Here is a 104,853-nt window from a genome sequence, read left to right on the forward strand (position 1 = left end):
GCATGGCTTGTGAGTTGTAAGCTGCTGCATTTTCTTCTTCTTTGACGATCACTCTTAGCCGAGTAAGATTGTCTTCCATGAATATGGTCTTAACAGTGAGTCCATAAGTGACTGTGAAGGCCAATTCTGGATCCGTACATCCTTCCACAGTGGTGACATAGGTTTCCAGGCAGGAGTTGATCATGGTGAGGGTTTGCCAAATGTGCCTTCCTCTTAGCTCATTTCTCCTTTTCGTCCTGAGTTCGTGCTTCTTCAAAGTCCACAACAGCTTTTGGTAGAGGCTATTCTCCAATTACAACTGCCAACCTAGCAGTTCGAAAGCCCCCCCGGGTGCAAGTAGATAAATAGGGACCGCTTACTGGCGGGAAGGTAAACGGCGTTCCGTGTGCTGCGCTGGCTCGCCAGATGCAGCTTTGTCATGCTGGCCACGTGACCCGGAAGTGTCTCCGGACAGCGCTGGCCCCCGGCCTCTTAAGTGAGATGGGCGCACAACCCCAGAGTCTGTCAAGACTGGCCCATACGGGCAGGGGTACCTTTACCTTTTACCTTATTCTCCAATTGGATCGCTTGCAGGCCAATGTTTCCCAGTTGTCGGTATTTATACTACATTTTTAAAGATTTGCCTTGAGAGCACCTTTGGATGATAATAATCAGGCATCTAAACAACATGACCTGCCCAACAAAGTTGATGTTGAAGAATCATTGCTTCAACACTGGCAATCTTTGCTGAACTAGCACATTAGAAACCTGGATGCAGCAGACAGCCATTTGCAATCAAAGGTGGCATCAGGCTGCCCTTCCATTTCAACAAACACATCCATGTCCCACTAGCTGCTTAAGCAAACGTATGTAATCTAAAGCTAAATCTTATGTTTCAAGCCAAGCAAAATGAGATTGGGTAATTGAAACTATGGGAACATCACAACCGTGAGTGCTCAGAAGTCCACTAAATTCAATGGGGCTTACTTACAGATCAAGTAGGGTTAGGGTCTACAGTCAGATTTGGGGAAAGTGCAGGGCTTACGTGGGGGCAGTGCAGAGTCACACAATCCTGAGGTTTTGAATTCCAGTCCAAGCACGCGCAAATAAGGGTGGGCTTCTAAGCATGTGAAGTCTACGGTTCTCTCAACCAGCCTCCCCTTGTTTTCCTGAACGTTCCAAACCAGACAGTGAGGATTCCAGACATACTTGAGTCCCAATAAAGCTATGGTGTGTCACTGCAAATGGAAATGTGTCTGTACTCTAGGGTTGCCAAATAACAAGGTGAAAATACAAGCCCAGTATATTTCCATCTCCAACAGCAAGGGGGAAGAACATGTGACCTTTCAGATGCGCTGGTCTATGATTCCTACCATCCTTGACCATGGGCTGTGCTGAGTGGGGCTGATGGGAGTTGTAGTCCACCAGCATCTGAAGAACCACAGGATTACCTGGGAAACAAATCAGAGATAGCCAATGTGGCACTCTCTGTAACATTTTTTTGCCCTACAACCCCCATAATTCCTGACCATTAGCTAAGCTGGCTGGCAAGGATGGTAGCTGGAGTCCAACAATATATGGGGGGGGGGGCACACCACTGGCTATTTGACAGACAGCGTTAGGTGGAGGCCCTTCACAGTGCAGAAATATAAAACACTGCAAGCCAGCATATACTCATCAAGCTGTTGTTAAACGCTTGAGCTTACAGTGACTAGTTGAGTACAGTGGTACCTCGGGTTAAATACTTAATTCATTCTGGAGGTCCGTTCTTAACCTGAAAAGGTTCTTAACTTGAAGCACCACTTTAGCTAATGGGGCCTCCCGCTGCCGCCATGCCGCTGCTGCGCGATTTCTGTTCTCATCCTGAAGCAAAGTTCTTAACCTGAGGTAATATTTCTGGGTTAGCAGAGTCTGTAACCTGAAGCGTATGTAACCTGAAGCGTATGTAACCTGAGGTACCACTGTACTCAGTGTTTCTCCTCAGACTTGAGTTGTCTGATCCTATGCAACAACATGTTCATTTGGGGATTTGAACCCTGAACTCCCAGGTCCTAGTCCGGCACTCTAACCACTACACCACACTGACCTCTTAGAGCACTTCTGCTATGGGCAGCTATATAAATTAAGTAGGTAAACAAATGTGAGAAAAGCAAAATGTCACTTAGAGAAAGATCTGAAATATTTTCCTTGAAGCTTGAATTTGTTTTATTCTGGGTTGTTTTGAAGTTTTAATGTGTTGTAAACCACTTTGAGATTGTTTCTTTAAAATATAAAGTGGTATAGAAATGAAATTATTATTATTATGAATAGTAATAAATGCACATAATAGGCTTGCAACCCAAGTCTTCAACCCCATGCACACTTTCCAAAGCAGTAAGATCACACTGGGACTTCTGCATAAACATACGAATAATTATGCGAGTTGTGCATAACTTCCAAAGTTGCCTTCTTTTCCCCCCTCTAGAACTCCTCTGCTGACTGGCAAAAAAGAAAGAAATTCAACAGGTGCAGCTTAACAGGACAATTGGAAAAACATAACCGGTTGGATATTTGATTTGCCGTGAAACACATAAGGGGGGGGCACGCCCTACCTGTGAGGTGGGGGAAGGAGTAATGCAACTGAAAGAGGGGGAGCCCTGCTTTGCATCAGGTGATGTTGACAACAGTTGTTCCCAGTGCTTTTCTTTATAACGATACTAAGAACGAACCTCTTTTCTTTTGCAACCATTTTGCGCCGCCACGCACGGCGCTTTGATCAAGCACGGCACCTCATTAAAACAACAACAACAAAATGGACTTTTAAAAAAATCACTGGGTTTTGCCAACTGAATAACAAACAGCCTGCTTTTTTTGCGGCAGGGCGATGCGAAGGAGTTAACTCGTGAGACTTCCCCCCCTCCTCCTATTGTGGGCGCGGCCTTTGAATCTCGGAATAGGATTTTTCGTTTCCATCTGCGCCCTCGCCAGAATGCATTAAAAACAAAAACTAGGAATACCTCTCGGGGGGGAGGTTCACTACTACTGCACTACGATCACTACAACAACTACCACTAGTAATAATAGTGAGGGGGAAAGGGATGGCGGGTGTGTGTGTGAGGAATATTAATACCTTTTTGCAATCCGCGCGCGCCATGCAAGCGGAGAAACAGGCGAGCCAGGGCGCGCCGCCTTTCCCCTCATCTCTCCTCCCACTGGGCGTTTTCCTCCCCTCGCTCCAGGGCGGCGGAAGCAGGAGGGAGACGAGCCCGCGGCGGGGGCTGCTGCATCAGCAGCATCTTTTGGGGGGCGGAGGAAAAGGGGCATCGCCATGGGGCCGGAGTCGCTGCTGCTGGACGTGGCCAACTGGAGCACGATCCTGGTTTGCGGGGTGCTCAAAGTGCCGCAGGGAGCCGCCTTGCTGGCTGCCAAGTCCGCCCGGGGAGTCAGCCTGGAGAGTTTGGTGCTGGAGCTGAGTGGGCAAGTAAAGGGATCTTTTTAAGTTCTGGGGCTTCGTTTTTCTCTTGGCTTTCGGAAGAGGGAGAACTCCCGTTTCTTTCTTGAGAGTTTCCTGGCGCTAAAGCACGCGAGGTCTTTCCCAACTTAGTGTTGGGAGGGGGAAAGCACTCTGAACACGCCCAGAGGCAAAGCACTCCCCGTTATGTTTTCATTTCCTGAGCTGCTTTCAACTCAAATTGGCATAGGTCGGGTTCCCGGGCGGGTCTCGCCTTCAGGCGCTGGCTGCTCTCAGGATTACTCAACTGCATTCTTGCATTTCACGGGGTCAGACTAGATGACCATTGGTGGACCTTCCAACTCCACAATTCTGGGATTGCTGTATCATGTGTGGCCTGCCTCCTACCAGATGATTCAAAAGTTCCAGGGCTGAGCTCGTTTTTGAAAACGGAAGAGAAATGTGAGCCTTGGCTCCTGTTTTCAAAAGACGTAAACATAGCTTTAATTTGCATGATGGCCTTTTCTTTTCTTTTCCCTTCTTTGGGCAACTTTGAAAAAATAAATAAATGAAGTAACAAGTAGTATCGTTGAGCATATGCAGATTTCATTCCCTGTATCGCAGACTGGCTCCAGGTAGCTTCTTCTATGCAGAATGGGTTGAGCTCCCTGGAGCAGAAGGTGTGGTTTTCCCACAAGCCGTAATGTATGTATTTTATGTACGGTATTTAAAATATATGGTCTGTTTTAATAAATCTCTTCTTTTAAGGTTGGGTGGGTACTTCTAAGGTTGTATTGCACAGAATAGTCACCTTATTCCAGTGCTGTGGACTTTACAACCACAGCCCTGCTAATAAAGCACAGAAAGCAAAAACAGCAATAATAAATCATTAGCTGTGTGTGTGTACACACGGTACCTATTAACTACATGCGAAACATTCTTCCTCTCAAAGAATTCTGGGTGCTGTAGTTTAAGGGTTGCTGGGAAATAGAACGCTGAAGGTTGGACTACAGTGCCCAGAATTCTTTGAGGGAATGAATGTGCTTTAAAGGTATAGCTTGTACCACATAGCCCTTCTGTGCTCCAGTGCAGTTGTGCTTCGTAACCCACAGATATTACTAGGTTTATTCATGCCCTGTGTTATTAAGGTCTAAGTCATATCTTGCCCTCTGTAACTGACCCCTATCAGAGGTGGATTTAGGAGATCACGAGCGGTTAAGGTGAAAATTGAAATTGTACCTTTCCCTTTCAGCTTCCTCGTATGCCTGCGGTATATGAGTTACTACAATTATCCTTTGCCGACGTATATAGAATATCCTATCATCATTGTTCAAGGTAGTACATTGCTCCTACCCACCAATATTGCAGCATCATTTGTTTCTCTCGCTCACGATCAACTTTTTCGTTTGTTGTGTTTCAGATGTCATTCTTTTGCTATTTGTTCTTCATTACAGTGGCAAAATGAAGCATGCTTTGCCTTACACAGCCATGTATCCTTTTAACTATCTGTTTGCTCATTTCCATTTATATAGCATTTCTGCTGGTTCTTTTTGTATTCCATCTTCTTGAATGAAGCAACTGTTTTCCAGCACACATTCCTGATCTGATGTGCACATTTTCCAGGATCTTATTCAGGTGTTTTCTGGTGGGTTAAGGTGCAGCATTTGCAATTGATTCACTGTAATGGAATATAAGGACCTTGTGGGAAAAGTTCAGGTCCAGCATGAATAGCCTTTCTTTTAACTCCTGGGATTCTTTTATTTTTAGCTTATGTGCCGTGCTTATAATTAAAATCAAAACTCTGTACCAGGGTAGAGCAACCTGTATACATTGCACATAAATATTTACATAATTTGCTTACTTTGCATAAGGGGTAATTAAACCCTGTCCAAATTCCCCTCTGGGTTCTGGCATGATGAGGCATTGCCTATCTTTTACAGCATGATCTCCATCCTTTTTGGGCCTATGGGCACATTGGAATTTTGAGTGTGTTTCGGGGACCAGCGCAAAATGGCTGCCTGGGAGGCGTAGCTCACAAGATGGCTGCCAGAGAGTGGTGTATCCAATCACAAAATTTACAGCCTTGGGGCTAGAAACCCTATGTGGTGATTTTTACAGGCTACCTTTGCAATTTAGTAATTCCTTAATTGGCTTTTAATTCATTCCTTAAGCTACCTTGAGAAGATAGGGTGTAAATGCATTTAACCCAGTGAACTACCAAGTGTCCACCTGATTGCCATCATCCTTATGCAACTTAACCTCAAGATTAGATTTGTGGCAGGATGGTACATGCTAACCCTGCAGAAATGGATAGTGGACCTGGCTATGGTAAGTAGTTGGAAGGAACGCGCCGATTGCCTGGTTTGCACATCACGGTAAGCCAAACTTTGGCTCACCCAGATTGCGTGAATGCGCAGGCTTCCAGAGGAAAGCTTGCAGCCACTTTTGACTTTTTAAAATCCTGCACCACACTGAGCTAACCCAGGTTGGTTAAGCTCTTTCCTTACTAACCACAAGCTGAATAATAAACAGTGGCTACAGCTCATGGTTAGCAAGGAAAGAGCTGGAACATAAGCCCAGGTTCGGATGACACACTAAGCCAAAGCATGGCACAGCTCCGTGTGGCAGGAAGTAAAAAGAACAGGGAGGGGCAACGTAGCTTTGAATTTCTTGCTGCCAGGCCACAAGCTTCTCATGGGCCAGTTGAGTCATAAGCTTGGCATGCACATCATGCTCAGCAAGTCTCTTTTGTTTAATGCAGTGTTTCCTAAACTTGGGTCTCCAGCTGTTTTTGGACTACAACTCCCATCATCCCTAGCTAAAAAAGACCAGTGGTCGGGGATGATGGGAATTGTAGTCTGGAAACAGACCCCAAATTTGGGAAATTGTCGAATGGTTCCAGTTCTTGGTGTAAAGTTTTCATGTGTACTGTGGGAAGGTGGTGGATTGGAAAGCCAGAACCCAGTGACCTGGCTGTTGAATGCCCCTCCCCCCCTTTCACCTGGATTAAGATATACCGTATTTTTCCGTCTATAAGACGTCCCCATGTATAAGATGCCCCCTATTTTGGGGACTCAAAAATACACAGTCCACCCTCAGCAATATCCGTATATAAGATGTCCCTTAATTTTTGACATTATTTTTTAGGGGGAGAACCTAGTCTTATACACGGGAAAATATGGTATATTATAAAACATTTATGCATTGCTGCAGCGTTTCTTACTCCTGAAAATCACTCATAGGCTCATTCTCCTGCTGCTTATGGAAAACGAGGAGGAGCTTAAACTATGACAAGTGAAACCTTTGCTGAGCCAAGCCATTTTAACAAATTCTTTATTCTATTTCTTGCCTCTATGAGTGTTGAAAGAGCCATTCAGATTGCAGCTGGCTTTCCTAAATTACCGTATTTTTCGCCCTATAGGACGCACTTTTTCCCCTCCAAAAATGAAGGGGAAATGTGTGTGCGTCCTATGGGGCGAATGCAGGCTTTCGCTGAAGCCTGGAGAGCGAGAGGCGTCGGTGCGCACCGACACCTCTCGCTCTCCAGGCTCCAGGAAGCTATCCGCAAGCCTTGCACGCCCGGGGGGAGTTCCCCCGGGCGCGCAAGGCTTGCAGGCGGCAGCCTGCAGCGCGGAGCACGGGGCGCCCTCTGGAGGACGCCCCGTGCTTCGCGCAGGTGTCCACAAGCCTTGCGCGCCCGGGGGGGAGAAGCAGAGCGCCCTCGAGCCCCACAAGCTCGGGGGACAGCGGGGAGGCGCAGCGCCATCCCACTGTTCCCCGACCTGGTTTTGGGGGGGAAATAAAGGGAAATTTTTTTTTCTTTATTTCCCCCCCCCCCAAAAAAAAGTAGGTGCGTCCTATGGGACGGAGCGTCCTATGGGACGAAAAATACGGTATATTTTTTTATTTTAAATAAAGAGAGCTGAATCTGTACTACTATAAAGTTATAGGTAGACTTCACAAGATTGGAGAGGGGCTGAGATTGACTATGTTTGTATTTTAAATGTTTGGGATTAAGCAAAATATGCACTCCTGGGTTTGCAATCCTAGTCCCATTTACCTGGGAGTTAGCATCACCGAATTCAGTACAACTTACTTCTGAGTGGATGTGGTTGTGATTGAGCTGTCAAGTCTTCAGAAGTTTAAAGTAGACTTAAATCTCAGCTCAGAGTTAAAACTCTCCAAAGCAGCTGATTTATCCTGAATTGGGGCAGTTTTCCACCACACCCACTACTTCCCACTCTATCCCTTTTCCTTCCCTGCAGAACTTAAGCACTGTAATCAGTGCTGCAAGTAAACTTGTGCAGCTTCAATATCTTTGGCGGACGAGAGATTCCGGGCAAGTGAGTGCCACGACTTGGAGTCTAGCCACATATACCTGTGCAAGTAAGCAGCTTCTCAAACTTTTAGCTTTGTTTACTTTAATACAAATAAAACAAGGATGCCAGCATCAGAACATTTTCTAATGCAAATTACGCTGTGCAAACTCCCGCTTTAGTCCCCGCACCCCCCCCCCCAGAAAACACACATCCTTGTTTTGATGGGAGCAGCTCATGCCTGAAATAGAATTGCCTCCAAAAATTGTGTAATGCAAACTTCTGAGTTTCCTGCTCAAAGGAATTCCAAGGGAAATTAAACGTTTGTCGGCCTAATAACATTTTGGAGACGGTTCCTTATATCCTTATACAGAGAGAAAATGAATGGAAGTTGTGGGCGCCATCTGTACTGTGAGTGCCGTCTGCACTGGAAATTCTGCTGGGAGTGGTGTAGAAACTACACGCAGTGAACAAAGTTTACTTAAACGGGCTGGATTTGCTTGCAGTTTTAATCTGAAACAAAATTTTGAATCGCACATGGAAGGAGAAACATCAGAGGAATGCAGAATTATCAGCGAAACATCTTGCGTAGGGGGTAAAAGTGGTTCTAAACTGAGCCATTTCACTTATCTTGGGGAAAGCACAGGTTTCAAAAGGCCAGTATATTTGCTTGACGACTCTCCCCTTTTGCCTGTTTAAAGTGTGCTAATATGCTCTCTTTCAATTGCAGCCAGAATATTTACAACAGTAATGACAACAAAGGATGTTACAGGTAATATTGTAATGTCGGGTGATTTGTGTGTGTGTCAATTTAAAATTTGTTTCGCTGAGAACAATAAAATAAGGGGTCCTTAACTGGTCAGCAAATACACTGACACATTTCCATCAATAGCAGTAGTGCAGATGGTTTTATGCTACCTGGTTACATAATTTTTGTTTCACTGGCATATAATAAAGCAAAGAGATGGGTTTTTTTTGGGGGGGGGGGGACACAGACTCTTGCAAATACAGTGGTGCCCCGCAAGACGAACGCCTCGCAAGACGAAAAACCCGCTAGACGAAAGGGTTTTCCGTTTTGGAGGCGCTTCGCAAAACGAATTTCCCTATGGGCTTCCTTCGCAAGACGAAAGCCCATAGGGAAATCTCCAGGACAGCGGGGAAGTGCAGCGTGTCTTCCCCACTGTCCTCGGACCTCCTCCGAAGGCTGGCAGTGGGGCGGAGAGACCTCCTCCCGCCGCCAGCCTTCGGAAGGCTGCTCCGAAGGCTGGCGGTGAGGCGGAGAGACCTCCTCCCGCCACCAGCCTTCGGAAGGCTGTCCTGAAGACTTGCGGTGGGAGGAGGGTTTTCCTTCCCACCGCCAACATTCAGAATGCTGTTCTGAATGTTGGCGGTGGGGAGGAAAAACCCTCCTCCCACCGCAAGCCCCGGGAACAGAGGAGAAGCGCTGCGCGCCTTCCCCTCTGTTCCCGCACCTGTCCTGAAGGCTTGCGGTGGGGAGAAAAGCCCTTCTCCGCACCGCCAGCCTGGCAAGCGGTCTCCATAGGAACGCATTAATTGATTTTCAATGCATTCCTATGGGAAACCGTGCTTCGCAAGACGAAAAACTCACAAGAAGAAAAAACTTGCGAAACGAATTAATTTCGTCTTGCGAGGCACCACTGTATCTGGTTTATGCTGTATCTCTTTAGGGGGAAATGCTTGAATTCTTTTCGACAAGTCAGTCTCTTCAGACCTGTTCTTTGCATTTTAAACGAAAGGATTAGAAGCATCTACTGTGGGAATTTGACTTAAAATCCTCTGCATATAAATTCTGCAAGTGATTTATATTAATATTGTACTTTCAATATTGATATTGACAAGGCAGGTGGAAATGTACATTCCAATCAATCTGCCACTTTGCAGGCGTGGATGGCAACCGTGTGCTTTGCATCCAGCAGTGCATCTCACAACCGGCACTGCGCATTATGTTGCAGTTAAGGGGATCTGTAGACAGAAGTCGCCTTCCGTGTGTGAATTTTGCCTTGTGGGATGCATGCAAATTAACACAGTTGTCAGGTATTTCAGTAGCTACTGTGAGGTCAGCTTGGCATAGCTGTGATTATACCTGGAAGTTTCTTTTAGCTTCTGGGCTCAAATATTGGCCTTTTAAAACCTTAAAGCGGGGGTAGTTAACCTGCAGACCTATTTTGCTGAATTAAAACCCGCATCAATCCCAGCCTGTATGGCCCGTGGTCAGGGTAATGATGGGAGTCGAAATTCAGCAGCTTCGAGAAGGCCATGTATTAGCCACACCTGCCCTTAAATGCTTTGGGGCCAGGCTATATGAAAGACTACCATTTCCCAGGATTGAAGAATTAGCATTCAAAGCCTTGCGCTCTGGTCCACAAGTAAAAGTGGTTAGGTTAGCATCAAGGACAGGGCCTTCTCCATGGTGGCTCTTTATTTCTGGAATGCCCTCTACAGAGAAAATTGTATGGCACAGACCTTTAAGAAAATGCTTTGGGGCTTTAAAAAATATTGTGTGTTGTTGTTGTTTTTAGAACTGTTATCTGTAACTGTTTTTAATACTGACAGTTTTTACTGCTATAAATCGTAGAATGTTAATGTTGTATTCTACTCATCGATCGTAACCTGTATCGAGAGTGTGTATCCTACGAGAGACTAACTAGAAATATATTAAATATAGTAAATTAAGTTACAGTAAAATGGAGAAAAACAAAGCAATTTTTAACTAAACACTTCCCCCCTCCCACAGTTTTGGTCCGTTTCATAGTCATGATGGCTCTGAATATATGGGTCACAGCAACTATACTGCACTACAGGAAGCCAGCAAAGAAGAGTGATTAAGATGACGTTCTGTCTATTTTGAGTGGTCTGGACCGAAAGAAAGAATGAAACCAATATATGAGACGGTAAATTAGGACCAAAGTTATCACCAAGCTTCAGTAAATCAGCAATCCATTTAATGGGAAACTGGTGATGTTTCACATACTAAAGGAAATTGCCACTATGAATTCAATAAAAGTTTTGATATTTGTTGGCATGCATACACTTTTAAAGTATTTTATAAGAAAATTTTAATGGATTGCCGAATGTGTGCCCATATACAATTATTGAAATACTAAAGCAACTTCTTATGCCTCTCACTCTCCCATCAAATATCTGTTGCCCAACTTAAATGCAGCTGTGGTGTCCCTTTTTGTCAAATTCTAGTTACGTATGATACAAGCATTGTTCCAGGGTATGAGGTTGTAGCACCCTTAAATGTATTAGTTGCTCTTGCATCAGCCCCTTACCATAAAACTTGGTTTTATAGCCGAAGCTTCTGTTTCTTTCTCACACACAACTGGACTCTTAACTCCTCTACTTGTTCAGTAAACCTATTGGTCCTGCCTGCTGCATAGTAAGTTGGTTCTCAAGTTTCATGGACTGCAATAATAGTTTAGAATAGCTAAGTTTCTTTGGATTGGGGTCTTATTTTTTTACACATCCAACTTCCTATTGGTTAGCTGGTTCTCAATATCTAATGGGTGCCTGTAAAAGAAACAACAGCCTACATAAATGCTGTAAGCATTTCCAAAATAACTGCAAGAATGGGTTTGTTTTGGTTGAAATACACATTAAACTCCAGGAATATAAACCCCAATTATAAACTCGCCTGAGCTGGGAAAAACAGCTGCTTAGGCTGGCTACCTAGGATTCAGTGGCATTTTTGAATGACAGTTGAAAAAGAGCGGCAATGCTTTGTCACAGTTCAGAAAGCATAAATATACAATCCTTTATTTTGAAAGGCACTTTTGGAAATGTTTCCAAATATGTGAAAGCAAGCAGCCATGGAGCAAGGAAAAGGCAAAAATGGTGTTTGAGCTGAATCTGTACAATGAGAATCTATACACCTTTTTGAGCAATCCAAGCCATAGAAACCTTGTATGATTAGAACCTATTTTAAGTCAATAAAAGCTTTATATTAAACACAATGCTTCTTACATTGTTTAAATCTATGCTTGGGGAAAATAAACCTTCTATGGCTTTATCTGCTGTAGCAGTTATACATTACCAAGGAATGAGTAACATCAATTTAGTCTTAGCGTAAAGGTAAAGGTACCCGATTGTTAGGTCCAGTTGCAGATGACTCTGGGGTTGCGCGCTCATCTCGCTCTATGGGCCGATGAAGCTGGCGTTTGTCCACAGACAGCTTCCGGGTCATGTGTCCAGCATGACTAAGCCACTTCTGGCGAACCAGAGCAGCACACGGAAACACTGTTTACCTTCCCGCTGGAGTGGTACCTATTTATCTACTTGCACTTTGACGTGCTTTCAAACTGCTTGGTGGGCAGGAGCTGGGACCGAACAATGGGAGCTCACCCCGTCGTGGGGATTTGAACTGCCGACCTTCCAATTGGCAAGCCCTAGGCTCTGTGGTTTAGACCACAGCACCACCCCCGTCCCTTAGCACTAAGGTAGAAGACGGTATTTCAAGGTGTCATTCCTTGGCAAAGTGCCCTGCACTGCGTTATGGGGTAAATGCTACCTAGGAATTCCCATTGTGTGGAAAGCTTTACAGTGTTTAACGTGAAGAGAGAAGACTTACTACAAGCTGGTGTGTGGATGGGGGCTGTTGTCAAGTAGTGCAAATTAAAGAACCAAAGCAATCATAAAACCAATGCATGCTTGCATGATCCAGTCCAAAATGCATACATTATCAATGACTTGTCAATTTGCCTCAAAGGGTTTCCCCAATTATACAGGCAGGGAATCCTCCTGGATTGGTGTAGCAAACAAGCCACTCTGGATATTAAGAGAATTCCCAGCTCTCATCAATTCCTAACTAGCATGGCCAATGGGGATGATACGAGTTGGGAGTCCAGCAATATTTGGAGCTGGTCATTCTTGTTCTGAAGATACTTCAGTACCTCATGCCACATTTCCAGCTAGTTCAAGTGCAAAACCTAGCAGTGCCAATGTTTACTCCCTTGAACCAGGTACAATGTGGAAGTTGCGTCTTAAGCAGCAGCCTGTTCTCAGAACAGTGGGATACAGAAAACTACAAGCTAGGAGCATATATGGCTGTTATCAACTGCATGACAAACTACCTTTTAGTTTGGAGAAATCCAAGCAGAGGGGGACACAAGTGGCATATGAAATTATGCATTGTGTGAAGAAGGCAGACAGATGAGTTGGCAGACTTCCTGTGGCTACTGGATGATGGGCCTTGGGTAGCAGGGGCTCTTAAGGAAGGTATTGCCAGATACCTTCCTATATGAACATCAATCTATTTCTGCCAAACTTGCAGGGAAATTTCCAAAGACTTGCTCAATTTGTGGCTTTTTCTCCAGAACTATCGGACAGATACTGCATCTCTAAACCAGGAGTGGGAAATCTCTGGCCTGGGTGGCCTCACCTTAACCAATGAAGTCTTTAAAAATTTGGGAAATCCAATGGTCTTTCTTTTAAAAAATGCATCCATTCAGGGGACTCCGGTACCATAGGCAGCTTTGGGAAATTAGATTTAAGAATATGGTCCCACTGCTAGAGTCTGAGACGGATTTCCAACTACCATCTTCTGCCAAGAGGGAGCTGGTCCTGGGCCCACCCATTTTCCTTACCTAAGAGTGAGTCCCTGTGAATTAATCAGATCCAAAACGTGATGGTGGCAAAGGATGGTCTACATAGGCAAGAGACAAACAGAACAATCCTGCCAATGTTTACTAAGACCAAAGCTCCATTGTGCTCAATGGGGTTTACTTCCAACAAAATATGCTCCAGAATTGTTGTCCAATGCTGTTTTAGGGAACTGATTTGAACTCTTGCTCATGAGGAAATAGGACATGGCCTCCCCTTCTCACCACCACCACCCTTTCCTCAGTGGTCAAATTTGATAGCTGTCCCTTCAACCTTTGGATGTCCCATTATCTTCTGACAGATTGGCTTATACAAACACAAGTCCTGAATGTACCTGCTATTCTTCTGCCAAGCTTCAGTGCTTATGCTATTCTCTGGAAAGGACGTGAATTAATGCTTCACTCTCCTTTTAATCAGGCACAGAACATCATCTGATCTTTCAAAAGGTGTTACACAAAGCTACTTTTAAACACAGGGAACATTTTGTCCAGCATTGGTTAGCTGATTCCAAGAACTGTTAAAAATGCATTTCCCTATAAATGTATGTAAGCAACATTTTGTCCTTCAGAATTCTAAAATAACATTTCTATGCAAGATGTTCCATTTGCATACTTCAATTTATAAAAATCAACTTACCAACATCAGGAATTATTTAGTCTTACTCAAATAGTTTATTTAAAAATATATATATATTTCTTCCAATTCAGAACTTCCCACAAATAACAATTTTATATAAAATATGTATGCCTTCAGTGAATGGAAACAATTTTTATTGTATACATGTTTTAAAAATAAGTTTTGTATGCAAAATATGCATTTTTAAAAATATGCTATACTCTCACTATTCAAAACAAGCAGGTAAAATGATAAACTCCTGCTGTGCCACTGGGGCTTAAAGATAACTGAAATGATAAAGGTATATTTTAAATTATGGGATGCACAGCTTCTCATACCTAGTGTGTGTATAAACAGTATAACTGAATATATGGTTGGTGAGTCACAGTGGTTTAGTGGAAAGATGTACTTATAGGCCCATGCCAGTGGATCTTCTTTCCATGCGTGACTCAGTAAAACAAATTCTTACTTATTTCAAGGGGGTTTGAATGAGAGAAGATCCCAGTTTGTAGTGAGCTCAAACTTGCTGCATTCTACTGCACAAGCCCTCCTGAAGCAACTGAAAACTAAAGGGGAGTGGGGTCCTGTTTGGTGAATTGTACCTTATGGGTGTCTATTGGGTGGAAATCCAATTTTTTTGGTTGAGATGTTAAATAAATCTTGGTTCTCTCCTTTCAAATATCTACTAAGGAAAACAACCTAGTGAAATGTCTCATTTCCTTCATTCAAATGTTAATTCTGTATTTCATTAGCACTAGCACACAACATATATATGCAAATATATGTAAACATATGAAAAAAAGAGAGAGAGACCAAGGAGGAGGCTACAATAGTTCTTTTTTCTTTTCCTTTTTTTTTTACTGCCATCATGTTTTAACATTATAGCATACTGTAGTTGTATAAAACATGCATTTTTCTGGATAAATTATGGACACGGCATTAAAAATCTCACATAAATTATATTTTGTACAAAATCAAATTTTTTTATTAAAAAAAATCTGATTAAGTGCCTCTAAGGCCCTTTCCTCACATATGTTCTCAAAAACACACAACTGAAATTATTTTCCTATTCCAAATGCTATGTGCTAAGAGAACAGGATTCAAGAAGTTTAAAATACATCTACAGTATGTTTCAATCGTTAAGGATTGGTGACAGTCCTTAGATATTGTGTGGTGAAAATGTAAAAATAGATAGTATGCAAAAAACAAACAAAGGCAGAACGATGTTTTGCAGCACTTAGTAAGGGTAATATAAAACCAATGACTAATACTGAGGTTTGTACAAAGGGTGGATGGGAAGTTATGCCTAAGCATGAAACCTATATATTAGTTCTAATACTACCAGATCATTGTTTTTGAAACCATTACTCAACTGACCCCTCCCTCCCCTCCCCTCCCTATTTAGATATACATTCAGAATAGACTGACATTGATATAAACTATTATATTGTAAACATAGTGCACTATATTGTTCTGCCACAAAGCAAAATTGCATCCTAAGAGCTGGCAAACCTCTGCATCCTTTATCTCTCTTAAATATCTAGAATGGGCACAGACTTTAAGGAAATGACATTAATTTAAGGCATTCAAGACTGGTAAAAGAGGACTGCCCATTAAGTAGTAACTGGATATATACTTGGAAGTTATTATTATATGTCGCTGCTGAACACAGACATGCAGCCTTTGATATACAGATAATGAATGGCAAAATTCAACAGTATGGCTTTATACATGTGCATAGTTGCAACTGCAGGTAATGGTATATGAATAATATGTATAAAAAATAAAGTGGAAAGTTTTTTTTTAACCCTCTTGCAGCATTACAGTACAATATACATATTTACACACCAAAACACATACACACACAGTATAATGGTCACTTCTTTAAGATGCTGTCTTCATCAGTGTGTCAGACCCTCCTTATCGCCCTTTTTTCTGGCAAAATTGCTGGTTGCATTTCTCTATAAAAAAAACTGACCAAGAGATGGGTTCATCACGTTTCCCCACTCCTTTTATTCCTCTTGTGACATGTAGTGCGAGTCTTTCCCAGAAATAATTTGTAGAACAGAATCTGAGAGTATCCTTGTACTATTCACCAACCATTCCTAACTTGCTCAGTCATCCAGAGGGATTACATTAAAAAAACAACACAGGAATTATTAGTATGTTGTATTGCAGCAAAACACACACACACCTCTGTAAACTTCTTATCTATTTATACTTGAACTGTCTTTCAGAAACACCTATATATATATATTCGTAACCCCAGGAATATGATGGTTCAGTCTTATCGACTCCAATAGTGATAGTATTCATAGGAGGCAGTTAGCTGAAAAAGAATAAAAAATGGATCTGGTCAGTAAAATCTAGAAAACATATTTGAAAACAGTGAAATTAATTCTGTGGCCTGCAGGCTCCCAAACAAGATCCAAGCCAAAAGCAGCATTGGGAAATTGCTGGACCTCCCACCAGCCTGGGACAGCCTAACAAGTCAAGGGGGTCTTCCAACCTGCTTTGAAATCGTTTGATAGGACATCTGTTTGATCTCCTGTTCCCTTCCTGTCTTAGAAGAAGGATGAAGACTCTTTGTTTCTTTCTTCCCTTTAAACAAACAGCAGTGGGCACCAGGCAAAATAAGTCTTCCAAACAGCTCAAGGGCAGCAGGCATACACAGCCCTCCTCTTCCTGGTTTTAAGGTGATTTTGACCACCATTACCCCCTTAAAGGGTTCAAGACGAGACTTCTGTATCTCTTAGTTTTGAGCCCCATTTTGCTTCCAATGTGAATGCAGCTGCTGAGTTGTGGGGAGGGTGGGTCTTTTTTGCTTTTAGCAGTTCCTATTTTCGTATTTAAAAAAACTACTAAAGTAAAGAAAAATACAGGTATTTCACCAAAAAGAAACTCTGGGTTGAAAGTCTTAGCATTTCTTGGCTGACCAGGGTGGAGGAGTGTTCCAACGTCCTCCTCAGGGATGGCCATATTTGCTTTGGGGAAATAGTTTCCAACATGGGTCCTCCAATGCAAAGCAACTTAGAGAGCAATCCTATAGCGAGATCTGCTGGGATGAGTGTGGGTATCCAACTGAGCCAGGAGGTTCTGGATGAAGCCAAGGTATGCCAGCTTAACTTCTTCATATGCGTCTTGGTCAGAAATAAGTTAGCGTATGTCTCTCTTCTTGGCTCAGCTGGGACCCAGCCAGCTAAGCCAAGTCTGGTTGACTGGAAAACAGGTGTAAACCCTGAAATTGGGGGGGGGGGGTGTTGTCCCACGGGCATATAGCAGCAGGACCAGAGAGGGGGTACTTTGGCTAGATCATAAAACTCTCCAGCTTGGTCACATGATCTTAGAAGCCAGCATAGGTTTGGCCAGCAAAAAGGGTGATGCAACCCAAACAGTATTTTAATGGCTTGTTTTCCCTCTGCAAGGCTTGGGGCAGCTTGGCCAGCACTTTACGCTACCTTAACTCACGCTGGGGCTTGCTCTATGCTTGCTCTATGCTAGCTTCTTGTACCGAGGTTTGGTCCCTTCTATCACGAATGAGCTGTTATAAAAATAAAAATGGCACACCGATGCAAAAAAAGCATATCAAGTTCTCACGGCACTACCAAAGAATGCAATACGTATGCAAGTCATCAGCTAAAATAAAAGCTGCACCACACTTCAAAACATATATATGTTGCTGCCCACATTTGAGCCTGGAGCAACATATAAAAAACTTAAACATACATTTTTTAAAATAAAAAAAACGTTTTTTGCAGAAAGTTAGTAATACACAGTTGAAGAGCATCTTACAATACAGATGGCCATGTGGGTTTTGAGAACTACATTTTCAAAATACTTCAGAAGTTAGATGCATGCATCGTTGAATATTTTTTGCATTTGTCGTAAAATTGCTTTTGGGAGTTTTTAAGCTGGCACACTTTGACTGCTGAGAGAAATCCAAACAGCATGCTTTGTTTTAAGAAAGCCAATCCATTCTCCTACAGATAGTCACCCATTTACCTCTTCAGAACAAACACATCGTTATCATCATCATCGCTATCATCAAGATCGTTATCGTTCCCAGCATCATCAATATTAAAATCAATATCAAAATCAATATCATCAAATGACCAATCCCAGTCTCTACATGCCACATCAATTAATCTGTAAAATGAGGTTTTAAAGTTTATGAGCCACAGTCCACTAAAAACAATTCTTAATATGGCAATTAGTGCAACTTTCTCCTGATGCAGTAATGGTGACATATTGGCTGCAGTCTAGAATCCATATACACCATTCCTGTGTGCTTTCTTAGCCCTGTCTCATCAATAAAGAATATGCAACTAACAAAGCATAGCTTTGATCTCAAGAATTGCACACACATCCTGGAGTATGTCATGTGGTGCTTTCCCCTCCTAAGAGTGGATTAGTAGTATTCTGACACAACGTAACAATTGGGTGAACAATATTCACCTTAAAACCTGGGCTTTAAGTAAAAACTATGGGCCCTGATCAAGAAAGCCAGACTTAAAACACACACACAATGGATTTATGAGCTGCACGGATAGTAGCTAACTTTATCTAGACTGGATTACAGCAGCTCTTGTACATTTTATATTTGGCATTTCAATAGCCTTTTTGACATGAATATTCACCATAAAACTGAAATGTTATTTTATATAGGGCACAGCTGTCAAACAAGGCTGAGCATGAAATGCACAAGCACTTCATTTCATGCCATTCTAACAAAACAATATTTATTTATCATTAAATGACTTTTTATTTTTCTGCAAATGAATGCTGTAATGAAATATGGAATAAAAGATAAAATAGCAGTGTAAACCAATACAAAATCATTTAAATGTTAAGGAAGTGCCTGTTACTGTTTACATCAATTTATTTCCCATACTCTACAAGAAGCTAAATAAATTGTGGGCGAAGTAGTAAAATGCTGCCAGGATGTCGTGCTTTAGAGACCGCCAAAGAAAAAACTAAAATTGTCTTATGTGAAGTGTCCAGTGTAGTAATCTAAAAAGCAAGAAGGGAAAACCAAGGATATTAACAATTTCCCACATGCCACTTTTTACCTGGTAGGAAAATCTTTCTTTTCGCTCGGAGGGGAGAGCTGGATTGGTTTAATTGGCCGTCTTAATGATTGGTTTGGCTGTATTTTCATGGAAGTTCTTGGTGATGATCGTGCAAACGGATCTGGTGCTGGAGCCTTTTTGGGAATCTTTTTCCCTAGGCGGCTCACCCATTTCTTCTGTTCCACTGTGGAACTGGCTAACAGTAGTAGATTCTTTGCAGTTGAAATATCATAATTTACTGAAACACATTAAAATCAGCAAAATCAGTATACATACATATGTACTTAAGATCCTCAACTCCCCTGCTGAAATCAGGAGACTCAACTTTGGCTTAACTCTAAAAAGATGAAAAACTTTGTTGAGCAGTGGTCAAATGAGCGGACAGAGCTAAAGTTCTGTCTAGAACAAGTCCAAACACATAGGGCACCTTGCTTGATTCCTTGAAGACAAAGTTTTAAAGCCAAGAGGCACAGAAGTCATGTTAGCATTTATCCATGTATTCAGAACATCACAACACATCCTTTTCTCTCAATTATATTTCAGAAGCAAAAGGCTTTGAGTTGTGAAAGACACAAATAGTTAAAAATTACAGAGAAACTTGGTTTATACACAATGCTAAGCCAGTTTAGTAAGATAATTTAATAAGAATAGGAATAACCATGATTCCTTTGATCTTCTGAACCCTCCCTAGCCACTTACTATGATTTGTTTAGTATCAACAAATCATAACCTGAGCTCATGGTTTGTTTTTCATTTACAAACCTTGATTTGTTTTAACTATGGTTTCAGTGTTAGGTGAAAACCTAGCACTCTTCTTTAAACCATGGTTTTTTGGTCTTCTCACCCTGGTTGCTCACTAAGCTGCAAAAGACACGAGACAAGAACAACTAGAAAACAAACTGAACTTCGAAGAAACAAGCCATGGTTTGTATGCTCATCTGTGATTTCTTAAACAGACCATAGCTTAGAGTTGTATGTGAACCAGGTCACAAACCATCCACACATCCCAAATGCATAAAGCTGACTAAACTCACTTTCATAAGCAACCTTGTTAGCATTTCACAAGACAGAAGAGTTGCATCTGACTCTTCTAACAGACCAATCCATTTTATACTATAGTCTTGCTAGGTACCTTTGCAAGGTGCAATAATCTCTTCCTTTTTATCCATGTGATCCTTATGACATTTAATGTGGCAGCGGCGGCATTCCAAAGCAGCAGGAGGCTTGAACATGTGCCATAATGGCTTCATGCATGCCTCACAATTTGTTGGGAAATGATAGAGTGTTGGTATAAATTCATGGCCTTTGTGGCAAATATAGTTTGACTTCTCCCCTGCAGAATCCACAGGAAATTCTTGCTCCTTTTTGCTTTCCCCTTCATTATCATACAGGATCTGGAATAAAAAATGGAAAGAACTGTATCAGTAATACTTGGTACACATGGGCCATGTTTTACAAAGGGGAAAAACTGGTTGAACTGCAGCACAAACAAAGACAGCAAAAAACAATGAAAAAGAAAGTGAAATGATGTCAGATGGGCAACACAGTTTGAAGCATCCCGTCTATTATCCACATGGTGGATGTGATGGGCTGAATGCAGAGTGTTCCTTCCGCAAACAGGAGTGCCTGCCTCTACAAGAAGAAGGGACTGAGATCCAGCAGAAGCTCTCACTGGAGGGAGGCATGCTGTGTTCTGGAAGGTCCCAAACCCTCCAGAGAAGCATTTCAAGGGGGGCAGGGAACAAGGACGACTGGGTGAAAATCACCTTCCTGATCCTCTCTTCCATGAAAGCATCCTGTTGAGGTAGACATACTCCCCTTTCCAACTTGGGAGCTCACCTGAACCAGCCCAGAGATACATAAACGGGAATGAAATTACAGAAAGGAGCCTCTTGTGGGGCACTCTGATCTCCACCCATTTAGTAATACAAGACTTAACTTTTCTGCCATCCAACTCCACAGTTGAAGAAAAATAGCAACTCCCAATCCCTTTATTTGGTTACACTTCAGAATATATTTCAAGTGAAACCATACCATGTCAGGTGTATTCAGACTATTTAAGGAATGCATGATATCTTCTACTACCCTCTCCCCCCTTTGCTGTTCATAATTTTTAAAAGGCATACCTGGAATATCCTAGGGATATCTTTGGCATCTGCTCTGTATACATCTGTTTGTGTGACAGGCCGAACATGGAACAATTTGCTGTAGAAGCACACATGCAGAAAGTCAGCGGAAATGTAAGTGAGATAGGAAACAGTAATGTAAACAATACTAATCTATGAAAGTCTATGGAAGCTCTCCCTTCAGTAGAGTTCAGTTTGGACATGAAATAATAATTTAAAATTAAGATGCACCTGTGTTAATAATACAGTATTTTGAAGACTTAGTAGTACAAATTCTACAATCAGTACATTTTTTTAAACTGGCAAACAAATATTACTCCAAGTAATATTTAAACTCTTTGCCTATGTATTCTTTAAACAAACAGCAATCAAGTCAAAATAAGAAGAAATGGATGTCATACTGTATGTATGCCCTCTTTAATTAGAACAAAGGATCGGTTAAGTCTTGACCATTACAAATTTACATAATAAACCTCTGTGATTAGATGGCATGAGGACAGAATTTTATTAATTATTTCTTCATTATAATTATTAAAAAGTCTGGTCTGGCCCACCTTTCTATCACTTGACAGTAAAATGATCTCAGGTGACCCATTTTTCCTTTGTAGTTATTCAAATTGCAATACAAAGCAAAAAGCAAATCAGGCAGGGCTTGAAGTTTCTGCCCATCAGCTGATAGGCAGAGTCCAAGCCCTGCTTTGGGCAGGGGTCAGTTGTGCCATGGACTTCCCCCCATGGGGAACTCTACCATGCAGCCAAGGACCTCTGTAAACCAGCCAACCCTTGTAGGCCTGCTCTATTGCCAGTCACTTGACCAGCAGCTACAGGAAGCCTCTCTTGTCAATCAACATCTAGGAGGGCATTTTAAGGGACAATATTTGGGAGAAATGATCTCATAGGCCAAATTGGGACCCTTGGGGTCTAATTAGGCTCATGGGTATAAAACATTACAAAAAAATCAGGGGGGAAAGAATTTTAAAAACACAGCAAAAGCTATGCAATAACCCATAGGAAAGATCATGTAAAATAGAAGCAAAAAGATAATGTCACAAAACAATACTTACTCTATGTCCAACACCATGTAAGGATTTGATTGTTCTTTCTCTTGTTCATTGTGATAGAACAGTATTTTCTTGCTGCTCACAATTATATACTGTTTTTTAAATTAAAAAAAATGTAAGTAAACACACAGGTTGGGCAACAAATTTTAACTTTGATATATACATGCCATTTTTCTTCCATGACAATACTTTCATAGGATTAAACCACATCACAAAACAAATTACTTAAAAAGTTTGATAACTACAGCTACTTGCCCAACAAAGTCATCTAACCCAGTAAATGCATTGTTACGATTTATGGTGCGATAGTCACATCAAAAACAATGGGCAAAACATCATCAAAACCAAATAAGCAAAAGAACAAACTCCTTAAGATATGATGCAGCAAGCATGATAAAAGCTCAACTAAGGTACAAAAACAGAATCCCAATGTACTAAAGCGTCAAGTCCTTCATTAGCTTTAAGATTGTAATTGGATTTCATGCTGATGGATAGCCAAAATGTGCATATACAACCCTTCCTCTCTCAACCTACAGCCAAATCTGTAGTGGCCTCTACTTCTAGTGTATGTATGCCTAGTATACAGTACATACCCCAGTGGAAATTTGTCTTTTTGTGAATTTCTGTTTGAGGATCCAGGTGGAAGACGTTCTGGAGTGGGGTGACACTTCCTACTGGAGGGATAAGGCAGGGTCCTCTCAAGCCTTTTGCCTCTTTTCCGGGGGGGACCCAGAAGGTCATCCAGTCCAACCCCCTGCAATGCAGGGATCTCAACAGGTGTTCCCCCATCCAATTTGAAACCATACCGGACCCTGCTTAGCTCTGCAAATGTGCTTGCAGTTTTATTGCTGCAACACCAGGAGCGGGATAACTCCTCAAGACCAAATCAAATATTGGGCCACTCAACTCACAGGAAGAACATGGGCAACTGAAACGTAAAGAACATAAAACTAAACTGACAGAAGAAAATACAGAACTACCCCTCCCCCGCCCCAAAGCGACAGGTGATGTCTGAAGATGGGAAAGGAAGCAATTGGGGGGGGAGGCTAGATGAAGAGGTACTCACCTCAACAGATGCAACCACAGCCATAGGGAACCAGTCAGCCATGGAGGAACTAGAGTCAGACAGATGTCCACAGAGCAACCACCATGGCACGGAGGCACAGACAGAGGACAGGACACTATTGTGTGGTAAGTCAGCCTCTCCTCACAGGCCCAGCAAAAAAGAGAGGCGTAGCCATGGTTGTGCACCAAAGCCCAAAGGCTGTCTGAAGAGGCATGGGGGTCTGCCCACACCAATGAAGCTGGGGCTGCATGCTCAAGCCCTCACATGGGCTACAACAAAGCAACGGGAAGGGTGGGGAGCAATGCAGGCAGGTCCCACTGGATGCTTCTTGCACACACACCCCGCCATCAAAGGAAGCTGGACAAGCCACAGGAATGGCTGTGCTCAAGATTAAAAGGTGATTGCATTTATAAGGCTCTTTGTAGGATGTGCCTGGAGCTCTAGCAGTCACCAAGGCCCCCAAACAAAAAGCCCCCGCTCCTCCACTGTGAATTCAAGAAAAGGCAGGGAGAGACGCTGGGGAGGGAACACACAGACTCAACTGAGGAGACTGAAAGAGGGAGGACTCCTCTCCCTGGTGAAGAGGCTGAAGACTTGAAGGGAGCCTGCACATTCCTTCCAGTAGGAGGTGTAAGCTCACTCTGGGTATGTCTTCTACCTGGATCTGGCAAATTCCCATTTTCCCTGCTGCTCCTACTTCTAACACTTAAAAGAAAACTATCCCCTAAGGAGGAGATATGGGACGATAAGCAGCCAATGACCCATCTTCCACTGTGTGTGTGGTTCCCATCCCACTCAGCTTTCTCTTCCTGTTGGTGGAAAAGCCTTCAAAATCCTCAAAAGAAAGTGCTCTTGCATCCCAGACAGGCTCATAATCAATTTCTAGAAAAGCAGCAATGTATCAAAAACTGTAGCGCTCTGTTTTCACGTGCTGAACAGAGCATTAAAATAACTGCATCTCACACCCTAAGAAATAGCTCTAAGAATTGCATGCATTTCTTACCTTTCTAACCCATCCATATTTTTTTGTATTGTTTCGGGCAGGCAGTGATAGCCAGCCCTCTAGCCGTGACTCTGAAAAGTATTAAAGTGAGCAAACATCAAAACAATTAATATTGAATAGGTATTGTGCTACTTTTTAAAGTCATGTCAAGTTAAGAAAAACATTTTCTTGAAAGCTGTGTTCATCTACAAGCAAATACCATATTTCAAAACAGCTGAAATTTAGAAGCAAACACGAGCAAAGCTCTAGTCATAAAATTGTGTCACCACACATTCCTATTAGTAAATGTTTTATATTCCACAGCAGAAACATATCTAAAGCATTTATTACTATTTAAGGAAATGTCTGTGCCATCCATTCTGATTCCTTTTGGAAAACGTTAACAAAGCACACACAGCAAATTCTCCTATTTCTAAACCTCCAGAGTATTAAACACAGAAGTTGTACAATGTACTCAAGGGTTCCTGCTTTCGGTGCAGAATTTGGACCCTCTGCACTGCCTTAAACAGCTTCCCTTGTGTAAAGAAATTCTGTTGCTTTAGACTGTGTTTTCATGAGTATTATGTAATGCATTCTTTTATTCATATTGTAATGTATGTTGCAATGTGTTTGTTAGGGAGACAGAAGATGAAGAGGACTGTGGAAGAAGAAATGACCTGAAAGGGAGGCAGAGTGGCTTGAAGATGGAGGTAGCCAAATCACATGGCTTAGGCAAAAGAGATGAGGGAGGCAAGTCAGTATCCAACCCACTAGATTTCACAAAATAGAATGTGAATGTTTGCAAAACTTCTAGCAAGAACAAAAGTTTGAAGTATATTGATGCATAGGGAAAACAAAGATTAACAAAATATGTTTTGTATTGCAGTCTTTACACTGAGACATGCTTTGTTTAACTTTTGGTGGAAAGTCCTTTGAAAAATATAGAAGGATCCCCCTCATTTTCAGTTCCCCTTCCTATAAAATCTAATGTGCTTCCACTGTCAATATCCTGATACACTCTGCACACATGCATATGCGTGCGCACACACAAACACACCCTGATTAATTGAACACAGCACTGCAGCAGTTTCTCTATTGTCTTTCCAACTCGCACTGAAAATATATTAGCAGCACCGAGCCACCAATGATTCAACCAACTTCACCTCTTTTAGATTTTAGGGGAAAGGAATGGAGGGAAGATGTATGCTACATTGTATGTCCATATTTCCCTAATAAGAAAATGATACAATGACAAGAACAAATGCCATTTCCCCCTCTATAAACTTCTTATCCTAATATCCTCATTGTTTCAGCAAAAGTCAGTTAATTATTCTTAAGCACTGTAATCTGCGGGATCTGAATACTTCTGAATTCTTCCAGTCCACACACCTGAGTGCCATTTAAATATATTTAGTACAGCTTTCTCAGCTTTGTGTTACCAGTAGTCCCTGCTCTTCCCATAGAAGATATCTGCCTAAGGAAAGTTTTACAAAAAAATAAAACCTAGTCTCTAAATGTCATGTTTCAGATCAGAGTTTTCAGATGTTCAACGTGTAAGGCAGTTGTGACAAGAGGATGGACCAACCCAAAGGTATCTTTTACTTTGCTCTCATAATGTTAGAGAATGTATTGTTCCATCACCTCTAGCTGATTACCTTTCTGATTTATTGTACCATTACATGGGAGCTAGGAAGCCCTTGCCTTACATATCATAGAAGAAAGCAGGCTACCAAAACTGAGTGAGAGAAGCAGTGCCAAAGCAGCAGCAAGTACTCAGCTTAGTGTCTTTTGTGTAGAGAGTTGGCAGTGAGACTGTGAATGTATGCTCACATACCTGCACAGTCAGTACGTGAATTTAGAGCAACAGCAAGCCAAAGGTTGGGGCACTGATTTCTGAAATGGGCCTAAGTCACCTAGTTATTTCACTGGCTGATGAGCCCTTTTGAATGTGTAACTTAAGATACCTAGATTTGGCATTGTAGATGATCTGGAAGCACACACCCTTTTAAGATCTTCCATATCATTTTTCTTCCTAAATTAAAAAAAATAATCCAGTGCACTTTCACTAGAGTGATTAATTCAGGATTGATTCATCATTTGTCTTTTAATAGATAATAATTAAATATAATTGATAACAGTCAATTTCTCAATGTAAGCATCTTCTTTTTTTAGCTTACCGAAGGGAGGAATATATGTGCAATTTGATAAACAGAAGCCACAATTTTCAAAAGTGCCATTTGAGAAACAAAATCCACAAATGAAAAGAATGTCACTCAACTTCCACTTTTAACTAGCAATTCCTGTCAATGAATCAACTTAAGTTTGCAAGTGTGGCTTTTGCCTCCTAGGATGGGTCAAGGAAAGGGTTAAAATGGGTGTGATGTGATTGGCCAGTGAGAATGCAAGGGGGGAGTAAAAGATAGAGTGGGAGGTTTTGAAAGTCAGTTGAGGTTTGGGAGTTGGGAGTTGAGGTTTGTCAATTGGGAGTTGAGGCTTGGGTGTTGGAGAAGGAAGAGGGAGGCTTAGGTGTGGGTTGGCAGAGTTGTATTGTGAGAGGGTGAGAGGAATTATTAGGTTGAGTCAGATAGATAGTTGGGAATAATTCACTTTGAAGTTGTTAGGAACTAAGATTAGGAAACTGACAAGAGAAAAATAAACTGTAACCATACGCTTGTTCCTGCATTTAAAAATAAACTTGATTATTTATGTTCACAACTGTCTGGACTCCGTGTGTCCCCGTGAGCAGCAGGGTGGTGGCAGCGAAGAAAGCTAACCGCAGTGGTGGCACAGGGTCAATAGACCATGAAACGTCTGGGGGCCCTGTGTGATCGCCACAGCAAGCCCTAATTTTCTTAGCAGCAACTTGGAGAAGGGTGGAATGGGCTGTTGCTAAGGGGAAAGATGCATACTGCATGCATATGCCTCTAGAGTATACTTAATTAGGAATACAATCAGTGGCTACTTTAGATTAAAAGGGCCACTTCATTCTTCACTTAGCAACTTCATTCTTCATGCAACACAACTATATTTGATTTCAACTGCTTGCAATGTTAGTAATGAAAGTTCAGAGGAGCAGCAGCATTCCACCACTAAATGGTTTGTAGGAATGTCACCTGGACTGTCAGGTTCTGAAGGGACTTCTACAGAAGACGCAGATTCCTCCTCTGAGTCAGAATCAGAGTTGATAAACACACGAGAACTGGAAGGCTTAGTGGCAATACTGACAGAGGTAGAAGAGCGTTCGTAGGTAAAAGACATTGACTCCATAGTGTGGGATTGAGTAATATGAACTGAGAAGCCAGCATGATAGGGATAAAGTGCACAAAAAGTTAATGACAAAAGAGCTTTAAAAACATTTACTTCTTCAGTTATAATGGAACGGAATAGCTTTAGGGGGGTAATAAGAACTATATTCTTCACATTTCAGAAGGTGCTAAAAGGTCAAAATGTTAGTGGCAAGAAGGTAGGTGAGAAAATTACATTGCTAGCGACTTTTGGAAGCTATGGAAAGGAATCAGTTTAAACACTGGATTTTTGTGACAAAAGATAAGTGTGCTAATGAAGAATGAATCTTACCATCAGCATCTGCTTCCCCTGAGCCACATGGCAGACTGGTACTGTCAATGCGTATTGACTGCAGCTGTGAGCGAAGCTGTTCAATGTCACTATCTTTGCTGTCCAGAGCCATCTGCAATTCTATTCGTATCTGGCTCTCTTCCGCTATTTGCTATAAAAGGAGATTCAAGGAGCACAAATCAAACCTCATCTTATTATTAAATATTTCCCACCTTATATAATCTGGCTTACAGGATTTTCTTGGCATGCTTATTGGAAGAGCATTCTTTTAATTTTAATCCCCCTGGATGATGGCAGGGGGAGAATATGTAACCTTATGAAATAGCACATTTGGGCTACAAAAGCTCATGCAATGAGAAGAGGAACAAGAGACTAAGGGCAGTAGGACTGCTGCAAAGGTTTTAGGAATACAAAGGTAGATTCAATGATTGGAAATATTTACAAACTCTACAAGGTCTGTCAACTTTTGAAACATTCTTTCAGATCAAATTCTCTTTCAGCAATTTATTAATCCATTAAGCAATTTATTGTTGCCAGATACATCTGTGTACAGGTACTTACCGCTTGCATCTCATTGATCTCTTTCTGATATTTGATCATCATCTGGGATAAATTTTCACGTTCAGACTTCAGCTCCATGTGCAGTTTCCTGTTCTCCTTTTCTTTTCTTCTAACATCAGTGTCTGCTCCTCGCTGGATAGGATTCTTACGGTTCATCACTTCAGCTAACTTATTTACAGCCTGGTGGAGGGAGATGCACAAGAAGAATAAACAGTTACCTTAGGATTACAGAATCAGATGTTTCTGCAACCCACAATTACAGCATTTTGTTTGAGTTTTCTACTTGATCAAAATATAATATATTCTACACTGAGCTTGGCAGCTGTCATTACCAAAAGGTTCAAAGATTTTTAAAATGCTTGTCCTAAGTTTTGATCCACAAAGCCAAATAAACTATAGTTCACCAATAAAGTTTTGAATAGTTTGAACAAGGAAGCGGTCAGAGAAATGATATTATATTGGAGTCTAGTGCTATAAACATTTACAGGGCTTATTTTATTTGCATTACCTGTAGTATTTTTCGCATATATAATGTACAGTGATAACAAAACTCCTTCTCCCACAGTTTTCATACTTTACCTGTGTTTTCATTGTTCGTTCATAAGCTAGCTGTTTCTCATATTGACTCTTAAGCACCCCTATATCATTTTCCTCTGTGTTCATTTGGGACATTCCTGCAAATGAAAACAGACTCACTAATATTTGCAAAGTGAAAAAATAATAGACTCTGATATAAAAGAAGTTACTTTAAAAAAAACAAAACCACAACACTCACGTTCTAGGACTTCTTTGAGCTTGTTATTCATCTCTTCTTTTTCATTAGCAAGATTTGCGACATCACTTGTTAGCGTCCTATTTGCCTCTTCGAGCTAAAATGAAGTAGAAATTTGTTACTCTTTGGCTTGAAAAATAAACCAGCAACCTGTTCAATTATGAGTTGATACTGCTGGGATTAGGAGTTTGTAGCTACTAAAAGAGCACATGAAGGAAGTTGCGTAGAAGGAGACAAATAGGTTTAAGAACAAAATAGTGAAAAAATATAGTAAAGGGAGCTTTACACTACAGGAAAAAAAGGCCAAAAAGCTGCAGAAAGTTTAAAAGCAATCAAGGCAAGGTTCAAAAGCAAGACAAATAATAGGTTGGGTTCACAGATGAACACAATTTGCAGTAGTTGAATACTGGTCACCATTCATGAGCCAGAAGAGGAAGAGTATTAGACCAGAAGAATCTTTAAATTTTTAATTCCTATACAATGTAGCTACAATTATGTATTGGGCTACCGAAGAACTGAAAACCAATGTGAGTTGTTTGGTTCAGTTTTTATGTAATGTAAGCCAAAATATTGTACAAACACATGGGCTTCTGAAAGGGAAAATTTGCTCTCCCTCTTGCTGCTGAGATGGACTTGGTGCTTTGTCCAAACCTGAGCTTATCCTTTTCACACTCTTGATTAACCACAAGCTGTAATCAATGTTTGTTCTATGGGCTTACAGCGGGAAGAACCACATGCCTGGGTTTGGACGGCATGCTAAACCAGGGGTGGGGAACCTTATGCCTCACCATACGGCCTGCAAGGCTGCTTCGGCAAAGCTAATATGGTCAGTTGTGGTGCAGGTAAAAATCTGGCTCAGCCAAAAGGGGGCAACTGTTTTGCAGGCACATACTGTTCAGCTGATTGCCAAGCACAGCCACAGGGCCAGAGGAAGAACAAATCAACTGCACGTTTGCCCTAAGTCATGTTTTGCTTTAGCGTTACAAGCAAACTGGATCTTATGTAACAAGGTTCAGGACTGCTCATTTTACTATCTTTTATAGAAGCAGCCAATACTCCTTAGGAGAGAGAAATCAAGGACCCCAGCTACTGACTAGTCAAATTACACCTTCAAAATATTCAGTACTGAAGTATCCATGATTGCAACGTGACAAAATTATACTCTGTGTAATTAGTGGGTACTGTCTGAATAGATTTACTTCTCAGGAGGCTGAAATGAACTGTGGCAACTGCACTTTTCCACCCAGGTGGAAAATCATATTCTGAGAAACATTTTCTCTGAGCAGTAAACATTTGTTATCTTCATTGTGGAACACATATTGCCCAAGAAATTTCAAAGTTACTTACTGATGTTTTCTGCATCAACTCAATATGGCTTCGGTTTGCAGGGACTAAATCATCATGCTGAATGAGTTTGTGTCCAAAATCAAAAACTCTTGCGGAAACATCAAACTACTTACGGATAGAAACTACTTACTGATCCTATTGTGGCATCTTTCTCAGCAAGTTCTTGCTTGTGCCTTGCCATCATCTCTTTAATCTCTAACTCTTTCATGATCTTTTCCTTCTCTAAATCGGAGTATTGCTCTTCAGCGATGGAGCGAGCCAACTGTTCTGAGTCAGCTTTCGTTAACGTGATCTCCAGTTGTGCGGCCAAAGAGTCTCTACAAAGAAGTGATAAACTATTATTGTGGTTGAAGAAATTATTTCTATCATTTCTGAATTTCAAATAGTGGTATTCTATCACGCATGGCCAAGAATCAAACAGCCAAATTCTCACCTTTCATCCTGCAACTCTTGCATTTTTTGTTGTATATCTTTACCAAGTTTGGCCTTCTCCTCGCACTCTTCTTTTAATTCCCGAACTTGCGTTTTATAGAGAGTCTGAAATTTTAGAAAGGGAAACTGATGTAAATACTATGGGATGGGTTCAGTCGCCTGAACGGAAAAAGTCCCGTTAGAAGGTTCATTTTGCCTTAACATCTACAGTATTCAAGATGTGGAATCTTGCAAGAACAGGAGCAAGTATTCACAATGAACAGACACTAATCAGTTGCTGGCATTATCAGGAGTGAGGGCTACGAAAATACCCTACTCAAACTAGAGCTCTAAATGTAACCAACAAATATTGTAGGTCATATCTCTCTCACATAATTGCCTTGTCACTCCAAGGTAGCAACTCACAATGTGCTATCTCTGCAGTTCAATCAGGGTACAAAGATAAGGCAATTTACTTTGATTCCACAGAAATTGCATAGTGTTAATATGCTACTATGAAGCATATTTAAAATGCAAAACCATGTTAAGTTGTAAGAAAACTACCATCATGATTGCAAACCTACTAATTTCCATTGGGGAAATATATTTACACCTCAGTGAGATGGCTACAAACCCCTAGAAAAATGCCTATGCTACACTTAATGAATGGAATAATAATAATGGCAATGTAGTTCATACCGAAAAATATTGTTCTGCTTCAAGTTGATCCTGAAGCTCTTTCATCTGTGCATCCGCATCTTGACGTTCCCTGTTAGAATAACATGTACTTATTTTTAAAATAATATGGTTCTTCTGATTAACGGTGCTCGCACACATGATTAAATTGGATTTTCTATTGCCAGACTGTTCGCCTTTCCTTGTAGTCCATAATGACAGCAGGGCAGAAGAGGACTGTTAAGAAATCCTGTTTATTTGAATTCAGCTTTAATGATCATTGTGTAATGTGCACTACAACGTATCTGATGTGAGAAGCTTTCTGTCTGGTCTAGTGAAAGTTGATTTAGTTTTCTTCAGGTTAAGAAGAGTTTCAGGTTAAGAACAGACCTCCAGAATGAATTAAGTTCTTAACCCGAGGTACCACTGTGTATATAATACAAGCCAATAGAAAGCTTGTGTGTACCTTGGATACAGTGTATCCAAAATTGCTCCAAAGGGCATCAAAATTCCCTGGCACTAGTGCACACTCCACCTCAGGTTGGAGGCCATCCTAAATTTGCCTAGCAGCGCTTTTCTACAATTATCTCACTCGCTAATAAAAATACCTAGAAGCAGGAAGAAGCTGGCAGGGAGAAGCAGGAGGGACTAGAGCACAAACCCTGTAGCAAATATCCTTCTCTCAAGAATGAGCTCACTATGAAAAGGTGAAGAGTTCACAGCAGCTCACCTGTCACTATGGTAATCAGGCCTACCTTCATTTCTTTCTGAAGCCTTTCATCTTTTCCAGAACATTAGAAAATTTATAATTAAAAAGAAATTAATTTTCCTTTAGAATGGACAAAATGTTTAAGGCAAGGTGTCCATATATTTACTCCCCCAACGTAACTTCCTAAAACTGTTAACAGGAAGATTTTAATGGAAGACTATGTACAGAATTAGCTTATTAGAATTCTTGTATACTGAAGGCTAGCAAGTTCTGAGCTGTACATTGGGAGTACAACTCTTAAACACAAGCGAGATGCATTTCTGCCTCTTGGAAGGCCCTGCCATTGTCACAAGAGAAGGAAGGATTCGGTGCCTTATTTGCTTGTGGCCATCCTCTTGTTGGCAGATCAGCAGAATATAAGTTGTTAGTATTTAAAGTAACAATAACAAGTTAATAGAACATGTACTCATTTAAAGATACAGTACTATTTTAAAGTAATCTGATAAGCCTGTGCCTTTAATGATATTGTAATAAACTTAAATACCTTTATTAAACATCTGTATCTGAAGTGGCTTTGTACTACACCTTTACCCCACAGTAACCAGGTGATTAAATTAAAGGGGAGAGATAAAGTGGTACCTCTGGATGCGAATGGGATCTGTTCCGGAGCCCCGTTCGCAACCTGAGCAGAACACAACCCACATTTGCACGTGAGAAGGTCGCGATTCGCCATTCTGTTTCGTGTATGTGACGTCATTTTGAGCGTCTGCGCATGCGCGAGCAGCGAAACCCGGAAGTAACCTGTTCCCGTTACTTCCTGGTCGCTGCGGGACGCAACCTGAAAAGATTTAACCTGAAGCGTCTTTAACCCAAGGTATGACTGTATGCAAGACTGAATGGTGCAGCGCAGCAGGTTTAGAAGTACCACTGGAGTGGGAGCTGAGTTTTATTATTATAAATACTCTCCCACAAGGACCTTGCTCTATTTCATAAACAATATATCAGGGAGATTATGCACCCACAGCAGTGTGGCCACTACTGACAACTGCTTTGACAAGGTAAGATCTCCATATTGAAGTGGTTTCTGCAGCAACTAAGCTGCTGCATGTACATTCAAAATGGAGAATAAATGAAATGGGGAAAATCTGAATACTAATTCATGTTCTGGTACTTCTTAATCTTTCAGGGTGACCTGAAGAACAACAAGATTACCTGCCTCATTGTATCCTCAATTCTTTACCAGCACTTTGTCAGTTTAGAATCAATTCTTTTGTTACACATTTGATCATGTTATGTGTGGCCCCAAACTCTCCAGTTTAGCCATGTTCATGAAAGTTGTGAATCCTCAGCAACTACAATGGAACAGATCACTAAGATCATCAAGAGGATGACTGTTAGTTGCCTCCCGTGTTTCAGAGGTCTGACTGGTCTCAACTAGAAGTTGGCAGCCATCGTTGCTTCTGCAGTTCAGGCATCTCCTGAATGCATTTTTAAGCCACCAGGCCTATGAACCAGCTTAATTCTTCTTCTTTTTTTAATGGCATTTAAACCACCCTGATATTTCATATATTAGTATAGAAATACTCTTATAAATAACAATAAGTAAATATCTGTCTGTCTATCTATCTACCTACCTATCTATCTAAAGTGGTAAGAATAAACATTCCAATTTTAGAATTTGCTTACTTTCTAAGTTCATTATTTTGCTTCTCCAAGCTGAGTTTGATTTCCAACAGATGATTGTTTTCCTGCTTTAGTTGTTTTTCCGACATTTTCAGTGCATTGACATTCTGTGTTTGCATCTTCAAGTCATTTTGTGTCAGAGAACGCTTTTGTGTTTCCTGTTCTATTTTTAGGGTCAGGTTTTCAACCTACAAAACAAATGGATTCCTTTTATACATAAGTATGTTTTATGTACAAATATTCATAAAAGTAACAATACCACTGTGCTCACTTTGTTTAAGTGTGTGTTTGAAGGTAAAATGGGGACAAAGTCTGTCTTGCCAAAGCTACTTTGAAGAGCAGGTAAACATTCATTACGTGTCACTAGCAGATATTTCTGCATCCACCATGGAAATCACTTTTTAGGACTGACTGAACACCGAAAGATTGAAGAAAAAGAAAATATATATAGCTCAAAACCTTTTCAGAGTAATAACGTCCGGAGAAGGAAGGTATCACCTCTAACACTCTCTCCAAAACCAAAGGAAATTAGTTTTGAGAAAATCAACCACACTTAAAAGTTTTCAAAACATCTTGTACAGCCCTAACTTATATTATTAAAAATCATTAAAAGGTTGCTATCCTATGCACACATAACTAGAAATAAGCTCAACTAGACACAGTGGTACTTACTGATGATTAAACATGCATACAATTGGGGCTGTAAGACTACAATTTTAATCACATTCACACAGCAGTAAATTCTACAGGTGAATGGGACTTGCAACGAACACTCTTACTTGTGTCACTGTTTATACCAACACATCTTTACATGGGGTAAATGAGACTGCAATAAATGCCCCATATATATTTCAAGTAACCTACACAGGGGATTAAGAGGTAGATTCAGTACACTTGGTTTGGATAAGGCCAGTGCTTTTCCCCCGAAAAAACATTTAGGGGTACTCTCATTTTGACTCAAGAAAATCACCATTTTATAGTTCAAATTGGGAAAAATAAATACAGTAAATGAACAAAAGTATAAAGATTCATGTTTAGGGGTATGTGTACCCGTGTCCCCCCAGAAAAAAGCACTGGATAAGGCACTTCTAAACATACACTGAGGTGTAAGCCTTCCCGCATCTCTGATTTTTAGTCTTCTCCCAATGCAGCACAACACCTACCCCAGCTTTTCCATGGAGTTCCCTGATCCTCAGGAATGGCTTCTCAGGGCACAATGTTTCATTGGGCAGGAGAGCCAAAGTGAGGGCATATAATGATGCATGTTAATTATTTGAGTTTAAGCAAGCTATTTGGTTACTATACCTCATCTCACACTTGTTTGTGATAAAGAACTAAGGTAAAGAAGCTAAACAGAAACTTGGTACAAAATACCACTGATGGGTGGGGGAGCCTTATGTAGACCTAACCAGAAACACTTAAATATATTGCAAATTTCCTCTTTAATACTTACGTTCTCACTTAATCTATCCTTTTCCTTTAGCAACTCATTTACTTTCTGTTGCGACTGCTTCAAGTCACAATCCAACATGGAGCACCGCTTCTCTACTTCTAATAAGCAGTTTTCCACTTTTAATTTTAAAACTCTTTCTTCCGAAAGCTTCTTTTCCATTTCTGTGAAGCAAAAGAGAAACAAACGCATCACCGCCATTTAATGTAAGAAAGTTAATATACAGTTTGACACTAAAAATACAGCTGACAGTGAAGGACCAGCATAACTAAAATCCTCTTAAATTAGACAAAAAAATACTCTGAAGAGCCTATTTGTCAAACACTTTTCAGTTCTACCCAGCCAGCTTGAACAAGAAATTTAAGTTACATAAGCAGATCTCCTCAGCTTCAATTTACTGTCAAATTTCTGCTTCCTACTCAAAGACACGTTCATTTACTGTCTACCCATATTCACTTTTGTGAAAGTGAGATACACTTTTTGATGCATGACTGCCCACCAGTTTTATCTATCTTTTATCTTTGACTAGACAGTTCTGGAAACTTCTGTACATTCCAGTAAAACATCAAATAAATTCATTAGTATTGTTAAGAGCATGAGATTTATTTCTAGCAAAAATTACATGCAAAAAAGTTTTTTCTTTCTTTCCCAAACTATTCAATGCCTGTCTTAAGGTGGCAAGATGACCTAAATTATCTGGGTACGACTGACCTCAATTCTGTCAAAAACATTTTAAATGCCACCCTTGCTCATCCTGTTGTTGTTGTTGTTGTTGTTGTTGTTGTTGTTGTTGTTGTTGACAAAACATAAAACGTCAGACGCATTCAGAGGCACCATTATGCAATTTGTAAGACCCTTAACAGCAAATTCTGTGATTGCCTGTTCAGAACTTAAGTCCCATTGGGTCGAATCCAACCAAGTCACTGCATGAGCAAATTACTTCTGCTTGTGCCACAGAACTTCCCTCCCGCTTCTCCACCCACACCTACCTATCTGCCCCAGAGGGTTGGAGGAATCCAGAGAGGAAGTTCCATTGTGCAGGCGTTAGTTGTTCCACTCACACAATGATTTCACGGAATACAACCCATTGGGTTCAATGGAGGCTACTCTCAGGGATGTGATCACAGAACTGCACACTAAGACGTATGGATTGCTGAACATATGTACAGTGGTACCTCCGGTTACAAACTTAATTTGTTCCGGAGGTCCGTTCTTAACCCGGAACCGTTGTTAACATGAGGCACACTTTTGCTAATGGGGCCTCCCACTGCTGCCGCGCCGCAGGCGTGCGACTTCCGCTCGCATCCCGGGGCAAAGTTTGCAACCAGGAGCACCTACTTCCAGATTAGCAGAGCTCACTACCCGAAGTGTTCGTAAGAAGGACGGTACGTAACCTGAAGTTCCACTGTAAATATGACAGCCACAGTGCCCATGTTGTCCCTGCCTCTGACCAAACCCCCATCACCAAATAGAGTTTTGAAGCTAAACCGTCTTGGTTTATACTATGCCAACACAACTAACTTGTGCTAATAAAGTTTTAAATTCAGATTAGCCATTGTGGATGGTGGCTAGAGAATTGGACTTATACGGGAAAAATCCAGTTCCATCTCCACTCAAGTATGAAGCTGGCTGGGTAATTATCTCTCAGTCTAAGCCACAGTACAGAATTACTGTGAGGCGAAAATGCTGCTGTGATTTCCTTGAAGAAAGGATGTGCTATGAATATAATAAATAAATGAAGTTATGAGTGTGTGACATTAAATGCTTACCTTTCATGGCTTCAGATTTGGCTTCCTCAATGGACTTATAGCTATTATTTTTGTCTGCTAGTCGGGCTTTAGTTGCCTTATGTTCATTTTCTTCCTGCTCCAAGTTCTGCTGCATGACCTTAAGCTTGTACGTCATATCTATCTCCATGTTGCTCTTCTCCTGTTAAGTAAACACACAAAAATGTAATTGCTTGACTATAATCCCACTAGTGCCATAAACCAAAAATGTGCAATCTGATTGGAATGCCTGTTCAGTCATTACAAGAAAAATATAAGCTTCGATTCACATTTCTGACTTTGTCTTGGTCTTCGCCCAATAAAAGACTAACCTTATGGCACACATTCATTTGGAAACAGGATGTTTATTAGAAGTGCTGTACATCACCCACCCCATCACAGACCAATAGAAACTAGTGTTGCAGCATGAGGAAGATCTTCTGAGATAAAAACTTTCTGATTCTTCAGCATCGCTAACTGGCTAGCAAGATTAGCTGACATTCTTGGAACAGAAGCAACATGACAATCTCAACACTCTTCAAACATCCCAAACTCCATATCCCCCATTCCCTCCATTTCTCAGCTTTACATAAAATATATCACAGCTGCCCTAACCTAAAGTTAACATCAACTATTACCACTAGAAGACAAAAGCTGCAAGAGATGGTCCTTAGTAATTGCTTCAGACTTAAAGCCAGCATAGAGGTCACAAACTAAACAGGATATGGTGAAAACAGGGCATGATACATTCACAGAAAAACACTGCCCCACTCTCACTGGGGAAACCCAGCCAGATGGGCAGGTTATAAAGAATGAATTATTACTATTATTACTACTATTGCTGCTGCTGCTATAAAATGAATTATGAAGATCAGAATGCCACAAGTACTATATTTGCTGCATTAAATCAACAAACAACATTCAAATATCTGAGTTGTTTACCTTTTCCAGATCTGTGAATCTGTCTTGTAATTGTCTTTTCTCTGTCTCCATTTTAGTTAATATAGTCTTTCCATTTTTTACTTCTTCCTCCAAACTAGATACTCGGCCTAAAAAACGTTGGAAGAGGTCAACAAGAAAAAGAACGTTAGCCATGTGTGGCATTAAAATGCAAGGTTTTATGAACTGTGATTTAAACAAGAAAATCTATCTTCCAGATGCTTTGATGGTTTCAGAATAATTAACAAGAAAATGTTACCACTTCTTGATCAATTAAATGGAGGGACAATAGTAATTTTTACTGAGCATGTCAATGAAACCCGAATTAAAACAAGGGCAGTTATGCAACACTGAATATTTCTAGCACACTGGTTCTCATACCCTGTAGATCACTGATAATCTCCGAGCCATGTGTTCGGTCTCTTCTTTCAGATTCTAGAGCTGACTGGAGATTGAGGAAGTCCTTCTCAAGTCTCAGCTTAGTATTCTCCAGCACACAGTTCTTATCCTGCAAATCTCTGTTATTAGCTTCCAGCTGCTGAATCTGCTTTGTACTTTCGGTCTGGTTTTTTCTCAGCCTGGCTGCTGTGTCAGACTCCGTGCGTAGCAAAGCATTGGCTTCATCCAGCTATTGAACCATGAAGAAATTTCAGAGTTAATTCACCAACCATAAACGGTCAGCTTTTAAGCATGTTCAAGATGCAGTATTAGTGCAGCAAAGCATTTCATCATCAATTTTTTTAAAAATAAATATGACAATTATTAATTAATCCCTCAGATTTTGGGCTTAATTTACAAATAGAAATGTAATTTACCTGTCTTTGTAGTTGAATGATTTTTTCATTGGATATTTGAGAGTTCTGATTCCTCTTTTTCAAATCTTCAAGTTGATCCTTTAAACTGTTAACTGTAATAAAGACAGTAAGTAAGTTAAACACAAAAGCCTTTTACAAATTCCAAGCACCAATAACACAATGTTGTTCAACATTGTTCAGCAATGGCTCTTCAAGATTCTGGTTCACATACCATCATTTTCTAGATTACGTTTTTTATCTGCCTCATGTTCTGCTTTCCGCTGATATTCTGCATTCTTGTGTTGGAGAAGAGCTCTCTCTCTTTCCAACTGTCTTAAGGCAGATTCTAGGTTTTTTCTTGAGGTTACCTGGTAAGAATAGATGGAATATTTCTCTTTTAAGAAATTGGCTGAAGGATGAAGGCACTTTTCTGAAGTTACAACACAGAGCCTATCAAATCTAATTAATGTTCTAACAACTCAAAATGTTTCTCATTTGGCTACAGTAAATATGCTACATAATGTTCAGCAGATGGGCACACAAATTCACTAACAACCACAAAATTTCCAAACAGCAAAACAGTCATGCAGTTTTGGATCTACAGTGTGGATCCAAAGGCCCCTCAGGCAATCAGAAGGGAACTATCCACAGTAGCCTCTACTGTGGATGGATGTAGCCTCTACATCCATACCATTTCATGGATGGCACAGTGAGCTAAAATGGGGGAAAGGGACTGGGAAAGCCCAACTCTACTGTTACAACTCCATGCTTCAAAACTCTAGTACAAAGTCCCTAAGGAGTCCAAATTTAAAATGCAATTCATATCATATTGAAACCAGCAACAAAATTCCCAAGTCTCATGGATACAAATTAAGGTTTGGTATGGGCCCCTTTATACATGAATTAGATATAACTGATTACCAGAAATTAAGAGCTACACTGCGGGTCACATTACTTCTTCAGTACCCCCATTCCCCAATGTCCACACATTAAGCATAGATTTCTGCAAGCTGGTGGAAATACACATCCTCCAGGAATAAATGGATACTCCTCTGAGACTGGAGATAATATTTATACTGGTTGAAGGCACATCCACTCCAAATGAATTGTGATTTCAGACCTCCCCAAAATGCGTATCAGACTCTGAGAAGCACCAAAATGGACTTGTGTGTTGTACTGGCAAAGCTGTTGGGTTCATATGTTGGAAACGTGAGTTCAAACTCCCACTCAGCCATGAAGCTCCGTAAAAGGCCTTAGGGAAAACACTCTTCTTTCAGTATAAGTAACCTCAAAGGTAAGGCATGAAAGCCCCATGTAAGCTGCACTAAGTTCCTTAGAGGAAGTGTAAGATATAAATATAGTGAACACAAAAAGCACAACTCTATTCATATCCTCTGGAAACTATTTGCAATGTAATACAAAAACTGATTACATATTAAACCGCTTACTAATATAGCATATGGGTGTGAGAAATGTTATCTCCTATTTTATTCTACTAAATACTGTTGGAGTAGCAACTGCCACCTCTATAGCACAATTCCACTAATTTGTTCAATGGAATACCTTCATCACCTAACATAAAAGATTGGCTAAAACATTCAGAGACACAATGGAAAAATATAAAATAGACAATACTTTACCTCCTCATCCAATTCCTTCATTATCTTCTCTACGCGATTAGTAATAGCTCTGGGAAAGTGTTAAAATAAATATTAAGTGGAAAGCACAGAATAATTGACAAGAAACAGAATAATTTCCCATTTGCTACTGTAAATCTTCTATATAGGAAAGGTATTCCACCAGTGAGATTGTATGTAACTTAACAGCAACCAGCAAAGTCAAAATTATATATTCTCCTGGTGCCTCCAAAATTTCACATTGACCTGCTTCATTTACAAGGTTAAGCCATGATTTATTAAACCATGGTTTTATTGCCTGAGCCCTGGCCAGTGGTTTAACTATGGTTTGCTTATTGATAACAAATCATACTGAAGTTTTTGCTTCTTATTAGCTTATGTATCTTGGTTTCTTTTAACTATGCCTAGGTGCTACATGCAAATCTTTCCTTAACCATGGTTTGTTTGACCATCCTATTCCAGTCTTTTGCCAAAGACAAAGGCATAAGGAGGTAGACTGTGGAACATTTCATTTGTTAAAACAAACCATGGCATAGTATTATATGTGGATGATGCCACTAGATTAATAAACTATGGGACATGGTAGTCATGCAAAAACTAACCAAGCAAGGTCAGGTAGCAAGAGGCCTACAAAAGAACAGCTGCTTTTTGGTATACGTTTATACAGCCATTCAGCCAGAACTATATAAATGAACATGTGTTATAAAACAAAGTGGGGGAAAGACCAAAAAGAACCAATGCATGGTGTGATTCATTTTGTTATTTTTTTGTTAAATTGAAAGGATTAGGGTGGTTTGTAGAAACAAGAGGGATGGCTAGCTGTTGATATGGAAGGCAACCACAGCCCTCACCCTGCCCCCGCAAACAGGGATCTGCTGGGCCCTATGGGAATCCTGCACCCTGCAAGCGAACTGAGCCCTCAGAAATACCAAAGTACCAGGATAAATTAAATGTGTTAGATACAGACTGCTTTTTGATATTATGGTTCTTTATACAAATAATACTCTTCAAACTGATTTCCCATTAACATTTTTGAAGACCATATTTCTGCATAAAACGGGGTGGGATTCTACCTGTATTTCTGCTCAAGTTCATCTTTGGCTTGTATTTCATTACGAATTCGATCTTCCAATTTGTTTACTTTTTCCTGAAATTGTGCAAACTGAAAGGAAAAAAACCCTGGTCTTTAAATGTACACAACTTGAAAAAATAGCTCACGTAAGTAAATATTGAAAGCACCATCGGCCATTTGATTGGACACCAGTTGTTTATTTACTATCACATACCCACAGCTGGAACTAAACTGTGATTATGAAGATACTCAGTAGTTCATGGAAATATCTAGAGAGCCGCTCTTCATTATGGGAAAAGTAAATTCAACTATCTGTGATGCATTTAATAAAACAAAATCTACAGAAACCTCATAATCGTGATCTTAACACACCCTCCTATCTTACACTGCACATTTCAAAATCCAACTTCAGCAATTGCAAATTTCACAAATATTGTAAGTTGCCATAACAATTTCCAACGTGTGAAGTTTCATATTCTAGATGTAAAAACTGCAGCCCATAGGTAAACTGTGCAAATTCAAATTAGCTCATCACAGTCCACACTTTTAGGATTTTCTCTGTAGCTAAAGTTCTGGACTGCCCAACTTACTGGGAAGTGGGGGTAGACACCCTCCAAGTTTGCGAAGTGCCCTGTAAGTGTAAACATATTCTCTATAATCTTTAGTCTACAAACAAAGGCTGCTAAGTGGCACCCAGGACACCCATGGCAAGGGAAAATAACCATCTATCACAGTTATTTTCATGCACTCACATTTTAAAAAAATCAAATAGAAATGACTGGCCATTCACAGAACATTTCTTATCTAATGGGGCTCCCTTCACCATGGACATATGAAATAAATTTATTCTCATCTGTAGCCAACTAACTGGATAATTAATCACACATTCAATCAATGATAGCTACTGCCTAAAAAAAACTATAACTTTTTTTTTTAAATATTACCTATCGAAAGAAAAGTAATTTAAAATAATGTACTTACCTCTTCACTGTCCTGTAAAAATAAAACAAAAAAATCCAATATAATTTTTTTTAAAAAAACAAGCCTCTCCCGTCTGTATTTTCCAACAGTCTCTAAAGCTTCACTATCTTGATTTTAAATAGTTACTTTAATTTTCTTTTTAACAACTCTTGCTTTAAAACATAAACCATGTATTTTAGTCAACAGCTCTTTTCACAAAAGCAAGACTACTCACAAGTAGTTTCAGATGTGTGCAATTAACGCTAACTACTGAAAAGCAAGTCTACATCGCAAGTATTATTTATCATGCATAACAAACACTTTACATATGTTTAGCCCTTATTAAAAAGAAGAGTACTTGCCTCATTTTTCTTTGCCTCTTTTTTCCTTGCCCCATTGTTCTTGCAGGGTTCAACTTCCCTACAGAGCTCAGAAAAGTCACTTAGCAACCTGTTGAAAACAACTCAAGTTTTCAAAAACTCCACAACTATGCCAATCAACTCATTTTAATCAATTCTCTCAAGTCTTAATCCCCACTAGACTGCTCTCAGAATGAAGGCAGCTTTATTCAGAACCACTTCTCTTCCTTTTAATTTTAATTGACTCAAAGGCGGAAAAGATGGGGTGCTTTTCTCAAACCCATACAAATGTTCTAATTTTTCAAGTACCTATGCAAGTTAAATATATTTATGTGCAGTAATATATTGGTATGCAGAAACTTATTGCAATACCTTAAGATTATTCAGATTCTGCATGTACTGTTTGCTCCCTACCCACCCTGCAAAGAGCCTGTGCTGAATACAGTATTGATGGATACTAGAAAATGCTCAGTACAATGCTTAACTTTGAAAACGAATTAAACAATTCTAATATGAAAAGAAACAAGCATTATTGTTATGTATATCATTAAAAGTATATTACATACAGGTTCTCTCTAAAGTAAGTAAATCCTATGAAAGGCAACTGGTTTCCAACAAAGGCTTTGGGGACTGGAAAGGTTTCAACATCCCCTTTGTCGTCTTCAATATCGTCAAAATTGCTGCTGTCTATGTCACTACTCAGCTCAGGTACAACTGGTGCTGCAGCTAAAAAAATGGAAAATAGTTATTTAAATCAAAATTCTTTTTTTCCACTTCCACAAAAGCAATTTGCATGGTATAATTTGCTAGCTATCTTCTGCAATGAGCCAGGGTCTTGAAAAGCCCTGTTTTACAAGTCTTGAGAAACAAAAACACAGAAGCTTAGCTTCTGAGAACTGCAAGTGAAAGGGAACTGCCTCTTTGCTAAAGCTTCTCTGGAAGGCTGCGGGATGCTCCTGAACAGCGTGAGCTGGGGCATTACCCAAAGATGAGAAGTAGCTTGCAAAAGCAGAACTGCAGGAAGGCTTTTCAGGAAGTGCAGGGGACTGCTTGAAAGGGCAGAGAAAGAGATTCTCTTTTGTGAGCTTCATTCTGCTCCCCGTACTTAGGATCCAAGCTAGGGAGGTTGGTGGACCACAATGAACAGTTGCACTGATGTTTTTTAATAAGCTGGTTGTTTATAAATAAGTAATACCCCAAATAAGAATTTTCAAGAATATTTTCCCAACCAGAGAAACATTTTTCTCAGATGGAAGCAGAACCAGAGCCATTATTTATACATTTCTATTGTACCAAAACATAGTTCAGGCTACATATTTAGAGTAGTTGTTTGACTAAACAAGCATGATGTGGTGGGTGTTAGTAAAACAAAATGAAATTTTTACCCATTCGCACTCAATAAAGTAGTGCAGTTGAAAAAAAGTTAACTATTGTAAAAGCCTGGACACTTACAGAAAAATGTAACTTACAAATATAAATGCCCATAGAAACCATTTTAGAACCCCTGCATTTTAAATTCCACACTAACCCAAAGTAAGGTTTTTTTTAAGTAAGAAACAACATATTTTTCATATTTTAAAAATGATACTTACTGTCTCGAATATTATCCCAATCCCATTGGTCATGCTTAAAGAACGGATGAGATTTAATTTCCTCTACTCCACTCCTTCCAAGACGTACCTCCCTAAACATAGCAATTCAATCAATTCTTGTACTATCATCGATAATTACAAGCTAAAAATACATTAAGTGCCAAAGATACCTAAACATTCTTGGCATTTCCTCCCATTCTAATTAAATGCAATTTGAATCCTCACATTTTGTAAGCTGTTAGGTTTCTCAGCACTCTCAACATATGCAGAATGAAATGGTTAGAAATCTCAGCCTGCCATGTGTGGAATAAAACATATTTCCAACTGGACTGTGTAGAAAAGGAATGCAGGAAAAAGCTCTTTAAAAAAAATGCAAACCTACGAAGTTTGCCAAACCACTGTACAAACATTTGGACGTAAATGACGGAAGACCTGGTTTCCAAAGACAGAACAGTTATTCAAACCCTACTGAAATGAATATTTCAAAAACTGTATCATTTGCCTCCAATTTAAAAACACCCGTACACATATGCACATTTTCTCCTAAAATGTATAATGAAGCCACTATATACAAAGCAAACTCATTTCTTTTCAAAACAATTTTTGTGTTGTTAAAGGCTCACGTAAGAACATACTTTCGTACGAGAACTAATAAGGCACAGGATAGATACTTGCACCTTGTCACTTTAAGTGCTTCAGTGGCAATTGTATATATAATAAGATGCTCTGTTTTAAATAAATACACTGAGCACCATGTTTAATATGAACAGGAAAGCACACACAAAAATTGGGGTGGAGGAGAAAAGAAAGCCAGAGTATTCTTAAATAATCCAAAAGCTCTTCTTATATACCGTATTTTTCGCCCTATAGGACGCACTTTTTCCCCTCCAAAAATGAAGGGGAAATGTGTGTGTGTCCTATGGGGCAAATGCAGGCTTTTGCTGAAGCCTGGAGAGCGAGAGGGGTCGGTGCGCACGGACCCCTCCCGCTCTCCAGGCTTCAGGAAGCTATCCGCAAGCCTGGGGAGCCCGACGGGAGTTCCCGTCGGGCTTCCCAGGCTTGTGGATAGCAGCCTGCATCCCGAAGCCTGGGGTGTGCTGCACAGCCCCACAAGCTTGGGGGACAGCGGGGCAAGCCGCTGCCCCACGGAGGCTAGGGAGGCTGTCCCTGAAGGCAGAAGAGGGAGACGGAGCACTCCGTCTCCCTCTTCTAGCTCGGGGATGGCTGCGCAAAGCCTCTGCAGGGCAGCGGAGTGCTTTTTTTCTCCTCTAAAAACTACGGTAGGTGCGTTTTTAAAAGCTCGAGCTTCCCCTGCCCCAGCCCCGCAGCTGGGGGGGGGGGAATAAAAATTTCCCCCTTGATTTCCCCCCCAAAAAACTAGGTGAGCCCTATGGGCCGGTGCGCCCTATGGGGCGAAAAATACGGTATATCCTTCCCCAATCTTTGGCTTTTCCTTGCATTTAAAACCTGGGGGGAAACTAATGTACCCCCACCCACCCAAATCCTCTTGAGCTGCCTGCATGATTACTCAGTAGATGGAATCCTTTTTGGAATACTGCTGAGGCCAATAGACAGATATTTATTTCTCTTCTATTTCATTTTGTGTTTTTTGTGTTTTGTTTTTTACATCTCTTACGATTTAAGCGAATTACAAATAATTAAATTTAATATTGACTTGACTGTCAAGAATAGTCCAGAAGAGGGCAACAGAAAGTGAGTTTGTTTGGTTTTCAAATTTTGCATCTTGGTCTGCTTCTGCATGAATGCCTAATAATGCAAACTAGTTGGCCAGAAGGGGAAAGGGAAACTAACTTTTCCAACAGGGGAAAGAAAGCCATAAAGAACAGCCACAGTGATCTCCTCCTGACCCTCCCCTAATTTAACAGGCCACAGAAAGCAGCTGTGGCCAATGTATGGTGGGCTGATCTGATCAGCCTTCAGCAAATAATGCTTAGGGAACTGTAGAATCAGAGTAATAAGAGAAGCCAAAGGTCACCTAGTCCAACTCCCTGCCGATTCAGGAAATTTATGACTACAGCTTTCCTAGCCAGCCAGCCTCTGCTTAAAAATCTCACATGTAGTACAGTCCACCACCTTCTGAGATAAACAGTGGGACAGAATAATACCTCATACAATCAAGAAATTCTTCATAATGTTGAGTCTAAATCCTTTTTCTTATAGATTTGCACCCCATGTCTTTGGTCCTAATCCCTGGGAGCAACCGAAAACAAACCCAAGCCAAGCTATCGCCTTCTCCAACCCCCTGCAAAAGCCAGGCAATGTGATGGAGCACGGCAGAGATTATGGCACAAATTTGTTTTCTGTTAGAAAGTGGAGGGTAGCTGACTATACTCACCTGAATGCTGCTACCAAACCTAGTTTAAGGACTTTACTCCCAACACTATGCCACCCATTTCTTTAAATGAGCAAATGAAGGAGGGAAGAACAGATATTCCTCCCTCTCCCCAGCCCTTGAGAGATATGGGGAAGGGATGTGTGGATTCCACTGATCTGTCCCTTTCAAAAGGAAGGGGGGCAAGAGAATTATGATCATGGGGTGTAGGGGAGATGTAAGATGCTCAGTAACCCCAATATAATTTCTCAGAGCTTGTATGTGTATGCTAGGCAATAGGTGACTTGCTAAGGTCAAGGATACAGAACATGCACCCACACTTCACAAAATGTCAAAGATTTCTTCTCTTCAAGGGGCAGCAGCGTTCGAAACTCCCATTGTTCTAGGTGCATCTTGTGACAGGGAATTTCATTAGTGCGAGCAGTTTCTGAGCTCTGGGCACAGTACTGCATCTAAGATTTCAGTTAAAAACTGCAGTGGAAGGAAAGAGGACCTTTTTCTGCCTCCCCACTTCCAGCTGCTTTCTTAAGACTGGAGAAGAAACACTCCTAGGAATATTAGGGCGGTGGGCAGGGGAAGGACTAGACCATGTGAAAAATGAACATAATATTCAAGCTGCAGTTCATTCATTTTCGGCTTTGTATTCTTGTTATAAAAAAGTGTGCCTAGACATTCTGTTGTTGCACCCATAACCTAGGTTTAAGGTGCCATTTAGCTCCTAGTTTTCATATCTCTGTTTCTAACACTGAGGGACAGAGAAACCTTCAATATAACTGACCAAGAAAAGTCATGAGCTCTATCTGCTATACATCAGTGGTCAATGCTGAGGGTGAAAGGAGAAGAGTCCTGAAAAGGAAGGAACATTCTAGCCCTGTAACAACCAAAAAAGCAGGGGAAGCACTTGCAACCCATCTGTCTTTAAACTATCTGAATCCCATGCAGGTCTTTCAGACAGGAAGGCCCTCAATTGAAGAGCAGCTTTATGTTTATGATTCATTTAATGCTCTATGTATATGGTAAAGGGTAATGGACCCCTGGACAGTTAAGCCCAGTCGACTTTGACTATGGGGTGTGGCACTCATCTCCGCTTTCATGCTGAAGGAGCCGGCATTTGTTTGCAGACAGCTTTTCCAGGTCGTGTAGCCAGCATGACTAAACTGCTTCTGGTGCAACAGGACACTGTGACAGAAGATGAGAGCATGAAAACGTCGTTTACATCCCTGCCACGGGAATATGTATGTATATGATTTATGATTATCTCCTCACTCAAAATTTGGCTATGGAAGTTGAATATAGTAAGTGCTGCTTGAACTCCAGAAATTTTTGTTTTTAACATTTTAGTCTGACTTTGGGTAAGGCATGAAATCAGATTGGTTGCACTCACTGTACTGGACCTCAAGAAAATTCTTCTGAAAACATATTCTGTTACAGTAATTTAGGGAAAGGATTTTATGGCGAGAAAAATCTATGTTTACATACCTGTCTGTTAAAAAGGCACAAATAAGGTCCTTTGCTTGCTTTGAGATTTCAACATCTTCTGGGAAATGTAATGAATTCTTGTGATCCATTATTTTACTATATGTTCCCACCAATGAATCAGCATAAAATGGAGTATCTCCTGAAATTAAATATGCATAAACATTAGCTAATGCAAGTTGATTACTAAAGGCAAAAACAGTTAAATAAAAATAACTTGAGACAAAAACAGAGACTCCTATGTACAAAGGTTCAAAACAAACACCTACAGCCACACTAAAACTATGGTTTAGAATTATAGGCTCATGTGCTCCAACCCTCCCCACACAAGAGGAGACTGCTTCTGCTTTTAAATGAAGCAGAGTTCCCTGTTAAAGTCTGAAATCAGAACAACTCTGTATACTCTTTTGTTAGTTCAAACAAGCCAAACTCAACCTATGACATATGATACTGGCTTGTTCACCAACCATAACTTCCCTGAGTTTGGGCACAAGAAGGAACCCTGATTAATGTAAAAGCAGAAAATGTGATTCTATTTTTGTTCTCACAGCTGCAGAAAAGAAGGGGAGGGGAGGGAGAAGAGTAAGTTCAAGGTTCATGCAATGCTTTTGCATATAATGCTAACCATAATTTAGTGTTTTGTGCAAAGGAATGTTCTTATTTATTCCTGATAAGCACAAAATATATCTCCTGGTTCTACAGCTTTCTGTACATACAAAATATAAATACAAACTCAACACACCCAACACATAAAAAATTATATCAAGTATTTGATGGGTCTTTCTTCAATTGCACATAGAACTTATTTTTTGTTCTCAGAAACATGTGATTTTTGTTAGAGGTGGGCCTGCTATACAGAAATGGCTCCAGAGCATGTCCTTCACTGTAATTATGCTTCTTAACCCAAGGAAAGAATATATGTGGGGCATAGCTATGAATATTCCCAAGGTACCATCATTCAATATCCCTCAAGAAATATAACAACCGGGATGGTAAATGGCTGACCATGTTACCACAACTGATTTGGGGAGCAGCATCACTTTCCATTGCAATAGCAGTTACAAAACTGGAAAGTTGGAAGCCAGGTAGTGTCCATAGCAACTCCCCATGTCTTCCATGGGAGGCCCACCTCATGTTGTGGGAACTCGGGCTCCGATATGAGAAGTGTAACCAGAACTAGATTCACTCAGGGGCCACTGAGCTCTTATTGAATCAATAACCTACGTGGTGATGCACAAACTTTTGAAATCAAGGTACCAGAGGGAATACAAGAGGAAATCACTACTTACCAACTAGCATTTCATAGAGAAAAACTCCTACAGACCACCAGTCGCATTCTCTTCCATAATAACCATCACCACCTTGTGATTTTAATACTTCAGGTGATATGTAGTCTGGCGTTCCGACAGCTGTATCACAGCGCACCATCCCTGTCTACATAACCAGATAAAATGCAACAATTAAACAGAACAGCCGCTAGATTTAGGCAAGAATGCTAACTTAATCTTTTTTTAAAATATTGTTCTTAAGTAGCTATGAATTTAAGGCTAACTGCACTTACTCTACAACACTGTCATTACCCCTTTATAAGTCCTCTTATGAAATTCATGCCACAAGTATAAAGAAAGCTTGTTGGGGGAGCTGAAGGAGTTAATCTTGGAGCCAGACAAAGTAAGCAAAAGCTGGGAATGTATGTTATGTCCGATTCATGGGCACAGAATCTACTGGAAGTCTCTGCAATAAATTGCAAGAGAGATTTGGAGCTGGTCCTAAATCAGCAGAAGACAATATATAGGCACACCTCTGTTTAGACTGAATAACATAGTCCAGCTTTTATTGCTTTTTCTGTGCTCCAGCAAAGCAGGTCTTAGAAGTTCGCAAGATAAACTATGCAGCAAATATAGAACTTGAAAGCAAGCATGTCTTTCTATATGATTTAATACTTCAGTAATATTTCTGTTCAATGCTACTGTTATGTAGTGGCTAAGAGCTTCAGTTGTGAACCAGAAATCCTGGGTTTAGTTCTTACCTCTGCCATCAACTCAGCATCTCTCAGCTTCAGCCCCACATATGCAATGGGTTTGGTTTTTTTTAATTACTAGCCCACCTTGGAAAGATTTTTCTAATATTTTCTGATAATGATAATATCTTCAAATACTAGATACAAAGTGTTTTGGAACTGTGATATAAATTCTAATTAACAGCACTACGAAGTATTTGCATATTCATCAAAGTTAAACTTCATGGATCTTCCCCGCTTCCAGTCTCCTTATGCTCTTTACCCCCTATATTGGCCTAGTTCAGATGCAGCACCAAACCAGGAATCTCCAATCTTTTTTGGAGGTGAATGTCATAGAGACTGCACTGGCCTCCTCAAAATACCAATTCCCGGCAGAAAAACTTGCAATGCTCCAAAATACCCCCACTCCCAAACTACAGGCAACACCCACCCTCACACCCCAAAATGAAAGATAAGCAAAACAAACATTCAACACGCCTCTAAAAACAGGCAACAAAACTCACACATACCAAAAAACAACCACCAAACACAAGCAAAGACACACACATCCCAAACAAAAACAACAGGCAAAAGAAGGCAAACAATAAGCTATGCTTCATCATTATGGGCACAAATTTGTGCAAGCTTCAGGCTCCTGTGCTAACACCTTCTCTTCTCCTCCAGTATATTTGCAAGAGGAGAGTGCAAGCTTTTGCTTCTGTTTTCAATTAACCACAGCAAGTAGAAGCAGCATTAAGTAATTTGCAAAGCATAGGGAAGAAAGGATTCATGGGAACACAGGAGGTTCGCACACACCATTCTCCCACATGTAGGTATCATCATGCTGCCCGTATATACCCGCAAGTGGAGAGAGTGAGGAACAGGTGAAGAAAATGAGGAAGCAGGATCTTCTGAGCAATGCAAGTGGATTGTGCTCATACTAATTTTATGAAATGCTGTTCTGTTCATAATTGCTAATACTAATACACAGCAAAAGCTCACTTAATTGCCCCAGGGGTAGCAAATAATGAAGTTCTTTACTGTTTAGCGTTTGAGGAGATCTGGGTCATACACAGTGGCGTAGCGTGGGGGGACAGGGGGGCAGCTGCACCGGGCACAACATCTGGGGGTTAGGGTTAGGGGGCGCAAATCCACGGGTTAGGGGGCGCAAATGACTTGCCTTGCCCCGGGTGCTGACAACCCACGCTACGCCACTGGTCATACAAACAGTGCTATCTTAAGAAATGGGTAGGGAACTTGTCATTCTGCAGATACTGCTGGACTGTAATTTCCATCATCCCTAACCACTGGCCAAGTTGGTTGGAAATGATTTTGTTGAAACCCAGGAATGTCTGAAGGGTCAAAAGTGTGATTCCAATCTGAAGAAAAATGGGAAAATCCACCTTTCAACAGCCTTAGCTCCTTATTTTTTAGTACCACACTTTGTAGAGAGAGTAAAGCATTTAATTTAAGGTTCTAATTCTTTACTTATTTTTCCTCCCAGTTCCTCAGTCAATCTGAACTCCCTACACCTAAGCATGTAAAGTTAGACACCTCCTGGTTCTAGAATTCTTTACTAGAGTCAGCCATGTTTCATGTTACACTATATAGCAGGATGACTTATTACAAGATGGTTAAGCGGCTACACTGGGACAAATACTTATAGGGCAACCCAGCAAGTAGAACCATGTACTGAAACCTAATACAAATACTCACCAGGTGGTTCAGTAAGATATTCCCTTAGTTATGCAACCCCCAAAATAAAGGGTGCTATGTTGGCGTTGTGTAACTCAAGTAAGTTGTTCTCACAAAATGGCTTATCATGTTGCACTCCACTGATATGTTTACACTTATTTATTTATTAAATTTCTATACTGCCCTTCATCCGAGAATCACAGGGTGGTTTACAAAACATTAGGAATGGCCATCTATTTGTGAGGCTGCAACTATGAAGCAGGCTCAATGTAAGGGTGTATGAGTGAAATCAAGGGTTTCAAAGGTTTGCTGACCAATAACACAATGTAAGAGCAAATATGCAGTAGTCAAAATTTGTTTTTGAACTGCAGTAACCACTAGAGGTGCTGTTTTTTATTCTTTTAGCAGACGGATCATTTTGGGCAAGAAAATAAATGTATTTAAGATGTCAGTGATAAAGGCATACTAATAAGTAACATGTAGTTACAAAAATAATAGACACTAAAAAGAATGCTTTATGGGGAACATCCCATCAAAAGTATTGTATTTACACAGCTGTGATGCTTCCCTGTTGTTCAAGAAAACTACACATGATCTGGAGGTGCTCCAGATTCTTACTAGCAGGGTGTCCAATTCTATGCAAAATAAAGTAATTGAATAGGCTGAATTGCAACATCAATTGCATCTTTAGAAGTCATCAATAATGGGATTACAAAATTGGCATGCCACTGTTAACTATGTGTAATTAAGTTTCTTTTCCATATTTAACCCAAGAAAAACAAAATTTGAACACTCCAGACAGATTCAGAGAAAGAGGTGTGATGCTGTAGTGCAGACAAAGGGTTTGGTGTGTCTCCATCAAGGTTGTGAGTCTACCCAGTTGACAGATTGATCACAGATTTTGTACCATAAGAAATGCAAAGTAAGCTAGTTTTTGCACCGTTAGAAGCAAAGTGATGCCTGGAACCATAGGCCATCTAATGTTTGGCCTAATTTTACCAAGTTAGTTGGTAAACAGTTCTTTTATTTAAGTATCATGTTGATTATCATCAAGATTTACCAAAGCAACCAATTTATTCATATATTATTGACATTTATTGCTATAATGTCATTTATTGCTATAATGTCATTAAAGAGATATGAGGCTTGAATTATTACACTGAAACAATGGAATAAAGGAACCATCATGTAGTTATGGTTCTCAGAAAAGCCCAGAGTATGCCACATGACATAGTTATATTGCTGGTGCTGAGCAGGGGTGGCTCAGGAAACTGATTCAATAGGAGGCTGCCTGAAAAACATATATAAACCACTCTGAGCAATTCTACAGAAGAACAGGGCATAGGTCTAATTAAGCAGAGGCTGGATGCCCATCTGTTTTGGATGCTTTAGATGAATTTCCTGCATAGCAAATGGTTGGACCAGATGACCCTTGGGGTTCCTTCCAACTCTACAGTTCTGTGATTCTATAACTTTCCACATAGCAAGAACAGTAGTAAAACTCAAAAATTACAGGGGTGGGAGTAGGGTGGGTGCAAGACCCACTCAGCATCACAAATACTGGTACTGGCCTAATCCACAGATCCAAGTAGACAGTGATTGTTTGATTTTCCATCTGCACCAGTACCTCATCCCACAATAAGCCAAAATGTCAACTGTATTTTAGATAGACATAAGGAATTTTCACAGAACTTTGTGGACTGCGTGTGGACTGCTAAAGTGCATTAGTAAGTAAAAAATATCTTGTTTGCATGTTAAGATACCTGTTATGTCTATTAGCTTTATCCATACTTTAAAAATATTTATTTCGTGCATTAGTCATAAAAGCATTCCCCTAGTCCACATCCACATTTTTAGAACTGGCTCAAATTTTGCAAATGCCGTTTTGTCAGATTTTTCTCCCCTGCTAGCCTTTTGTTGATGATTGCTAATGTCCAATTAAGGACACAGCTGAATAGCATGAAATAAGTAGAATATATTTTGAAATTTATTCCAAATTAGAATCAATGGGAATACACTGGAATAAAAGTGTAAGTGCTTACAAATTAAATGGTGAAAATGTTTTATTTCAAATAAGTATGCTTGATTTATTTGATCTTAAATTTTAAAGTAAGTCATCTGAAGACCACTAGAGGATGCTATGGGTTTGATTATTATGAGCAGTAAATACATGCAAGTTATTGTGCTCATTAGGAAGCAAACATTAACACAAGAGATAGACACTGAACTCAGGTGCTATCTCGGTTGCTCAGTTTTGTACATGTTTGCTATTGAGTTCACACCCACCCTAATAGGCACACTTATTTAGAAGTTAGGTTCCACTATAAAAAAGCTCATTTCCAAATCAAGCACTTAAAATTCAATTGTAACCTGACTCCATACAGCAAGAATAATAAAATATTTTCCATTTCACTAGATAAACAGATCACTCTGCTGAAACGTTTTCCTTTTCTTTCACCAGCAACAGTTTTAATCCATTCATGGTCACTATTAAAGCACTAATAGTTAATGAATGAAAATTTATTTCAAAGTAGTTAGCAGTGCTTTAATTGTAAGCATTCCTGAACCTGTAACCCATGAAGTAGAGCAAACTGTAGAGAGGCACAAGATCACTACTTTCTACTCCATTCTATGTGGTGCTGTAGAACTTGAAAGAGTGCTTTTTCCTGCACTGACCTGTTCATCTACTTAGATCAGAAAATTAGTCCCTCCTAATGGTTCCAGCACTGGTTGATACACAAGGAGTGCCTTGGGAAGAACCTACTGAATGGTGGCTCCACATATTTGCAACTCTCCTCCCACTGAGGTGCATCCTGTCATTTCATTCCATTCTTTTAGGTGACAGCTAAAGGACCAGCTCTTCTGCCAACTTTTTGGATGTAGATGGGGTGGGTTTTGATTAATCTCCCCTGCTTTACTGTGGTGTTAGGATGTTGCTGCTGTTGTAATTTTAATTTGGTATAATTTTTATTATAAGTTTGTTTTCTTTATTTATGTGCACCCCCTGTGATGTAGCCAAATAAATATGCTTCCTTGCAGCCTCTCCATGTGGCTACCCCTAACTATGTTCTATTAAGGAGACGTCTTGTTCATACATTTAAAAACCACCAACTCACAAAGATTAGCAAAGCAGCCAGGGAAAGAGAAAAAGAAAAGCTGAAGCAGCAATTGTTTGCAAAGAGGGCAGGCAAGCAAAACAAGAGATTGCTGCTTCTAAAACGGGGTGGGTGGGGGAAAAGGAGTGCCTATTATGAAAAAGCATCCTATTCTCCTTTCTATACAACTCACCCATAGAAGGAAGAATTCCCTGTGTGCAGTTTGTATCATAACTGTGATGGTAAAGAGCTGCACATGGTGAGAGTTTCTAATGCACAGTTATTCAGAAATTTATATACCACTTAACACCATTGTTTCTAAAAAGTGCTCAATGAGATTACAAAAGAGATACCAGAGATAAAATCTGTTAAAATTAACAGTGTATGTGAATACAATTGGTTGTTCAAATAATCAACTGAAACATTTTAATTTGTTGACAGTGCTAAACAGAAGTTGATCCATTAATGAATATGTGCCATGATTGAAAGGACAGCACAGTGGAGCTTGGGAGGCTTCTTCCACACCTCACAACAGTCTCTCTTCCCACCTGACAAGCCACTTCTGAAAAGCCATGACCTATGTAAGAAAACCTGTTGGAAAGATAGGTGCCACATCCACATAATCCCTTACATTTCCCTAAGCCAGTCTCTGGGCCTGTCATCAGACAGCCTTCTATTTTGTAATTAATGTTCCCTAAGGTATTATGAAAACTATCAGCAAATGGTAAAGCAAGAGGTCTTTGCTCACAAAGAGTCATTTATAATTTTCTTGCCTTTCTTAAAAAGAAATGGAGGTTTAGACCTGGAGTTCAAAACCTGAAAAATAAAACCATAACCTGAACGTGCACACCAACATGCCTTCTTTCTCAATCTTCAAGGTAGATACTGCTGAGAGATAGTAGCTTGGCTGAGGTTACCTTGTGAGTTGACAGCAAAGGTTAAGAACTAAACAGGAGAGTCGGCACAAATTATCTTAGCCACAGCACCATGCTGTGTCTGTGTCTATGGCACAGTTAAAATTACCTCGATATAGTGCATATTATTTTAGAAGCACACATAATGAACCACATACTTACTTCATCCATTTTCATACAAGTACCAAAATCTGCAAGCTTCAGGTGTCCATATTTATCCAAAAGCATGTTGTCAGGTTTCACGTCTCTATGTATCAAGCCCATGGAATGAATTGCATCAAGAGCAAGGACGACTTCAGCAGTGTAAAATTTGGCCCACTTCTCAGGCACATCGTAATTGCTCATGAGGTTGACAAGATCTCCACCTGGCATGTATTCCATGACCATGTAAAGGTATCGGTCATCTTGAAAGGCACTAAAAAGCTGCACCCAGAAAGATGGACAGATATAAAGACTTCACAAAACCGGGCAACTTGCCACAATCTGTTGAATTCCAGTGAATTTATGGCAACTAGAGCAGCTTTTCCCCCTGCCTTTTAAGAATAGTTTTGGTATGATACAATAATTGTAGCAGATCTTTAAGGAGTTCCAGAATAATTCAGTTTACCCATCATGTCACCGATGAAACACATCTCTTAGGGCTCACCACAACATTTCAAGAGAAAGTCAAGTACAGTACTGTTGAGAAACAAGTAAGTCTCCTTCCTCTGACAAGGCAGCATCAGAACTGACATCTATTCACAGGCACATTAGGAAAGGGCCAGCACCATACTTGCAACTCTTTGGTTCACATACAAGATTTTCTTCTCCACAAGCCCAATTCCCATCCTCCTCCTCCACTTCCATTTCCCACTGCCTCCACTACGTTGGTAGATACAACAGCAAATCCATACAGCAGGAGGGAGAATGCAAGCAATAGTACTCCCTCAAGTTTACCTTCTGACTGCCTCCAATAGTGTAATAATACAAAATGTATGATTGGACAAATATGTTTCTCTAACTCCAAAAACAATCGGAGGTAATTTAGGGAGTTGCGGCCTTTGGGTACACTACCTGCTGATAAAACCCTACAGTAAAAGATGTGCAAAGTATTGGAGAGTGTAGGAAGCTTTGCAAGCTCTCCATGCAACTTATATGGCAAGTGCTGATTAAAATCACAAAGACACTTCAATCCTTACAATAAGTAAAACTGTAACATCACTGAGACTTGATTGTAGTTTACATGCTTTGTTTTGACAATAAACAAGAGAAGCTTCCTATGATAGTCTGCCGGTTGTACTATGACTCATTACAAAGGCTTATTTTTTAAAATTACACTTCCTAATAATATACAGTGGTACCTTGGAAGTCAAATGGAATCCGTTCTGGAAGTCCGTTCGACTTCCAAAACGTTCGGAAACCAAGGCGCAGCTTCCGAAGCTCCTGCAGCCAATCGGAAGCAGCGGAAGCAGCACCGGCCGTTCAGGTTCCAAAGAACATTCACAAACTGGAACACTCACTTCCGGATTTGCGGCATTCGGGAGCCAAGGTACGACTGTATACCATTTAGTTAGCCTCAAGTGAAGAGAAAGCAGAACACATTTCCATGGCAGTAGCAAGATCACTGAGGCTCAAGCACCTGGGCAGAGCCTTCTTTTGCCCAGCAAAAAGTTGCTAATGCCAGTAACTGAATTATATTCCTGAAACCACAACTTTTCTGTGTAGTAGCCTGTTGATACCAATGGGTGCTTTACTTCCCCAGAGAAAACTGTTAAATGGTACTCTTCCTGCACACCCACTGAAGGTCAATGGTACATACACTGTTGTAACAAAAATTGCCCCTTCCAGATTAAATTTATACCTGCTAACAACTTCACATCTGTAACTACAAGCCAATTTAATATATTCCTGTCAGCTTCTACACAACGAAAACACACATAAGCAATTTTACACTGTGCTGCACATATGACAGAATTAAACTTTCTGATGGGAGGGTGAACCATTTTCAACGCAACATAATTTGTTTGAACATCACATTGAACACTGATAGTAGCAGGTATGTTTAAAATCAAAATCAAGTACAGGTTGCAAATGTGATCCGTGCGGGAGGCACATTCACAACCTGCAGCAGTCGCAACCCACAGCGTCTGTGCACATGTGGGTCGCAATTTGGTGCTTCTGCACATGCACGAGCGCCAAAACCCGGAAGTAACCCGTTCCGGTACTTCTGGGTTCAGCACGGTACGCAACCTGAAAACGCGTAACTTGAAGCGTCTGTAACCCGAGGTACCACTGTAATTAAATCTGAAAGAGCCTCGCATTAGCAGTTAATCTTTAAGATGGAGAAAAGAATAAAGTTCTTAAGATTCTAAACTACAAATCCAAAATGTGAAATCAACATATAGGACACAACACTACCAATTTAAAACCTCAATGCTTATTTAAACGTCACCTCAAACTACCACAGAATTTTAATCACAAAAAACCTTACCTGAACTACCCATGGACTGTTGGCAAAGGCCATTATATCTCTCTCCTCCCAGAAAAAGGCTGAATCTGATCTTTTGAGCATTTCAAATTTACTAAGAAGTTTCATTGCATAAGCCTTCTGAGTTACTTTATGGCGAACCTGTTGATCAAAGAAAAAGAAGTTACTTACTTTATCAAGACCTCACAGGATTTAAATGAAATCCTTTGTATTTTTGTCTGTGTGACTTGCTATCCATGATATAGAAATCTGAATCCACTTCAATCAATAATAAAAATCAGAGTATAGCTATTTCTACTTCTTTGACCATTTATTTCATATATGAGTTGCACTAAGCAGCATACAAAAATTTAAAAACAACTATCAGCAATATATTCTGGCTGCATTTGCACCCTGGTTACCATAATGTGCTCAAGCACGAAAGAGCCACAGTGAGCCACACAGGATGAAGGGAGTCAGAAGCTTTCTGCAAAGATCAAATCCATTATATTTATTTTAAAATGCTAAAACTCATCTCTTTGCACTGTAACCATGGCAGCTCATATTATATAGGACTGCAATTTTCTGATTTACCATGGCTGCTTTTTAAAAATAGAGGTCTCTGCCTTACAATCCTTTGCTAAGGCACTGGTTTTAAGTTGTAAGTTGCATTAAGACATTGGGATGAATGCTATCTGCCCTGGTGACTTGAGACAGGGGTCATTCCCACTGCGCTATGGTCCTTCCCCTTGCCCTGGTGACTTGTCACCTCCTTTTGACAAAGGCAAGTAGTAAGAGGAAGTTTTGAAAAAGACCTCAAACTCACTGCCCAAAAATTAATGGCTCTCTCTCTCTCCAACCTTTCTGCTAGTGAAAAATGATGTAAGGGTTATTAGTTTATCAATTAGTTCTTCATACTCCTCTTTGCTTGGCTTGCTGTAGGCTTTATGTTTGTTAAAGACTTTTTATTCGTTTATTAATTTCAGCAAAAATGTTCCTTTTAAAGGGATTTTTTTTTCTTGCCTTTTACAGCCTCCTTGTTTTTAAGACCCTTTTGGACTTTTCCACACCTTTTCTCATGCATGATATACATGAAATACATTACAAAGAAAGTTCGCAGTGACATTTGCTGAGAATTGTATGGGATTGCAATCTAATCATGTAGAACCAACATAGATACTAGGTGAAGCTCTCTTTTGCACTGTTGAAGTCTGAATTAAACCTTTCTGGAAAACCAGAACTGGTCCCTTGAGATGAACTGATTAAATAAAAACCCTGAAGTAGTTTCCATTCACATGCATCATCCAATATTCAGTCGCTTGATTAAGTAGTTGATTGATTCATCAATAACACTCTATGCAAAAAGGAAATGACATTAATTCATTTCATGAAAGCAGCCTAGTTGACTGTGATAGCATTTTTTAAGGTATTACAAGGCAAGCAGCCAAGAGTGTGAATAATGTTTGTTAAGTGCTTTGAACAACTGAAATGCTGCTATCTGGTGATGATAATTATGATTTATTAAACTCTCCTAAAAAGCAAACTTATACTGGGAGGAAGTCCCATTGAAAACAAACAGGATTGTGCTGTTAATATCCACAAGTGCTTTATGCATGGAATTTTCAATTCATGCAACATGTTAAAACAACACTTCATTTTTAAGTGAAAGGGCAAATTTTTTACAAAGCACATTTGAGATGTTAACTGGTTCTAGAGTGCCTATTCTGCTGTACCATTAAGTATTGTACTTAAACAAGTTAGAAGCTCTTGCTCAAATGGGATAGAAGAACTCTTTAAAGTTCTTCCACCAGCTTTTTTAAAAGCTTGTTCTCCCCTTCCAACAACCCATCCTGTTCCATGCCAGATCACTCCTATAAAATTAATTACAAAGTCACCTCAAATGGAAATAATGGTTAATTGCTTACTGATTCCTACCCCACACATACGAACAAGTAATACAGACTGACAGAACTTCAAAGTTGCACAATGCTATGAAGATGCTATAAGAGCCACAAATCCCTACAGATCATCTCCACATCTCCACTATCACTCCTGGAATATTCACAGTGACAACTATATTAATATCGTTGCAAAGTGTCAAGAAATTAGATTAATTGCTTAACTGGTTGGCATTAGGCAAGCCACTGTCTTTCAGCTAAATCTACCTAAGTGGGTGATTGTGCTAAAAATGCCACTTTGCACCTGTTTGGAAGAAGGCAGGATATGAAAATAACTATTCTCATAGGGGATAATCAGTTTTCAATGTTTTTCATTTATTTCCCAACCCCCAATTAAACCAAATTGGTGTTTGATGACACTAGTACAAGAGTGGGGAAGCTTGTTGTTCCAGTGGATGAAATAGTTATCTTTCCCCACCCTACTGGCCAACTCTTGACAGGTGAGAAGGACAACCCACCTGTCAATTACCTGATCTCATTATTATGTCACACCCAACTGTCAAAGTCCCAAGCACCTGACAGCCAACTAGTTACCAGGCACTTGGGAATTGTAGCACTGAGCAATGGGCTTTGCTTGTCCCATTACTAGTGACTAGTAAATTCTAATTATCGTAGACAATTGTTATTGCGGACACATTCAGAATAAATACAGTGGTACCTCGGGTTAAGTACTTAATTCGTTCCGGAGGTCTGTTCTTAACCTGAAACTGTTCTTAACATGAAGCACCACTTTAGCTAATGGGGCCTCCTGCTGCTGCCACGCCACCAGAGCACGATTTCTGTTCTCATCCTGAAGCAAAGTTCTTAACCTGAAGCACTATTTCTGGGTTAGCGGAGTTTGTAACCTGAAGCGTATGTAACCTGAAGCGTATGTAACCTGAGGTACCACTGTATTCTAGATGGGTGGCAACTAAGAATTGTTCCTCAGTTGCAGCTTAAACAGCCTTGTATATTGGAAAAGACAAACTGTTAAATATCTTACAAAAGACATACACTGAGAAATATACTATAGATAAGAGATTGTTTTAAGTTTTTCAACATTAGACATATATGGATTAAAGCATATTGTAACCTAACCAGGAAAGGACCAATACCTTTGCAATTTGTTTGTTTAACCTTCTACTGAAGGTGTATTTCCTCATTTGTTTACCTGCAGAGAGGCATTGCTCAGCTACAGCATTGTACAACTGTATAAGCAACAAGGTATTATAACCATGTACACTGCACAGAAGAAGAAGAAAACATCTGCACCTCAGAAGCTGATGTGTGAGTAACTGGGCAAACTTGCTCAATTTACATTAAGCAGCAATCACCAAGTTTTTGAAGACTTTGGGTTATTTTGGAAAGGTTATCAAGTAAAAAGAAGAACAGAGGCACAGTCTTGCGTGGTCAGTGGTCTGCTAGCAGGGCAGTGGAAGTACTTGCAACAAATATATTGGCAGTTCTTAACGAGGAGGAGGAATATGCAAGAGTAACACACATGTTCACTTCTTTAAACTGTTTCAATTTCAATTAACTTGTTTCTTAGTAAACACTTTTGAGATTATACAAAGGACCTTCACTGCATAGTTTTCAAGAAAATGTTTGACTTTCCCCTCACATGACTAGTCGGATGTTAACTTTGAATATTCAACAGAGAGGCATACCCAGACAACAGTAAAATAAAAATGCTATTTTTTTGAACCAGTTAAAAGGGCTTTTTTTTTAGATTTTCCTACTATACTAATGGAACAACTGGTGAAACAAAATGTGGGGAGAATCACAAAATTGCATGAGTATCAGTGAGCAGCTTTTGCCATGTACAGTGGTACCTCCGGTTAAGTACTTAATGCGTTCCGGAGGTTCATTCTTAACCTGAAACTGTACTTAACCTGAAGCACCACTTTAGCTAATGAGGCCTCCTGCTGCCGCTGCGCCACCGGAGCACAATTTCTGTTCTCATCCTGAAGCAAAGTTCTTAACCTGAAGCACTATTTCTGGGTTAGCGGAGTCTGTAACCTGAAGCGTATGTAACCTGAGGCACCACTGTACAGGGCAATCCTGTGCACGCCTACTGAGAAGTAAGCCTCACTGAGTTAAATGGGACATTCCCATGCTTGTACATCATTGGAGACTGTTCAATAATTGTCCCACACCAGCTAGTGCCCATATGCAAGAGTTCATTTCCTAGCCTCCTTTTAAAAATGCTACTTTGCCTAACATGCTCTTGGCTGCAACAACCCTGTATACAAGGAAAAGGTACTCATGTAGCCAACTTGTGAAGATGCCAGCATGCATTTGCTGATTTGGAAGCACTGCTGGATTGAGAGGGTGATCTGGGGAAAGACATCTTGCAGATGTACATTTGTTAGGTCTTAATATAAGTCAAAATTTTAAGTAGGACTCAAGATTAATGGTGACACACCTTGTATACACAGGGTCACTTAATACTGTTTATATTATTAAGGCTACAACTTTCAGATGATTAGTTAGACTGACTGAGACTGTGGGAAGCTCTTAGTTTATTATTATTCTCCACGAAGTTAAAACAAACAAGCTATTACAACTAAGTAAATGCCCAAGAATGGGTGGGGGTTTACCCTCTACTATCAAGAGACAATGACATATCATTTAACTAATATCTGGGATTGGATTAGATTGTCTGGTCTTGGGTGTGGGTGGGTGGGTATCCCACTTCATGCTTTTGAAAAGAACATTCTCCACTTCCTTTCTTGACGAATCCTGGGGAATTATATATATGTATCCAAATATCATGGTTTCATATCAAAGAAGACCAACATTTAAGAAAAATACAGTTGTCCAGGCAACCCACCAACCCAAACTGGATAAAATGTAAGAGAATATGAAGGACAGCAACACTTCCATGATGCAATGATAATGAACCAATTTGTAAGAGCGAGAGAGATTGGGGGACCTGACTCCTTAGGCTAAAGAAAGGGATGCATAATTGCAATGTTTTTATACTGTAAGCCCATAACTTACTTTATGGTTATTTTCCATGGATCATGCCTAGAACCAAAAACACATACTCAAAATTCACTAGGTTCAATGGCGGATGGGACTGCCAACGTCATTTTCCCTGGAACCCCACCGCCTTTCTAATTTGTATTTACCGTATTTTTCGCTCTATAACACGCACCCAACCATAACACGCACGTAGTTTTTAGAGGAAGAAAATCCGTAGGCATGCCACCCGTAGGCATTTCCTCCATAACACGCACAGACATTTCCCCTTACTTTCTAGGAGGAAAAAAGTGAGTGTTATGGTGCAAAAAATACGGTATTTATTGCCACACACATAAAGTTGAATGTGCACAAGTTAAATGCACATAACCTGAAGGGCCATTGAGACATATGAACAAGCAATAGTTGTTCAAGTGGACAGCATACACCCCTAAACTTTCTATTGGATACACCTTGGTTGCCCTTGGATAGAAGGAAACTGAGTGAAATAGAAGCACTTTTACTATCGCTGTCCAGTGAAATTATTAGTGAGTAAATTGTGGAAATTTTTGCTGAATATCTTTTTAATATTGATTCCTGGTAACGTATATGATATTGAAATAAATAACTCAAATAAAATAAAATAAAGCAGTTAATTATTCAACTCCCATCATGTCCATACAGTTGGGCAGGGGGGATAGGACTTTGAGCTACCAATAAACAGGATGCAAAAGCCCTGTCATTTGATCACTGGAAATCCACTCACCATGCAAACGGAAGCTAGAGTGAGGGGGGGGAAAGAATATCAGGAAGCCAGAATCTGCACACAAAAAATCATATTGTATACTATATGACACCTGTAGTTGAACAAAACATGTTCTTAAATGGTGTGTTCAATAAATATAAAGGAGATTGAGCCTAACTATACCAGGTATTTCAAACAAGTTAAACTTGAACGCAAATTCAAAGGTCTTATAAGGACTGTAAATTCTTACCAGCTGTACTTCACCAAATGCACCTCTTCCAATCACTTTAACAACATCGTAATCTTCTGCTTTCATTTGAAGACCACGGATATTTTCCACAACTTTCTCATCTAACAATTTTAAAGAAGGCATTACAGTGCACACCAACAGTTTATACAAATACAATCAGTCATGTGTTTTGAAAAAGCTGACAAAAGGTTCTGTCCATTTTAAGCCTTTTGTACAGAATAATTACAGGATTCTAGTCAGCTAACTTTTACTTAGAGCAGACCCACTGAAATTGATGAACCTAAGTTAATCATAGTTATTAACCTCCAGAACAATTTTCAGAGGGCACTGGGGGCTGCCAGGGACAATGGAAATCAGCCACCCCCCATCCACAAACAGACACTGTCCACCAGATAACCAAGTGGATATCATCCTCTCTCTCCTCCCCTCTGTCTACATGAAATAGGAAGTATCTGCATGGGTTGTATCCAGTGCTGCAGTCTCATTTGCACAACATACTTCTGTATGCCCAACAGAGTTCTTCCTTCTCCTCTGCCACCTGCAGCCTCTTGCATGCCCTCAAAATTTGCTCCAGAGGGTTGGAAAGCACTCTAGAGCAGATGGAGGGCACAAGGGGGAGGAAAGGGAAGGGAAGTCCAGTTGAGCAAGTGGCAATCCAATTGCTCAGTGTTGGATACAACCTAGATGATATCTATCTAAAATATAAAACTGTTAAGAATGTCATGACACTGCAGGTTGTGTGGCCACAGATTGGTGGTACTAGAAATTTATTGGGTGGCAATAAACTAGTGGTACTAGAAATTTATTGGGTGGCCGACTGGGCAGTAGAGGCCAATGAGGGAGAGAGCAGGTGGCCAGGTAACAGAGGTCAGCACTGGAGAGGCTGGCAGAGGCCACAATGACTGGCAAGAGTTTGGCAGAGTGGGCAGTGCAGCCAGCAAGAGAGTGGTGGGGTGGAAGACTTGCAAAGCACAACCGCTCTCTGAACCAGCATCTGCCCCCTCTTTAAGCATCGCTGGAGTGATGTTAAGGGGGGTGGGGCAGGCACCATTTCAGAGAGCAGTTTGGCTGGAATCTCCCCTGCTGTTGCTGCCACCAGTGCTGTCGTTTTCAGAAGTGGCAATGGCGGCAGAGTTGGGCTGGGGAGAGGAACAAAGCAGAGAGAAAGTTTTCAACACTTCTGAGCACTTTCTGAATGAGAAACATGAGGTGGGGGCATTTGATGGCACGCTCCCACCCTCTCAACTGAAGGGCACACCTTTCTCAAGGCTTTCAAAAGCTTCAAAGGTCCTGCTCCTAGATGTGCAGGAAGAGGAGAGGGAGAGTACAGTGAATCTAAGACTCAGTGCACCTCATTCATGTTTGTGTGGGTTATACTAAACTATAATTTGGTAAATTGAAGTTGGCAGATTGTATTGTCAAATATGGTTAACAGCACAACTCCTGTTTCAAAATTTTAATATAGCTTGGGCAGACAGGTGAATAAAAAACAGTTTCACCTAACATTAAAAAACAATGACAAGTATTGTATATAAGAGAAACTTACATCTGTTTAAGAAGTTGTCTATGTTCTTGTTTTTCCTCAATGCTGGGTAATCCAAATCAAGAACTAAGGAATTCAAACTATCCTATAAAAAAACACACACATACACATATATAAGGTTAATTGTAATTATATTTTAGAGTAGTTATCCTTTTCCACTCCACACTTACTTGAACAGATATAGCATCATGGAATGTCAAGTACATACTACAAATAGACCTGAATAAATTATACATAAATTCTTGCAGCATCTACATTGCAAATATAACCTCCTTGGGGCAAAGACATCTCACACTTTTCAAAAGCAGATCAGGATATGTAATACTAACTCCTAATTTTACAAGTCATTTAAAAACAAAACTGCAAAGCCAGACAGAGAATGGAAAAGTGAACATAAAATTAAATAATCTTTGGATCAATTTGTAATATTCCTAACAGGACTACACCAGATTAAGCATACGCTGAAACACCATCTAAGTGAAAGAACCACTCTGGCAAAATTGAAACAGGGATGGCATGTTCTTTTGTTTTTCAGTATTGCTAACTGATGACCTCTGAATTGGGAGAGATGGCTGATCTTTATATTTGAATACGATAAATATTTATCTTTACAAGGTAGGTATCAAAAAGTCCCTATAGATGAGCTGAATTGGAGTAATAAACACTTTACACCCTACTTCTGACCATAGAGAAATTGCAGAATTCTGTATTAGGTGCAGCTGTCAATAAAAGGCAGCCCTGCCTGCAACCCAGTGTAGAAGCCTAGATGTGAAGCTGCCAACACAGTCTGATATACGGTTGATTCAGGTTTCACAATGCAATTCATAATGTAACACCACACAGTTAACATGAGGTGACTAAACGGAGCCTTCACATAAAAGGAGCAACATGGTTCTGAATAAAAGTTACTGGGAACACGACATGGGAATAAAAAAGACAGAGGAACAGTAAAGTGACTATAAGCTCCTCTCTGGGGTCCCACACATTTGCTTGTTCTCTCTATTATGTCATACTTAAATTCTATTTAAATACATACTGCCATAAATATTGCACACATGTGTTAACATTAATTTTTTAAAAATCCAATGTTAACTATTGATGTGATATTCTTGTCTTCTGTTGTAAGGGGGAAGTTAGGGCTTGAAAAATTAAATTATTTCAGATGTAGGTCCCAAAGTTTTGAGTAAATATATATACTGGCCTCATTTCAAAACATTTGAGGAGCATGGCTTCAGCCATATAACTGTTGCTGAGGAATCTCCAAATAAACACATCCACATCTCAATCCTAAACGTATTTATTTAAAGGTCACAGATTTAAGCGGCCAATTAGCAAGCAAAGGTTTTTAAAATTACTCCCTGCTTCTGTACTATAGATATAAACCCTGATGAATGTTTGGGGGGGTCAAGAGATTATGTAGTACAGCAGGCCATCTATACTAAAGATAAGTAATCCAGGAAATGACATATCCTCTGTCTAGGCCTCATAGATAAAAAAAAAACCACTTCAAACAGGAAGTATGTTATTATAGTGATTTCACTGTTCACTTCCGATCTTCCCTTTTTGTCAAAGTTTGAAGTCAACCAAACTAAAAATAGCATTATCTAACAAAACACACCCAAGGCAAAAGCAAGTACAGCACAACTATATGTACAAATATGCATTCATAATAGTTTTCTTTTTTCAATAATTTCTGAACTAGAGTTTCTACTCCTTACTACGGTTGTACTTCTCTCTGGATTTGGAAGGGACATTTTCCAGGCTGATACATTAATGGAAGCCAGTTACACCAATTTAATTGTCTTCACTATTGACATAACAAAACAGGTGGATGACCTAGCTTAGCCATCAAGGCATCCTCAGCAAAAGTCCATCGTTACTCAGAAAGCTCAGCTAGAAATCAGCCAGAAGTCCTGAACCAGCTTTCTAGCAAGCTCTCTCAGGATGTAAGTAAAGAATAATAATATGGAAGCATTACTGATCTCTGGCATGTTGTGAATTTTACAAATATGCTATTAATTAGTAAGTTTATGAAAAATGTGAATTTTGGGTTAAATGGGATGTGACAAGAGACAAGAGATCTGAAATCTCAATCATTGTCAATTAAAAATGTTAATATCCAAATATATCATTTAGAGAATAATCATTTCAGAACCTGATCTCTTAAGAGACAGAAAAGCTAGAAGTTTAAAACCATATTTTAATATTTTTGTTTATAGCAAATTGAACTCTAGTCAAGTTCTTTTTTAAAAATCAGATTCTTATAAAAGAACTAAGTTACTAATGAAGACTCAAACTTTGCATGTAAGCAGAAATAGTTTCCAACTTTTCATTTTTCTTCATTTGTCACTTCCCACACAGTTCATCTGCTGCTTTTTTCTTCTCACAGTCAAGGAGCGTATCACAAAATCTTCTATTTCTGTTGTGGCACTGTAGTCACGAAGACTCAATTATCTAATGTAATATGTTCTGAGCAGATGCCAATATTCACTTATGGATTCTTCAGCTGGTTTTAGTTTTGAGTTAGCTTACAAGTCAGAAATTGAGGAAAGGAATAAATCCCAAAAGAAAACCACCACCAGTATCCTGAAGTTTAGAATTCGGTAAATTCAACAACACAGATAATAGAAATTCATTATGCTGTTTATGGAGGGTTTGGGCTCCCAGATATTTATTAAGTCTCAAGAGATAACACAAACATCACTCTACTCCCCCCACTGTCAAGGCACATCTCCACAAGGATGTATTTCCTGGTACTCTGGAGCTCTATCTTACTAGACAGTAAAGAAAGTCCTGTATAGACCATGTTTGCACTCCCTCCTTCAATAAAGCAAGATGGACCAAGTGGTTAAGACCCTGGAATAAGGGGGATATGTGAAACCAACCCAATATTGATGGTTTTCTGCCTACCGTTAGGTGAAGGAGTAGAGATGTTTGGGAGAAAATCCCATGTATACTCTGTATCATCATATCCTCTCTATAGGAGATGTGCTAAAGTGATTTTACACCCCTGCTTTTGAGCTGAACTGAATTCCCACAGGTTCATTCATTCCCTTTCATTTTCTGAGAACACATCTAAAAGCACTTTGTTAATTTTAGCTTCAAGGTTTCCCTCAACATTTGAAGCTTATTCCCATTCCCATCAGCAGGTCAATACCGGGAAAGGTACTTCTTTAAAAAAATAGAATTGCTGCTTCATAACTTGCTTCATAACTTGTAACCTTCCATTACTATTACTATAAATAAGGAATACAAAATAAACATAAAGAAGACTGAATATGCTTTGAAGAGGTTATGTATTTGGAGAGGAATAGCAGAGCGCATGATACCTCTGAGAGGACTGCATCATTTTCCTCACACCTTACCAAGATGGGAAATGCAGTCCTACAATATCTGAGGAGCCACAAGTTCCCCAGACCCGTATTGAATAGTGAGACAAGTTACTCACAGGCTTTCATAGTTGTCGGTGATGAACTACAAGAAGAGTTAGGAGGGAGAAAATGAGCTATATAATAATACAGTAGACGCTAAAATATCTAATGCACACCCCTAAATAGAATAGAAAATGACAGTGCTGCCAACTTAAATACTATGACTAATCACCAATTTTATAAATGGCTTGACGTAGTCCTAATTTTAAAATATCACTCCAAGCAGGGACCTACAAGGCAGTCATTGGGAGGTGGGAGGAAGGACAGGGATATTATTACAAATTCCTCTTGTTTCAGTTAAGGAGACACTAAGGCAAAGGAAAAAGGTAATGGGCTGAAAAGCAGGAACCCAAGGAAGCAAAGGGAGATAGAATATGACTACTGGGAACTGTGGGCCAGGAATCCAATGGGATTTAGAGTTGAAGAGAGAGAGAAAAGGAGTCAGAGAAGTCCAACAATATCTCCACTATGCTTTTCTCACTCAGTTGTCACTTTATTTTTAGGAAAGTAAATAATTCAAGAAATGAAGGAACACAGAGAGAGCTTGTGTATGAGAACATGGCTACAGTTCATCTGAAAGGTTGTGGAAGCGGCATCATTGTATACTTTAAGCATTCTGGGCACGAGGATGAAGGCATCTGCATTGTCAGCCAGAAACATATCTATGCTTGCGGAATTAAAATAGAGTTTACTACTATATATAAAGTTAATGTACTCATCATTAGCTAAAAATATAAGAGCTGGTACCTTGCAGCATACCTTGATGCTTGAGAGGTCACAGCATATATAGCTGCATTACTTCCAGCTAAGTACATATTCAATCCTGCATGTTTGACCTAACTGGAAATCCTTTCACTGGATACTTAAATAGGATTTCTAGAAATATTAATCTTTCTTTGAATTGACTCATGATCTGAAAATACAACCCACGCTGCTTTGTGTGCATATATCCATCTCTATCACAGTTGTTCATGGTTGAAGACTTTGATTCTGATGAAGCATAAAGGAGCAGAATATATTTAACACATAAACCTCCCATATCTCCAGCTATCAAAATATATAAGGCAATAGTAATATCTAAAGGAGTCCCACCAAATTTGCCAATAATAAGCAATGTACTTGTTATATATTCTTATGGAGTTATTTTGAAGAACAAATATTGCTATATTCTACCATATAAATGCTCCAATCAATTCTAAAGAGGTCCCCAAACTGGCGTCCCTGGGTGTCATAGTACCCATGAAGGCTTCCAGTGGTGCCCCTGGGCAGGTGCCCCAGATTCTGAGTTTTCATGGTTACCAGAAGACTGAAGTATCCTCAAGAGCAGATGATGGGGTTGTGCAGGGGAGTGAAGGGAGATGCGAGAAAGGAGAATCCCCATGGGGCAAGTAATTTTCTGTTGTGAAAGTCTGAATAGCAACACACAAGAACAGCACACAAATATGATGCTATCCTTCCACAAGATTGCTGTCCTATCTGGGTAGACAGCTGCTTGCCCCATCACTCTTTCAAAGTATGCAAGTCATGCATTCTGATCTCCTGGAGATTTGGTGGCCGAGAAAACACCACTGGTAAGGTAAGCATTAAAAACCACCTAATGAAGAAAATCCAGGTCTGGACACAAGGTAACCTTATACAAAGAATGGGACATTATACCACAAAGCACAAAACTCACAATAATGCCTGCCAGGACCTTATGCTAGAGAGGCCATTATGAATAATAATGAATAGGTTGTCATGAGCTTGCACATTAAAGCAGACAGTGTCATAAAAAAGTTGCACAAACAGACCTGAGGCTTTATGGAAGTGTATATAGAGAACTAAATGAGACAACACTTGACACACCCCTTGATACATGCACATATGCTCCATGTCTCTCTCTCTCTCTCTCTCTCTCTCTCTCTCTCTCTCCCCCCTTTTTAATTGTTTTTAAAGATTTTCTCCATGTCTCTTATTAAAGGAGTTTATAAACACCAACTTTCTGGCTAGAGTTCTACAACATGGGTCTTCAGTTGGTAGATTAAGTTCAGGACCCATTACTGGACTGCTGTCTGACATAAGGCTGGTTGCAACAGCAACAGTAACATCATACAAACATGTAGTAAAAGATTAAGAAGTAGATCCTCAAAATGCATGTTTGAGCTAAAGGTGGGTTCTGGATTGTAAAAAGCTAAAGTTCTATAATATTCCTAGAGCAGGAAGACAAACGCAGAATGGATATCCGGGACTGGACAAGGACCCCAAAAAGGAGCCCTATGCTGAACATATTGCTGCTTATGGCAAAGCAATGGAGTTTACTTTTTAGCACTTTTCCTTATGAGCAAATAAGAAAAGGAGAGTGTGTATGCATGCGGTTACATGCTAATTTGAAGTTATTATTACAGCATCTTGGGAATCTACAAATTAGATCCTGCAGTGTGTGAGAAGAAGTTTGCTCTTGCAATGGGTCTATTGTCATCATAGCTAGATCAATTGGTAGAGCATGAGACTCTTAATCTCAGGGAAGTGGGTTCAAGCCGAACGCTGGGCAAAAGATTCATTGATGAAGCCACTGGACTACGTGGGATGAAAAACAGAGAGCTGCAGTAAGAGGTGAAATCACAGAACCAAAGAAAAGCTATGCTGGATCTGACCAGCAAAGGTCGATTTAGTTCAGAATCCTCTTTTCTGCAGCGGCAAATCAGATGCCTTTTGTGAAACTCACTCTCCTGCTGTTATTCCCCAGCAACTGGAATTTAGGGAAATGCTGCCTCTGATAATGGAGGTAACATATAGCAATCACGATTACTAGCCATTGATAGCTTGGGGAAGGGTCACTTTGCAAAAAAAAAATATTCAAAAGCAAGCTTGCTGGTATATACTTGCTCAGGAATGAACCGTTAGCATGCCAAGTAAAAACGTCTGATGCAAGAATCTCACATACAATGAGATCTTAAAATTAAAAAAATTCAAACATGTAACCCTGCATGTGAATCTCTGGTGTTTTACAATGCTATCAAGAATAGCATGTGCCCTATTGAACATCTGCATCAGCTCTCAGAACCTAGTCTTCAAAAAAAAGTCTAGGGGAGGTCAACTGACATATTTGCAAATAATCACTGAAAACTTTTCTGAACAGAAGGTCTTTTCCCAGGGAAGAGATAGCATGGTGATTATTGCTTTCATTAGTAAATGTTTCCTTTATTTTAGACATAGTAAGTGATATCACTCTTTTATTTATTTGTTAATTTGTATCCCTCCTTTCTGTACATGCTTAAAACTTGAGGCAGCACATAAAACTAAAACACAGTGCAAAAATTAAATACAAATTCCTAAAACATTCAGCAACGAACAGCGGAAATAAAAGCACATAATCGTCAACATAATGGAAGAGGGTGGAGCTCTAGCCTTGAGTGTGCTGAAGGCGGTAGTGATAGGAATATTAGGATTGCTCAATGTTTTATATATTCAAAACATTTTACCACCCTTCATCCTGTTTAGTACTTCAGGGCAGTGTACAATCAATTCTTTCACAGTGCAAATACAAAGACAGAATAGATAAAAATCTTTAAGACAACTAAAATTACAAGCTAAAATGAAAAAGACCACTTTTGCCTAGTGCCAATAAAGACTGTAATTTTGAGGTGAGGTGATCCACTTTAGGGAGGGCATTCCATAACCAAATTTCCATTGCCAGGAATCCCCCCTTTTTTGCCCTTTCTTATTCAATAATACACCTCTGAAAAAAGAGACAACTGGAGAGGGCCTCACCAGATCATAAAGCCCCAGATTTATTTTCTTGGCTTTTAACTTGATGGATTTTAAACTTGTTGCAAAGGAAGGGGTGCTCTGAGCACATAGGTATGACAAGAGGAGATCCCTCAGGTATTTGGGTCCCAAGCCATTTACAGCTTCAAAGTTAAATACCAGCAGCGTAACTTCCTTCTGGAAGTTATTTTAAAATTGGCAAGATATACATAAATCCAGCTATACCAGTTAAGATTCTGGTTGCTTCCAAATCACCTTCAGGAACAGTCCCACATAAAACGCACCAGAGCTTTAATCACTGTAGTCGAACTGTCCCTGTCCAGAAATGACCACAACTAGTAAATCAGCTGGTGCTTTGTGCCAACAAGGGCAGGTGGGCCTCTAGAAACAAAGCTGGATCTAAGACTATTCTACATGCCCACCTGCTTTTTCAGGGGAAGGAAGAGCAGCCACATCCAAAACAGATCAAATGCCAATTCCTCAGCCCAAAAACCACCTACCCACACCACTGTATTATTAGTATTCATTTTCAGTTAACTGCTGAATTCAAATGGCAGCAGTCAGGCTTGATATCATACTGCTTACCTCTGTGCAAAAATATGACCCCTGGAATGAATATTTTAAGAAGCGGCTTAAGATATTATTTTTAAAGTCTAGACAACACCTCCATCTATGGAGAGAACTTGAACTCAAGATCCATGTCTTAAGAGGCTTTAAAATTTACAAAAATATGGTGTGGAAGCACAGAGAGGGGGACTATGAGGGTTTATCTGTTAAACCAGCTTTGCAATTCATCTCACAACAAAGGCTCTTTGCTCCAATCTCTCTAGGACCAAAACAAATTAGGATCCACTCTGGAGTCTTTATAGCACATTCTTAAGATAAAATGTAGCATCTATCAGCAATGTGACAGCAGAATAAATATTTTTCTGAATAATGCTTTTAATATCCACTTTCAGAAATGGAATCATATATGGAGCGCCTTTAAAGAACTAAACTACCAACTGTTTTCAAAGTCAAGGCAACGATGAATTCCCCCACCTCTCCCCCCCCCAAAAAAAAAGTACTTTAGTGGGAATCAAGTTTGAAGTTCTCTGCTTTTCAGTAATAGATGTAATGGAAAATATTTTTTGAATTAGACACTGAACAAAGTGAACTCATGCTCCAAATTCCAAAAAGGAAGTTTGTCATACCAACACTTTTGACACAAGTTAATAGTTTTGTTTTTTTAAGAGGCAAACTAATCCTTTTCCATCTTGTTGTTTTTACAGTTACATTTGTGGTTGTGAAAATAAACTCTCTAAGCTTTCATGCTAAGTCTTCAAAAGCCTACATTCAAATCCTAACTAGTATTCTCTGAATTCTGCCTCAATGACTCCAATGGCTCTTTCTATCAAGGATATATGTTTATAACAGCATTTAAGCTTCCTTACAGCATATATACACAATAAACCCATACCTTTTTCTCGTTCTAGAGCTGCCTTCTCCAGCCTGGTGCCCTCCCCGATAATCACAACTCTCCTCCCCTAACCCCTTCAAATCTAGGAGTTACCCCAACCCCCTAGAGGAGAATTTGGAGACAGGGCATGGGGGGGGGGGATTCTGCTATGCTCCTGGAAGTTGTTCCATATGCACAGTTATTTAGTTGAATACAATATTTAACTTTTTAAAAAGCAACTCCTAAGAGATTTTATCTACACTGATATTAGTCTATCAACCTGAGATAAAATTCCTTGCAACAAATACAAATGAAAGGGGGGATTCTCTACAAAATATTCTACAGTGCTGAGCTGTGTAATTAGTTTGCACAAAAGTCCTTCACGGCATAGTATTGCATTTCCTGACTAGGCTCAAACTGAAAAGGGTTACATAAACATTGTATTGCTTTTCAACTGGCTTGCTGTCTGTGTCATCCACTCAGCAAAAATTTACATGCAACCCAGGAACCTCTTTAGCTACCTATTAACAGAACATGCAAAGCACTGTTGAAATCTCACAACACAAGAATTTGATCCCTGTCTTGCAGCCTGTGTATATCTATAAAATGCTAGTCATTTCACTATGGGAATGCTGACAATATCAGTACTATCTCCTATTTCCAAGCCAAAGAATACTAACTGATGTTTTGTGGCCATTGCTAACTTAACAAAGCTATAAGTTTGCTATTAAAATGAAGAGGCCCATTTTATCCAGCTTCTAAATTAAACAGTCAGGGAGGTCCAGCCATCAAGATATGTGTCAAAAACATTACGTACCTCCATGAAAAGTGCTATGGAAGTGTCTTCAGGCACAGGATGTCAGAAACAAGGACTGAACATAGGACCACAATTCCCCAGAACTGTTATACATTAAGACAGCCTTTTTACTCTCCACTCATTCAATATTATCATGAAAGCAGATGTTAATACATCTACTATAGAAAAATGACTCCATTTACCTATAGTTTGTGTTCCATATAAACATCCCCCTTAATCACTGGCCAAAACTTCTGCCAAATACAGAAGTAAAGGGGGCAATGTCAAACTCATATACACTGTGAAGGAGACACACTGCAGGTACAAAAGCGAGAGAGAGAGATAGCCAGAATATTCCTTGCTTTTATGTAGCCCAGCCTACTGTGGAGACAGAACTAGAGGAAATGGAGTAGCTTAAAAAAGGAACTAAAATGTATCTCTGTATTTCCACAATGTTCATTCATAAAATTAAACAGTCTCCCTAAACACAGTAAAGTTGTAAACTATTTTCTTTTTAAACTCTGAACCTTGCAACATATTCACACTCCATGTTAAGTTTGGCAAAACCTGGTGCTTTATGGGAGTGTCCATTACTATTCAATAACTGGTCCCAACTACCTAGGATAAATAGCCCTCTGAACCAGTCCTGCTTTCTGTTTATTTGAACAAACATTTCTAGCTCATAGTGCAAACTAACAAACTAATTAAGACTTTGAGCCCATATTTTCCCCCAAATGCACACAGAAGAATGCAACTGCAGAGAAGAACTCAACAGCATGATCATGGCAGCCAACCTGCCCACATACCTCCAGTTCACACACTGCTTCTCTAGGGTAACTGCATGCAGGGCTGGGGGAGGGGAGTCAAAAGAATGTCTGAGAACCGGCCTTTAGACAAGAACAAATGTATACCCCTAACTTGGAATCTCAATTTATAGTACAAACTGCAACACACATTTGATACTGCTTTTAAATGAACTGCATATTTTAAATAGCCCAGAACTGAAAATTATTTTCACTAAAACTGTCACATATTTTCAGTATACATCTCAAGTAACAATCTAGTATCACTAGAAGTGGTATTATTGTCTCATATAAATGTAGCATAATTTGCTGAGTTGCTTAAAAAGAATTCATACAGCACCACCATCACATATCAATAGGTGAGTTTACATAAATTCAAGGGTTATTTTTTTTCCATGGGGAAACAGACTGCAAGAAGTTTATTTTTGTATTTTCCTGCCATAAGAATCAGGAACAAGCACAAGGGAGAGAGAAAGGGCGGGGAGTCACATCCTGATGCAAAATGAACAAATAAGGCTTTCTGGTCCTCTCAGACTTCCTCAGATTACAACTGGAAACAGTCCCATAGTTTGCACATAATCTTAAAGCCAATATCCTTTCCCACACAACACAGCCAGAGTTAACTGGAATAAACAGATGCTTAATTTATACATTTTTTATTGGGGAGGAATCAATACTCTGTATTTAACTTAAAAGAAACATCTAATTTACCTAATGCTAAGGACTGCATCACACAAGACATTTTGCAGTACTGTACATGCAAAACAGTCATTCCACATTGCTTGCACAGACAACTATTACATGTGAATCTGCTAATCAGAGTTAACAGCAGTGATTTCTGCAATCATAGCAGCACTTTTTCAAACTACCACAACACTCATTGAAATTCTTGCCAGTTATATTCATGATTGATTTACACCTTGCATTGACCACAAAATGTATTCTTAAGGCAGTAGAGACCACTTGTATGGGGAGAAAGAGAATCTGGGAACTGATTTAACCAATACTGCTTGAAGTTGACAGTAAACCTTTAAGACAAATATGCAATAAACAGTTTGACTAGGTAATTCAGTCAAGAACTGCAAAACTAAGGTGGACCAAGAGTTTCTGAATATGTGAGTTCTCAGTTTGTATTCTGAGACAAGAGCTATTTGCTAAGTTGTGCAGCAACATCCTCCATTAAAATAAGGATAAATCCCTTCAAAAGTGGAATAGCTGTTAATCATAGACTTCTCTCAACAACCTATGGCTTCTTTAGAAAAATTAACTTTTTGCAGTGTTTTTTTAAAAACATAAATAAAAGCATCCAAACACAATAAAACTGTAGCCACAATTAAACTGGTTAATGAAAAGTGAAAAATTGACAGGACACTTCAAAATTAAGGCCCTACACATTAACACTTCCTACAGAAGGTGGCATTTGTGACATTTAACTATATATTAATTTTAACATGTGAGCTGTCAAAGTGCCAGTGTTGAAGAAAGTGAGTAACCATGTTCCTTGTGACTCCCTACAAGTATGGTGTGTTTTCAAGTGTACGGAACACTGGTGAGGGTATAGCTCAAACTTTATGTTTCATAATCACCCATAGTTCCAAGGAGAAAAGAAGCAGCATGAGCTATTTAAATAACCACATCAAGATGATACAAGAACAAACTGTCAGCACCTCTCTGCTTTCACAGGAGAATATATGTTATTTTCATTCACCCATTGCACAAACAGTAGGAGAGAAAGAGTCAATAAATTACAAATCTTGTTGATGTGTGAGCAAACCATACTATAACATTGCCTTAGTTAACTAAGTCAGTGTACTGGAAGAAGCGAAGATCACCAGTTTCGAAGCAATGATTCTTCAACATCAACTCTGTTGGACTATCATGTTGTTCAGATGCCTGATTGTAATAGAAAGTATTCTATTCCTAACTTAAGAATGGAAAGTGAAATATTGATGGACAACAAAGGAAGATCAAAGGCTCTCTCAATGCAAATCTTAAAAAATGTAGTATAAAAACTGATAACTGGGAAACACTGGCCTGTGTGCTCCAATTGGAGAACAGCCTTTACCAAAGGCATTCTGGACTTTGAAGAAGCACAAACTCGGCAAAAAGTAGAAACGAGCTAAGAGGAAGGCACATTTGGCAAACCCTCACCCTGATCAACTCTCACCCAGAAACCTATGTCCTGACTGTGGATGTGTGAATTCAGAATTGGCCTCCAGTCACTTACAGACTCACCGTTAAGACCATATTCAAGGAAGACAATCTTATCCGGCTACAAGTGATCGCCAAAGTCAGTTAACAATTGACTGCAACAGTGCACCATCAAGTTAACCCTGTTTCAGAATCGGTGCCCAATAACACTTTCCCTTAAATCAAAACACGACCAAATAGTCTCAAGACCCTAACTGGTTGGCAGAGAGGAACACATTGAAGAGGGCAAAGTTGCTGTCCGAAAAGCTGTTTAAAAATGTGATTTTGCATCAAGGATTTATTTTGTGTGCATCTGCTGAAGGATGTAAGCTGTATTTTTGAACAGAGACAGAGAAATGTGAAGTGTAAATCAACCAGATAACACAAAGGAACCACCTGTAAGCAGTCAATTATGCATTTTATATGTATGTTATCTGCTTGATTGTTTCACAACTTTTTTGTGGGGGGTTTATTGGTTTGCACAGCACAAGGATATTTATGGAAGCATTTTTTTGCATACTGCTTTTAATCACTAGAGAAGATGGTTCTTTAATAACACACTAACTACAAGGAGACAGGTGAATTAATAGAGGTTATTATCATACTGTATTCCTAGCTCAAGGGCAAGATCATTCTCCTTTGGCAGCATAGAGTGCAACTGAATCTCAACTTATCACAAGTTATATCTTCATCAGAATCTGGTGGAAAAGTTGTACTCCACACTACAGATAAGGAATCTTTCAACTCTTTCCCACAAAAAATAAACTTCCCTACATGTTGAAAACTAAGTATCAGAGAGAAATAACCAGCTACTGTAGTTTCTTCCAAATTTGCTACTTGTTTTCAGGGTGGTGGTGTGGCTGTTTTGTATGCAACTAAATTTTACTCAAAACAGATCCAGTGAAATTAATAGATCAATGTTACATCATGTCTATTCATTTAAATGGGTGTATTCTATGACTAACATTGGATACAACCCATAGGTGCTGTTGAATGAATGACAGCTCCACAATTTTTAAATTACAAGGCCAAAGACACTTTGAGACCAATTAAAGCATTTGTCTGGATATGTGAGGGTTTAAATCTGAAGGCAGCCCTGTTTAGGGAAGCGTTTAATGTTTAACAGACTATTGTATTTTTAATATTTTGTTGGAAGCCGCCCAGAGTGGCTGGGGAAACCCAGCCAGATGGGCGGGGTATAAATTGTTGTTGTTGTTGTGTAGTGGAAATCTCACCTCAACTTCCCCAAGTGTGTAGGTTTCCTTTCAGACCTTTCTGTGTTTAGCATGAAGATCTGAAGGTTTCTATGGGATTTCAGTGAACATGCTTAGAAAACATCCCATAATCAGGAGCCCAGATAAGACAAACATGTTAAGGTCTGAAGAGCAGCCTGTGCAATCAAGGATCCTTGGGGTGGGAGAGCACTTTTAAAGCCTTCTCACATCTTGATAAAAATCTGAATACAGCTTTGTACAAAACAGAATCTGGATGACAGAAATGCCTTTCATTCTAGCCCTATTTGGGCAATCTGCTCAGCTGCAAACCTACACACAACTAGGAAGAATGAGGGCAAGCCCACTTAAGGCCCTTGACTTATGGAGGTTAAAGGTATGATTTTGAAGCCTCCTTTACTCGTGGAGGCTCCCTGTTTCAGACTCTTGCTCTACATGTATTGGAAGGAGACAAAGCTGGCCTGGGGGAAGCAGAGCTTAACACACCCATCCATGCTTCCATGTAAATTTACACATGAGCAGAACACCCAAACAGCATGTAGACTACATGTAAGTATAACAGCCAAGTAGGACTTCTGTTATAGTGACACACCTGACGCTAGATGTGTAGCTTCTGGGCAACAATACATTGAGAAGCCAGAATTCTCTAACTCAGTCTTTCTATATATAGTCACCAGCTCTCACCTCAGGGAGCAACTGTCTCCAAGCAAATATCCAAATGAGAAATGGTATTTGCCCAAGTTTCAGGAAGAGAACCATGTGTATTGCTTCCACAATGTTATGCTGTATTTACAACAGACACAAACTCTTAAAGTCGAATATGCGGCATTTCTCCATACAGCAGATTGCAACATGTGCAATCACCACATTGCAACTCCGTATTTTGCATTGGAAGGCTGTACACAGAGCACTCTCTCCTGCAGAATTAAACAGCTACTAATCCTGTCGGGGAAAGTGGAAGCTACACTGGGGGACCTACGCCAACAACAGCCTCATCCACGACTGCTGCCTGTCCTGACTGAAGTTTGGATATATGGAATTCTGAGCAGCACTATGATTATCAGGACAGCTTTGTAGCACAGACAGTATTTGGGTGGCCTGGGCAAGTCTTAGGTGGAAAACCTGAGGATGGGAGAAGAGTAAGACATTGGGCCAATTAATTACTACCACTGTTTGCCTCAGCTTCAGAGAAAAGCCACCTGGATGCACTTCACCTGTGATGTTCTCTTCTCAACCAGTAGCATATCAGATTTCCATTTTTTCTATAGCCAGGATAGGTAGTAGAAGGGGAAGAGTGAGGAGTCATCCTTCAACCTGTCTCCCATACAGCAGTATGAGAGATTCAGCCCCCAGAGTCCCTATTAGCAATAAACTCGGTGTTGCACTGAGTGTTGCTGTCTTTCTTGCCGCTATCCTGGCATTAAAGGATCGTGGCTAGTCAGTGGAGAGTGAGAAGAAGAGAAAAAATGCTTGTGCATTCTAGCTTTAAAAGCTCATAATGAGGAGAAAATGAAGGTTTATCAGAGCAATGGATAGATATGGATCGCTAGCCAATGGATTATTAGACCAAGCTTGTACACCAGTGGTTTTCAACCAGTGTGCTGTGTCATCCTGGGGTGCCTTGAATGGGCAGGGGTGCAGTGGGCAACACTGGCCTCTGTCCCTCTTTCCTTCTCTCCCTCCTCTGATGCCCTCTCACGTCTCTGCCTCCCAAAGGCTTATGTGGCTGTTTGTTGCAGCAGTCCTAGCTACAAGCTACCCAGGCGAATGGTGCCTCTGGGGCTGGCGAGAGAGGAGGCAGCTCTCACTGGGGTGGGGGGAGGCAGCTCAAGAGACCAGGGCAGTGGTGACCAGGGGAGAGGAGAGGAGGCTGAGGACACACTCCACTACGGAGGGTGTTCAAAAAGGGGTGCGGGGCTGCCGGCTCTGCAGGCAAGGGGTGACATAGCTTGGCTTCTGAGGCTTAGAGCATGTTTCCCCACAGGGGAAGCCGTGGACTCAAAAAGGTTGAAAACCTCTGTTGTACACTATTGTCGCATTTGTTCTTAGCTAATCCTTAATCAAATCAATTCTATTCAGAGTGGCTTTTTATGAAAATGTCTACTTGCCTTACTCTCCGTCAGCTCAAGAGATTGTGACGGGACTATAGGCCCTTTACTCTCAAATCCATACAGATGAACCTTCAACAAAAGGTAAATGCACTTATTAGCTCCAATCTGCATACGAAAAAACTTCGTGTTACTAAACCTCACCTAATTTCTGTGGCACACGCTATGCAGATTTCCCACTCTATTGGCAACACCCTCAATTTCTTTAATACATTCTTACTATTACCATCATTTGCATTAGCCCATGTTCTCCTTATATTTTATTTAATAAATTACCTCTGCTCCGGCCATGAGAGGGAAAGGAAGAACTCCCACCTCTCAATGCAGCTGCATTCCATTCTCATAAGCACCAAGGGGCTTTCTGAACCCCAATCTAAGGCCTTGCATACCAGTGATATTAAATGTAAATATTTGTAGATTCCCAAGTAATATAAAAATATGTCAGGAAGTTACCAATCACGATTTCTGTGAGTTTTGTTTGAGTGCCAAGTTTTATGAGCTGAGTCCTTCAATCTTCTCAACAGGAAGTACATGGAAGGCATATAGAAATTCACAGAGTGGACTTAGGCTTGCGCTCTTATTTCATAGACACCATGCTCTTGGGCATGTTACTCTCTCACCCTTGGCCTGTCTGCACAAGAGGAGTAGGGATTCCTATTATCTTTCATAAAGAGATAACTTTTTTCTATTAAAAATAATAATCAGATCCAGAATAGTATTTGTTGAGTATCAGTTTGGGAGTGCATTTCCCCATCTACCACAACAAATAATGCCTTTAGATCAAACCCTATCGTCAAGAGGAGGCATTGTGCAGCAGGTCAGACCTTGCATTAAATTCCCCTGGCACCAGGAGCATTTTGCGACTGGCACAGGCCTAACTGTGGCCCCGTGGAGATCTCCAAATGCCAGGTTGGTGACTGACATTTCCAACTGGCTAGCCCCTCCAGCTTTTTAAAGCAGGAGAGCAGAAGAGCTTATTTATTGCATTTATATCCCACCTTTTCCTCCAAGGAGTACATGATTAACCCCCCTCCTCAATTAATCCCTACAATAACCCTGTAAGGTAGGTTAAGAAGCTGTGACTGACTCAAGGTCACCCAGTGAGCTTCGTGACTGAGTGGGGCTTTGAACCCTGATTTCCCAGGTCTTAATCAGACACTTTAACCACTACACTACACTGGCTTCCTAGAGTACTTCTGCTATGGAGTAGCTATATTAAATTAATATTAGAGAAGGATCTGAAATATTTTCCTTGAAGCTTGAATTTGTTTTCTTCTGGATTGTTTTCTTAGATGTTTTAATGTGTTGTAAACCGCTTTGAGTTTTTTCCTTTAAAATATAAGAGTATAGAAATGAAATTAATAACAATAATGGTGATAAATGTCACTGCAAAAAAGGTGCCTAGACTGTCCATGGCAACTAGAACAAGACTTCTTTCCCCTTATACTTAGCCAAAGTGCAATAAAAAACTTAGAAAGGTATGAACTTTGTTAAGATCAAGCTGGCGGTATACCGTAACATCTTGTGTGGCACTGGCTATAAAAATTCCTATAAAAGGGGGTTACAACTCTTGTACAAGTCTTTGCTTTTCCTGAGTATTACAGTTTATATTGAGAATTAATACACCTTGAAAATGCAACCTCTCCACACAAATAGTACAGTTGGGAGTTTATTCATTTGCTAAATACGTCAAAGTCTCGACCATAGATATCAACAAACAATGCCATACACAGAAAAAGGCTATACTGACAAATTACATATAAGGAAACACACAACCATCCTTTCTACTACTAGAGTTACTAGATGAAAACTGACACAGGTGCAGATGAAAAGCAGCTATACATGTACAAACAAATGGCAATTTATGAATGTACATGTATGAAGAAAGTTTACTTGAAATGTCTTACTTTGATTATATAAGGTCCTACTCATACAACAATCCAACAGTTAACAACTGTAAAAGATTGAATTGCTGAGGAGGGAAGAAAGAGTCATCCCAAAATCAAGTATTTATTTGAAATTTATCTACTCTCATAACTGCTTCTGCTTCTGTAGCCAGAAGGCTCACTAAATGAAGAGGAAAATAAGCACATGGAGACTGGATGCTGAGAAGCAGCATTCTTTGCTGAACACAAGCATAGCCTACTGAAACATTCTGCAATACTTTTCAAGTGTCATGAATAGCATCAGTACACCCTGAAGTGGTCTGTAACAAGCATAGATCCCTACTGCCTCCGGCATAGACAGACACACACACAGTTTAGTCAGTTCCTGTACTTTGGCCAAGCAGGACTGAGTCATTTTTGCAAATGACTCCAGCTGCTTCTCCCTGCCCCCCCCCCCAAAAAAAATGTCTGCAGAGAGAAACTCTTGGAACAGAAACAAAAATCCCATTCCTCTTTCTCCAAGAGGAGGGATAAAGTATGTGATATCCCAAAAGCTATTTTCTTATATAGGGAACTTGCTTATTGTACCGCTCACACCACATGTTTAGAAATGGAAAAATCTCAGACCTACGGTATATTTCTTCCTTAATGGGCTTTCCAATGGAAAGGAAAGGGTTTTGTTTTTTGCAAAAACATAAGGCTAAAGAGAAATGCTTATGTTTATGTAGCTAATGAAGTTAATAGCTCCTACTAAACAACCTTCCCAAAATAGATATTCCCAAAGTACGTCCATAATTTTTTGAGTACTCTGCACAGTGCTTGGAAGCAGAATGTCAACACTGGTTTCCCATTAACAAAGTTTATTGGAAAGCCAAAGACAAACGGATCAAAGATGACACTGAGATGAAACATGGACTAACATCTCAACACAGGCATATTTACACCAAACTATTTGCAAATCATTGAATGAAACATCCAACATGAAAGTTTAGGATCAAAGTGGACCCCTGCATCCCTAACCAACACTGAGAAGCAAGCTCAGCTGCGACTTCACCCTCCAAATAAATATTGTACATTCAGGAATGATGTGAGAATCATTCCTAACCACACCAGACTGAGTAAACAAAAAGTTACTCTGCGACACATAAATGTTTCTCTCCCCACAACCCTTGCCTGCACCCTCAATGGCATGTTTCTTCTTTACTTCTCTCCCACCCGTCCCCCTTCCCAGCTTTCTAAGGTGGGGGGGAGGGAGAGCTTTCATCAGGCCAAACTGAACGCGACTGCCAGCACCCTTCCCCGCCTTCACTCCTCCCTGAAGAAGAAAAGAATGTTCATTAGAACTGCACCGTCCATCCAATCAAGTATCTCAACCAAAAATCCCTCGCTGCCGCTAGATTTTGGGGTGTGTGGAGAGGGGCGGGAGGAAGAGGACAGAGACAGCGATTATTAACCCTTGCTTTATCTAAACAGGTCCCTTTCCCAGACCAGCCCGTAGCGAAAAAGCTGTGCCTCTTTACATCCTCTCTCCCCCACCCAACTCTTCCCTTCCAAAGCAAAAGTGGGATCCAGGCTCCCAAACACCCAAGGCGGCCAGCCTCTTTCTTCAGTCACTTAAAACGCGAGGGTCGAACTCAAGGCACCCCCACCAGATAAAATCCTTTCCTTTCCACCCCAAACAACAACAACCCAACCCACAAGTTTCTCTCCCATCCTGCCCTTCCCTCCAATATTAAGCTACCCCTCCAAAACCTCGCATCTCTTTCTCCCGCCGGCGAACTCACCAACAAACTTTCCACATTGACTGGAGACCTGGGGTCCCGGATCATGGACTCCAGCTTCCTCTGGCGCCCCGAGATCCCTCCTCCGGATTCGGGCGGCGGCGGCGAAGCGGACATTTTCACCGCTTGCTGCTGGTGGTTCATTCTCCCGCTCCCCGAGGGTCCCTCGTTGCCGCCGCCTTCTTTCTCCTCTCCCTCCCCGGGCGCCTAGGGAAGCCCGGCGGCGGCTGTCCGGCAGCGGGAAGAGAGGGCGGCGGCGGCGGCAGCAGCAAGCGAGGAGCGCCTTCCGCCGCCAGCGCCGCCGATAGGTATCTGCTTCGGGGCCTAAGGAGCGGCCCAAGGGGACCCGGCGGGGCCGCTCAGTCCCGGCCCGCTCCGGCCAGGCCTGCCTGCCTCAGGAGCAACAGAGAGCGGGGCGCCCGCGGCCACCCTCGCCCTCCTCCACCAGCACCGCCGCCGCCTCCTCGTCGTCCCCCGATTGGGGCGGGCGCTGCCGCCGCTGCTCCACCCGCCCGCTTGGCGTCCCCCGCCGCCACCTCCGCTTCCCAGGCATGAACGGCCCGCGGAGGGGGGAAGGTGGGCGGCGGAGGGGAGGGCCGGTTCCCGCGGGAAACTGCCGCCGCCTCCCTCGCCCCCCGACTAGGCGGGAAAACCAGTCACGGCCGGGCCCCCCACGCCGCCTCGGCCATTTTGCACCAGGTCAATACCCGACGGGGAGAAGGCGAGAGGCGGGAGGGTAGGAGGGAAAGAGGGAAGCCAGCAGCAGAGGAGCCCGGCTTCCTCCCCCCTCCTCCTCCGTTGGAGGGAGGGAGGGCTAGGCCCGCCTCGCTGAGATCGGGCTCCTCTCTTTCTCTCCGCTTCTGTCACTCAAGGGGTCCCCCACACACTCCCTTTCCAAGTTCCTGCCCCTTCACTGGAGCCACCGCGCCACCATTTCCCTCCTTTCCCCGCTCCCGCCTCAGGGAACTTATTCCTATCGCTGCTCCGGCTATGGCCTCCTCGTTACCCACAAGCCTCCGCTCCTCGCCCGAGCCCCGCTCGCAGGCAGGCAGGCGAGCGAACGAGGGAGGCGAGGAAATGGCCAGGAGGGGTCTCCCACCCACCCTCCTCCTCCTCCTCCTCCCTCGCCCTTCGCATAGCTGGGCAGCCAGTCACCGGCTCTAACTATGGACTTTTTACCTCAGGCGGGGAAATGGGGTGGGGGGGTCGGTTGGCGGCGAGGGAGGGAGGGGGCGGGAGAAATCCGAGGGGCTGCTGACGCGCATCTTGCCCCCGCCGCGCAAAGCGGGCTGGGGATGCGCGCCCGGCTGAGGCGCAGGCATTGGGGGGGGGCGGGAGGAAGCAGCAAACGTGCCCTCAGGCGATCCGAAATAGCAGGGTGACTCCCTTGCCTGCCTGCCTGCCTGCCTGACTCAATCAACTCAGCAAAACCACCTCCGCTCCCCAACTCACTGCCCGGTGTGGGAGCGAAAGGACATACACACGCGCAACAGGACGGAACGCGCAACTGTACACGCAAAACGCGATAGCGGGGGTAGCGCAAGAGCGGTGAGCCTCCGGGAGGCGGCGGCACGCAAGACCATATAAAGCTCCCGAGGGCGAGGAGGGAGGGGGCAGAAATTGAATCCGCCGGCCGCTCTCGCGCCCGCCAACGATTTGCCCCGCTTTGCCCAACGGCCAAGCGAAATTTCTCCAGCTGCCGGGTTAAAGCGAGGCGGCTCTCCTCAGACGAGGCTGGTCTGGAGTGTCATGAGAGGGCGGCAAGCGGCTATTCGGTTTCGTTCCTAGAAGGTGGTTCTGGTGGGGTTTTTCTGCATCAGCAGGTGCCAAAATAACTTGGGGTCAGACTTGTTGTTGTTGTTGTTTAGTCGTTTAGTCGTGTCCGACTCTTCGTGACCCCATGGACCAGAGCACGCCAGGCAGGGGTCAGACTAGGCACCTTGATTTGAGGGTGGGGGAAGGAGGGTCACCAAGCCTCAGATTGCGGGGTGAGGCCTAGGGCTACGGTCTTAAATCCAATAAATAATAATAATAAATACAATTTATAATTTCAATACTTCTGCTCAGAGGTTTTATGACAACCGGGAGGTACTTAAATTTATTAAATAAATACAGCGGTGGGCAGATAAATCGTAAATAAATCAAGCTAACTCCGGTGATCTCAAAGACAGGGCAAAGTGCTGACGGGTTTGGATCTGCTGGGTTCAAAGCCCTGCATCTCTCTCAAGGGGCCTCATCACAAAGTAAAAAAAGGAAATAGTGAATGTCCCCACCCAATTTCTACACTGGCCAGTACAAGCGATTAGAGCTTGGGATGCAGTGGTAAATCCACCGCTCCACTGTGGCCCCTCATTAGGATTGCCTTTTAGGACTCAGCTCTGGTATTGGAAGGAAAATTCCGCTCAGCTCTGGCACAGATTCAGACTTGCCCATAGGAAAGCTCAACAAATGGGGTCTTAAAAGAATTCCCAGTTGCATTAAGGTAGGTTCAATAATAATAATGATGATGATGTGTAGGAACTGTAGGACTAAATCGGCAAAGGGTACTAAGAGATAGCTTGCTAATTCCTAAATCTCCAATAAATTGCATTGGTTTCCCATTGAGCACCCAGACCCACTAATTACTATTCCACTACCCATGTAGCACCAAAATGATATTGCTGTTTAAGCATAAGTTTCTTCCATTATTTCATTTATTAATATTTTTATTATAGCAGATTCTGTGGGCAAGCTTACCTCTAGTGAACACAACTTCTAATGTTACTTTATATACATAGGCTGAAATGTTCCGATATAATCCTGAGCACACTTACTTTCAAGTAAGTCCCTGTGAAGTTAATAAACTCACTGTGAAGTATTTGTGTTTATTAGGTTATTCTTCTACTTTCTCCTGCAGCTATCACAGCATCTCCAGAATCCCAACTCTACGCAAAGCCTCACATGCACCCTCTCAGCACATCTAGTTGCCTCAAGTGCCTGAAGAAGAGGTGGGGGGTGGGGGCAATGAACAACAGGACAAGAGCTGAGAATATCTTTGATATCTCTGGATCATCCCTATACCTGGTGTGCATGTATTTGCATTACTACCGTAAGTTAAAAGCTTACCCAATTCTTCCAGAGCTTGTAATTCTGCAGAGCAGCAAGGCATCTCTGGATAGAACATGTAGCATTCTTCTTTATTTTCTGAGGAAACAAAAAAAAAATCTTCAGAGATATGCTTTCATCTACTTACCTTTGCCCTGGAATTTCTTTATCAATCCCTGGATGAAAATCTGTCACACACAATGACAAAGACAGCTATAAGTATATAGATAGAACCTCTGATATTTCTAATAACTGAGTCTTGGGACCAACTGGCTCCGTTGATGGGAAGCCTATCTTTTACCATATGCTGCTGAAAGCGGCTGGGGAGTGCGGGCCGCCAACCAGCTGGGAGGTGGACGTGCAGCTCCCCTGCCACCGCCAAGATGGAAAGGTTTCAGCATCCCCTTTATCATCTTCACTGTCATCAAAAACACTGTGTCACTACTCAGCTCAGGTACAACTGGAAACTGGTGCTGCAGCTTAGAAAAATGGAAAAATAGTTATTTTAGATCAAAATTCTTTTTTTCCACTTCCGCAAAACCAATTTGCACAGTATATACTTGGCAGTGGCTGGGGAAACTGCACGCTCGCCTCCCAGCTAGTTGGTGGCCCGCTCTTCAGCCGCTTTCAGCAGTATATGGTACTCCTGCGGCTCCTGTGGACTTTTCTACGAGGAGGGAGCAGGGACTGACTTGCTGCCTCAGTCCCTTCTCCCACCTGGGGAAAAGCCCGCAATAGCCACGCGGAGCTTGTGTGCGGCTCTTGGGGGCTTTTCCTGCTTGCCTCCCCCTGTTTCGCTCCATAAGATGCACACACATTTCCCCTTACTTTTTAGGAGGGAAAAGGTGCGTCTTATGGAGCGAAAAATACGGTAATTAATTCTAGTTAGTTTAGGTTTAGGGTTTTAGTTACCGGTATATCGAAATGATTGTAGAGAGCTGCACACACGGCCAACCAGCTGAGAGATGGGCGCGCAGCTCCCTAGCCTCCAGACTGGTTGGTAGCCCGCACTCCCCAGCCACTTTCAGCAGTATATGGTAAAATGTCGCGAATATAAGCCGCACTTTAACTTTTCAGGGTCTGAAATTGGAAAACAGTGCAGCTTATATTCGGGGGTACTTCCTTTTATTTATCACTTACCTCCAAGAGGGCTATCAGCATAGAAAAGATAAAAATAAAGAAGACGACAATCATTTTTATAACGTTGATACTGGTACCCTCAAGCACCAGTAGTCAACTGCCGGTTGTCATCTGTTGAGCAAGCTTTGAATCATAAGGGGATAGAGAGAAGAAAGGTGATTGGCTGAGTAGATGATGATATCATAGGTGGATTCTGTTAAGTCATTGTATATTGGGGGTGGCTGGGGGAACAGCACGCCCATCTCCCAGCTGGTTGGCAGCGTGCGCTCCCTAGCTGCTTGGCAGTGGGGGTGGGGTGGCACATGTCCAACCAGCTGGGAGGCGGGCACACAGCTTCCCCAGCCACCGGCAATATACAATGCCTCAACACAATCCACCTATGACATCATTACTCAGCCAATCACCTTTCTCTCCGGTTATGATTTGAAACTTGCTCAACAGATGACAACTTGAGATTTTTTTATTGGCGAGACCCAGGAGTTAAAGCAGGTTTCATCAACCTCAGCCCTCCAGATGTTTTGAAACTACAATCCCCATCATCCCTGACCCCTGGTCCTGCTAGCTAGGGATCATGGGAGTTGTAGGCCAAAAACATCTGGAGGGCCGAGGTTGAAGAAGCCTGAGCTAAGGCATTTTTGCCTGCAACACTACTGGCTAAGGATCTGTTTTATCTGCTTATTAGTTACCGTATTTTTCACTCCATAAGGCGCACCTAGTTTTAGAGGGGGAAATCAAGAAAAAAAGCCTGTCCGCTTCTCCCAGAGCTTCTCGGGGCTGCCAGGGGAAGCCTGGGTCCACTCCAGCCCCAAAGAGCAAAGAAGTCAAGACAGCGAGCAGGATCCATCCCGCTGGCTGTCTTGGCTTGTGCCAAAGCCGCGCGCAGCCTCTCCCGGCCGGAGGGGCTGCGCACGGCTATAGCAATTCCCCCATCTCCCGCAAAAGCCCACAGGAGCCGCACACCCTTTAAGGAGCGTGCGGCTCCTGCGGGCTTTTCTACGAGGAGGGAGAAGAGACTGACTGGCCGCCTCAGCTCCCGCCAGGCTCCCAAGGCTTGCAGAGAGCTTCCTGAAGCCCAGGGTGCGCTCCGCTGCACTCCCCGGGTTTCGGGCTGCAGGCTGCTGTCCACAAGCCTTGGGAGCCCGGTGGGAACTCCCGCTGGGCTCCCAAGGCTTGCGGATAGCTTCCTGAAGCCTGCATTCGCCCCATAGGACGCACACACATTTCCCCTTCATTTTTGGAGGGGGGAAAGTGCGTCCTATGGGGCAAAAAATACGGTACTTTAGGTTTAGGGTTTTAGTTACCAGTATATCGAAATGATTGTAGAGAGCTGCACACACGGCCAACCAGCTGGGAGATGGGCGCGCAGCTCCCTAGCCTCCAAACTGGTTGGCAGCCTGCACTCCCCAGCCGCTTTCAGCAGCATATGGTAAAAGGTCGCGATTATAAGCCGCACTTTAACTTTTCAGGGTCTGAAATTGGAAAACAGTGCAGCTTATATTCGGGGGTACTTCCTTTTATTTATCACTTACCTCCAAGAGGGCTATCAGCATAGAAAAGATAAAAATAAAGAAGACGACGATCATTTTTATAACGTTGATACTGGTACCCTCAAGCACCAGTAGTCAACTGCCGGTTGTCATCTGTTGAGCAAGCTTCGAATCATAAGGGGATAGAGAGAAGAAAGGTGATTGGCTGAGTAGATGATGATGCCATAGGTGGGTTCCGTTGAGTCATTGTATATTCATATCTCAACATCTTCAGAGAGTCAGCAGAAATTGTAGTTTGAAAAAGAGTCAGGGTTGCCAACTGACCATATCTTGGCCTCCTTTTGTGCCTTTCAAAAAGGACCAGCCTGTGGAGATGTACCAGTGAAATACCGGTATGTTATTTGCATGGATTTAAACATGATCATGTACTCATTACTGGAGATCAAACTACTGTTAAGAGTTATAACTACAAGGCCCCTAGTTCAAAATATGGCAACCCTAGGAACGGTTCTTTGTAACTACATACCACATTGTGAATTTTGGCCCTAATAAAGTTTTCAAGTTGCAATTTCTCTACTGTGGTGACTGCCTCCTATTTTTGGTTTTGGTTTCTATGCCTCAAACATGCATGAAATACAGAAATGCAAAAAAGAAGCTTTTTCCAAGCATCAGGTGGATGAAGAAGCTGTATCTGTTGAATTTCTTGGGGTTGTTTTTTCTCCCCTTCTTTCCTGAAACATTCCAATACAGTGCCACAAGGGGAGATTTTAAACCTCCTGTTATGTGTTCCTTCAATTTGTAATCCTCATCTCCAGAATACAATAAATGGAGGCTCAAACAATCTCATTCTCTCCACCTTTGCAAAGCAGAATCCACTTCTGACCTTGAATAACGTATGTACAATGTTAGAGTTAAATTTTTTTTGTTTCATTCCACCCTGTGTACTGAGTAGAAAACTTGCCAAAATGGTTTGAGGCATATGTACATCCGTGTGTACATACTCGGATCTCATGTCATTGTGTGGAGATTATCACATAATGTGTGATGCAGTCGACTGCTACATGCAAGAATCTTCTGTTTTAAGATGATTAAATATTAAAAGGTATTGACATGAAGGGCAGACATTAAATAGTTGATTTCTTTACATACCATAGTTGTTGCTGGCCACAAAGAATATCCCCAGTGCCTTTTTATGTTCTCACAGCAGTGAATCATTTCTCCCCTATGTTTCAGGGTTCCTGGCCCATAATTTGAACCCCTGGGCATTAATCTTCTTTTCAAGCAATCATGCAATCTAGTTGTGCTTTGTAGCAATCACAGTAACTTCACAGTTTGTAATGTGACCCTGGAGAGGTCATTTCAGTACTGCTAACACACGGTTTGAGTTCATCCCTGGAGGTGCATTCCATTGTCTCTCAAGACAGACGGATGCCAACAGCATTCGTTGTCACTTAGTAGTAGAATCATAGAACTGTAGAGATGGAAGGGACCGCGAGGGTCATCTAAGTCCATCCCCTTGCAATGCAGGAATCTTTTGCCCAACACGAGGCTCTAACCCACAACCCTGAGTTTACCTCTCCTAGTATTGTATGAGATTAGCTTGGCAGTTAATTTTATTGTTTACTTTTTAAAATTACTTATTTAAAGCATTTATACCCTGGTCTTCAGTTAGAAAAGTTCCCACAGCAACTCACAAACCAATAAAAATAACATAGTCCCTATCTTCAGGTTTACAATCAAAAGGACATGCAAGAAAATAAGAATGGGGAAGGAAAAGGAAAACAATAAAACTTAGGCACAACATTCTAATTTATAAATAATTTATAAGGACCACCTTGGATGGAAATGGGCTGATCACATTTTTTTAAAAAACACATCCACAAATAGGCCTTAGCAGCCTCTGAGAAAAAAATCATGGTGTCATAGCTCCTGGAACTGCTGTAATACAGCCAGTTGTTGTTGCACTTACAGGGCATGTCTGAGACCTAGGCAGAATCTGCCACTTTGTTGTGGCAGGTAGGCTAATGTGGCCCAAATTGATACCATCACACCCAAAGCAAATGGGGTTCATCCTCACAAGGCAGTTGGTAATAATTGTCTCCAGAAGAGGGGCCTATCCCAAATGTTGAAAGTAGCCGTGAGGGCAGATGGCAGTTCCTCACTGCCTGCTTCCTTAATACAGTACAACTTTCTTGTTACACAGATAGTTACGTAAGGAAGATTTTGTAAGCAATAGTTTCTGTTTCTGGATGTAAATTGTAAGCAGTTACTGACTGGCATACTGCATTATTAGTTGAATGCCAGGGAATAGGATGAAATCATGTCTTATAATATATATAAATTGAAAAGATCTGGATTGAAGCCCACTTTTGGAACGATGCAGTCTCAGTTTAACTGGCTTGGTGCAGGGATACAGAATGACTGCCCTGGGCTTTGGAAGTACACAAGGGCAGGATGCAAAAACAGTAGCTGACAAGTTTTGCATTAACTCGGATAGTTTGGGGAGCCTGGCAAATACACAGTAATGTGTTTGCTTTGTGAATGGAGTCTGGTCTAGCACAATTACAGATTAATTAATTTGCCACTTTTCTAATGAGTCAAACTGCAGAACTGAGAAGCAGATGGAAATTTAATTAGTAGGCCTCACAATGGTTCTGATCAAAAGATTCATGCAATTGTCCCTAATTTACATGTTATTTGCAGGGAATCAGTTACCACCTGATTTGCTCAAGGTCACACAGGACAGCCAGTAGACTATAATTCCGTTCCAGATAAACATTTAAAAAACAAACCTTGGCAGTAAAGCTAGAAAAAGCAATCAAACTAGTACCCAAGCCAAATAATTTGCCTTGAAAGCTGCCAACATTAAGCTGCGTCCATCACACTTGCAGGGACAAAAATATCCCCAGGCCAGAGTGTTAAGAATGCTTTCCTGCTATCCCTGAAGGGTTCTTTTCCTAAGTTTTTGGGTGTATCTGCACACCAACTTCTCCATGCCTCTGGTGCTAAAGCATATCTAAAAGAAAAGTTGCCCCACGCAGGTGCAGAACTTAAGAACCTTGCATCCATTTCTGCAAGCACTACACCATCAGGGCATTCTTAGCAGCAGAGCCCATTGCACCTAGTTTCCTAAACCACTGAGTTACTGGCCTAATCTTTGCTATGCTGCAGCCCAGCTGCACCAGAAGACTTGAGTAGCGGCTTGGCAGACCCTATATAAATCTTACTTCAGGCTTGCTTGGTGTGTAAGTCTGAGCAACTTGACGCTAAGGCTCCTAGTGACTTGCTTCATATAGTTGTTTTCTCTGGAACTCAGCCTTCAGCCTAGCTCTTTACTGTGGCTCCTGGAACCCTGATCCCCTTGCTCAGTCCGAGCCACCAAAAGCCAAGAGGAGAACTCTGCGGGAGCATAAGAACATCAAACACATAGTTGTGTCTATTCCGTGATTCCTCAGAAATACATATAAGCTGCAGGCATGCTACTGACTTTCAGTGAAAAAGAACAGTACAGCAGAGCACTTGCAGTTGCAGATATATTTTGGGAAATATGTGGGCACATGCTGAAAGTTCAGAAGCAGTCAGTTGTTGGCATCCGTTTGTCTTTAGAGACAATGGAGTGAGCCTCCAAGGGTCAAATCAAACCAGTATGTTAGCAGCACCAAAGTGGACTCCCCAGGCCTGGGCAGTGTGCATGGAGGTCCTGGGCTGCCCAGACAACAGCCATCCTCCCAGCCTTGTTGATGTGGTCCAAAGGAAAGCATAGCAATACACGTGGCAACAGTTTGGCTGCAGGAGTTGCTGGAAGGAGGCATAAAAGGCACCATCCAACTGTCTTAAGCTCTCCACTTGGGATTTGTGTAGGGTTTGCTCCTGAGCCTTTTCTTCTTCTGCAGATATCCTGCAAGGCAGCAGAGGTTTAGCATCAGTTTTCCTTTTCTAGATGGGCTACCTTCCCAGGTTGATGAGCCCCAGCTGCCCCTCACAACCCTCTACAGCTCATGCACAAACCACCTTCTTGACTCTTGGACCCACTATTGGTCTCATCCACTCATTGTGGCTACCCTCACCTGGTTGATCTGGCCAGTTGAAGATGTTCCCAGGGTGTGGCCGCTGCCGCATGCCGACAGATTCTAGGAGTCAAAGATGAGAGCCAAGTGCCAGGTACAGACCAAAGGTGGACAAACTACCCCAAAGAAGAACAATGTTAAACTATATATACAGAAACTATACAGTGGTACCTCGGGTTACAAATGCTTTGGGTTACAAACTCCGCTAACCCGGAAGTAGTACCTTGGGTTACAAGGTTTGTTTTTCAAATGTTTATCTGGAATGGAATTATAGTCTACTGGCTGTCCTGTGTGACCTTGAGCAAATCAGGTGGTAACTTATTCCCTGCAAAGAACATGTAAATTAGGGACAATTGCATGGATCTTTTGATCAGAACCATTGTTTGCCCCAGGATGAGAACAGAAATCGTGTGCCGGCAACACGGCGGCAGTGGGAGGCCCCATGAGCGAAAGCGCACCTCAGGTTAATAATGGTTTCGGGTTATGAATGGACCTCCAGAACGAATTAAGTTCATAACCTGAACAATGAGTTATGGGGCTGCAGTAGGAGGGAGATCATTTGGCCCCTGGTCATTTGGGTGGCATCTTTGCCAGTTCTAGAGTATCCCTTTTGAGGTGCATCAAACAGAACAAGAGATACAGTATTCCAAGCACCAAAGATTTGTGTAAAGGGATTATTACAATGTCAGCATTTTTATTTTAAATCCCTTTCCTGGTTATCGCTGGCATGAAATTTGCCTTGTACACAGCCACACACTGCGTTGTTGATGTTTTCATGGAGCTATCCACCACAACGCCAAGATTTATTTATTTACAGCATTTTTACCCAGTTCTTTAGCCAAAAGACTTGCATAGCAGCTTGCAAAAGGTCACTAATAGGACAGTTGCTGTCCTCAGCCTTTTCCTGAACAATTACTGCCAGCGCAGATCCCATCAGCATATCTATATGTGGTAGGATTTATTGCCCCCCTCTCATTTTACACTTAATAGCATTAGGCATGTTCATACCCATTGACTTGGTTTGGAGAAATACTTTAGGGGCGCCTCACAATCCCATTTTGTTTTTCATACCCCTGCATAATGTAGGCTTATCTGTAGCTTTGGCTTACCCATCTCTCCAGGCCATTTGTGAACAAGTTAAAAAGCATAGGCCCGGTACCTTCCCACAGAATAGATACCTGCTGCTTACATCCCTCCATTGTGAGAGCTGTCTCTGTATTCCTCCCTTCAGCTTCCTGTTTTTTAACCAGTTGCCAATCCATACGAATACCTCTTCTCTTATCACATGACTGCTAAATTTACACGGGAGCCTTGGGTGAGGAATTTTGTCAAAAGCCTTTCAAAAGGCCAAGTACACAATGTGCTGGATCACCCTTATCCACTTGCTTGTCATATATATATATGGATTCTACTATGCGCTCTCTCTCTCTCTCTCTCTCTCTCTCTCTCTCTGTGTGTGTGTGTGTGTGTCTGGTTGGCTGAAAACTGCACTGTTAATTTTGCAGATGAATACAAAAATCCCATCTTAGCTCACATCACTCCAGCTTGATTTATACTTTTGAGAGAATCAACTACTCATTGCTGCTGTAGAGACAGCAGAGGGAACAAAACAAAAAGCAAAACACATACTTTAAGCCGAGCTATAGGCAAGCAGTTTGTGTTGTCATTTGTTGATTTCCAAGCAACTACATTTCCAGAAAGTTTGATATATTTAGAATTCAGAGAACATTTGGACATCTCTGTGTTGCCTTCCAGCTGCATTCTTACAATCTGAGACACCATAGCTGAAATCTTAAACCAAAACTGTGTTGTAAAAATGTAACCTAAAAACAGGAGGTTGAATTTTAGGCACTTAAATCTTTCGTTCACACCAAATGACCCTTTTGAAGGCTTAAACTTTTTATTGTCTCCCTCACTGCCCCCCAGCTATTACAAACAGAGGAAATGGTAGTTATATAGCTGCCCAGTCTCAGTAGCATTTTCTTGAACATGCACTTGAATTGCAGTCCACACATCATCAGTCTGCCAAATGTTCAGAGGACTGCTGCTAAAATTTATTCACTGTGGTTGTCCTTAGCTGAAACAAAATCTCTTTCCTTAGAGAGGATATTCACATATATTATACAGTGCAACGAAAACTTTAGCATAAATATTATACAACCTAAGAATTGCAGTACAAAATTGTTGTTGTTTAGTCGTTTAGTCGTGTCCGACTCTTCGTGACCCCATGGACCAGAGCACGCCAGGCACTTCTGTCTTCCACTGCCTCCCGCAGTTTGGTCAGTACAAAATACAGAGGCCCAAAATACAGTACAGTATCTTGCTTGCATTATAGATTTGTATGAAATTAATTTTTAAAGTGTGGCTTAGATATAGAACTAAGCAGTTTCATTGAGCAAATGAAGAGAGAAAGGAAGGGAGAAAGTTATATGCATCTTAATTTGGTCCTAGTCCAAGCACACAGCTCATTGCATCATAAACTTATTCTTGGAATGTACCAATTCAGACTACAGACTACAGATACAGTACAAGGGAACTTCTCTACAGTGAGAAAGTAGCCTGTTAGGGAGACAATTTCCAGCCTATCATTCGCCTTACTGATTGTCTAGTTTTCTATGCACAAGTTTTTAAATGGTCAGGGCAGCCATTCATGAGATTCCCCCACCTGCTGTCTGAATTGGTATAGCCCAGACACAGTTTATTACAAACTATCTAAGCATGACATTGGTCATTGTGACTGACAAATCCCTCACATTTCAGCAGGACTTAGGCACATCCCATCTTTGTGCCCAGGGTATTTAGGAATTATTGTTTTGCCGATCCGAGTACTTGTGACAAAAAACTCACAGAAAACATGTGACAGAGATGCTCAATATGCAAAGACATTCCTAATATCTCAATTCTCATGATAAAGGACAATCTAGAAAAATACACACAAACACTGGTTTGGTTGCAGTTTGCTCTCTAAATAAAGATTAAAGATGCTTCCATTCACCTTTTTTTGGGACAGGGCGTTGCTGCTGCTGTCTAGTTCTTTTACCCCAAATGTTAGGTTGATGTGGTTCTACCCAGTTATTTTAGATGACTGTGACTTCAAATATAAACAATGTCTGATCTGCATGAGTAATGGAGTCCCAGAACTCTTTGGAACTAAAGCTGTAGCAAATGCTTGTTGATATATTTCTCCTTGTCATTCAAGTCAGCTGATGTTGTGGAAGGGCTGAATCAGTGCCTGGGTTTGGTAATAGACCTGAAGGGGGTCAACAAACTGAGGCTTTATCCTGATAGATCAGAGGCCCAGTGTCATGTATGGAGCTGCAAGTGTCCTTGGAGCATGGAGTGTCTTTCACCGGTTTTGAGTGGTACATTAGCAGCATCCATTGTCCAGCCATGGTTATCCATGCTCTTTTGGACTACTGCAACACATTATGCATGGGGTTGTCTTTCAGAATTGTTCAGAAGCTTCAGCTTGTGTGAAGTGTGGCAGGTAGACTTTGGGTTAGTGCTCCCGTTTCGAATTATCTCACTTGTTTAGAGAGACTTTATGGGCTGACTATTTGTTTCTGGGCTCAGTTCAAAGTTCTGGCGTTTACCTTTAAATCCCTAAATGGCTTGGCACTGCGGTGAAGGAAGAAGGGTATTCCTATTTTAAAAACCCCCAAAACTTCCCCTCCAGTGGTTCTTCAAACCGTATTGCTGCCACCATTTAAAATAACTTATACCCATTGCACCCTTATCCTGCAATTAACCCTAGAGTAACTGCGGAATATAGGCATGGTACAAAGCTCGTAAAATATAATTACTATAGTCAACAAATATATCAGTGCTTATTTATTACAAGATTAGGTAGGGCACAAGCTTATGTGGTTACTTTAATATAGCACTGTCTCTTTAAATGCGTCAACTTGCTACTGTCACTTTAAATACCAAAGCTTTATTTTACACCACTACTAAAACAAGACAGTTTTGAGGAACCTTATTAAAGCACCTTTCCCATTTGCACTTGCATTTCCTCCACCCCACTTTAGCCTCACCAACACTATATAATTACTAGGATATTTTGTTGAAGCCTCTGTTTCAACCACTACCATCAACCTACTGAAGCGCAGATCTGTTTTTGCTGTCCCATCATGGAATCTACAGTACCTCTAGCTTTCCTACCAGAGCCTAGATTTGCAGACTGACTCGCTCACTACTTCTCCCCTCTCAGCTCTGTAAACAAAATTGACCCCTCTGTAAATATGTTTTGCCCTCTTCAGCTAGCCTTTAGCCACCAGCAAGCCTTGGGCCACCAAACTCCTCAGCCTCCCTTTCAAGTCTCTTCTCCCTTGATCCTCTTCTTATTCTAGGTGTCACCAAACACTAGCCAAGCCTGACTGATCATTGCTGACTAGCACCCAGCCATATTCACTTCTTCTGGCTCCCCTAGTTTAGCGCCAGTTGATTGCTTAAAATTCTAAAACTGCAGCAGTCAACCAGAATGTGTGTATTCTTCTGTTCTTCTGCATACTTCAGCCTCTGCTTAGCTGTTAATTAAGGTCCCCCAGTGACAGTTAAACCAACGTTCACATCCCTAGGGCTGCATATGGGAAGATGGTTGAGATCACCAATACCAGGGGCACGGAATGAGCTTCACCCTTATGCAAAGCGCAGCTTCTTTACTGTCTCCGGTAGAAGTTGTACCCGTTTTGCCTTTTAAAATAGGAAGTAATAACCACTTGACTACACAGATTTATCAATGTGTCATCAAAATAATCCGTTCGCGCTGAAAACAAACATTTGGCTATCTCGACACCACAGAAGCACTGCCGGAATCATCATAATGCATAGAAAGGGAGAGTCTGATTTCTCTCAAAAGCACAAGACTGCCACCTGGAGTAAGAAAGCAGTTTGTTACATGACAACTGTGATTTTGTACAATGATTTATATAGCAGAGTCAGTCAATGAGCCACATTGGCTGCCAAGGTAAGTTTTGCACTCTTCAGAAAGACATGGCCACAACAGCGAGTTTCTCACAGGGCGACATTCCAGGATTTGGGAGTAACTGCAGTAAAGGCCCTTGCAGCTGATGTCCCTTTCAAGTTTGAAGTTCTACAGTTCTACAATTCTACCGCTGTGAAGTAACAGGGCCTGGGCAGCTGACTGAAACTGCTGTAAGGACTAAACTAGAAAGCTGTGTCTCTTAAAGTGTGTGAGTATCAGACCAGGAATGGATTTAAAAGGTAAGTACCAGTACAGTGGTACCTCAGGTTACAGACGCTTCAGGTTACAGAGACTTCAGGTTACAGACTCCGCTAACCCAGAAATAGTACCTCGGGTTAAGAACTTTGCTTCAGGATGAGAACAGAAATTGCGTGGCAGCAGTGGGAGGCCCCATTAGCTAAAGTGGTACCTCAGGTTAAGAACAGTTTCAGGTTAAGAACGGACCTCCAGAACGAATTAAGTTAACCCGATGTACGACTGTACCTTGAATTCAACCCAATATAATATGCAATTATGAAAGGTGAAGTCTCCAGAACAACAGCAGTAGATGAGAGACTAATATTTATGTCCAAACTTCCTCAGGAAATACAGTAAGAAATCCTCACTTTAAACACACAAGATATTACAGCACCATATTTTCCATACATTTCCTAGGTGGAAGCCCTTCTAGCTTCTGATGAAATTCCGACCAAATACATGCATATATGTCTATGTTGTATGTCTCTAGTGAGCTTCTCCTTAGGCTGTTTTACTCGAGTCGCTCCACAAACATGATATAAAACACAATGTTGTGGGATCTAGAGAGTCTTATCACCTCAACGATATGCAGAAGTTTGGCTTCTGTTCCTCCATCGTTTTTCATTTTGAAGGCTTATCACTCATAACAATTGGTAATGTACAATTAAAATGTTTTATGTTGTACTGTGAAGGTTTATTGTATACTTTAAATCGGCTGACTGAATTCAGCCAGGAAGCAAACTAGCAACTAATACATTTCTTCAAAAACAGACTGCAATATATAACTGAGCACACAAAATTGGTCAGGAGGTGAGAGCAGCTCCACGTACAGCACATTCCAGCAGCAAATTGGGTACAAGGTATGGATAAGCATGACAAGGTTTCTGTTCTGGAGCCTCCACAAGAACTGCTTTTGGCAAGGTCCCCTGGCTACTGCCACCACCTGCTTAGGCTTGCATAGATTCGATTTCTGGTTGTTTAACTGGCATCACATATGGTGGATCAACGAAACACCTAACACAGTTTCTCTTCTTCAGCCACAATTTAACTTCAAGCCGTATGAACTGTAATAGGAACAGGGTGGAGGGATGGAACGGAGAAATTTAAGCTACCAAAACCTCTATTGAAAGCAGAACCAAGACCCTGTGGGATGTTATGATAGCGAAATCTGGGAACGACTAGAGGAGGTGCCAAGGTAATTTCTCTTAGATCTTCTTGTCCCTTGTTCTCAAATGAACTCCTGAGTGTTAAGTCCAGGATTCTCCCAAACGGAAACACAGGCTGCGGAAGTCCTGTTCTACATACAACCAACCTATGAAAATGCAGCCCCAGGAAACTTGATTGCTCCAGTTTGTCTGCATAGGAGAGCTGAGTAAGGAGGGAGAATTCCAACCATTACTTCTGAAGAAGAAGAAGAAGAAGTAGTAGTAGGAGTTTGGATTTGATATCCTGCTTTATCACTACCCAAAGGAGTCTCAAAGCGGCTAACATTCTTCTTTCCCTTCCTCCCCCACAACAAACACTCTATCATGGCATAGTCCATAATCTGTACTTCTATTAACTTTATTTATGGAAGGAATTACTGGGCTACAACCCAGAGAATTTTTATTACTAGTTATGAAACTATAAGGTAGTGCAGTCCATGTGTTCTTTGGCCCTGCTTGTTGACTTTTCTTGGAACTAGAACGATCAGGACCAATGCCACCAGCAGTGACAATGGAGCCACCTCAGAATCTAACAGAGCCGAAGCTAGCTCAGCCTTGCCTCCCATTTTGGCACGTCTGCTGATAGCTGGCACTTCCACTCGCCCACACATTTGACGGACTGATGGGAGAGCGCCACGTCAGTGAATGGATATGCCTCCACGCAACCCAAACCCTCTTTTCCAGCCCAGGGCAAACTGGGATTAGACTGCTCAGTTACCCAATTTGTAGTACTCCTACATTTCTGAAATTTGAGACAAGATAAAATATGTTAATTATGCACCAAGTTAGAAAAACAAAACACTGTTGTAAAGCAATTATGTTTTGATACTACATGCAAAAGGAGAAACCGCAATCCCATGTACACTTAACTCCCTTGAATGCAGTGAATCTTGCTTCCAAGTAGCTAGACCGGTGACTGGGAATGGCCACCAGGAGCATAGAACACCGGTCCTAAAGGATCTTCACTGGCTTCCAGTGCTGACCTTTAAAGCCCTAAACGGCTTCAGCCCAATATACCTGAAGAAGGGTCTCCACCCCCATCGCTCAGCCTGGACACTGAGGTCCACCTCCAAGGGTCTTCTGGTGGTTCCCTCACTGCAAGAAGTGAAGTTACAGGGAACCAGGCAGAGGGCCTTCTTGGCAGTGGTGCCCTCCCTGTGGAACGCCCTCCCTTCAGATGTCAAGGAGATAAAGAATGACACAACTTTCAGAAGACATCAGAACGCAGCCCTGTGTCAGGAGGTTTTTAATGCTTGATGTTTTTATTATGTTTTTAGATATGCTGTAAGCCACCCAGAGTTGCTAGGGAAACCCAGCCAGAAAGGTACAAATAATAAAATTATTATTATTATTATTATTATTAGTAGTAGTAGTAGTAGTAGTAGTAGTAAACATGTGTAAGACTTTGCTTCATTTATGAAAAGAAACATCCCTGTTGTAATGTATGTTTTAGTTTAGGAGAGGGCAGATTTCAAGTGTATAGGATCCATGTTATTTTTCCTAGAAACTCAAGATCCATGAGCTGCTGCCAAGTGCAGAATAGTGGTGGATGCTTTGAATTTGGGAATGAAGATGGTGCTTTCAAGTAAAACCATTCCAGGTCTCTCCTTTTCCCCTCCCCATTTCCTTCATTTCTGCAGCCTAATTAGGCAGGGCTGGGGGAAGAGTCACCCAAAACTCATCTGATAGACCTCAATCTACCTTCCGACTGCTCCTGCAATTTATAGTTCACAGACTATAAATTCATACATGAAAGGTTTGAAACAACTGTAAATCAATGGACCTTCAAAGTCAAACAAAAATGACAAATACTTTGTATGTGTAGTATTTATCAGTTAGTGTTTATTTGAATTTTACTGTACAGAGGCAGCCCAAATTTCCACTGATAACCATTTAAACATGATATACATATATACACATGAACCAAGCAATTTCAGCTTCTTGAGGACTTCAAGCCAGTTTCATACAGAGTTCAAGGCATATCACATGAACAACATCCATGAAATGAAAATAAAAATCACCTTGTTTTCTGTAGTCTTGTTCTTGTGTGAAACATTTCCTTTTCCAAATCTTTACAGTGGAATAATGGTTTAACAATTCCACTGGGCAATAGTGCAGCTTCAGAACTAAAGTGCATTTCTTCAAAAATGGTCCCTTACTGAGCATGTTTTGTTCCAGGGTCAGTCAGTTCTGAAGAGCTAATATTTTTTTATTAAGCAGTTAATTACAACTTCATGTTCATTGCCACTTCCATGTATGAAGATGAAAGAGGGGCCCTTTAATGACACATTAAATAGTTTAGGGTGGCTATAATATGCGGCACACAAGACCTGTATAAAATGACAACCCTAATCCACGTTTTCACATTTTTAATTTAAGAATTTTTTTTTAGCATGACAGCACAGTATAACTTCGTCATTTAGTTGTGAACACATTATTCCAGAGCAAAACCAGCATGAAAAGGGGAAGGCAAGATGTGACTTTACCCTCAACTTCTGTGCCAAAGGAAAGGTTAGGGGGGAAATATTAGCTCAAGGCAGAGAGTCCGCAAATCCAGTGCCTGCTCTTGTTCTCTTAACTGTAGTTGAGACAGAAATTTGTGGTGCCTGCACTGGCCCTCCATGAAGCACATCCAGGGAAGTCCATGAAGTGGAAGCTCAGTAATCAAATGCCTCAGTAATCTAGCAGTTCTTCGTATCTCTGATATTGCTCACTGTAGAGGTGGACACAAAAGACAAGCCATTTGAAGAAAAGGAATATACTGGAATAGCAAACCACATTCAGGTAATCTGCTGAACATATTTTGGTATGGGGGTAAAATCCAAAAACAACTTGTGCTTTAAATCACATTGAAACCAGTGGGGTGAACTTGAGCAGTAAAAACTCAGAAATGTAACAGATATTAATGTAACCTAAGTGTTTCGCAATGTTTAAGACTAAAACTTTAGATAAGGGGTGGCTCTTTCTAACCCAGCTTCTGTCTGCCCACTGAGGTTTTTTCCTAGTCCATACTGAGCCTCTATTTTATTCCCAGATGTTGAACTGTCACCTACCCTAAACTCCTTAATCATTTTATTAATTATATTGAAATAATTAAAATAAAAAAGTAAGATTCCTTATCACACATCTGAGACTAGGTGTATCTGTAGATTAGCAGACAACATGCATTTATGCCGATACAGGTTTTAACCACGTTTCCAAGGAGCAGGAAACTTGTAATTGCATGTCATTTTTATAAGCATCCATACCAT

The 104,853-nt window shown here is 41.1% G+C and overlaps 3 protein-coding genes and 2 long non-coding RNA genes across 13 annotated transcripts in view; 2 read left to right on the forward strand and 3 right to left on the reverse strand.

Moving 5' to 3' along the window:
• Positions 1–331: 331 nt before the first annotated feature.
• Positions 332–3,188, reverse strand: LOC128410180 (uncharacterized). The gene is made up of 3 exons (XR_008329409.1): positions 3,089–3,188; positions 2,371–2,457; positions 332–1,430 (listed from the first exon to the last, which is right to left on the reverse strand). It is a non-coding gene; the product is annotated as an uncharacterized LOC128410180 (long non-coding RNA).
• A 28-nt stretch (positions 3,189–3,216) lies between these two features.
• Positions 3,217–10,764, forward strand: SLC66A3 (solute carrier family 66 member 3). Its single transcript, XM_053380998.1, has 7 exons — positions 3,217–3,435; positions 4,662–4,744; positions 4,830–4,899; positions 5,680–5,737; positions 7,675–7,795; positions 8,456–8,497; positions 10,481–10,764. Exons 1-7 carry the CDS (start codon positions 3,287–3,289, stop codon positions 10,570–10,572), a joined length of 615 nt encoding a protein of 204 aa, XP_053236973.1. The 5' UTR covers positions 3,217–3,286; the 3' UTR covers positions 10,573–10,764.
• Positions 10,765–14,100: 3,336 nt separating this feature from the next.
• Positions 14,101–86,534, reverse strand: ROCK2 (Rho associated coiled-coil containing protein kinase 2). Of its 6 annotated transcripts, none has more exons than XM_053380990.1 (35): positions 85,402–86,532; positions 65,990–66,071; positions 64,444–64,544; positions 58,572–58,709; positions 56,264–56,524; positions 49,688–49,832; positions 48,402–48,540; positions 44,570–44,661; positions 43,544–43,703; positions 42,981–43,068; positions 42,640–42,651; positions 41,660–41,748; positions 40,590–40,638; positions 39,182–39,317; positions 38,971–39,062; positions 38,537–38,783; positions 38,159–38,265; positions 37,220–37,379; positions 35,454–35,614; positions 34,004–34,188; positions 31,633–31,702; positions 30,956–31,059; positions 30,653–30,839; positions 29,179–29,272; positions 28,983–29,077; positions 28,404–28,583; positions 27,843–27,993; positions 27,380–27,556; positions 24,288–24,358; positions 22,222–22,310; positions 21,158–21,236; positions 20,164–20,425; positions 19,032–19,269; positions 17,965–18,108; positions 14,101–16,291 (listed from the first exon to the last, which is right to left on the reverse strand). In XM_053380990.1, the coding sequence occupies exons 1-35, from the start codon at positions 85,540–85,542 to the stop codon at positions 16,288–16,290; spliced, it is 4,530 nt and encodes a 1,509-aa protein (XP_053236965.1). In that variant the 5' UTR covers positions 85,543–86,532; the 3' UTR covers positions 14,101–16,287. The 6 variants fall into 6 exon arrangements, with proteins under 6 accessions (XP_053236965.1, XP_053236968.1, XP_053236971.1 ...); XM_053380993.1 differs by lacking the exon at positions 17,965–18,108 and adding an exon at positions 17,421–17,503 and having other exon boundaries at positions 85,402–86,531; XM_053380996.1 differs by lacking the exon at positions 56,264–56,524 and having other exon boundaries at positions 85,402–86,534.
• A 427-nt stretch (positions 86,535–86,961) lies between these two features.
• LOC128410179 (uncharacterized) lies at positions 86,962–90,702 on the forward strand. Of its 2 annotated transcripts, none has more exons than XR_008329407.1 (3): positions 86,962–87,221; positions 87,768–87,880; positions 88,295–90,702. It is a non-coding gene; the product is annotated as an uncharacterized LOC128410179 (long non-coding RNA). The 2 variants fall into 2 exon arrangements; XR_008329408.1 differs by having other exon boundaries at positions 86,962–87,189.
• A 12,722-nt stretch (positions 90,703–103,424) lies between these two features.
• The window catches only part of E2F6 (E2F transcription factor 6), a 7,028-nt gene continuing 5,599 nt past the window's right edge, over positions 103,425–104,853 (reverse strand). For all 3 annotated transcript variants that reach the window (XM_053381017.1, XM_053381016.1, XM_053381018.1), the window contains one exon: positions 103,425–104,315. In XM_053381017.1, coding sequence (XP_053236992.1) covers positions 104,313–104,315 — 3 coding nt within the window. In that variant the 3' untranslated portion in view covers positions 103,425–104,312. The remainder of the gene's footprint in view (positions 104,316–104,853) is intronic.

This window comes from Podarcis raffonei, chromosome 3, assembly GCF_027172205.1.
Source record: "Podarcis raffonei isolate rPodRaf1 chromosome 3, rPodRaf1.pri, whole genome shotgun sequence".
NCBI lineage: Eukaryota > Metazoa > Chordata > Lepidosauria > Squamata > Lacertidae > Podarcis > Podarcis raffonei.

Bases quoted from the DNA above. Each gene is read 5' to 3' on its own strand.
- SLC66A3 (XM_053380998.1), top strand. From the start codon at position 3,287: ATGGGGCCGGAGTCGCTGCTGCTGGACGTGGCCAACTGGAGCACGATC. The intron at 4,745-4,829 runs GTAGTACATTGC...GTTGTGTTTCAG, and splicing joins TCCTATCATCATTGTTCAAG to ATGTCATTCTTTTGCTATTT. The intron at 7,796-8,455 runs GTAAGCAGCTTC...TTTCAATTGCAG, and splicing joins AGCCACATATACCTGTGCAA to CCAGAATATTTACAACAGTA.
- ROCK2 (XM_053380990.1), bottom strand. From the start codon at position 85,542: ATGAACCACCAGCAGCAAGCGGTGAAAATGTCCGCTTCGCCGCCGCCG. The intron at 43,069-43,543 runs GTATGTAATATA...TGTTTTCAACAG, and splicing joins ACTTACTTTAGAGAGAACCT to GTTGCTAAGTGACTTTTCTG. The intron at 29,273-30,652 runs GTAAGTAGTTTC...ACTTCATTTTAG, and splicing joins AAGATGCCACAATAGGATCA to CTCGAAGAGGCAAATAGGAC.